Source organism: Sander lucioperca, chromosome 18, assembly GCF_008315115.2.
Source record: "Sander lucioperca isolate FBNREF2018 chromosome 18, SLUC_FBN_1.2, whole genome shotgun sequence".
In the NCBI taxonomy this organism is placed as follows: Eukaryota; Metazoa; Chordata; class Actinopteri; order Perciformes; family Percidae; genus Sander; species Sander lucioperca.
The window spans coordinates 20,789,423-20,933,601 of record NC_050190.1 but is presented as its reverse complement, the minus strand read 5'-3'; the positions used below and the strand labels follow the sequence as shown (position 1 = coordinate 20,933,601).

General features: G+C 40.7%; 2 protein-coding genes and 1 long non-coding RNA gene across 6 annotated transcripts in view; all 3 read left to right on the top strand.

Moving 5' to 3' along the window:
• Nucleotides 1-45,734, top strand: part of fermt2 (fermitin family member 2) — a 46,963-nt gene extending 1,229 nt beyond the window's left edge. Inside the window, exons 2-17 of one of the 4 annotated variants that reach the window (XM_031310124.2) lie at nt 817-974; nt 18,024-18,257; nt 25,310-25,438; nt 27,814-27,846; nt 29,518-29,743; nt 29,911-30,013; nt 30,231-30,338; nt 33,900-34,034; nt 34,654-34,703; nt 35,302-35,426; nt 35,551-35,657; nt 35,746-35,964; nt 39,401-39,421; nt 40,604-40,728; nt 41,201-41,342; nt 43,172-45,734. In XM_031310124.2, coding sequence (XP_031165984.1) covers nt 818-974; nt 18,024-18,257; nt 25,310-25,438; nt 27,814-27,846; nt 29,518-29,743; nt 29,911-30,013; nt 30,231-30,338; nt 33,900-34,034; nt 34,654-34,703; nt 35,302-35,426; nt 35,551-35,657; nt 35,746-35,964; nt 39,401-39,421; nt 40,604-40,728; nt 41,201-41,342; nt 43,172-43,345 — 2,088 coding nt within the window. In that variant the 5' untranslated portion in view covers nt 817 and the 3' untranslated portion in view covers nt 43,346-45,734. Of the gene's footprint in view, nt 1-816; nt 975-18,023; nt 18,258-25,309; nt 25,439-27,813; nt 27,847-29,517; nt 29,744-29,910; nt 30,014-30,230; nt 30,339-33,899; nt 34,035-34,653; nt 34,704-35,301; nt 35,427-35,550; nt 35,658-35,745; nt 35,965-39,400; nt 39,422-40,603; nt 40,729-41,200; nt 41,343-43,171 lie in introns of those variants that run through there. The other 3 variants (XM_031310126.2, XM_031310125.2, XM_035994859.1) reach the window with 3 other exon arrangements.
• Nucleotides 45,735-57,958: 12,224 nt separating this feature from the next.
• On the top strand, nt 57,959-125,288 carry stxbp6 (syntaxin binding protein 6 (amisyn)). The gene is made up of 6 exons (XM_031310003.2): nt 57,959-58,260; nt 68,544-68,763; nt 110,163-110,293; nt 110,523-110,688; nt 121,884-122,041; nt 123,765-125,288. Exons 2-6 carry the CDS (start codon nt 68,610-68,612, stop codon nt 123,786-123,788), a joined length of 633 nt encoding a protein of 210 aa, XP_031165863.1. The 5' UTR covers nt 57,959-58,260; nt 68,544-68,609; the 3' UTR covers nt 123,789-125,288.
• On the top strand, nt 112,382-114,161 carry LOC118493739. Its single transcript, XR_004895713.1, has 2 exons — nt 112,382-113,266; nt 114,059-114,161. It is a non-coding gene; the product is annotated as an uncharacterized LOC118493739 (long non-coding RNA).
• Nucleotides 125,289-144,179: the final 18,891 nt, after the last annotated feature.

Here is a 144,179-nt window from a genome sequence, read left to right as displayed (position 1 = left end):
ACGACAAATTGAAGAAACTTAACCACTATGATGCAAAAATCCTAAATTTACAATATTGCCTACAATTTTGTTTGTACCGTGCTCGGTAAATGCCCAAGTTGTTCAAACTCCACACCTTCAGTTTGTAATGCAAGTTTTTTTTTATAAATCTGTAGTCTCAGTACAAGTTGACAGACATGAACCCTGATGACATCACTGTGACATCATCCGGGTTGCTGTTTCAGACATTGTAAAACTCTTTTAGATATTACACAACTGTTGTTACAGGTTGAGTAGTACCAACCTAGATTTCTCTTGAGTGCCCCTTTTTTAAAAAGGATAGCTACCAAGGTATAGCATAATGGTAGGGCAGACACATTTTCTTCTGTCCACCCCTAGACCCTGTCATAGTGTTGGAAAATATTGATGCTTTTATGTATAAGCACTATTTTAATGGCATAGCAAGTCTAGGTGGTGCACATCCAGTTCCATTTTCATGAATTGGTTTCTTTAAAGCATTGCATCGTTTTATGAACTAATCACATATTGTTTATGTAAAATATGAATCTGCAAAGTAACCAGCATACTACAGCTGTCAGATACCGTAAATGCAATGGAGTATAAATGTATATGTGTATATACATGTAAATGTATATGTTTCCTTGGAGTAGAAGCATATATTTAGATACCAAAGTACTTAAGTAAAGTTCTGTGGTCAAGAACAGTACTCAAGTAAATCTATTAAGTACATTATTTCTTTCCAAAGAGTCAAAAGGTTTCTTGTGACAGAATTTTAGCTGGACTTTCTCCCTTCCTGACTGTGGGTCTGTTTGGCAGGATGGCGCTGGACGGGATCCGGATGCCCGATGGCTGCTACGCCGATGGGACATGGGAATTGAAGATGCATGTCACCGACCTCCACAGGGACGTGTCGCTCAGAGTAACTGGAGAAATCCACATCGGCGGAATCATGCTCAAACTCGTGGAGAAACTAGGTATGCATGCATCCGCGCTGCTGTCATGCCATGGGCCAGAGCAGTTCACTGTGGCTTTTCAAAACAGCTTTTTCTAAAGTGTAATAAACAGGCTTGAGCTGAGTCTTAATTGACTAATTTTGACACATGATAGAAATGACAGCAATCCACCGTGTGCAGTCTGCAGATTTAAGATGCATTCCATTTGTAATAGAGTGGAGATGGTTGGCTGTACCTCTGACCCTGTACCATCCTAAGCAGAATTGCTGTGTCAATGGCTGACTTGTGTTATCTGTTCATATTTGTTGGGCAATAAATCATTTTTTTTTTCAAAATAGTTATCATTCTGAGAAGTGAGATTCTACTAAGTAAACACTTCTCTTCTATGGAAACGTGTTTCACAAAACTGGCCAAAGTTAAGAACAGAAATTCTCCAACTTTGTCAAGTCTTGGAACTTAAAAGTATGCTTTCTGCCAGAAACGCAAAGAGAAAATGCCAGAGGTTGGGAACAAGCTACATTATTGTCTTCGGAGATAATAGTGAACTTGTTCTGTTTAATACATTTTCTAATTGTGCAGACTATTTAATCAGTATGGAGATTTGTTGCTTTGACCTTTTGTTGCATGACACCAGCGCACTGTTATGTAACTGCAGTTACGCACTTGACAAGTTTGGGTGCAAGTAAGCATAAGAGTCCTCTGTTCCAGCCACTTGAACACACTGCCCTGTTTCATGGACGCTGGAGAAAGTTCAGTGGTGGTGGCAGTGAGATTTGGGAGTGACAGTGTTGTGTTGTATGTGGATGGTGCTTGAACGCTCAGCATTCCTGCAGCGCTCCAAGGTTTTATTCCCTGCCCATGGTCCCGTTTTTAGCTCTCCTGTTAGAGCGCCACATAATTGAGGTCTTTGTTCTCTGTGGTCGTCTGTGCTGAGCAGCATCTATGCTAGGCGAGTGCAGTGTTGCTGCCGCGCGTGGGACGACATGAATTCGTTGGTCCTCCCACCTCCACTCCACTCCTGGCCTTATCCGTTGTTAGAGTTGTGTTTGCGCTTTTTGTTAAGGTCTGGTTGAAGGGTAATGACCTTTCTTGATGTGACACCTTCTCTGATGTGTAGTGTGGGGAAAGACTTTCAGTGGTGGCTATTTATTTGTGTCATAAAAGTTGGATAAATGAGGCATAACAGTGTAGTAACTTTGTAATAGATTTTAATTGTTATAGAAATCAATTTTGGTTTCATGTGTTGAAAATTGTTTTGGTTGTACAGTTATATCAAGTTGACAAGTTGGCAACCACCATCATGGTGTGATGGGAGTCGCCTGCTTTTTCTTTTGTTTTCATCCTTCCTAATTTCTGTTTTCCTTAAGGATGTAGCTGTTTTGCTGATGACTTGACCTTTTTTATCTGCTCAGGATTCCAGTGGTTTGAGATCTTAAGGCAGTTGACAGTAGTTTTGATTTGTTGACTATGGTTGGCTGTTGGTTGTTGTTGCGCCGAAGCAAAATAACAGGACGCAGGTGTGCATGGTTGTTTCACTGTCTTATCAAAAACGTACTGTAATTTAGGGCTTTTTGACCAAAGACCTCAATGTAAATATTGCGACATATTTTAAGGTTGACAATTGGTGCTTTCACAAAATATCTTCACATTTAGATTTTAGATAAATAACCATCATAATGTGGATATAATGACTAAGTGGTTAAAGGCAAATAATAGAACAGCTAGAACAGTCTGGTTAGTTCAGAAAATGAAATCACTTTACTGTAATGCAGACTTTGAAACCAGGAAAAGACAAAACGTACCATGTAACAATATTACGAATCTTCAAAATCTAAGACGATATCTAGTGTCATATCACGATATCGATATAATATTGATATATTGCCCAGCCCTACTGTAATTCTAGCCTTGGTTACCATTCCTAAACACATGTAAATCCCCTCCATATTATCGTTTCACAACCACCATTACTGCAGTTAAATTAGCTTACTGTAGTGTGCTTAAAGGTAATAGACCCTCCGACCGAGAAGCAGAACTGACATTAAACTGCTCTGTGAGAGTGTATTTGTGCCTCTCGACTGGTTTCACAAAGTGAGTGTGGGGACATTTCATTTGACTGCCATCTCCCTCCTACCCTGAGTCAACAGGTTGTTTTCCATTGTAATCATTAACCTGCCTACAACATTGGTTTTCCACATGCCACACCGCAGGAAACTGTACACTATTCAAGTGACGCACAATATTTAGTGTTTGGAAGAGGCGATGTTATGCTTTCAGTAGTCAATAAAATATACATTTTCTTAATGATCATTTGGGACAGTTTAGATGAAGCCCTTAATTCAAATTTGTCCAAAAAATGTCATTTTAAACTTGATTTTTTTTTCCGGTGGAGACCGTCCTGTAAAAACCAACACTATGCCATGAATTAAAGGACAATTCCGGCGCAAAACGAACCTAGGGGTTAATAACAGATGTGTACCGACTCTGTCGTTCTCTGGGACATGTTTTCATGCTAATCAAATGTGTTTGTAGCTTGAAACAAGCTAGCGCGGACCGCTGATTAGCTTACAATGCTAGTATTCGGGGCATGGGGAAAGTAAAAACAAATCGCTATTTATACCACTAAAAGGTGGAGAACTTTTGTAAGTGTACAGACAGTTTATTAAAAAGATAGTTTCGGAAGACCGTAGCTCCCAAGACGGCAGCTGCCTGTATACAAGAATGCAACTGTCTTTATAATCTATCTTTTTAATAAACTGTCTGTACACTTACAAAGTTCTCAATGCTTCGGTTAACATTTAGGGACCCTCATTATGCTACCGTTGAAGTGTGGTGATATTTTGAGCCTTTTTAGTGGTATAAATAGCGATTTGTTTTTACTTTCCCTGTGCCCCAAATACTAGCGTTGTAAGCTAATCAGCGGTCCGTGCTAGCTTGTTTCAAGCTCCAAACACATTTGATTAGCATGAAAACATGTCCCAGAGAACGACAGAGTGGGTACACATCTGTTATTAACCCCTAGGTTCGTTTTGCGCCTTTTAATGTGTTAATGTACAATCTGAGGTGAGAGGAAACAATCTGTGCAAGTTAATATGAGTCAAGTTATGAGATTAAAGAAAATTGTAAGCAAACAGTTCTCATGCGACGCCCTTCTGTGTGAAATAATCTTCAGGTCTTTCTTTTGTCAGTAAGTCAGTTCTTTTCTCCCAGCTCTCACTGGTGACAGTGCTGCACAGTCCTCACTGAGCACCTCTGAAGTGCTGTCCCATACCAACAGTTGGATTTGCTGATTACTTGGTTATACATAGACACTGTATATGTGCAAATGTACATGCACGCATATTCATGGCGCTGTGAGAAGGCACACGTAGATAGTTTAGAGTTTTGGCAGGCAATGCGACAGTCTCACATTGAAAGGACATCCTGGTGCAATGACAACTCTCTCTCTGTCCTTCCTCCCCTCTCTTTCGGTCTCTCTCGGCCTCCCACACTCCAAAATGAAGGACCTCTTGTGATTCAGTAATTGCTTTCCACGAGGCTGACGGTGCTCTGGATATTTTTCTATCAAACATTTGTTGCTGTATGCTGTTTTTTATTTTTTTAAACCGCAACCATTTGTAACTGTTTTCAGAAGCAGTACGTGTTTTGTGTGAAAATGTTGCGTCGGCTGTCCTCTGTACGATGGCCGGTGTTCTCATTAGTAGTATTTGTGCACATGTTTCTACACGTGAGCAGAGTTGTGTGGGCTGGTGGGTGTGTCTCGCCCACATGTATCCTGCATCCATCTTTCAACTCTTTCTGTTGGCTGCAGGTCGTTGGTCCACATTGCAGGCTCAAATGGCCTTCGATAATGGATTAAATATACAATTGCCAGGAAGGCACTTAGCTATTGATCACAGTAGCGGACGCTGCTTCCATTTCCTCTGCAACCCTCCAGGAGAGCAGTATTTAGTGCCAGCTGATTCACCACCCCCTGGTCCCCCCCCCACTCCTGTAATCCTTTCATCCCTCCTCATCACTGCTGCTTTCTCTGACTTTGTTGATCGAAAATTGTAGCCCTCCTCTCTAAACGCTGATATTGCCATTTAGAAGGGAAAACAAATAATGCACAAATAGCATTAGCTGGCGGGAGATTTATTGGATTTAAAGGGATTGTTCCCAAGTTACATTGCTTTTAAGTCTGCTAAACTGTGGCTTACAGTAAGTGCTTAAGCTATCAATGTTTCACACAAATACATTGCTATTTTGCACAGGCTTAAGGTAGAAAGGCAGGCTTTTGAAGTGAAGATGGTGTACTCCATGCCCCTGGACTCAAAGCCTCAGACTGTCAAGTCATAGATGTTAAGAATAACACATTTTAGCTAATTGTGCAAACCAATGAAAAAGCAAGTCTTGGAATTAGCAGCATGAGTAGTTAGCAACTGTAAATGATCGGTGAGAACGTTGTTACCCTACTGGAGATACCCTGGTTGTAGTGGCTCTGTTCAGCCTCACAAAATACAGCTGAGGGTATAGGGACTGGATGGAGTAGAAAATGGGAGGGAAAGAGGGGGGTGGGGGTGTGGAGTGAGAAGGGCCTGAGCTTTCTCTCTCTGTCTTTCCTTCTCGTTGTGACGTTAGCCACGCTGCTAGAATTCCATAAAAGTCTTCGATGAAGCAGGAAATGACTTTCAGGGTTTGGCATGTTGTTCTCTGGCCGCTGCCGTCATTGCTGGATTTTCTGCTGTCTGCTTGATTCCTCCTCTCTCTGGCAACTCCCTCTTTTCCTTTCTCTCTCTGTTTTGACCCTCCTCTCTCACTCCCTCCTCATCTTAATATATTGTGAGTGTGTGGCAGCAATGTCTTAATGTTTGACACTACTTCTCCAGCCACGTAGCAAGGCTTAGCAATCAATAGAAAACACTGAAGTACACATTGTTCATTTTCTCATGGTTTCTGAACCAAGTTCACGTACGCTGACTGTTCAGTGTTCCATAAATAGAACTTGAGCAAACTAATTTGTCTAGTGTGACTCTGATAGTTCATGTGGTTGTTTCCAGTAAGGGGCCTTTTAGTTTTTGGCCGCCGTATCACCAGCTAGCCGCTAGAGAACTTTCCCTGCATGTCAGAGAACATGTGTGTTTTGTATTTGCGATGACCTACATATTTACATCGCGAGTGAATCGGCGAATGGCATCATCCTGCATTCACTACAATTTGTAAGAGCAAATCACATACGGAATATATTTGTAAGTAACAATAACTTTTATCAGCTGTTTGTGTTCTGTGTCCTTTTTGCAATGCCAAAATGCTGTCTGCTGGAGGTTGTGGTGACCAGAGGGAGATGGCTTCGGTTTGACAATGGAGTGCAAGTTTCATTAGGAAACGGACGCGATTTAACACAGGATGCTGAACTTCCTCTGGGCTTTTTTTTATGCGCCTTCTCCCTTGTGCCTTCCTTGCATTCCCGCCTTCCCGCCCTCTCAGTGTTTATGGCATTTTTTTGAAGGATTATGATTCTTTTTGGCTGCGAGGAAAGACGGATCTTCAGTCCCTGCAGAGATTGAGATGAAGAGCTTAGATACTGTAGTCATATCTGTCCTGATGATGTGAGAGGTGTGGACGTCTCTTTCCATTCAATATCGCACACCAGGGAAGAGTGGGAGACTTCTTTGATAGATGGCTATACCCACTTTCCCTCTACTCGTATCAGCTTGCCATGACACACAGTTCAGATATATATCACCGTGTGTAATGAGACTCATTGATTGCGAGTGTGGAGCCCTCCTAAATGTCTTGGCATTACGAAGTGACAAACGGCCTGGCAGCCTGTGTGATCGTCCTGCTCTCTAATCTCTCTGACAGGAAGTAGTTAGCCTAAGTAGCGGTCCTGCCCAGGCCAGAGCTTTCCTGTTTCACTCACAAGATGCTACAGTGATTGTGCTGTTCTGTTCTCAGACTTGCACATGTGCTCACGCATAGGACCCCCCCCCGGCCTATTATATTTACATACATACTCATTGTTTCCCATAGAGAGTTAATTTTAGCAGCCCACACCAAACTACAAGATTTTTTTAAATGTGTTTATTATTTCTTCCTGTCAGTATTCTACTTGGCAGTGCAGACAGTGGATTGAATAAAAAGTTAGTCAGAATGTCACATGTGCTAGTTACCTCCCAGCCTAATTGATGCTTTAGTACTATGAAAGCGAATTTAAAGGAGACCGTGTAAAGTGAAGAAACCAGCTGTGGTAGTAAACCTGTGCTATCCTACCGAGTTAACTACTTGCACATCGTACAAGAAAAAGTTTCTGTTAAGACTGAAATAAACTTGACTTTGACAGCTGTTGGTTTCGATGTAGTCCCTCGATAAGGGATCATGTGGGAACAGTATCAGCTGCTTAATGCTGCAAATATCACGTGATGTAAATGTCGTTCCCAGTTCTTTCTATCACTCTTTGTCCACTTTCATTAAGAACTGCTGTGCTTGTTCAGGACAATCTAATTAGCCACGTTTGGCATCTGAAACATGCAGTGGAGCAAACTTTCATGGCTCCTCTGGGAATCTGAAGCCTGTTGCTTTTTGTCCCTCTCACCTTCCTGTAGTGGCAGGCAGCGCAGTAGATTCATCGGAAGGAAATGTTACAGCAGCACATTGTTGTTGTTACGACACACACCTGTGTGCCACTGGAAGAAACTGATAGGTTCTCAGATTATATTTCATTCATTTCAACCTGTCCCTGCCTACAGTCTCTGTACTCTCCCTTTTACAGAGAAAAGCTGCAAGAGAGGTGTTGGTTTTCATAACCAAGGGATGAGACTTTATTATGGCAGTTGTGACAGAGCATAACTTGTTTAAATGATTTCCTTACAGCTATGTCAGGCTTAATGTTTCTACATTATTAACATGGCAGCTAATCTAGTGTTAACGCCATTTGCCTCTCATTTCATTTTTTCATTTGCGCCACAGCAGGTGCATTTGTCTGAAAAATCTCTCAAAATGATGAAAATCGTTAATCGCGTCATCAGAAATGATGTCTTCAAATTGCTAACAAACAAATATTGAACCCAGAAGCAATTATGCTTAGCAGCCTCAAGTGTAATTTTACCATGGAAGTTCTCCTCAGGGTTTCTAGAGAAATTTACTGGGGAGCAACTGAGCTTCCTGTTAAACTCACAGAGGCATCAGTGGGACGGCGTATCACAGTCCGGAGGGGACGTCTGGCAGGATGGATAGAAGGATGGATGAATATTGCCTAGCTGCTCCGCTGATCTTAGTCCCTGAGTTTCTTTGTAATGTAATTATTCCACTGGGCCCCTGAACACCTAATCGTATGAAGCTGTGTCAGGGCGGAGGTGGAGTACCCCCACTGTTTTGCTGTGTTTGTATTATGACACAAATGGATACAAACTATCCGTCTCTAAGGAGGTTTCCTCTAATAGCCCTCCTGGCCTCTCCTAATGTATCAAAGCCAGTACTGTTGCACTCTCTTTTAACTCTTAACAGGCTGGATGCACCCAGATTTCCTGTTAAGATTTCAGACTCACTCCACTCACTTATTGTCTTTTATTGGGTAAAGGGCCTGGTTCTGGCTCCACTAATTTACCAGGGTCCCGTTTCAGAAAGCAGGTTTAATGAAAACTCTGTTTGTTAACCCTGAGATGAGGGGAAACTCTGGGTTTTCTGTTTCAGAAAGGGAGGTTAATCAAACCTGAGAGAGAGAGGGGGGTAACTCCAGCCCGTTTCAGAAAGAGAGGTAACTTAACCTCAGAGTCAGTTACTATGGTAACTGAGCCTGTGAACCTGACCTTGTCGGGAGCAGGTTTTCTTCAATAAACTGTTATATAAAATATAAATATGTTTCCAGTATTACACAGACCGGATGGAACAGATGCATCGCAAGTATGACTTCTGGATTTAGTTATGTTGATCATTCGTCACAAGTCCAGAAACAAGTTTGTCTGCTCACCTGCTGCCACTTCTTTCTCTGACGTACAGTGACATCTTCTGTAATCCTGTGTGATTCTATCTCATGTCTGCCATACAGATTTTGTCATCACCTGTCTCTATCAAACTTGTTGTAGTCTGACTAAGCAAGCGAGTGCCTAAAGGCCAATATCCAGTCAATCTAGTTTGTTTGTTTCAGAAAGGGAGGTTAATCAAACCTGACAGAGGGGGGTAACTCCAGCCCATTTCAGAAAGAGAGGTAACTTAACCTCAGAGTTAGAGATGGCCCGATACCATTTTTTGCTTCCCAATACCGATTCTGTTACCCTGAACTTGCGTATTGGCCGATACCGAGTACCGATCCGATACCAGTGTATCATATATTTTATTATGTTTTAACAAGTGTATACTACTATCCCTGTATGGATGTGATGTGATTTCTATCTTTGTTTGTCGGCCTGGCTCAGGTTAAACTCTTTGTGAAACATGAACAAACACAAGCAATGAACGCCACAGAACTTTCTTTTATTATCCAGTTTGACAGTCAGTTATAACGGAAAAAGAACATAAATAAGCTACTTTAACGTAGATTTTCTTTAGGGCTTTATTACGTGGTATCAGATCGGTGCATAAACTCCAGTACTTCCCGATACCGATACCAGCATTTTAGGCAGTATTGGAGCATCTCTACTCAGAGTCAGTTACTATGGTAACTGAGCCTGTGAACCCAACCTGGTCGGGAGCAGGTTTTCTTCAATAAACCTCCAGTTTCTCTCAGTCTCCTCCCTCTGACACAGCGCTCTTTCATTTCCTCATTCATTCATTCAGTCTGTATCAGGCGCATTTTAGCGCAGACTATAAAACGTTTTTGTTCTGAACATGGCATTTCCTTGTGTCAACGATCCCGTTGATGAAGAAGCTGTATTACTTTGCAGGGAGTTAAGCATACGTTGGGAGATAACTACCTATTTGAGTGGTGCCGTTTTTCTTCCCAGTCTAGTCATGTAGCCTACATAACCTTATCCGTCCTCATATCACTAATGTCACCCATCGTGGACATGCTCTACATCACAGCACATTATTTGTGTCACATTATGTTTTTTTTTGCAAACAGCAGTTTTCTTTACAACATTGGTGATGCGGAGCATTTTAGTAAAGCCACTGTAGCAAAGCGCCATCAGAAGAGTGTGACTCGCTCTGAAACGTGTTTTAAACATTTTTGTATTGTTCCCTGGACACAAACCAGTGAGAGCCATTAAAAAGAATGAATTATTAATTATATTTCTATTAATGATCATGGTGCTGCAGGCTCAGAATGGGATTAGTATCTTACTTTTTCGCTCGCAGGATTGCACCTAAATGAAATTATAGGTGTAATGCCATTCCAGTTTTCACTAGTAATATTATAGGTTACCTGTGATTAAATATGAAATGAATACACTATATTAGAGCTTAGGCATTGACTCGAGCAGCAAATTTCTCCCACACCAATTCTCTCTTTTGCAGCAGCCGCTATGTTGCTTTTTTTTTTTTAACGAAATACAAGTTCGAACTCGCTGTATGTGCGCATGAGTATTTCCGCCGACCAGTTTGTTTGTGGTTGTTACCATGGCGAATCGTAGTATCATGGCTCTATTCATGCTGCCTTTTTATTGTGGTGGTCACGCGCTTAGCTCTAAGTCAACCTACTCCGAGTTGATTGAACCAACTCAAATCAGCTGTTCTGGAACCGAAAACTCAGAGTTTCCCATCTCAGGATAAATCAACTCAGAGTTCAAGGTTAGACTCAGTTTGTTAAACCTCCTTCCTGAAACGGACCCTTGTAGACCACATTTGTAGCAAAGCAGGTTCATCTCATCCTCTGGAGTGGTCAGGTGTAGTGAGACCTGAGCTGTGATGCACCAAAGATTGGGTACTGTCCAACCTCAGATGGAAAGCCTGAGTGTTGCCTGCTTATCCTGAAGCATAGCCCTAGCTCATTCTGGAGTCTTTAGGCTATAGTAGGGCTGGGCGATATGGAGAAAATCAAATATCACGATATTTTTGACCAAATACCTCGATATCGATACTGCAACGATATTGTAGTGTTGACAATTGGTGCTTTCACAAAATATTTACACAATGAGATTTTTGACAAATAATCATCAGTAATGTGGATATAATGACTAAGTGGGTAAAGGCAAATAATAGAACAGTTACAACAGTCTGGTAAGTTCAGAAAATGACATAACTTTACTGTAATGCAGCCTTTAAAACCAGGAAAAGACAACACTTATGCCATATTACGATATCCAAAATCTAAGACGATATCTAGTCTCATATCACGATATCGATATAATATTGATATATATTGCCCAGCTCTAGGCTGTAGCGTATTTTGGATTTGTGTGTGTGGGGTGGGGGTGGGGGGAGCAGTAGTGGTAGTACAACACTATTAAATCAATATCTGCCACAATGTCCCCTGACTCCTTTTAGGCCAGCCATGACCTTAAAGGATCTCTCACTTTGTATCACTGACACAGGGTACAAACTCGATGAACCTTTTTGTTTTTTATTTTTCTGCAGCCTAAAATGCTTTAATGGCAGCACTAAGTGTCCCTTTGTCTAAATGCTTTGTCAGGTAAAGTTTGACAGCTTAAAAGGGTTGAGGCATGTTTTTGCATATTTAATGCCTGTGATAAATGACCTGTTTGATTGACTATTGGCAGCAAGCTGTGCTGTTGTATAATAACTGACTGAAATGAGCTCAGCCAACCTCGTTCAACTCAGGTTGTCAATGGAAAGCACTTGAGTTTTAATGGTATTGGTTAGTGAATACCAGAAGGACACAGCTACAGCTGGAATAGATCAAAATATTAGTCAATGATTTCTCCTTTAAGGGTGTTAAGAGTCAAGAAAAATGATATGTTGCCAGTATTACACAGACCGGATGGAACAGACTTGCATCGCAAGTATGACTTCTCGATTTAGTTATGTTGATCATTCGTCATAAGTCCAGAAACAAGTTTGTCTGCTCACCTGCTGCCACTTCTGTCTCTGACGTACAGTGACATCTTCTGTAATCCTGTGTGATTCTATCTCTATATCACCTGTCTCTATCAGACTTGTTGTAGTCTGACTAAGCAAGCGAGTGCCTAAAGGCCAATATCCAGTCAATCTAATTTAGGGACAGTGCAGAACATTTGCTTCCTCTATCTTAGCTTGTCAATACCGACCTTCACCCTGCCTCAGACGTGGAATATATTTAGAAAGAGAAGGGCTTTCATGTTATAGAGGGGGACGTGTGCGTGCATTAGTGTATGCATGTGAGAGAGAATAAGATTGACAAACCTGTAGCTCTGTCTTTGTTGTGTATGAAAACAAGTTGTCGTCTCGCACCATTGCCCCCACGGCGTCAGCCAGGAGTCACCAAGGAAACGGCATGACCAGCCTCACCCTGCTGTAATGTTTTAATCAGCTGATGGCTGAAAAGGACAAAGCCTGGCACTGCGTGGCCATGGTTATCACTGATGGCTAACAGCTTGGCATTGACAGCTTATGAAAAACATTTTCAGGCAAACTGTGCAAACACAGTGGAAAAAGTCCTAACCTGTACTGTAAGCAGTGATGCTAGAGATGAGCCTGGATTTTGCTTTAGGCGTCAGCTGATTGTCACTGCTTTGCTGGTTGGAGACAAACAAAGAGTAACTATAAGTCATTGAGTGCACATGCAACAACAAGGATTTATTGTTTTTAGCCCAAAAGCCCAGTGTCAAATCTCAAAGATGATGAAATGTTTTTTGGCATTCAGCATTTGTTATTAGCATTTCAACTGATCAGAAAATCAACTCACGAGTCTGTAGGCATGTTTCCATCAACGTGTTTTTATTCGCATTTTGAAGTATCGCATTAGAAAATGTTGATGGAAACGGCTAAATTCGAAAAAACGTCCTCAAATTCGCAAAAAAAGTTTTTACGCTCGCTTGAGGTGGTTTTTGCCTTTTTCAAAAAAGAGTTAATGCGCAAAATGGGAGATGGAAACAGCTTTGCCGAATAAGTTGTGATGTAGCGAACATGTAACTCACATGACTATAGTCCTGGTATCCATCGGATGGGGGAAGGATCGGGATATGGGTCCCATCCAGTGCTCCGTACACTTGCAGCACAAGGTGCGTAGTGGAGTTGCGGTGCGCTATAGCCTGTGCCTCAGCCACGTCGGGTATATTGACAAATTGGTTCAACAGCTTGGATCGATGGCCCTGCACACAGCGTATACACAGCGGTGAACGTTTGTCTCGCTGACACAACCCTGTATTCTGCACAGGTGGCCAACTTGTACAATGCTACCTCTCTCCATTTAGCCAAAGAACTTAGCTTCTAAACTCTATGATTTAGCAAGCCGGTTTGCAATTTACAACCACGCGTAACGTCAACTTGTGACGAAACTATGCTTTGCGTAGTCTAGTTTATTTGTTCTAAACCAGTTGATGGAAACGCTTCTAATTCGCATTTTCTTTTCTTTTTCGCGACATTTTAAAAGTTCGCTTAAAATTCGCTTGACAATTAGATGGAAACATGACTAGTGTGTATTGTACTTAATTCTGCTTAACCATCTCTATGTTCTGATGTCTTACACAGAACTGCCAAAATCACAAAGCATAATGTTGTTTAGCAACAGAGGGAAACATGTCAACTGGCAAAATAACATTTCAAATAGTAATGCAGGAATAGATTTTTGATGAAAAAATTATTAATAAAGTAATGTTCACAGAGCCAAAAACCTGTAATGCATTCAGCTAAAGGTGTCTTCAGCTACCGAATCTGTGTGTGTGCACAAAGTGTGTTGGGAACAAGTAGATGCATACTGTCTTATGCATAAAGGCAGTTTTTCAATTTTATGCATGCAATACAATTGGAGATGCATGTAAAATTTTATTTTGACTTTCCTCTTCCTCATGCTTGCTTGCTCTGTCTCATGTTATTGTGTCCCCACTAAGAGCTCCTCCCTCTGCTCATCCTCCTCATCTCTCCTTTCCATGCCCTTTTTTGTGTTCCTTCATTCTCATCCTCTCCTCTATCGCGTCCCCTCCCCCTCACAGTCAGACAGGCCTCCATAAACATAGCTGCCTCCTAATGTAAACACATATACTCTGACTAGGAGGAGAAGGGTGGAAAGGGCAAAGCGAAGTGATGAGGAGGAAAGGGAAGGAGAGACAATTCAGTTTCCTCTATTATTTCAATTAAAGCCCTGAAAACAGGGTACATTTTTGCCTTCTATTATGCAATACTTAAAGTACAATTTCAGTGTGTGATCTTTGCGTTTCGTTGAATTGCTTTCTAAAATATTCAGTCATGTCTTTTTAAAGCAGTATTTCTCGCTGTGGTTAGGTATCTGGTGCACAAAGCAGAGGAAGTGGTCTTGTTCAGGAGCTGCAGTGGTGATGGTGTTGAATGAAAAGAACTCAGTTTGACAGATTTTATGGATTAATTTAGCTTGTTAAAGCGCACACACGAACAAACACACACAGCTAATGTAGTTAATGGATGGATAAGAACACCCTGCCTTCCACAAATCCCCACACCAGCGCACACATACAATCTCTGTATCATCTTTCACATCCTGCAGAGGTCATAAAACATGGTTTTCCCATTCTGTTTCCCCTCCCTGGTCTTCCAAGCCCTCCGTGCGCGCACACACACACACACACACACACACACACACATATATATCACTCTACGGAGGGGCTGTTGGTCCACATTTAATGCACCCAATTACTTAGGCCCCTGCTCCTCTGGCTGCGGCATTACGTCAGGCTTGGCAGGCTGTATTTTTAGCTTGGAGATGCCATTGGCCCTCCCTCCCTCCCTCTCTATGGATTGAGTTACCACCTTGTTGCTGAAAGAACCCAATGGACGCCTATGTGAGCCGCCCTCGTCCAATCCCAACACATCGAACCATTGCGTAATAACACAAGCAAGCCGAAGGAAAGGCTATTCCCATTATGGTTTTGCCGGTGGGCGGGGACAAGGAAACAGTGGAGCGGGGGCCATTGAGAGCATGTTGAGGGTAACTGGGACCAGCCAAGATGCATTCATGCCTTGCCACAGACTGTATGGTGGCCATGCATGCTGAGTATGAGGATGTTTCTATAGAACCTGGTCTGTGGTGGAGACCTGAGTGCCAAGTGTTAATGCTAGCTGTTCTGCATTGCTCCCAGACACCAGAAATTGCAAGGTTGTAAGAGGAAAAACTGTGAGCAGAGTTATGAAAATACATTCTGGTCTATTTTCAATTTTTCCTCTCTTTACTCCCTCTCATTATTCCAGCCTTTAATAGCTGCAGTGCACTTAAGGGTGCCGTTTTTCTGATGATAGCAATGAAGTTGCGTTCGGCACAGCTGAGGCATCAGAATGGAGCGATGACAGCTAGACCCCCATGCTGCTAGACTCTAGAGTAACTCACACAGGGTCTCTGAAAGAAAGGTTGGAATGTTTTCTCTCAAGTACCAAGTGTTGTTTATCCCCACAGTAAACAGTATACAACCTAACAGCTTAACAAACAACTCCTCCCGAAATCAATTCACACAGTCCTGGGCCTTCACAATGACCTCTGCATTGAGATGCTTGTGGTCACTCTTCTTCTAAAACTTCCCTCCCATTCTTAATCACCAGTGTAATCTTTTCCTCATCCCAGTTTGCTTTACTCACATCACAGCAGTCTTGTTTCCTGGTTCTAAGCAGCCAGTCTCCCCCGCTAATCCCATTCATTCAGTTACTAGACGGGATCAGCAGCAGTGTCAACAAAGCATAAGGATGCCCCTATGTAAAGTTAAGGTCAGGGAAAACAATAGCACATACATAACAGACCGAGAGCCACTCGAAGATTTAGGTTACCATGGCACAAAGCGGATTGACAGATGGAGGAGGTCAACATAGGGCAACATTCAAGATCGTTCCCCTGTCTTTAAACATTGTTACCATATTCCTTTGGGAATGCGCAGAAGCAATGTGCATCAGCCAGTGGTGGATTATGATAACTGCTGTCGCCTTGTATCCGAAAGTAATTGTAGTCCATTAGCTGTGTCGTTCCTAATGTAATACATAGATGTAATGTGTTTATGCCACATTTAGCTAATGTGCAACCAGCTTTGAATACAAAGTAGATGTGTGTTTTTTTTTAGAGGCTCTTGCCTGTTTTTAACCACAGGAATGTTCAGCATTCATTCACACTAAATAGGCCTACAGGGAATTGTGGACTTGAAGCATGGATATTTTTGCTTAATTCTTTATTCACACATCAGTAAGATACGGTTCAAACAATGAATTGATTAATCTGTTAGTCGATCGAAAGATAATCCTGTAATCCTTTAAGTCATTTAGCAAGGAACAATCCCACAACATTAGCTGGTTTAAGCCTCTTAAAATTGAGGATGTGCTGCTGTTTTTTCTTTTTTTTTTATCTGTAGCTGTAAATTGAATATGTTCAGGTTTTGTATTGTTGATCAGATAGAATAAGTAATTTAAGAATATTATGTAAGTTCTCTAAACTTGTGATGGGTGTATTTCACTATTTTCTCTTTTTTATTTTTTTTTATTATAAATGATTAATTGATAAATCATCAGTTGCAGCCCTACAGTAAAGTACTAAGGTAGTTGACATAACAAATTGAAGCCTTATTAAAAGATATGACGGTAAAGTTCTCACTTAAGAGTTGGCACATGTAAACAACATCTTGCCTAAACTCATATAGTGCCTAGCCTAATATTATGATATGCTGATAATGACATAAACTATATGTATATACAGTATTTATACTATTCTTGTCATCTCGCTGACAGTTTTTTCTTTTTAGCTTTTTGGAATATTTATGATGCTGCTTTAGATGACTCACTTTTATTCTAAATAAATGCCTAGGTATAAGTATATGCCTTTAAACACTCTTGCTGACGCAGCAGTATACATGTTGAAACCGTTCAGATCGACCTCTTTGATTAAAGGATGACTGAGCAAACTGACGTCTGTGTCTGGACACAGTGACTCTGAGAGGAGAGAGAGTCCCAGAGTGAGATAGAGGATAGGCTGGAGAAGCGATGAATGGGTATGTGGGTGGAGGAAATGAGACACCGCTTTGGGAAGTGCCTTACTGGACTAATGCCGAAGTAATGACATCACTTCTCAGGGGGGGAAATCTGAAAGTATAATAGGCTAAAAACTAAAGGTGTATTCACTCCATCTCAACTATCATAGACTGCAAAGGCCTTTACACTTGAACATAAAGTATCATATGCACAGTATGGGTTTCCATAATCAGTCAGATGGATATTTTTAGCACTCTTAAAAAGTAAACATAAGCAAGTCTTTGAGCTAGTTAGCCTGCTATTCATTTTGACCTGATTAACATACTTAGCTATTATGTGAATGTATTCCATTAAGGCGATACATAGATACGAAATTAAAGCTCTTCAAACTCTCACTCTCTCTTTGAGCGTGTGAGATGCTGCCTTTTCCACTTTTACCTTCACTTTGAAGTGATTGGCAGCTCAAACACAACTTCAGCCCATCATGAGGCTGCTCGTATAGAAACCAGAGCAAGGTGATCTGCAGAAACTCTTTTTTTTCTTTTTTTGTGATACATTTTTCATTAGCCAGAAACAGCTTTTTTGAGTTCTCCTAAATCCCTGCGGTTTTCACCATCCCCTTGAAGTCAGACACACACCATGAGACCACAGGTCCCTCCCCATTGTTTCTGAGCCCCTGCGGAGCGAAAGCCTGGGAGCTATGTGGGTTTTGGGTGGCTTGTGTCTGCTATAGAGGGATCACAGTGTGACTTTTGAACAAAGAGGGAGGTATGAACCTGATATCTCCACAGCGTCACACAAACGGCCACATCTTTCACACACTCAGTCGTCTCATTCTTCCCACTTTGACGCCCTCATGCTAACCTTTTCTGTAACCCCCCCCCCCGACCGAAGGACATATTTACTGAGCTTAGGTCAGTACAGTGTGATGGTTACAGACTGAGCGCTCTAGTTACACTTTCCATTTGCTTACAATAGTTTACCTTGCTGTCAATAGATATAAAATAGCTTTTGCTGCGTTCTCTTTTGCACCTTTGCAGTAATTTCTAAAATTCATCAACTCTTCTCTTTTCTTTGCCTCCGTAGATGTGAAGAAGGACTGGTCCGACCATGCTTTGTGGTGGGAGAAGAAGAAAACATGGCTGTTGAAAACCCACTGGACATTGGACAAGTACGGCATCCAAGCTGACGCCAGGCTGCTTTTCACGCCGCAGCACAAGCTGCTGCGCCTCCAGCTGCCCAACATGAAGCACATGAAGGTCAAGGTCAACTTCTCGGACCGCGTTTTCAAGGCTGTGTCCGACATCTGCAAAACCTTCAGTAAGTGGAAAGACTGACTCATTTACAGGACAGCAGGCAGAGCAGCGTCCATAATTTGAGTCGAGATGTGGAAAACAGTCATGAAGCAAATGTGAGATGAGGTGTGACCGATTGGCAAGGAGTTATGGGAATGAGTGGAGAATAGTGGTCCAGTCTACTTAGACCTATTGAAGGTGCCCAAAAACATCTCCCTGTAAGCCTATTTTTGGAAAGGTTCTGGAAATGTTCTAAATCAAATCTAACTAATCATGCTCTTCCTCTCGTTTTGTTTTTAATCCCTGGCAATGTGGTTGTGTTTATTAAACATACTCTAAGCTCTGCGTGCTGGAGTCACGTCTCCTGACTGGCAGTCCACTGTTCGCTCTGCAGTGCTGTCCTTGGAACCTGGGCTCCATCCGTCTCACAATAATGTTTAGTAAACAGAGATTATCAATCGGTCTCAGACTTACAACACAGGCACACACCAGAGTACATATTCACGTATGTGTAAATAACTCGTACTCTTGCTCACCGTCTTGCTCACCATCTCTCCTACTAATGTCATGTCCAAATTTAACTGTCCCCCATGGTGTAAGTGGTACCCAAGGGACACACACACACACACACACACACACACACACATATACACTATCGTGATCTCCTACGATGTCCTGTCTGAGACGTGTCAGAGGTCACACATTGGACCCCAGGGACCCCTGACCTGCTAACGCCCATTTTTCCTCGGCTCAAACCGCTCCCCTGCCTTCTTAGTCACTGTCTCCAGTATGGTTTGCAGAACCCCCACCAATATAAATGCTTCCATTAGGCAGGGTCATAGCACACCTGTTGTATCTTTGTCACTGGACTGTGTTCAGCAGGCAGTATCAGGGGCTCCAGTGGCAGCTCTCCTGTTTTTATTGGCCTCTGCAGGTAGCACTCAACCTTGTTTTTAATTTGGCAGGAATGGAACTTTTTATTTTTTCAGAAGTCTACGAGGTCAGAAGACGCCGTTCTTTGAAATGAAAAGAACAAATAGCCCATTTTATTTAGTGTAAATACACAAAGGCTGTTTTTGAAAGCAGAGGCAGAGAGACTGGGGGAGAAACAGGCCGGTAGCCTTTCAGGCCTAGTTAGGAATGTGTCTGCTACTTCTGTAATAAATCTATTTCAGCTTCATAGAATTCAGGACAAATTGCTTTTGGCTGACACGGGACGTGCCAGAAAGTCACAAGATGTTGTACGGTGGCTGTAAAGGTCCACTGTGTGTGACGTGACTTCTACTGTTGTATTTGTAACACTGTGCATCATTGCTTGCAAAAAGCAGAACTCATGCTAACAGGCAGTTGGAAAGTTCTGAACTGTAACTGTGGGTGTGACAGCTGACTTAGCTGACTTACAGCTGGTCTGGCATGGAACCATTTCATTATTTGTTATCTGGGCAACTTTTGAGTTTTACAATTTCCTGTGCATATTTTCTGCTGACTCCCTGTGAGCTGCACAGCATAGAGAATCAGATGGGACAGGAAGAGACGAGGCCTGTCCAACTAGCCTTCGCTCCAGACAGCCAAAAGGGAGTGACAGAGATACTGGAAGATAGAAAGTCGGTGGAGATTGTTTTGTTTTCAGTGATGTGCAACTCATCTTTGGCCCCAGTTCCTTTTCCCATACTAATTTATTTAGATTTTTGTCTTTTTTTTTTTTTTTTTTTTGCTGTGGCGTGTCCGGTCAGATGGTCACACAGAAGCTATTTCCTGTTCCAAAAAATATCATTCTTGAACTATACAGTGTAATGGAAAAAAAAACGATCAAATGAGTGGCGATACAAACAGCCAAATACGTCACAGGTGGACTGAACTCAGAACTTGTTTTACCTTTCTATTTTGTCTGCTATTCAGTCTCTTTAGCACAACTCGGACAGTGAACGTCCCAAACAGTGGAAAAGCATAGAAAATCACCCTAACATTCCAAGTTAAAAGTATAAAACCAATTATCACCGCTGCACTTCTCCTATGTCCATGGCAGCTGTGTCCTGACACAGACACAGTCCATCTGGGCTGGCTGGGAACCGAGAGGACTCAGCAAAAGGTTCATGTACTGAAATACATGAAAATCACTCAATTTCACTCCTGTTTTGACCTCTGATTACATTTGGCAGCTCTTACATCCTGTGCTGCAGTGCTTACTTGAGAGTGAAGCAAATGCATTAGGGATTTTCCACTTTTAGTTGCAAGACAACATTTTTGAATTTTTGAAATTCTCGGAACCCAAGTTTGTGTGCTTTTTGAAGTCTTAGATGGTCTCAGCATTGGTTTCTGTTATGTTGTAGTTCCAGCTGAAACTTTAATAATAGAAAAAAAATAAAAAAATAATAATAATAATAATAATAATAATGAATGGCACTGAACTGGCTTTTGTTCATTTGACCAGTGAAGAGTCACAGTCAGACGTGCTTGTCCCGTCTAGACAACCTGGACTCACTTCCAACACGTTAAACACACTCGTACACCTCCTCCCTCTGACAGGATTCTGTTTTACTCTTCCTGCGAGGCAACACACAAAATGTACTCTTCACAACTGACTAAGACATGAACTTGGGACAAAAATGAGGCTGCGTCTCTCAGCAAACCACCACTTCAGGGTAACAAGATTCAGGCTGCTCCACTTAAGCGCTGTGTTTTTTTAAGTAAGCACTCCTTTGCTACCACGTGTGGGAAAACCAAGACACAATGGCGTTCTCTGGAATATGCAAGGGGCAGCAGCAATACTGTAAATGTCTGTATTTGTCAGCACTGTATTGTTACTGTGAGTCAAAAAAATGACTAGAGATTTGGATGACCAGCCAGGAAAGCAATGAGACTGTGTATGTCAATATCACGGGATATAAAGAACACAGGAGGATGAGTTTGAAGAAGGAGGTTGACGTTGCAATGAAGTGTTTGGTCTTTGTCCTCCAGAGAGCTTTTTAAAAGTGGGCCCAACTGTTGCTTCATCATTAAGGTCCAGCATATTTATGGCACATCAACCTGTGGTCTGCTTGACTGGCCCGAGTGAGCTGGCCACTGTTGTCATAACAGAGGAGGAGTGCAGTTTGGCCTCCAGTGCTCCAGCTCCAACCCCTAAATTAAAGTGCATTATTATGCTTTTTGAGGGGCCTTTTAGCCTGCCTGTCTGATATATGCAGAGAACCACTGACACTTATCTAACCTCACTGTACTTGTCAATAGCTGAATTCTTAAAATATAAAATATGCACACCATGTACACTCTATCAGTCTTAACACTATTATCAGTTTAGCGGACTGTATGCGAGGTAACTTTACCCCTCGTTTTATTTAGTCTTCCATGGAACAAACGCTTGATTTATTGCTCTTGAGTATTGATCAGTCAGCCTTGCAGCCCAATGAGTACCTCTTCATGACATTAAAAAGTATGCAGGGGGAAAACAGAAGGGGAAATCACTCCTCTTTAATTTATTTTGTCCATGTAGGGTCTCAAACTGTTTGTACGGTAAACTGCTGTAAAATTAGACTGTGACGTGTTTGTGATTCTTCTGCGGCTGGCTTTACTCACTGCAGTGAATCATGTGTTCCAAGGAGTAGATCTGGCGAGCCCAGCTGGCTCTCAGTCAACCCCTCTCCTCTGGCTCCAGTCCTGGTTACTGTCACATGTCTGCAGGGTAGAAGATTGGGGTCTTATTGTCTAAGGTGTCATTTCTGCTAATGGAAATCAATCAAGCTTTTGTAAGCACACTAACCGTCACTCACCCTTCCTCCTAAAAATGCGGTGAGTGTAGGAGCAGTCTTTCCCACCAGATTATGATTCTTAAATTATCACTATAAACATACGATTCAACACTCAACTGAGTATGTCAGCAGAAATTTACTGTAATGCTTGCCTGTCTGAAAAATACTAGTGGAGCGTTTTATTATTTTTTTTTTTTTTTGTATTCCACCCCCTCCCCCCTGATTTGTTCATCTTTAGCTCTATATTTCTGATGGTATTCATACTTTAGCTGACATGAATCTCCATCGTATTGACTACACCTCTACTCCCTTCATGGGAATGATGAAAAAACAAATTTCTTTAAAAATATTTTACCCAACCCACCAATTCCCCCCTTTTCCAGGCAATTCAGTAGAGACACCTAAAATATTACTTTTACAGGAACGTTTTTCTCCTCTGATAATGGATCCTAAACCTGTCACCGAAAATAGATTTTTACCACGTTGGTTTGATGAAGATGCTAAGACCAAAATCTTTGCTTTTGAACCACACTTTGATCTATAGAGGGTTATAGGAAGCAACAGTTCCATGGCAATAACGAATGTTAGTTATATCAATCATTTTAATTTTATATCAGATTGGTGTTGCTTCGTAGATATTTGTCTTATAGATGAAGTCATAATAATGAATACTAAAAGTGACATTTTAGTAAAATGCCACATGCGCCTGTATTGCCTCACCAAGAGACACAGTCCTACCCACGTACACACAGTTTGATACACACTTCACTGTGTGTATTGGCCTACTCACACAGCTCAGTGGGGCTCAAGCTCGGCAGCACGCCTGCAACTCACATGGCTGTATAAGGGCACAGGGACTGCGTTCCCCGCTGCAGCAGAGCAAGAACGAAGGAGGAGGGAGGCAGAGAGAGAGGGTGAGCGCCCATCTGGTAGTTCTTAAAACTCCTGGAATGCTTTTGCTTTAGTTACACAAACCAAACAAGCTTTCTCCCCAAGCCAAGACGTTCTCTCTCGCCTCCTGCTCGTGCTTTCCTCAACACCCTCGGCAACCTCTTCAATCACTCTGCAACACCTTTCCAAAACTTCATCTTTAAAAAAAATAAATAAATAATAAATGGAGAGAGATTTATTTAAGTGGATGTGAGAAAATGAACTTTTTTTCAACAGTCCTGCAAAAAACAAAATGAAAATAATAAAATAAGGCTCTCAAATATCTCATTTAATTTATTTATATGGAATCTTGGGAAAACCATATCCAGCTGATGATCCAGATGTGCTTGCTTCCAGACTAGCACCATCTATTCTAGTCCTGACACATTCTGGCCGTCTCACTACTACTTTAGGACCATCCCAAGCCCATCTTAAAACATCATTGCTGCTGCTGAATGATAGTTCCCTGGCCTCCAAGCCTGAGGGAGGGAGGGAGAGAGGGAAAAGACGGCAGAGAAGCTGGGGAGAGAGGCTGCTCTGTTTCAGTCATTATATTCAGTGTGGTGTCTTACTGTCTGATTGGGATCTTGCATACAGCTGACACATTGTTAGAAAGTGGTTGTTTCATTTCATTTATGGTTTCTCAGTATCTTCAAGGATACATTTTTGGTGTTTTTGTGAAATATGTTCTGTCCTTTTTATCAACAGCAGCAACTGAAGAGTGTGAGGCAGGAGGGTAAGTAGGAGATAGAGGTTGTGTCTGCCCTGCCTCAGTTGGAGATTACAGTTGAAGCCAGATTTTCAGCAAAAAATTCCAGCAATTTTCCACCACTCGTGTGCACAGCTGCCTACACATCTCCTCAGTCGTCGTAATGTCACTGTGTTCACCTACATTAAAGGTTCTACATAATGTCTGTGTGAGAAGTAATGTGGTTTATTTGACAACTTGCTGTATGTTTTTAGTGACTTATTGGTGTCCAGGGGCCTGTTTCAGAAAGCAGGTTTAGTGAAAACTCTGAGTTTGTTAACCCTGACATGAGGGGAACTCTGGGTTTTCTGTTTCAGAAAGAGAGGTAACTTAACCTCAGAGTCAGTTACTATGGTAACTGAGTCTGTGAACCTAACCTGGTCGGGAGCAGGTTTTCTTCAATAAACCTCCAGTTTCTCTCCGTCTCCTCCCTCTGACACAGCGCTCTTTCATTTCCTCATTAATTCAATCAGTCTGTATCAGGTGCATTTTAGCGCAGTTTATCACCATGAATAAAAAAACGTGTTGGTTTATTAACCATATTAGGCAGACTATAAAACGTTTTTTTTTTCTCAAAACATGGCATTTCCTTGTGTCGACGATCCCGTTGATGAAGAAACTGTATTACTTCGCAGGGTGTTAAACATACGTCGGGAGATGATATTGAGGCCCCGACTATAGATGCATTTTCATTTCCAGATAACTACCTATTTGAGCGTTATCGTTTTTCTTCCCAGTCTATCAGTTATGTAGCCTACATAACCTTATCCGTCTTCAAATCACTAACGTCACCCATCGTGGACATGCTCTACATCACAGCACATTATTTGTGTCACATTATGTTTTCTTTACAACATTGGTGATGTGGAGCATATTAGTAAAACCACTGTAGCAAAGCGCCGTCAGAAGAGTGTGACTCGCTCTGAAACGTTTTTTAAACGTTTATGTAGTGTTCCCTGGACACAAACCAGTAAGAGCCATTAAAAAGGAGTTCCACAGTATGGCAGGTGAATGATGTAAACCCAATACATCCATGTGTACCCTTTTGAAATAAAAGATTATGAATTATAATTATGTTAATGATGGTGCTGCAGCCTCAGAATGGGATTAGTAGACCTAGTACTTTTTGCCCACAGTATTGCACCTAAATGAAATAGATTATAGGTTCAATACCATTTCACCAGTAATATTAGGCTATACTTATGATTAAATATGATATACACTATATTGGAATATACGCATTTACTCTAGCAGCAATTTTCTCCCACGCAAATTCTCTTTTTTGCAGCAGCCGCTGTGTTGCTTTTTTAACGAAATACCATATGCACGCATGAGTATTTCCGCCGACCCATTTGTTTGTGGTTGTTACCATGGTGAATCGTATCATGGCTCCATTCATGCTGCCTTTTTATTGTGGTGTTGCACGCGTGTGAACCTACTCTGAGTTGATTGAACCAACTCATATCAGCTGTTCTGAAACCGAAAACTCAGTTACCCATCTCAGGGTAAATCAACTCAGACATCAGGGTTAGACTCAGAGTTTGTTAAACCTCCTTCCTGAAACAGGCCTCTGGTTTGCTTGGCTTTGTTGTGAGGCAAGGTTATTATGTTTATGTGACATCAAATTAACTTTACTGCTCTCTCTCCCTCCAGATATTCGCCACCCGGAGGAGCTATCTCTACTGCGTAAGCCCCGTGATCCCAAGAAGAAGAAGAAAAAGTTGGAGGAGGCAGAGGAGGACGACCTGGAGCTGGAGGGTCCGCTGTTAACCCCTGGATCAGGTGAGCTGATGGATAGTAGCTCCTACTGTACATGGAGATGAAGCACTTATGGCTCCAAAGCACTTGTTACAGTGTTTGCTCCAAAAGTATTTCAGCTGAATGTAAAAGGGTTAGTAGGAAGGAATATTTCTTGGAAAAAAAGATGGTGTAAGTTTTGCACGTCATGTGTTTAACCGAGTCTGTGTATTCAGTTTTTTAGGTTCAAGGCTTACTTTGACGTAATTATGTGTATTTCATTGTGAAAAGTAATCTTGTTCCCTCAAGCAGCAGGTTGAATAACAGGTTACACGAGCTGCTATGGAGCGTCCATTCTTTTTTTTAGTCTGTATCGCACTTGTGGTTCGAAAACCACTAAGATAACTCCAGATTGCTGCACCCTGCTTCTAGTGACCAAATATGAATGTGTGAGTTTGAGGCCTGCATGGGATCCACAGCCTTGGCTCCCAATTCCTTGGCAGGGAGGATGAAGAATGGTTAAGATTCCACACATAGTTGGTCACGCTGCCATTTTAAACCCAAACCAGGCTACACGACTGCAGTCATACTGGCCGATGGGAGAGTTACAACCATGTGAGCAGGGAGGAGCAGAACAAAACCGTCTGTGCTGCTGTCACAGAGTTAGCCAAAACTGCTAACAGTATTAGACAGGGTGAATGGGACTCTTTGTGTGGTTTGAGTCTCCTCTGCCCGGCCTCTGGTCTGTCCGCTGGCTTCAACATGCATATATACACACTCCTGTGAGTGGAAAGAAGGCTAATAATCATTGTGAACTTGGTGGACCATACAATTTTTCAGTCAAGAAAAACTACTTCTCCTAACATGCTGATTTGCTTCACTGTGAAGCTAGCAGCAGATTAGCGATCTCTTTGCCCATGTATCGAAATAAAAAGAGTGAACAGCACATGTTTACACCCAAAGTTGCATCATTACATTTCAAGGGTGTGCTATGGTGACTGTGGTCATGAGGTGGTGCAGAGAAACAGAGTTTCAACAGTAATGTGCAGAATCTGTTTACAATCACCACTCTTCTTGCGTGTGAGCACACACACACACACACACATCCTGCGTCCTCCCTATCAGATCACATGCTACAGTCAGTGAATATATTTAATGGCCAAGTTGTAAGACGTTATTCCGTCCCTTGAGGGGAAGGGCTGGCCTCTTACAGTAGGTCAGGTCTCCTGATAGGAATCACAAGCTCTTGCAGCGAGGCAACAGTGCAATCAGGCACACAGCCTTCTCCTGTGCAGCCAACTGCTTCTGCACACCACTGTGGAAAAGAAAAGATTGTAAGCTCAGTGCAGCTCACCATGGTCTAACTTTACTGAGTAAAGAATTACTCTAATCTTATTTAGAGCAGCAGCGATTAGTCGATTATTTTGATGTTTTTCTCACGTTGTATAGACTAATTGATTCATTGAGAAAATAATCGGTAGATTAATCGATTTATGAAAATAATTGTTAGTTGCAGGACTGAACCCCAATTTCGCCAGTTTACCGTCGCTTTAAAGGGCCTTTTGCCTTTGCCTCACCATCTTTTGAATCACTTGTCTGTAATTGACAATGCTGGTAAGACACATTGATAATAGGAAAATAGATTCCTCATATAGTAACTCGGACGTATACTGCGCAGGTCCATACTGACCTCAAAAGCAAATTACATGATGGTGAACACTTAAGGTTTTAAGGAGTACATGACCAATTATTTCTACTTTAAAGACTGGCGATCCTTTTCCAAAACCTCTAGCCTTTAAATGCACATTTAGGAAACTCCATGTCCCTTGTTTGTCTGCTCACACATGTCAAGTGCCCCACAGAATTGGTCATTTTGGTAGAAAAAACATGACTCCACCTAAGAGCCATGATGTTGTGCCCATGGTGCCAGTCCATGGCGTCCCTCTGGGCCCGCCACATCTTTACGTGCCTGGTGTATCTAATTATCTTTCCTGTCAGGGTGGATGACATGCCTCAGACAGCCAGTACTTTCAGTGTATATTTGTGCTGCAGTTTATACATGCATGGCTGGGTCACGTTGACCAACGCCTTGACTGGGTTTTCAATCAGTCATGCTGTGTTGATGGCTATAAATGGGTTGATGGAAACGACAGAACCTCACTAGTCATTCCAGGGTGATCTCCCTCTGCAAAGAGGGTAAAACTGAGTCATCCACTCTGAGGCTAACAGTTGGCAGTGCCCATGGAAATGCCACGGATCTCCCTGTTCTTGTATTTCTCTACTTTTGTCTCTTCTGTTTCCTCTTGTCCTTGTACAGTTTTTTAGTATCTTAAATCTGTCCACTTGATGTTATTTGTTCCCATTCCACTTCTTCCCTCCCCTCTTTCCTGTCTTTCCTTCTCTTACTCTTTTCATCCTAGCCTCTGAGGTAATATACATCGGACCTGTCAAAGGTAAGCTTTCCTCTTCCTCTGTCCTTTACTCTTCAGCACTGCTTCCTCACCCTTGCCTACCCCTTCCTCCCTAGCCCCCACCTCCCACAGCTGGAGTGTTGAGGTCACCTGACTGCTTCTCCAGAGAAAGTCAGCTGATTCGGGTGGTCACATGATAAAGGCTTTGCCTCTCATTAGAAATTAGCTCAAAGCTCACCTTTTCTTACAGCTACTCCAGGCCTGCTCACTGTGTCCGCTGACTATCACTTTTTAGCCCTTGGACGGTTTATAACTGATTACTGAGGTGGTCATAAGTAAATTATTAGTAGATGTTTTTGCTTTACGTTTTTAAAGAAGTTCAGAAATCAGAACAGTGATAATGATTATTGGTCCATAATCCTACATACACACCACAACCAATAGCCCACACAGAAGCTTTGTGTAAAAATCAAATCCACAAGAGACACTTTCATTTATTGACAGCCCTCTCATGGTTTACTTCTAGTCTTAACAGCCCATGGTGGTCCAGCTCCATCCATCTAAGCCCTCTATGAATCCCCAGTGTGGGACCATTAGGGAGTCAAGTCATGTTAACATTCTTTGTGCCTTTTCGCCTGCTTTGGCGAGTCAGTAAACAGGATGGAGGAGGCCTAGTTGTATTTTTAATAGGCTGTCAGCTTTCACCTTATACATGGTCTCTCTGGATATTTGGGATTCCTCAAGAGACCCTTTGGGAGATGGAAGTACTCTCCCTGACCTGATGCACTCAGCGTTAGGGAAAAACCTTGAAATAACCACTGAATAACACCCTCCCCCACAAGGGATGTGTGGCCATAGCCTGCACCCTGTTCTCATGACCTCAGCTCACAAATACAAACGTACACGTGCATAATCACAAACACAAACCAAGCCCACTTCCTGATTTCAGAAGGGATTTAGTGGTTTAGCCAGTGTTGCTTCTTGACCTTGGCCCCACAGAGGGAAGAGGGAATGGGGGGTATGGGGCCAAAAATACTACCACAAGGCCAGCCAACAGGAAATGCAAACCGCTTCACTTAGGTGGCTTGCTTATTTTTGCAGTCAAAATTTAGAATAATTTCAGAACTAATGGCAAAGCTAAAGCAACATTTAGAATCTTTTAAGAATTAGATCAAAAAATATGTGGCAGATTTTTTTCAATCTTACATGTTTTTGTTATAATCCATTTATCATCCCATATCTTTGTGCTCCCCTCCTCTCTCCTCGCTGTGGCAAGTTTTGCATTAGTTTGCTGTGTGCAGTGCATTCCTGCAGGTTTTTTGACTGTGAGTAAGTGGGTGACCCTGATCATGTTCTGCGTCATCTGCATGCTGATCCACATCAATTCCACCATCAGCAGGAGGACATAGTTGAAGCCACTCATCTGCAAAGTGTGGGCTGGTAGTCACATGGTGTTGTTGACCGCTAGCTGGCCTGGCTAGGCTGCAAGTGTGTGTGCTTTTGGAAAAGTGTTCACCCCTTTTTTCCCTAATGCTGTTTTGTTGATGTACTTAGTATTTGGGAATGTGCGCTTATTTGCTTTGAAATGGGCGTATTTATTAGTGTCAGTGTGAGACAACAATTATATAAAGAATGGTATATTGTTAATGTGATCATTTTCTTTTTGGACCTCAGTGCACTATAAGGGACTAACTGATGACTGTGTGATTTCAGGGAGCATCTACTCCAGTCCAGGCTTGTACAGTAAGACTATGACCCCCACCTATGACTCCAGAGACGGCAGCCCGCTGTCGCCCACCACTGCCTGGTTTGGGGACAGCCCCCTCTCTGAGGGCAACCCCAGCATCCTCGCTGTCAGCCAGCCAATCTCCTCACCAGACATCCTGGTCAAACTCTACAAGCCCCAGTCTCTGCTGGACAAAGCCAAAATCAACCAGGGGTGAGATGACTTTGCTTAGTGGTTAGATGGTTTGGTTAAACAGCTTATAGTCAGACATGCTTTGATGGGTTTGCAATATATTTAGCACTGTGCATCTGATCAAAATAGTTGCAAGAGGCTGCAGGGAGTTTGCTTGATTCAGAATACATTATTCACTGTCTGTACAGGTGGTTGGACTCATCCAGGTCTTTGATGGAGCAGGATGTAAAGGAGAATGAGGTGCTACTGCTGAGGTTTAAATATCACAGTTTCTTTGACCTCAACCCAAAGGTACGTCCCATAGACAATGTAGGACAATTTCTCGAATGGTTAGTGTCACAGTACTCGAAAGTCATTGGACAAAAGTCATGATGCCATTAACCACGTACAACTTCTAACTAGTGCTTCCAACTAGTCTAGTTGTGTCCTGTGTGTATCAGAGTGTGAGAGAGCGTGAGAATCTGCTTGTTTGTATGCATGTTAACCTCTGCGACAAACCTCTCCACAGTATGATGCCATCCGAGTGAACCAGCTCTATGAACAGTCCAAGTGGGCCATCCTGCTGGAGGAAATTGAGTGCACGGAGGAGGAAATGATGATGTTTGCTGCCCTGCAGGTAAAGTGTGTGTGTGTGTGTGTGTGTGTGTGTGTGTGTGTGTGTGTGCGCGCGCGCGTGTGTGTGTGCGTGTGTGTGCGCCGATGGGCACATTGCCTTCTCATCTGCAAGCTAATGAATTAAATGGGCTTCTAGCCCAAAACTGAGACATATTGCTGCCATTTCTGGCTAAAAAACTTGGATATATTGCACATTGATGCAGAATGAGTTAATGGGGGCATTATCACACATATCCCCACTGGGCAATATCAACCAAGTCTCTTTATTTTTGACTCATAGTTTAATAGAAAAAAAGGAGTAAATAGCCTTTCAACAAGAAAATCTGTTATGAATAATTAATTATGATTAACTTGAAAGACATTAATGCATTTACCTCAATTAGGTTTTGTAAATGTTCTTGTACAATTTCCAGCATTATATTTTTCCAACATTAAATTCTCTCACTAATAGTAAGGGATTTCAAGCATGTTTATATAATGGGCCAACCTTGAGGCAACTTGCTGTAGCCACTCATACAGAGCTGATCTGACCTGGACTTTGGAGCCACTGGCAGCATCAGACACACTCATTTCTCTTTTGAGACAAGTTTAATGGAAGATCAAGATGAGGAGAAATGGGGATCAGTGCAAGTGATATACAGATGTGAGGCCCTTTAGCCCCCTCAGGTAACCCCCTATAATCTGGGGGTGGTGCCCCTGCTATTTCTGACCCTCATAAACTGTGGGTGCCACGACCTGAAGACGCCACCCTGTCCTCACCCCCAGGGTAATTATAGAGCATCTTGGGCCACAGGACCCAGTGCCTCCAGCCCAGCCCACCCACCCATCCCCAGCAAGGCACTGTCTCATAGACCTGCTTACATTCCTCTAGAAGCCCTCTTACACTCTGAGGTGTTAGGTGTGTTTCATCAGATCGGTTATAGTTACACTTAACTGGTTTCTTGTTACTCTTCCTGAGAGAGATGCTAATCAGAGTTGGGTGTTTAGACTGGCCGTTACTCTGTCGCTACCTGTCTGTTAGCACTTTGGTAGCTACTACTATGTTTCAGCTGGGTAGGATGAGCTCAGGGCTTTTGGCTAAAGTTTCATTGGTGAGAGTGGATACACAGGGTCTAAATAAAGACCAATGATTGTCCACGTCCAGTATGTCGCTGGCTTGTGTTAGCATGCTATCACCTAGACCTTTTACATTGGCAGTACATAGAAATTAGGTAATCAGGAGTATTTCCTCTCAGGGAAAAGACTGAAATATATTAAATCCAAAACATTCCGCTTTCTTATTAGCACCTACTGCAGAACCATTCAGCTACTCAATGGATCCTCAACACTACAATAGCACCTCAGGGATACAATGCACTGACACTTTGTAACTCTTGACTGCACTGACTTGTAGGGTGTCCTTCAGCACTGGCACTTAACTTTTTTAACACATATTTATCTATTTTATCATGGGATAAATGGTATGCATATGTGGGGGGGAGCAAGGCTGGGGGGTTGTGTCTATATGTGTCTACATTGTGTTTTTAATAGGTATGGACTGTCCTGCTGTGAATGCTTTGAATGTTTTTTTTGGGTAATGAGCACACTGCACCAAATTCCTAGCAACTTAGTTGCATGGCAATAAAGTTTTGAATCTTGAAGAACAGGAACCGACCTCATAGTCACCGACTTGGGGCACTGGTTGTACTTTGAACCTCAGCAGATAAACACGTACACTCAGCCAACCATTCACACAAACAGGAAACAAGCCCCCCCAGTGTTGCAGCTTTAAAAGACTGTCAGAGTGGAAGAGGCGGAGGAATGGAGTGTCATGGCGAGCCCTTTGTCCCACATTCTGTAACCTTAGCTGGGCTAAAGCCTCACATATCCCTCTCAAAGTCTGCCTCTGTATCTCTCACTCTCTCGACAGCTGTTCATTCATATATTGGTGGGGGGTTGGTGATGGGTTGACATTATAAATACCATTTGTCAACAAGTTGTATTTAGTGTCTGTGACTCACACTAAGAGGTAAACACTGTTGGGTTTTCAGTAATACCCCCATCCTGATGAATTGGTGTTTTCAGTTTTCTTTTTCCCTTATTGGCCTAGTCTCACATGTGTTCCCAGTACAATCAATTATATAGCCTGTTTCAGTTCAAAGACGTGCCAAAAACACATTGTTCAAACGTACCTCTTATTTCTCTCATCACCGACCACGTCATCTTTTTCTCATCCTGAAACTAGTCTCCTCATCTTCATCTCCTTTAAAGATAAAAGTCATTGTTTCATCTCTGGTAAACTCAATGGTGCATACTGGCAGCACTTGCCAACATAAATGCCAACACATCTTAAAGTATTTATGTGGCTGTTATCACAGACCAATTCACTTTTATAAGACAAAGTTGGAGGTTTGTGCACCGGTAGCAAACATAGCAGGATACTTTATATATCAGCAAAACTGTTGCCAAGGGTGTTGGAGTTGGACAAGCAATTATTAGCTGTTGCCTTTTCCATCACTTTTTTAAGCCAATATTTGGGACTTGGGGTTTTTTTTTCACCAGGAAGGCTTCAGTGAATCTGCTGGGTAGAAACATTCTGTAACTGGAAGATTGTAGGTCTTAACAGTGTTGAGTTGTTACTTTGAAACCTTGTCCACAGCACCACATACTTTGCCCCAACTGTTCACTCTGTTCCCTAAAACCCCTGCTGACATGCATATTGTACGTGTGTGCCTTAAGGCGCTGACACACCAACCTGATTATCAGCCGTCGGACAGTCTGGCGAGGTCGGTGACTCGAGTCAGTTTGGTGTGCTCCGTGCCGTCGTCCGTCGGAGGGGCAGTCGGCCTTCGTTTTGGCCAACCTGACTTGCTGGGTCGGAGGGCGGGCAGTCGGACTCAATGACCAATCTGATTGGTGGAGTGCTAACTCGGAAATGGCGAGCCGGATGAGTGACGGACGCCTCTCAAAATCTGATAAAAATCTTTTAAACTGACCTTTGTCGATCTGAAATGAAGACAGATTCATCAACTGTATGGCCTATTTCTCGCTTAAAATGTTTTCAGAAACACGTTTCAGTGAACTATTTTCGGAAAATACGAGATCGTATTTCGAACAAGCCGCCATTACTATCGGCTGGAGAAGCCAGACCCACGTCACACGTTCGTCATTTCCGGATTTCATTTTTTGGGGCGACAATACAGATTAGCGCCGCCTGCTGTTATGGAGACGTATTACGTCTCGCGCACGCGCAGAACGTACGCTCATGTCGGTGTCGCTTCGGTGTGTTCGGGGAGCCGACTGATCAGTCCGACTGCCTTTTCTGCCGACGGTCGGCCGTCTGGTTGGTGTGTCAGGGCCTTAAAAGGAGGATGTTAAGAAAAACATTCTTCAAAATTCTCTGTATGTAACTGGTTCATATGCATGACTGAGAAATCTAGAAACGAAAAAAAAACAAATATATTAAATATCATGTAATCTCAAAATAGAAAATGTGTAGAAACCCTGGTTTAACACAGCAAGTTAAGTGCTCAAAAGGTATTTAAAAATGGGCCTAACTGGGGTTATCTTTTTTCCCCCTCAGTACCACATCAACAAGCTGTCAATCATGTCTTCAGACAACCACCTGAATAACAGTGAGAAGGAGGTGGATGAGGTGGATGCAGCTCTGTCTGACCTGGAAATTACTTTGGAGGGAGGGAAGACGTCCAACTCACTGGTATGACAGTGCGACACTGCGACATCTTCACATTCACTACAGAAAATACCTTTTGGTTGTGGATTACGTGTACTGGGCTCCAAACTCATTATGTGTTTGTTTATTTGTTGTCCCAATTGCAGCAGCTTGGCAGTGTGTTTGGTCCTTTGTTTCTTTACTGTTTTGTGATGAAGTGTACTTTCATCAGCTGTAATAAACAGGAGCGGAGACATACATAGACACTGTACACTGACCCAGGGGAGGGGAAAATCACAATGAATTATTTCACTGGGAGTGCTACATTTCACACAGTTGTTTATCAGGGCTGCATCTGACAAAAGACTGGGGGTGTGAGATATTTGACACTTAAACAAACCCAACAAAGGCTGCATGTTACATGGGTAAGTTGAAAATATATGCGTTTGTTATAACAGCAGCCCCGCCTCAAGAACTTGTTAAGTTTATACAGCTTATCAGAAGAAACTTAGCTTTTAGATATTACATAAGAAGGAAGTGCTGTCTTTAGCATACTCTACTGAGCAATGACATTGAAACTGTTGAAAGTTAAGCCATGTTTTTATTGTTTTGTATTCACATCTTCCAGGTTTATACTAACAATGGGTTTTTCATTTTCTCCTAGGGTGACATCACATCTATTCCTGAGCTAGCGGACTATGTCAAAGTCTTCAAGTAAGATCCCACAAGACCACATGCACTTTCACCGTTACCAAAAAAACAAGAACTGAATGAGTGCGTGCAAAGATTGTATTTGTCCGAAAGATGTTGAGTCTCTCAGAGAACCAGGAAATAACATTTTCAGGCTAAATGAGAGAGCTGTTGCCTGGTTTGCATCAGTGTAATAGGCTGCATTGTTTGCCAAAGGACATTTACAGGCTGAGCTTTCAGTTTAGCTTTTCAAAGTGATTACAGTTGGACCAAGCATATTTTTAACCATATTCATTTTTGGCTTTACGCCTTTGCTGACAGGAAGGTGGCCCCTGGGGTGGTTGTCTCATAAAATGTATAAACCATTGGGGGGGTATGATATCAAGAGACATTTCCGCTTTAATGGTTTTCCATTAATGTTCACGTCCAATGCTGGCTGTTTTCCTATTCACCTTACTGACTTTGCACTTAAGAAGCTCTCCCTCTCTTTCCCCCCTCTCCTTTGTACGCGCTTATGATCTCCCCTCCCCCACTCTTCCTCTCGTCCACTAATAAAGAAAATGGGTGTTTTTTCCATCTGAAGTCTGACATGTCTCCCTTTGTCTGTTATATATTTTTCCAGACCCAAGAAACTGACACTGAAGGGCTATAAGCAGTACTGGTGCACATTCAAGGATATCACAATTTCCTGTTACAAGAGTAAAGAGGAGGCACATGGGACACCTGCTCTCCAAATGAATCTTAGAGGTGCAAACACACAAAATGTCATTTCATGCCCATGCAAGAATACATTGCTTATTTTTTCTGTCTAAAGAATGAGGTGTGAACTTTGACCTCTTCTTCCGCTCTGCATTTTGGCTTCCATGTGTAGGCTGTGAGGTGACTCCAGATGTTAACATCTCTGGTCAGAAATTCAACATCAAGTTGCTAATCCCTGTGGCTGATGGCATGAATGAGATCTGGCTTCGCTGTGACATGGTAAGACTGAATTAAGTTGACCATTTCTGATCATTTCTTGTCCTTTTTAATAGATTTATAATAACCAGTGTTTGACTTTCTTCTCCAGGAGAAACAGTACGCCCACTGGATGGCTGCATGTCGCTTGGCCTCCAAAGGAAAGACCATGGCCGACAGCTCTTACAACCTGGAGGTCCAGAACATTCTGTCCTTCCTCAAGATGCAACACATGAACCCTGACCCTCAGTTCATTGAGCCAATCACCACCGATATCAACCCAGAATGCCTAGTGTCCCCGCGCTATCTGAAGAAGTACAAGAACAAGCAGGTAAGCCATGCAATTGGAGCTTAACCATGCAACCTCTGAATGCACTGTAGGGTGTACACGTGGAAGGTAAAGCGTGTAGTTAGAAAGATACAGACGTACGGAAGGTACCTATCTTCTCTACTGTGTATTTTGTGTGAGGTTGTTTACTTGTTTGATAAGTCGGTTGTGGAGTTAGATGGAGCAGCGTCTGATGCTTCCCAGATGGCCGCCTCCTGGCATCAGGCTTGTCTTGCATTGGAATGTAGCCTGCCTCTACTCCCCCTCCTTTACTCTCCTCCTCTTCTCTCTGTTCCGTCTCTCCACCCCCCTCTGTCCAAGGGGAAACCAGGACAGCAGACGTCCAAACCACTCAACATCCTCACAGTAGAGCTGCTCATGTCATAACTGTAATGGATACTTTGTCTGCTCTCGGCCTTTGTGCTTGTAGACAAAAGTGTAGAAATGTTCGTTGACTTGTAGGTGCTCAGTTCATCTGGCAACATTGACGAAAAATCTGAATATATTGTCTAGGGGTGGGGGGGAAAATCGGTATAGCATTGCAATATTCTTCGTGGCAATACTGTAACAATACACAGTAGCAAAGTATCGATCTGTTATTATATATGTCTTGGTCACTTTGTCTGCTTGACGATCCCATTTTGTAGCAACAGAATTGAAGTGAGATGAACAAACAAAGAAATGTATATTTTTAGATAAAACAGATGTTGACAAAGTTTCCTTTTGGGAACATAATTTGAAATTGGGAAAAATTTGAAGTTGGAAAAAGGGTAATAAATTGCAATATATCGCAGGATATTGCAATATGTTTAAAATCGCAATAATATTGTATCGTGACATCAGTATCGTGATGATATCGTATCTTGAGGCCTCTGGGGATTTCCACCCCTAATATTGTCTATGTCTAAAAATATTATGGAATAGTCACCCGCAAACATCATAACCAGTTGTAGAATTTAAACATTATTAATGAATTAACTTGTAAGCGTTAGGAAAATTCTACAATGTGCCCAGCAGATTTGCATGAAAGCAACAGGCTGGTGTGTGTACATAGGAACAGCTGAGTACACGGCTGCCATAGCTATGTAAGTTGGGGGTGGTGAGGAAGGGGGCAGGGTTGCCTCCTCATAGCTTTCTCACTCAGTCTGGTCTTGTTTAAGTTGTAGTAGAAAAGCAGAATGCTGCTAGGTAGTTCGAAGGATGTTGGGAGGTTGTTTGTACCGTAAGTGATGACTCAGAAATGGTCTGGGAAATGGATGTCTAGAGACCAAGGTAGACAGAAAGATAGATTCATGTCCTATAAATGGGTGTCAGCATGGCTGGTATGCTGCAGGCACTTCTATTTTGCCACAATACAAACCAGACTTGTTCTTGATTTCTTTGATACTCCTGTAACATAGGAAACATGAGTATCACATGGTTCTACTGAACTCATGCTTGATACATTCATATGGGACTGCTGTCACAGGTTAATCTCTGAACGTCACTGTTCTACAACTCAAGTTCCACATACAGCCCTGCTAAAAATAAAACAATTACAGAAGTACCAAAAAAAGTTTCAGTTCTCTCTTTCTCTTGGTGTCCCCTTTCTCCCTTTTTCAGTCGTCAGGAAATAACTTTAAATATCGTTAGGGTCAATAACTTTTTATGATTTTATAATTAAAATTCATATCACCATCTCTAATAATAAAAGGCGTTTTGCCAAAACCGAGGAGTGACTGACCGATCCATGTTTAAATCAAGAAAGGATCACGAAGCCAGGTCGCTTGATGCACGTTGACCCATTCAGACCAGCCAACCTGTGGGTTTAACCCATGGCATGGTGTCAGTACTGTATGTTGGTCTGAGAGAGAGAAAAATCCTGGGTTGGTTATCGTATCTATTGCACTAGTGTTTGGTTCTCTATGTATTGCACTTTCCCAAAGAAGGTTTCTTGGATTAGTTTTTCTGGAAAGCTGAAACATGATACCGAGGTTTCCTTAACATATTCTACATGACTAAAAGACTGTGCTGGACAGTACACAACAATAATGATTTTGCTAGCATTGAGGAGCTACAGCTCCCATGAACCATATGCTATCAGACCTCATAGGAGCTGCAGTTAACATAGTAATTGTTTTATCTTTATCAGGAGATGCTCAAATGTCACTGTCCACTGACCCATTTTGGACAGACAGACAGACTGTTTCTGCTTTTAAGAATATGGACAGAAAACTTCAGTGTCATCGCATCCAGTGTTTTTTTTTTTTGTTTTTTTTTAGAAAGACAAATGGAAAATACATCTGTGGCATAATACGTTGCATGGAATAGAGGCTAGCTTGAACAGGGGGAAGGACTTTTTAGTGGTATTAGCCCAGCAGGGTGTGTGTCCATCTGGGGCTGTGGTTCTTTCTGGTCCGGCTCTAGTCTCACTCATAATCCCAGTCTGATAGGGGGTATCCCCAGGCACACAACATGAAAGAGTAGCAGCATATGTACAGTATGTGTATATGCCCGTGCACTCACACACATGTGTACTCATGTAGTGGGCGTGGGGCATCAGGAAATGAGCCGTGCCTGGGAATGCTGCGCGGGAAAACTGTCTGGGGAAAAAAGCCCATTCGCTCTCAGTCAGATGCAACCCCTCCCCATCTCCCTTAAACTGGACTTCCTGTTGCAAAACTGGTCTGAGGAGACTTCCGTGCCGCGGCTCCCAGCGGATACACACACAGGAATTTTTAGATCACTTGGACCAGTGTGGTCCTTGGCCATATAGATACATTTTGACAAGAGAAAACCAGAATTAAAGACAAAATAAAGTAGTAGTAGTAGTAGTAGTAGTAGTAGTAGTAGTAGTAGTAGTAGTAGTAGTAGAAGGAGTAGTAGTAGTAGTAGAAGGAGTAGTAGTAGTAGTAGAAGGAGTAGTAGTAGGAGTATGGAGACATGGCACTCCTACAGCTTGGTGCTTCCAAAATGTGCTGCTTGGTGCATACCGCCATCCTGTGGACGAAAGTGGAAATTATGGAGAAGCTGTGTGATTTATTTTATTGGCTCATTGCGAAAGTATAATAATAAACAGCCATTATGAAATGTACAGTTCCGGTTCCTACTTCTAATGTGAAACCAGTGTCTGACTGCTGCTGTGCTCTCTCTCTCTCTCTCTCTCTCTCTCTCTCTCTCTCTCTCTCTCTCTCTCTCTCTCTCTCTCTCTCTCTCTCTCTCTCTCTCTCTCTGTTGTGGCTGAATAGTGCATGACCTCCAGACTCCACAGCCCCTCTCCCCACCTTGTTTCTTTAATTACAAATGCGGCCTCCTACTTTATTGTTTTGGATCTTTCTTTCCTCGACATTGATCATACTTGCTTGTTCTCTTTGTCCAATCTTTCTTTCTTTTCTCTCCTCTTGTATGCATCTCCTTCCTTCCTCTGTGCCTTTCTCCCACCCCCACCTTTCATCTTCAGCCAGGCTCTATCAGGGACTTGGTAAGTTGAGTTATGTGTCCACTGGGTGCCTTATAAGCCTTAGATACATGTATGTGCATGTGTGTATAAACTCTGAACACTTTTTGTGTCTGGGTTGCCTCACCTAACCAAAACTAGTGCAACTATATAACATAGTGGCTGGTAGTCACAGTAGAATAAATAGAATCCTCCGTGTTAGTTAGTTAGTTTGTTTGTTTTTGTCACTAGCTCTAATGTTTTCAGGGTGCCATAAGACAAATGACACATAGCTCTATTGCTACAATATTGGGACATCTGTGTTGTGTTTGTACCATTAATGGTAAACAAAATACACACGATATTCAGTAAAATAAATGGCCCATGCAGGTGTTTTTGCGTGTTTTAGCCCATTTAACAGCAGTTCTATACATTAATGCCGAACATTTATCAAAGCAAATCATAGGTTTAATGTGTTTTGAGTGATGTGTTTTATTTTTCTGTCAGTAAAATATGTAAAGCAGAGACTAGAAACTTGCTGAAGGTAAGTGATCCATCACAGTAAAGCAAATTTATTTTGTTTTTTTTGTTGTAATGCAGTTGAACAGTGACTGCTGAATCAACACCAACGAAATTATGAACTTATCGATTAATTCCTGACGACCGTATTTGCTTAGTTTTTTTTTTCTTTTTACCTTTTTTGATTTTTTTTTTTTTCAATTAAGCTCAAGAATGCAATGCTAATCAGTAGCTGACTGTAACATGTGGGAGGTTCAAGGTGATGGATTACTTATTACTTACTCTGGATGTCTCTGTTACACTGCTCTTACAGGTGAATTAGTTGATCTAATGTTGGGCTGCCGCCCTAAAAAGGATGTAGGGACAGTATGGGAACACACACATGCATGCTCACTTGCACATTAACCTTAGTCTGGCTCCTCAGAGGGCTCGTAGGTTTATATTTGTTTGTCTGTCTATTTTGTAGCTGTGTGAAGTAGAGTTTCACTGTGACAGCCCTCTGCTTATTGGCTGACACTGTGTGTGCTGATGGCTTTATGGAATTAGCCACAGCTTGTTTACGCACTGTGTGTGGATTTGGGTGCATCGGCTGGTTTAAGTGTGGTGATGGGATACATTTGTTTACAGTGTGGAGTGTGTTGGTGTTTGTAGAGACTCAAATGGTGGAAGCATACTGAAATGTCATGTGTGTGGTTGTGTATTTGTCAGATTTCAGCCCGGATCCTTGAAGCCCACCAGAATGTGGCCCAGATGAGTCTCATCGAGGCCAAGATGCGCTTCATCCAGGCATGGCAGTCCCTGCCTGAGTTTGGAATCACTCATTTCCTTGCCAAGTAAGCTGATGTGTCTTTCCACTTATATCACCCACTCTGTTTTTTTTTAATTACTTTAATGTTTATTGAATTTTCAGTACTGAACACAGTCACATCAATTTGTGAGTGATATATGGAAACAAAAATAAAAAAAACAACATACAAATAAAATCAAAACAGGTCCTGTGAGGAAAGGTGATGATAGCCACAAAAATAGAAATAAAATGTATACATTTCAAATCGCTGCTTTATCCACTAATGAGTCCAAGCTGTGAACCAATGTCCTTATGCTTTATTTAAGTAAAATGTCCACTTCTGCCATCTTATATATATAAACCTTCTTTCAAACCTAGCACAAAAGTCAACCTTTCCATTGCCCTTATTTCATTTATGACCTCATACCCCACTCTCTGTTTTATGTGCTGACAGGGACTCATATTGTCATTTGATCTGCACAGTTTCATTTCACAGTGGATTTTCTTCTTCTCTGCAGGTTCCAGGGTGGAAAGCGGGAGGAGCTGATCGGCATCACTTACAACCGTTTGATCCGGATGGATGCCGGCACTGGAGATGCTATTAAGACCTGGCGCTTCAGCAACATGAAACAGTGGAACGTCAACTGGGAGATCAAGATGGTAGGGAACCCATTTAAGTTATTTTAATGTAATAGTTTTCTTTTCAAAGTTATTCGCGTCCTACTCTCACTCAGTGTTGGGAGTTAATGTTTCTGGAGCTGAAACTTTTCAACTGATTTCAGGGGAACTCTCACTAATTTTTTCTCATCAAAGTTTCCATACAGGTCTGGGGGAGTATTACTGTATACGTGAAAAAAAAAGTTGTATAAAGCCTTTTTTGGCACCAGAGGGACCTGTGCAGAATCTGAGAAAATTGCCTCAGTTGATGTCACTTGACATCACTCGAGTGATGTCACTTGAGTCAGCATCAGTTGGGATGTTTAATACGACAAGTTTGAAAAGGAAAAGAATCGTAGTGTAGTCAGAAAGAAATGAGCTTATCAGACTGTGTACCTGTAGCCTGCTCCTCATCTCTGCTTGAGGCTAGCATACTAACATAACGCAGCCTAATATCCAACTGAATTGTCCGTGACCGAGCTGCATTGTGGGTAACATTGACGGTTATTGACGATATCTCTGGTTCTGCTGCATTGATTTTGGTACTTTGTTCATTGCGAGTCGAGTGCTATTCTAAATCTGAGTGCTTTTGAAGCATTCTTCTAAGCAATTAGTAGTATGATCAGAACAATTGTAATCAGAAAAACTAAAATGCACCAGTTCCAGCTTCTCAGATGTAATTATGTGCTGGTTTAGATTTAGATTTTAGATTTATGCTTCTGCGTTAAATCTACGCCACACTACCGGTCAAAAGTTTGGGGTCACTTAGAAATTTCCATTCCACTCCATTACTTACAGAATACCAGCTGAGATCAGTTGCATTGTTTTTTTAATCAGGGCGGCAGTTTCAGATTACATTATGTGCTTACATAATTGCAAAAGGGCTCTTGACTGTCGTAGAAAGAAGTGGCTGATCTTTAATGCAATATCTACATAGCCCATTATTAGCAACCATTCATCCAGTGTTCCAAAGGCACATTCTGTTAACTAATTTGATATCATTTTAAAAGGCTAACTGAGAAAACATTGGAGAAACCTTTTGCAATTATGTAAGCACATAATGTAATCTGAAAACTGCTGCCCTGGTTAAAAAAACAAGGCAGGGCAGGGGTCTTTAACGTTTTTTAGGCCAAGGACCCCTTAACTAAAAGAGAGACAGAGCAGGGACCCCCTACTACATATGTTGTATAAAATGAAGTTGCATATGGGGCCTACAATAACATGTAGGGCAGCCTAAAACCTTTATACATACCTTTTATGCATAGAATACTAAGCTATTAAATAGCCTAATAATTATTGGCATGCTTTTATAAATCATGTTTTAATGTTAAACATATATGTGGCACAGTGAATCCTTAGGATGAACTGTATCTGGGGATGGATATCTAAGTGACTACCTTAACTATAGGCCAGTAAGTCTATCATCAGTGGGGATTTATATTTGCTAATAAAATGTTAGATTCATGTTAAGACTTTTTAATTTTTGAAAAAATGTCAAAGTTTTGCAATAATTTGGAGGCCCCCCTGCATTGACTCTGAGGACGCCCTAGGGGTCCCGGATCCCTGCTCTAGAGTCGCTACTCACTCCGAAACTAGTCACCAACACTCGCTCTACCACACACTCCCCAGCACACAAACGCACATGGCGAAAGCTCTGTGTGGAGCCTCCGCAGGACCATAAATCACTCTTTAGTCTTCTTCTACGATGGTAAATTGAATACTTTTGGGTTTTAGACTGTTGGTGGCATGACAAGACATTTGAATGAAAATGCAATTCCATTTCACCCGTTTTGATTGAAGCATGACTGATGTGCTTTGCTGTGTGTGCTCAGGTGACGGTGGAGTTTGCCGACGAGCCCAGTCTGTCTTTCATCTGTGCCGAGGTGGACTGTAAGGTCGTCCACGAGTTCATCGGTGGCTACATCTTTTTGTCCACGCGTGCCAAGGACCAGAACGAGTCTCTAGATGAGGAGATGTTCTATAAGCTGACCAGCGGCTGGGTCTGAGCTGCCTCCGAACCGCCAGGGGCTAACCATAGTAGGTCAGGGGCCAGGAGGGGAGTGGCTGGGTGGTGGAACCACAGTGTATGGGTTATTTTATTATTTTATTATATTTCTCAGTCTGTTTAGAGCTGTGCTGGAGAATCCAGACCAGTACTAAAATTGCCATGGCTGACACCGTTTTTATTGTTCTAGTTTATGTTTGCATTAACACTGACAAGGTCATTTGTTACAACACTAATGTTCTGGTGAATGCAGTCCAGATGAACTTTTGAACCTAGACTCCTGTGGTTGAGCAGAAGCCTTACACAAACCTGAACCGGGAAGTTCCTCTGTTCTCCTACGACCACCTGCCTTCTCTCCTCCTGGACTGATGGCCATCAACTTACGTCCATGACAACGCTTTAGAACCAATCAAACGCCAGATTAAATCCCAAAGAATCCTTTTTATTTTTCACTTTCTCTCACTGCCTTTTTTTCCCTCTCTCTTCTAGAACTGGACTAAATGAGCTGACATCTAACTGTCAATAACACATGTTGTAATCGTAGTGCCAGAGATACCTACGTACAGTTATATCAAATTATTTATCCAAAAAAAAAAACAGGACTTCATCAAAGAGTCCAATCAAAAGGTTATCTGTGGGCAGCAAAGGCCATTGGTCACAGCACTACATGTCCATCCTATCCACTATATGAAGGGTTTAATCTCTTTGAAGTCACATGTAAGCACTTCTACAGTATACAGTCCTGTTAATGAATAAGCTGTTTTTAAATTTCCTTTTTGCTTTTGATGTCTGTTGTCTTTGTTTCAGAGCTAGTCCAGAGCAATTGTTTCCTCTGTTGAGTCTGTCAAGAATTTTCATTGTATTAGCTGAGGTGTGACATTGAGAGCCTGAGTTTTGTTTTGTATTTAATAGACTGCTGACAGTGAGCATGTCTGGAAACACACTACAGTTCAGTGTACTGGGATGGATGTCCTGTGGGTTTGAAAATCTTGATGTAAATGTCCTTTCTGCAAAAAAAAGTCATCTTAAAAAGTCATAAGTTCTAGTGCTCAGTATATCTGTTTCTTGAAAACACATTCAAAAAGAATAATTTGTCAGTTGGTATGTTGAATTAAGGTAGATTACTAATGTTCATGTGTATTTAAAAATATGTCATCAGTTTTAAAAAAAAATTTGAAGACAACACAAAGCTTTATCTTTTCCCAGCTTTAGGCAGTCACCCTTTTGAAAGAAAGGTGTTTTCATCTTCTGGCCTTGAAGTGTGAATTGGAAAATGATTTGCCAATTATGTCTGTTTATGGCTGCTGTTCTTCCCACAGCTTAATGTCAACACCAAGTTGCTAAATCTCAACAGCATGCTTGAAATTGCATTCAAAAAGATTTGAAAGCCCTGGCATCTCATTGCCAAGTGCATGTGCACTACGTAACAGGAGAAATCATTGCTCCCTTGTACCACCTTTTAACTTTATTGCCGTTCTGTCTCTCACACCATATAGTATTATTATTATTATTATTATTATTGTTATTATTATTATTATTATTATTATTATTATTATTTTTATCATTACACACCAGCAAAAGGTCACCGAGTTTGAAGAATGAATATGCAACTTCTTTTTTTTCCTTCTGTCCTCAGTATGAAGGATCAATGAATGAAGTATTATTTTTTGTAACTAATGTAAAAACACAAACGTTTTATAGAATTGTACAGTTTCTTTCTGCTTTTTGGGGGTTTGGAAGTCTTTCCTTTCAGAAAAGAGAGGGGGAAGCCATCTGTCAACATGTGTAGTATTCATAATTGTGCCTGCTTACGTTGTCCTTACTGAGTTTTCAGATGAAGATAAATATGAATATATATGAAGATAACACTAGTCTCAAACTCCAGGTTTGATTAAAATATTTGTCGAGTACATATTATTTCTTTTTAAATACAAATACGTATGCCTTTCCAATGTGCTCTTTTTTTTTTCTTCTTGCATTTCGCCATCATTTTATTGATTTTCTGTTTTCTCTTCTGTCCATTTGTGGCCCTGAGTTGTGTTTTAGCTCATTCTTTAGACTGACCGCGATACTTAAGTTTTGCTGCAAATTTGATTTGTTCAGCGCCTTTTTAAAATACTTCACTTATTTGTCTGGTTTTGTCACAACTGAAGTGTGCCGTTTAATAATGTCCATATGAAGGAGACCCACATTGTTTAGACCCTGGAGTTTGAGACAAATCAGCATAAGTGAACAGAGGTAAGAGAAAACCAAGCCTAGTCTGTGTGTATTTTCTCTGATGTTGTTTTTGTTTGCCTCCAGTGTCGGGAGCAGCGGTGCATGTCCTGCTGTTCTGTTTTCTGACTGTAAAAAATGCATTTATTTTAAAAAATAAAGTAATTTTTATTTAATAACAGTCTCTTCCGTTTTTTCATTTGCCCTTACGCAGAACAATGCGTCAGTGTTCTGACATCCCAACCCTGTCTGTGGCACTTCTCCCCAAGCCCAGTCATTTTAAAGGCTCAGTCATTTCTTAAAACAGCTAGGCACTGTGGTTTTTGGAAAATGTTACTCTAAAGGCGCTGACACACCAACCCGATAACAGGCCGTCGGATAGTCTGGCAAGGTCGGTGACTTGAGTCTGTTCGGTGTGTTCCGTGCCGTCATCAGCCGGAGGAGCCGTTGGCCTTCATTTTGGCCAATTTGACATGTTGAATCGGTGGGTGGGCAGTCAAACTCAATGTGATTGGAGGAGTGCTAGCCCTTGACTAGCGAATCAGTGCACGAGAAAACCAGAAGTGACGATGGTAAACCCAAGGGGGTAAGTGTCTCCTCACAACCCGAACCTCCTATGGCGCCATTTTGATGCTACCAAGCCATCACCTCCCGTTAGCATTCCGTTGACTGCCATTCATTTTGACGTCACTTCGACAGCAAATAACTTTATATCTGAAGCGTTTAAAGACTCTATTTGTCCACTGTTTATTTCTAAAGAAACACGACAATGTATAAAAGGCTCCATTACCTTGTACCTCACGTTATGGCTCCGTAGTTTTTGTAAAAATAGGCTAACGATTGTGTCATAACCAAGCGACTTACTGACGCACAGTAGAGAAATTACCGTACAGTACAGGAGAAGCGCGCAGGCAGTTTCGTCTCACATTAGCTGTTTAAGTTTAATTACTAATCTTAACTAGCATTTTAGTTAGCAATAATTAGCCTGTGCCTATGTTATCTCCTTACATATACCTACGCTCTCCGTCTCTGCAAGATTGGGAATGATTGAGATTTCTCTTGGCACAGCTACCAGAAGACTTACAACTTTCAGACACGTTGCTCACGTCACATTTACGTCATCTCTCTCAGTTGGAGGCTGCGCAGTAACGCTCAGCCATCACCGGAAAAGTGCTTCTAATGGCCTTCACTGGTCTCCATCCAGAGCAGCGGAGTCTGTTGGTCCATTATATATATATGTCAATGTGGTAAACATACCAGATAAACAGTGACGAACGCCTCTCAAAATCTGACGAAAATCTTTTAAACTGACCTTTATCGATCTGAAATGAAGACAGATTCAGCAACTTTATGGCCTTTTTCTCGCTTAAAATGTTTTCAGAAACACTTTTCGGTGAACTATTTTCGTAGAAGGATGCCGGTTGGGCCTGCTAGCCTGGCTAAGGCAACTAACACACAGTTCGCCACTGCAGAGACTACTATTCACCAACGGCAGATGGATCGCACACAAAATGGATATATATGCTACAAATACACACAGAACTGCTGCGTGATGATTACTGAAGCCTGGCTGAACACACTCACTCATCCCAGACGGCAGCTAGCAGCTAACCGGTTAAGTGAATTTAAACAATATCTGAGTTGAAAACGCATCTTGTTGTCATGTAAGGGCCCTGTTCATTTTGCACAGACATTTTAATTGCATTTTGTGTTAAAGAGGCACAAAGGCACTCTTTATGATATGCCCCCAAAACTGCTGTTTTAGCTAAGTGGGAGCTCTCTGCATTAGCTGCAGCAGCTCCATATTGCTAGCACCGATTCGGCTTGTTTTTTTTTTTTGCTATCGACAGTACTCACATACTTATAGCGATCAAGATTAACGTAAAAATTGCCCGGAGTTCTCCTTTTAATACTATAGTTAACTGCACTGAATCTGATACTAATACTACCAAAAAATCAAAAAAATGTACACTGTTGTCCTACAGATAAATGTACATGTATAATGTACAACAAATAATTGAAAATGTTATTTGCACGTCCTGCATACAAACTACTGTACATGTCCACTGGTTATGTTTCTCCACTAGAGGGCAATGCTCAGCCACCTGTACTCTCCATCTCTCCACTGCAGTCTCCTGCATTCCAGACTTCTCCAAAGGTTTCTTTGCCCAAATCTGACATTTATACCTGGCATCCCAGCAGAAAAGCAAGTGCCAGATTAAGTAGGAGATTAGATCAGAGCAAGGCCCACTGACAGTCTGTCTATGTGCATGTTTAGGACACAGCACACGCCGTCTGTCACAGGCATACGGAGATGTTAGTGGCCATGATAACTGGGAAGCTGCTCACACCACCTGATGCCTACAGTAGTACTGTGTAGAATGGCAGCACATCCGGCATGGGTTAAATAAGGAAGGCTTTAACAAAGATGATTGTGAGTACAGGTGACAGTTGAAAGGTTGGACAATTGCTAGATGAGGTCAGTTTAACGGCCTGGAAAGGAGGACAGTCATTGTGAACAAAAGAACTTGAAATGAAATATCATCAAATACTTAATTTTCTTTCCTTCATGAAGTGTTAGTAATACTGTGGCAGTGATTCCGGGGGCACACCTGTATGAAGAACGTCATTGCAATCAAAAACTACAATAGTTGAATAAATTAATCTTCTCTCTCTGGTTGGTGCGATAATAACCTGCAGACTCTTCAGCCTTGATGGCACATTCTTTGAATATGAAAATGTACATCTGCCCTGCTTTTGTGCACATTTGTTCTAATAATTTATACTTTAGTTTTACAGTAGACTCCTGCAATCAACCCTTAAAGTATCAAAGAGCTGACACAGCATTTTAACAGCCTGTGAGCTTGTATCCACCCTGCAGTCAATTGTGAGATCAGATGAGGTGTGCAGCATCGCAGTGGGAACAATGAATCAAATAAGAACATCCTGTTCTTGTGGAACGTGGGTCTCACTGCAACTTTAAAACTCACTTTTGACAGCAGTAACTTCCAAGAAAGCTTTTGAAGCGCACAGAGAATCATTTGTAGATGGACTTTAGACGTGGAAGCATACCGTTTAATGTCCGATGTCCTCCTATGTTCCCTATATAGCCCATACCAAAGTGGGATCTGGCCCATTGTGTTCACAGCGTGTATGGGAAGTAAAGACGTCTCAATGATGGCTCCACCCAGTGACGTGGAATTCCTCGGACCCCTTGGGAGGATGGGGGTGGATGACGAGGAGACGTGAGGATGGATTATGTTTATAGATTGTGCCTCCTCATAAACAATTAAAATGCAGGAAAGTAAAAAACATAAAATAGGTAACACAATACAGGGAGCAGAGTAGCACCTGCTATTCAACACAGCAGCTTCCTAGTTGAACCGAGAGCATAGTTCACTTTCAAGGAAGTACTGCTCTGCTTTCCTCATTCCTGAAGTTCACAGCTGGTAAAAGTCATTGTTAATGTCATGGGGATCTCTCTCTCAAGGAACGTGTTTCTGACATTCACCACTATCCCCTGCAGTGAGTGGAGTGCCATAGACAATGTCAGCCGTGACAGCAGATGTGCTGATAAGCTGGTTTCAGATAAGCCTTGATATTTCCTTGAAGAAAAACTTTCTTTATGCTTCAGAGCAATGGGTTAACCATCTCTAGATCAATTGTTTCTTTTATTCTCTTTTTCTAACTGCTGACAAAACCTGTCAAGAGGTAACAGTCAGAGTATATTTAATGGTGGCTGAAAGTTCAAATACTTGCTGCCAAGATGATAGAAAGTGAGGAGCTCTTGCAGGGGTTTTTTTTTAAGCATGCATGGTCATTCATAAATCATGCTGACCTTGGCGAGCCGCTGACTTTTCATCTAGCGTCACCAGCAGCTTCACATTTTTGGTTTTCTATTGAAATGTCTTGACAACTGTTTTATGGATTGTCATGAGGTTGTGTACAGACATTCATTGTCCCAAGAGGATGAATCCTACTGGCTTTGTTGTTTTCCTGACTTTTCATTTAGTGACATCAGCAGGCCGACGTTTTCACTTATCCAGTGAAATATCTCATCATGCACTCGATGGATTGGCACCAAATTTTGTACATTTGTCATTCATGGTCCCCAGATGATAAATCCTAATGATGCTGCCATTAGGTTTGTTTGGAAATTCTTTATTAGGAATAACCCCTTGAGATGTAGCATCTCGTTTTCGAGGGGGTCCATAAGAGCAAAATTATACAGTACATTCACCATTAGACAAGACAGTTAACAAAACAACTTGAGGGGACCTCAAGAAAAACATACATCACAAACATACATACATACATACATACATACTGACAGACAAAAGCTCTCCATCACACCAAAGCCACTACGGCATTGGATATATTAGCATGACATTTGGTACAGACATTCATGCCCCCCTCACTATGTTAGGAGGCATTAAACTTGTTAAGTTTTTCTATGCCATTTCTCTTTGATTGTCTTCCATAACTTAACTCTTCAAAGTGAATGTTTTTTCAGCAGAACTGAGAGCCTTGGATATTTTGGTTTGTAAATCAACAGCAAATAGCATAAACTTTAATCACTAAGTAGTCTGATGTGTTTCCAGTGTGTGTGTGTGTGTGTGTGTGTGTGTGTGTGTGTGTGTGTGTGTGTGTGTGTGTGTGTGTGTGTGTGTGTGTGCTGCATTAATTCCCTTAAGTGATTTTTGGAAGCCTACACAGCACAGAAACACTATTTGTTCCTCATTGCTGGAAATATAAACAAAATACTCAGGATAATAAAAATCCCTCTCTTCAATAGGCAAAAGGCAAGCAAACAATGGACAATTAGTTATTTTGTTTCCAGTCCCTTTCCATATATTTTCACAACTTTTAATATAACGTGCAACATCATTACACACAATTCATGGGCTTTATGGGTTTATACGCTTAACCTCTTGGATTCACATATTAAAGCATTAAAAAAAAATCCACCCTAAAAAGAACTCACACATGCTATTCACATTATCTTGGACAGTTCAGTCTAGATATGTTTCCATGGAAAAGGCCGGTCTGGGCTAAACACTGAAAAGTGCCAAGACTCCTATCTTGATGTCATCAATTACACTCTGGAGCTGCTAAAATGAGTTGAAAGGCTCTAGAAAACATATGTTCTAGACAAAGCTCTTTCTGGTTCACAGGTTCAAACATCAAACCTATAAGCTCACAAAATCATGCTCATTTTGTCCATTAATTAATACATGTGAAGTTTGTCGGATTGGTATTGGTGCATTCTAGCTGTTAACAGATGTAACAGGCTTTTTTCAATACCTTTGGGAGGGGGGGGGGGAGTCGCTGACTCATACACTGGATGTTGGATGTTGTATTTATTGCTACAAAAGAGGTTATCCATCTTTTGTTTTTGTCTTAATAGAAACAGGATCACCTTGTCCATTAACATTTGACACAACTACATCTCATCTGTTGGATGAAGCCTTAGGTCATCCACCTTGTTAGTCTTGCCTTGAAGTCCGGGACATCACGCATTCGGTTGACGAAATTCTAAACATGCCATTAAAGTCTCAGAGCTGATCCGGAGGGTGTCCTCTCAGCTGATGAGGTCACGTCACATGGTGTTTATAGAGATGAGATGAGGCTGTTGTGAGCCAAGGCGCTTGCATCATCACTTTTTGCAGCACACAAGATTTTTATGGTCATGCATACATACAGCACACAAGTATACACAAATAAATTACAGCTGAAGCTTCAGATGTTGTGTATTCCATCTCACCTAACATTTCAAGTTGAATCTTCTCTCGGGCTATTTGCTGTGGGAGTCTTTTCTAAAGTAATCCACTTCTCCCCCAGGGACCTTTTGGCTTTAACCACTGTTGCACAAAATTGGTTAATTTGCATCACCTCGCTCACTAAAACCTGTTTTGTTTGGGCTAAATCTTGTTTTCCAGCTGAGTTAATGCAATTTAAAGGGCTGTTGTTCTTATGGAATATGTTTGGGACAAACAGACAAGTGTCAGATTTCTTTTTTTTTTTCTTTTTTTTTCTTTCCGTGGTGGTGGAAGAACCTGTCTTTGCCTGGGGCATGATGTGAGCAATGTCTGCTGACTTGTCTGACAAGGAAACAGAGGTATCCTGGGAGATATTCTGTCAAAATCATAAAGCTGCATGAATCAAGAGGAATCTTGCTTTTGAAATATAAGGTGAATAGAAAGGCTCAAATGGGACAATAGGAACATACGTATTCTTGTTCAATAAAGGCATGTATTTACTGTAGTATGAACTACTAGGCCTCAGTGTAACATATTGAGATATGTCAGGTGTTGAAATCAATCCCCTTGGATCCATAGTATTAAAAAAAGGCCTCTAACGCCAACACCTTCTTGGACCTCATGGTGACTTCTCCCTCAATTTCATCCTTCTTTTTATTACCCATTTGCCCTAAACTGTTCTCAGATATCGAGACATAATAAGAAATAAGTCAGTCAGTGCCACCTGTGTCCATGTATCTCCACATTATCTCCCTGTGGTGTTACAGCCCAATGACAGCGTCTCCAAGCGATACCACTTGTTCTGCTGACAATAAAGACCAAAATGAAATTGGATTCTTGGCTCTTTGTGTTACCCAGAGGGCTCTGCTCATTGATCGGCTAAATTGGCTGCTTTTAACTGAGTGGGTCAGAGGACAGAATAAAGATGACTCAAACAGACGGACAGAGACTTTGTGTTAAAACGTCAAGTGGATAAACTTGTATCGTAAAAACATTATCAAATGTGTTAACTGATACACAGGTATGCTATGGATCCCACCATTTGCAACGCTGTACTTACAGCTGAATAAATGGGGTATATAAGAGACATACTGAAGGACCTCAATGAGACTTTCAGGTGCCTGAATCGTTTAAAATAACTGAGGTGACTTGGTGTATTAGAAAATACCACAATCGCGCACACTCCACTCACCTATCAATCAACTGTCTGTCTGCCGTGATGGAGATGGATGTAGTTTGTGGTGTTTTATGGTGCGTGGCTCCATTACAGACTCTTTTGCCTGATGAGTTGCTCCAAAATCTGACTCCAGCACACCCCAGAGTATTAACTTTGATTCAGGATGTGTTCTCCTTTTGAAAATCATGTTTTTACTCCTGAGTTAAGCTGCTGCCTGCGGGCAAAGCGAGATTAAATGTTTCTACAGGGTTGGCATGATGTGTATACTGACAGAAACACTCATAGTTACAGTGAGTCAATGTTTTGCATTCCACATTGTGTTATCTTTGTACTCCCCAGATGTAGAAAATGAACAATTATGATCAGCAATTTTGATGTAATGTTAATTGCATCTACGCTGCTTTCATATTATAATGCCAATCTGAAAGGCAAAGTGGAGATTAATTACACCTCTGACACATGTTCTGGTTTTAGAAAGTGGAGTCTTGTCCAACCAGTTAAAGTTAAAGTTAAATTATTGCAAGATTAGCGAGACCTCTCTCTTTTCCTCATAAACATACAGTCTGAACTTAATTAGATATTGACTTTTTATATTAAAACCAAAGCGACAAAGCAGCTATGATTGATTTGAGCATTAAAGTAGCTGGCCGAGCATTCAGTTGATGAAATCTAATTAAAGTGTCTGCTTTGGCAAAGGAATATTCCAATGACTCGTCCCAAAATTCTCGCTTAAAAAAGGAAAACCGTCAGTGTGAGCAGTTATACGAATAGTTGTTGGGATCATTTTAAAGAAATGACAGGTCTTTCTGTTCCAGCGGTGCCTGAAAGGTCATATGGATAATGCTTATAATCTGACAGATCTTCTGGATGAATCAGATGAAGCCTTTTAGCAACCATTGTCCTGTAATGACTCTCTAAAAGTTACACAGATATACTTTAGAAAGTACGAATAGACATAAAAAGTGGTTCTGCTCAACATAGAGTTCTCCGTAAAGGCAGACAAACAAAACAGCAGTGCAACAACACATAGGTTATTGTGTATCTAATGTGATTGGTTAGAGACCACATGTTCAAAGATATTCTATCAGGCACTAGCAGTAAAAATCAATACCAGATCCGAGGTCTAAATATGTTCTTATTTCACACTCACTTTCACACTTTAAGATTAGCAAAGTGGATTGCAACACTTGACCTGGTTCGATAATGTGAAATGTGCATGGGGAGTGCAGCAAAGATGACGCACACAAATGCTTATTTCCTCACATGAAGTGTAGTGAAACCTGAACAAGAGGTTGCAGACACTCCCTCCTCACATAAACAGTCCACCTCCCTGAATGTGGCGAGTTCCACAAAGTTACCTAAGTTACGAAGCACCAAACAACTCTGATGACAGATAATCAAAAGCACACTTTGATATTCTCTGGAACATACACATACAATCTCATATGAAAGAACACCTCACACACTGTACACATGCATTTAAGAAGTAATGTTTGCGTGTCGGCTCGGCCACAGTGAGACATGTTTTTCTCTCTAGTGAGCTCTCATGCAGCTTTGTAACCAGTGTCTGATGTGTGTGTGTTTCACGCCTCACACTGTGAAGAGTAAACAACAAACCACATGAATTCAGTGTTTGAGTAGTGCAGCAGCGAGACAGAGAAAAAAAAAATAGAGAGTAATAGAGAGTGTATTGGGCTGTGTGTGAGTGCATAGCAGGCAGGCATCTGGCCATGTGGGGGAGATGAGAGGCAGCCGGTGGTCCGAGCAAAGGGTCCCTCGCCCCGTTCCATTCCTCTATCGTCAGATCTCCATGTTTACCCTGCGCACCACGAGGACTGAGGCAACACGTTCTCCCTAATCCAGCCAGCCTGCACAGCTCCTTGTCTAACGTCACAGGCTGGGAGGATGTTTATGTCTTCCAGGATTTTGGGAGGAGGGGTTGAGGGTGTGCAGAGAGAGAGAGGGGGGACAGGGATGGAGCCAAGGGAGAAGGAGTGCCAGGTAGAGCTCTGACAGTAGCTCCTGCCTCCTCTGGAAGAGCGTTTGATGGAAAAGAACTGATTACATTCAAGGAATCCCTCTTTATAGGATTTATCAAGCTCATGATATGCGGACGATCTTTACTCAAGCCCACACAAGCTCTTTTTACATTCAATTTAGATTCCAAGGTTTTGAATCATGCAAAATACTTCCTAAAGAGTTACAAATAAATATGTATAAAGTGATGCAGAAGGCATCTATAATTTTCCATTTCATGTCCAGGGGCAGCCGTAAAGACAGGCATCTTGGATGTAAATATTTCACTGAATGTGAGTGTGGAATATGCCATCAAGGTTTAAAAATGTTTTTTAAAATAATCCATTTAAATGCTTCCTCTTTATGTAGTGGTGCAATGGAGTCTTAAACAATGTAACTTACACGTGACTACTGTACAATTCTTAATATATGAGCGATGAAGCACTCCAAGAAGCAGGTGCGGAACACCAAACAGCATGAAAAAATTATGTAATGCTACTTAATAGAAAATCTAAGGGGAATATCAGGAGCATTAGTTTTAAGTGGATAAACTGAACTTGGGTCAGGTTTGAGACAGGTCACACTAAACAAATAACTTGTAAATTCCAAAAGTGCACTAAGCATATATTATGTGTACTGTTTAAGATATTCAAGCAAATTCACCAGAATAGCTGCGACTGGTTACTTTTCTACCACCATTCCCTTCCCACAGACAGATTCCAGTCCTATAACACATTACGGAAACTTCGAGCCACGTGAGCAAAACCTGAAGGATGGGTCAGCCTCTGTGGTGTGTCATGCATCCAAAAGCTAACCTCAGCTTTGAATTGAGCAATGATCAGTGTCAAGCTTTCAACATATTTGTTGGGCAATCATTCTTCAGACTGTTATTGAGAGACTGGTAGTGCCATATAGTACAAAACCTTGACTTGGTTCCATGTTTTGCCTCTTTCATCAGAGCAATCAGCGGCCATGTCTTTCCCTTGAGAGAGGCAGCTGCCTGAATTCCCAAACTCACCAGCAGGAAACAGCTAATGCCCTTTTAACCCTCTCTGCTTGTGTGCGTCTGTGTGGTTGCATGTGTGTGTATATACACAATTTTTTCCCCCTTAGGCCACTGTCTCTTTTTCCCTTAACATGGAAAGAGTGACTCATTACAGTAAAAGTGTTTGCTCATGTGGGGGAGCGCAGAGGTACAGCACAGTATTTCTACAGTGTCGTAGAGAGTCTAGTATCCAATTCCTTCTTGTTGCTGTCCCAATGGTCTTGCAGCCACTGCAGCAACACCCCCTTCCAAATTTACAATCAACAGAAGAGTCTGTGTAAATCAAAGTGGATTGTCTGAAGGTAGCGTAAAGAAATAGTCTCAGAAGACACAGCAAACATTTTTCATTTCTAAATTCTTGAAATGAACTATTTCCACATGCTCTACCAGATGGATGGGCAGCTTGCTGTAGCATGAATCACAAAGCCAGACAAACTGTAATATGATCCATAGGAAGCTTGAAGGGCTGGAGGAATGAGGAACTTTTATATTTGAATATTGGGGTGCCAAGTGTGATTTAGTTTTTCGGCTGCATGGATGGTCTTGGAGCTTTAGCTGGTTAATGCATTTATTCATAAGTGAAACACTGAATGACATCTGCTATTAAGTAATACACCTGGTCTTATGCGTTGTTAAAAATGACACCTTACAGGGACTTCAGTGTTGCAGCAGATTACAGTAGCACAGAAAAGCAAAGCCAGACAAAATTTCTGCAAAGTTTTTTCAATGAGATTTTGAAGGGAAATCAAAAACATTCCTATTTGATTACAGGACTGCTGTTTGTAAGCCACATGAGGATTTGTTTATCCTTTATCATGCATTTAATATCACGGCTTTCTCAATTGACTCACGGACATCTGCTACAGTACAACTGGTCCTCTGCTTAGCATGACAAACAATGACCGCTTAAATGCTCATCTTTTCCCTCTGCAACATGTTAATGATCAGCTGTAGAGACCCAGAGGCAAAGAAACAGAAGCACATAAAACTATCTCAGATGAGGCAGCCTTGTCCAAGTCTGTTCAAAATGAAGACAGAGCTTATAAAAGAAGCCAAATCTACCAGGAGAGGAATTAGAGTGGGGGATTTGGATGATTCGCAACCAGCCAAGCAAAACATTAGACAGACACACGCAGTTCCACTGCCTCTGTGAGTGTGAATTCCCAGGGAACTAATTTCTGTTGGCACGGCTGTAGAAACAAAAGATGGTAGTAAACCACTGCTGGCAGTTTAGGATAGTCTTGAAAATTGACACCTCCCACACATCCAGCAGTAAGATATTGGAAAATGTTCAGCTAGTGTAGGCCTGTCTAAACAACCAATTTGAAGAAGTTAAGCTAGTTGTTTTATGGTGACCTTGGGGAATGGCCTAGTAAGGCTCCCATAATCAGAGATATTTAAAGTTTGAGTCACAGAGACAGGGTGATACAAACTACAAGCTATTTCCTTAATATAACTATTACAGTATATCCATATAGACTCAAAGTCACTGTTATTTGGCCAGTAATCTCATCAGGTGTCCAAACAAGTAATTTAAAATAAAAAGCCTAAATGTCCTAGTTTTTGTTCACTTTAGACCACGTCCACACGTCCTAAAACAATCACGCTTTCGAAAGCTGTTTAAGGTTTGAGTCATACAGACAAGGTAAAAACCTAATTTTCACCAATTTCAATTTATAATATCCCCACAAGGACTCAGCGTGCCTTTGTTATGAGTCCTTGGCAGTGCAGAAATGTCTCAACAAGTAATTCATTTAAGATAAACCAATTTTATTTAATGGTGACCTTTTGGAATACCCTAACTACTGAACATGAGTTATTGTGTGGGGCGTCCACTATGATCAGAGATATTCAAGGTTTGAGTCATAGAGATTAGGCAATAAAAACCATAAAAAAAATATTTTGCTTCCATTATAGTCCAATAGCTAATATTCCCATGGAAACTGTCACTACTTTATAATAACCTATCAACAGTATTTTTCAACTCCTATTCTTAGCATGTGCCTTTTGGGTCTAACAGTTATGTAGCGGAGGTGATGTTTGTATGGTGTCCCTGTGAATGTCTTCTGCTATTTTTCATATATAAAATATTCAGGCTGTAAGGATAATTCCTCTGGAAAGGAGTCTCTTTAAAGTTTGGCGTTTGAGTCCAAACACCTTAACCAGGCTGCTTTAACGTCACAGATGGAAAATTGTGTTTTGAGGAATTTACTAGCCCACAAATATCCATCCAATTGCCATTTTCTTCTTCGTCTCTTAGCACTTCAAAGAGACTCCCAAGACATGCAGATGTGATGTGAACGGCATGCATGCTACGCGGTAATGTGACACTGTAACGTTACGTGATTGGCGGGCGAGTTTGTGTGTGTGTGTGTGTGTGTGTGTGTGTGTGTGTGTGTGTGTGAACCTGCTACTGGTTTCCCATCCCACACACACACACACACACACAGCCGCAGTCAGACAGACGGTCTCTGTCTGCGCAGAAACGGCAGCAGGGAAAACAAACTCTCCTCACGCCGCTCACAAACCAACAACTGTCGTGGAAGTGGAGTCGCACGATGGTAAACACCAAAGGCTACCGTTTAGTCTAAGACAGCTAACAATAAGGAAGAGGCTGCTGAAAGTGGCTGAACTGTAACAACAGCCGGACAAATTAACCGAAGGATTTGAGGACCGCACGTGGAAATCACCGCTGAAACACATCGGTAAGTAACGCTAACTCCTGACTACTTCTGTTTAAAAAAAAAAAAAAAAGTCAATATACACCTTAATAGTTTTCCGCGTGGGGAAAAGTGTAGTTGATGTAGGAACTGTTGTTTTCGTGTTATTGATTTGCGATTGGCATTTATACTGCGTCAACAACCTTTCAAACACTTTACGGTTGGAATCAGAACAAGTGCGCGCGCGTTCGGCTCATTAACTGTTTGTGCACGTGCTTGTGTTGGAAGATAACATTTACCTTAGCCTAGTGTCTACGCCTTTTGACAAAATCACCATAATTCAAGTTAATTTGTAGGCCTACAAGTGTCATTGTTGTGTTTCATGGTGTTCACGGAGGTGAACCGCGCCTCCCTGTTTGAGAGCTGTCGTCATAAACGGAGGTGTTGAAAACAGAACTAAATCAAATATTTGATCAGAACAAGTTTGGCCCCCGTCTACACATTCACATTGCTTGGAAGTGCAAGTATTCCAGTGAAATTCCTGTCAGCCCAGACAAGTGAATTTGGGTGTAGTCCACCTTGAATATCTGAGTATTATGAGTGTAGGCTGTGTTTCCGTGTCATCAGTCTGTTTGCCCATAAAGAAATATGAGACACGTCTTTTATATTATCACAATATTTACTTGTATGATAACATCATAAAAGCTAATGTCATCAGACATTATGGTCACATTTAAGGCTCTAAAGAAATCTAAAGATAATGGTTTGTGCTGGCACAAATGAACCATATGGCACAATCTTATCCGATGCTGGAAAAAAACACCTGCTTAATTAATATTTGATGAACATTAATTGTTAAATGTTACATTTTGATCATCATTGCCGGTTGCCTTTTTTCTTAGTATAGCAGCACTGTGTTTTTGGTGCTGTTATAAGCAGAAGCAGAACTGGCCCAAGGCATGCAGACTAAAGCGAGAATTATACTGGACGCATCCAAGGTGGCGCGCGCCATCGTGACGTTAAAATGATGTCATATCCTGTCGGCGCGTCAGATATATGGCGCGCGCCCAGCACGGCTTTTTTTTTTCAGCGGCGCACGACAAAGCGGAAACGGGAGGCCTGAACGAGTTCGCCGACAAGGATGCCAGGACTCTCAGAGTGACTGCAAGTCTCTCTTGTAAACTTACTAGGTTAAGATGAGTTCTTTTATGGTGAATGAAAGGCTTTATCCCACCAAGTAGCTCATCCAATCAAATCCAAGCATTGACGTCAATGCTGCTGCCAGTTCTGCCGTTGTTTACCTTTTTCTTCTTCTTCTAGTCCGTAGAAAGAGCAACGTCTGTAGCCTTTCCTCTTTAGCGCCACCTCTGTTCAGGAGAAGACTGCAACTAGTGTCGCGACCACCAGCGCGGGTATAAATAGTCATGGCGATCCCATGACGTCACATCTGTACGCGCCAGCTGGGCTGTGTCCAGTATAATTCTCGCTTAAGCAGCTGCTTAGCGCCCCCACGGGCCACCTAGGTACGGAGCCCCAGACATGACATCCGAAGAAAAAAAAAAGAATTATGTCCAGGAAATACTAATTTGTGGCCACAAAATGCTAATTTGTGGCCACGAAATACTAATTTATGGCCCAATATACTAATTTGTGGCCACAAAATAGTATTTTGGGGATAACGACGTAGCCTAGCTATAATGTGGGCAGTTCTGCTATACCTGTGTGGGGCACATATTCTGACAGCTGCTACTGTACTTATAATATATGGTGACCTCTGTGATGACTAAAAATAAGAAAACGTGTCCAGATTAGTGTGAAGGGATGACATAACTACCCCAAACAATATTTTGAAGTTTAACTCCTTTATTAAGCAGTTACAGTGGGGTCACATAATCTGACAATTTACCCAATGTGCTGGTCCATTAAATATTTAGTTCTTTCTTTTCTTTACAGTAGAATATGATTATTTTAAGTTTTAAATGTACTGTAGGTCTAGTGTAAGGTTTTAGGTAGGTTATTACAAATGTAACTCGTGCATGCAGTCACAAAAAATTTCATTTCAGAGAAAATGTACCTTTAATATATTTTATTTACTTTCAGATAAACATATGTTACTATGTCTGAGGTGGTTAATATGGTCACCAGCGGTTTACTCTTTCTCCTTAGGAAGCAATAACAAACCGTGTAATGATACAGCTTGCACCCGTGGATGTAATGTATTAATGTTTACGCCGTTTGCGTAGACGCTCTTCTTCACCCTCCATTGTCTACCACACACGGGCAGACGATGTGCCGCAGTGCACTCTGCGGTCACAGTTTCTGATGGGTCACAGCTTTTGGTGCAACACAGGCATCCAAGTTGTACCTTCACCGGTAAAGCATCCGGGCTCTGAATATTCTGTTGAAATGCCTCTCGGTAATAACAATTCCTTGCAATACCAGGCTTTTTAGAATGTCTTTGTAACTCATTCACAGTCTAAAATACAATTCAATCAAATCATCTCTGTCCATGACTGCACCTTTAGCTTGCTCTGGGTAGCCTATGTGCCCCACACAGGTATAGCAGAACTGCCCGCATTGTAGTTAGGCTTCGTACCTAAGGACCCCAAAACTAGCAAATTACAACTTGATGTTCCCAGGTGAAACCCTTGCATTTCCAAAATGTAATCTTTTTGGAAACATCCTCATTTTGGCTGGGTGGGATGGTGCGTTTTTGACATTATTATTCAATGGGTCAATAATATTTGAATATCACCAAACTTGGAGAAACAAGGCTTGAATCTTCACAGTGTCCAATTGTGAAGTCTATTGTGAAGTATTATCTTTTTTTTTATTGCATTTTGAGTTATTTTTTCAGCTCCACAAATGATTGGGCTTGCTCTTTGCTAAATCCAAAAATAGAAAAAAAGAGTTTCATTTGAATGTCTGTACTGTATTTCTGTAGACCAATTACCACGTCTCCACATCTCTGTGACAGGTTGGGACCTAGAGGGACGTTTTGGTTCAGATTAGTTGTGAGGCTCCTAATCCTACCCTTGTGCCTCCCAATTGCGTTAACTAACCCACTTACATTAAAATATTGCTTCTTCCTACGCAAGAGTTCAGGCCTTAATTTGCTCTTGCACGCCATAAAGCATAAGCTTATACCTTTCCCCGTACTTCAGTGTCCAATTAGCCTCAGCATAATGTAAACTGTCGAGCTGGCTCACTCCCTGTGTGTCCACCACCTCAGCTCGTACAGTTATCATAGAGGACAGAGGTCCTCAAAGGAAGACAGTAGGTGCCTTGTAAAAACAGCCTGTCAGTGTTTCTGGCAAAATGACACTAAGATTTGGAGTCCTTAAGGAATTTGAATCACTGAGATTGTGGTTTCCCTCTCTGCATGGTCTCTTTGCTATTGTCATAAGCATCGCCTCTGATTTGCAAAACATTTAATGGAGAAGTAGTACATTTAAACACAAGGCAGGTTATGTTTTTTGTCTGTTTACCTCAGACATTTTGCTTATTTTGCTCTAAGTAGGCCTATATCATCAACATGTTATTATTCTGTCTATGTACAGTGACACAGTGCTGTTGCTTTTAGCTCATCCTTATGCAAACTAATTCTACATTCACTTTTGTATTGTGAATGTCTCAAGCCATTGCCCCAGTATATAAATTAATCATTGTGGTAATGATCCTGCATTTGTGTTTGAGACATGAATTGGTAAGTACTCTATGTTTGCTTTTCAGCTATTTACCTAGTACTACTGCCCAGTCTGTCCCAAATGTTTTATTGTCATAATGTGCTGGGCTATAAAGAATGAGCTCATTTGGGAGCCTGGCATGTTGAATGTAAATTGATTCATGGTTAGCCCATGCCTTCCTGGCAGCTGAGGAAAATGGATGTGTCCTCTCATATCTTTCCTTTTTGAGGGAAAAGAGTAAGGTCCTATTCAACCTGCTGTCATGAAGAGCTATTCTTTTTGTGATCAATGGTTTCCATTATTTTATAACATGAAATAGACATCAGCAGGATGTGCAGTGTTTATTCTTGTGTACATTTCCTTTTCGTCCCACAGTATACAATGTACATTGTTTGCCTCACATATTGTGAAGAAAGGAAAACACAACTCGCATTAAAAAAGAATGAAATTATAAAAAGGATCTTGAGACAAAAATTAGTTTGATCCTCCCTTTCTCATGCTCTTCCTTTTAGTCTGTGCAAAACATATGATCTCTTTATATTACAGATTTTAATTAGACAACCTTTCCTGCAATTTCTTGTCTTGCCAACGTTGCCATGCACACAGGAGCCTAAACTGTGTGATTCTGTCTAGGAGTTACACATGAAAAGATTCTTCATTGGGATTTGGTTGTGAGGAATCCAGATGCCCTGCTGTTCACCTGAGTGTGCTAAAAAAAAGCACTACTAGATGCTGAATTTGAAGAACATGGTTGAGTTGCAGCACTGTATATCATTTCTGTTGGGAGAGTTAAAAAAAAACCTAATTGTTTAGTGTTGTAGTTTCCACTCGTTCAGCCCTGTGCACTTGTTTTCAAACCCTGTCTGTATACTAAAACAGCATAGCAGATTTGACTAACTTAAAGGAACACGCAGACTTATTGGGACTTTAGCTTATTCACCGTATCCCCCAGAGTTAGATAAGTCGATACATACCCTTCTCATTTCCGTGCGTGGTGTAACGCTGTCTGACAGCTCCACCGGTAGCTTAGCCTAGCACAGATCATGCAGGTGAACGGTTCCAGTAACCCTATTGCTCCGAATTGTGATAAAAGTGACAAAATAACGCCACCATGTTCCTATTTACATGTTGTGATTTGTAGAGTCACAGCGTGTACAAAAAACAACGTAACATGAGACATAGCCATCTTCTAACCGTAAACAAACCGGGAACTATATTCTCAGACAGGCTTGCTGCAAAGCAAATCATTTCGCCCAAGTACTATATTCTTCCGCCTGAGAATATAGTACCCGGTTTGTTTACGGTTAGAAGATAGCTGTGTCTCATGTTACGTTGTTTTTTGTACACGTTGTGACTATACAAATCACAACATGTAAATAGGAACATGTTGCCGTTATTTTATCACTTATTCGGAGCAGTAAGATTACTGGAACCACGGAGATGACAAGGGTATGTATCGACTTGTCTAACTCTGGGGGTTACGGTGAATAAGCTAAATTCCCAATAAGTCGGCGTGTTCCTTTAAGCATATTTGAAGATGTCTGCAAGTCTGAGATGGCAGAAGAACTGTGCTAATGAGCTTTGCTGACTGGCATGCACATTGAGTTGGTCTGATTGAGGGATTTGGTCACAAAACATGGACGGCTAAATCCAGCTTCAATAAGCTGTCCTACCCTCGTGCTTGTTTTTGACTTCATATGTACAGAAAATACAACTGCTGCTGTGTGAGAGAGAGAGAGAGAGAGAGAGAGAAGAGAGATTTCCCCAAGCACAGAACAACTGCAAAAATGATGGACTTTCACTGACTTTTATATTTATTATATTTTAGACTTTATGTCTTATGAAATTGAAATGACATTTTTTTTTACTAGAATGTATAGTTGTACACCATAATAAATCTTGGTGTTATTGGCTCTTGTCATCCAACATGATATGAACTCACAGACTTAAGCCTGTCCTCTGCACTTTTGCTGTGGCGACTGCATGCAGCTACTGATGCACTATTCTGTTAACATGCTGCTCGGTTTTATAACTGTGTTCTGTTAATTATAGGTTTTAGATTTGATTTATTTTATTCTAGCTTAAACACTTATTTATTGTGTACGCTGCTGAGTCTGAGTAACACATTTTGTTCCTTCGTGTTTTTAACATGCTTAAATAACAACAAACTATCTGAATCTGAACGATACTCGTAAGTGACCTGTGACTGAAATCTTTTTACCACGCATGTCCAGAATGAGTTTTGTCTGTCATTTGTAGCGCAGTGCTGCACTAACGTAGGATTAGATTTTAATATATCACAGTCTGGCGTTGACACCAGGTGAACAGCAGGGTAGACGGTGTAATCTCTCAATTATTTTATGAGAGGTAACATTCACCATCTGTTCATGTGGCGGCGACGTTGGATACCGCTCATTCAAAGTGATGACGTCACTCTCTAAAGATGTAATCTATGAAGATGTTCGCAACAGGGGAGGTTTTTCTGTAAAATCAAGGCCTTGTACAGAGCCTTGAATCAACATGAAAGACGTGCATGAGAAGCTGCAGATGAGGCGAAGTGTTTTACTTCTTTCAGACCTCTTTTTTGAGAGTGCTGTGTGGAATGAAAGAAACAACTTTGTCTTTGAAAGTTTCCAAAGTCAGTCAGATGTGAGTGGGAGGAGTAGATACAGGGGATGAATTTCTTCTAGAGGAGGATTATATTATCTGTTTAAATTGGTTACCTTGCCAGATATCATTTTATGTTCCAAAATCTTCATTTGTACATCATACTTTACTTTTAAGCGAAGGTTTAGTCTACACTCCCAACGGCAAGTGATATCTCGAACACTGCTTTCCGTCTTGTTCTCTGCTGTTGATAGACTGACTGGAGTTCCTTGTCCTGTTGCTGTCTCACCCGCAAGCAAAAAATGCTTGTTGACACTCCAGTGCAGTGTGTTTGCTGAACGTGCACATTTAAAGTATACCCTTGCTGCTGTCTCTCAAATACTGCACTTGAGGCTTCATGTACCAAGTTCAGGGTTTTTACTACATACAAGAATTTTTGGCGTCCCCCCCCATTTTTGTTTACCAGATGGTCAGAAATAACAGGAAAATGCATAGATTCTGTCAATGTTATCTAGTTGTTATGTCTCCAAAGGAAATTATGGACAGTGACACATCTTCAATTCAGTGTGATGAGACCTGTATCATCCACCTGTCTTTTGGTCCCCTTTCCTTTGCTTCTACAGCTTGTGCTGGCATCTTCCAATGGGCATGTGAGCACAGCAAGTGGCTGTGCAGCTAGCTCAAAGACCCCACTCCAAAGAGGTCCCGGGAGAGCCGTGAGCACTGACTGAACAGATTTCACATTAACACACTGGGCAAGAGGGGAGCAGGGGAACAGTGCTGCTCCTGTGACAGCTTGGCTATACACAGCCACAGTTAATGAAGTGTTTTTAAAAGGGACTCTGCTTGGAAATGGGGTGATAAGCAGCCGTAAAATATATGTACGTCGTTTTCACTGCCACAGCAGCTCCTTGGCTCCCTCCAGTACATCTACTCAGCCCTGCATTGTGAGCATTGCATTAGACTGCTCAAAGTCGAACCATAAGCTTTGCATTGTAGCTGGCTACATTTCACTGCCTAGAAGCTCCTGACTGCCTCCTCCTCCTCTTCCTCCTGCTTGTTTTCTTTCTCGCTCCCCCATCCCCTTATCCCTCCTTCCCTTCATGCTTCAGCGGGCCACTTGAGGGGGAATATGCGCTCCCCTTTGCCTGGTGACAGCTTGCAGGGAGATGGGCAGTGTTCCTTCTCAGCTGGAGGAACTAGGAGAAGAGGGAAAGATGTTATGGATTAGGGCTTCCACAGAGAGGATCTCCGCTGGGCTGATTTGTTCTAGTGAGCAACAAGACGAGTGGCTTTTCAACAATTACCCTTGAATTTCTGTTTTTGGTTTCTTCATTGTACTATCTAGTAATTGAGAAGGGAAGACGATATAAAAGGATAGATACCAAGGGGGAGGAGTGAGCTCATTTAGTGCAATTTCTGTGCATATGTAAATGAATGTATGTGTACAGTATTATGTAGATTGGTTGATACATGATATAATGATGTGCAATCGTTTTAACCCTCAACAAGGAAATATGAAATAACGATACATTTGTCATGGCTTCAAATTGTGTCGAAGCGCTGAAAGCTCTGATACAGAGTTTAAACTACCGTCCTTGGGGAAGATGTGAATGTAAAAACCCATTCAGGACTGTCCTCAGAATATGATACTTTCAGAGAACATGATGTCCAAGACTTCTGAGTGCGGTACTGTTTTTGCACTTTGAGGTTGGACTGGCACAGTACAGGTGTTGCAGTCTTTATCAGAGCTCAGTATGACATGCACACAGCTCATAGCACAGTTATTACATGATGCCTGGCTCGCTCAAAAGGCCCTGATTGAAAGAGCTTTACTGCTTTTGACAGAGGGTCGTTTGCAATACAACTTTTATTATCTTCTCTAATTACTTTACACAAAGTCTTGGCCCGGGTTTTTGTTTATTATGAAGTCTTGCATTGCTGAAAGAGCGGAGAAAGGAAGATGGATAGAAAGAGAGGATATTTGATTAGACCGTAAACTTCTAAAAACAAAGTGGCCTTGCGATACATTTTACCTTTTGTGAAACCTGTAATGTAACATTTTTGTGTCAGAGAAGTGATGCTTTAACTTTTTTTTTTTTTTTGTTGACCCCGTGTACACATTACACACATTAACTTTCCCTGTAATGCAATTTAGTATGAAACCCCCACTAAATGCTGTCTCACAAAATACCACATAGATGACACACTCAACAAAAATTGAACAATAGTAGCTTCATGCAAGTACCACTTACTGCAGGGCTATTTATTAGATTGCATTATATTGTAGTTATGGTATTGTGTTCAGAGCTTTTATGTTCCACTGCTATTGAAGTGTTCCTTCTGGCCTGACGTAATCCTACTTTACCACTGACCACAAGTCAACAATGGCAGCCTTTCAGCCTCTTAAGTTTCGGGGCAGAGAAGTTTGCTTGTGCACTTTTCACTGTCCATGTAAACCTTGTACCGCTGCAGGTTTTGCTTTTATGAGAATCAGTGAATGAAACTTTGACTCCAATGGCTTCTCCTCAGCTGCTGAGCACTCATTTTAAAGCTTACTGCACTGTTAGAAAACAAGTTAGTGTTTGCGCTCTGTTATTTATTACAAGCCAGTTTGATCAAGGCATTTTTTTTGCAGTCTGGCTCGCAGTAGAGTAATTCATCGACTGGTTGAGACTGACGGATAGATCGGTTCATCAGGGTGGGCTGTGCGGTATTTGGTTGTGAGTGCTTGTGTGTCTCGAGTGAGTGTGTGTGGCTGAGAAAATGATTAAGCTCCATTGTCCTCATGAGAGCATTTGGACCTAATTAACCCAATTCTTTATGACTGTATCCTGCATGTAAGCACAGTTTTCCATTCACACACCATCAGACATACTGCTGTGTCTCTCATGGTATATTCCCAAGAAATACATTCCCTAGTAGACATTGGCTTTGTAATACTAGAAACTTGATTGCTGTTCTGTATCAGTGAGACCAGTACTCTGAACAGCTTCAACTGAAGTCATTTCATCTCTGTGAGTGGCAGTGCTTTCAAGAAGAACATTGGCAAAGCATTTAAAGAGATGGAGCATGGAGCCTGATTGCAACACACAGAGACGCAACCATTCTCCATTTTGGAGCCCTTTACTTTAACGTGCAATACACTTTGAGCAGTTGAGAGTGTATAGATTGGTTGCATGTGTGTGTACTTTTGGAGACCGAGGGTGATTCGCCCGAGGCTGAGGATGTGAACAGAACACGCAGAAGACATAAGCTTTTTCTTTAACAGAATGAGTTCTCCTGCTAACTTCAGCCTTACTGTATTTATCTTTATACAAGGATACTGAAGATTTTTTTGTTTCATACTTTTAATATTTGTGCCTTTCCTACAAAATACAGGTGCTTTTATCATCAGGCATTTAACTGTTCACTAATCAGACAACCTGTGACAAGGGGTCGCATCACAGGTCTCACGACTGAAACAGCTGTGCCAATCACAGTGACAATGATAGAGACCAATTATTTTAAAAAAGAACAGTTTGATGAAGCAGTGTATATGATGACATCAGTCAATGCTATTTCAGTCATTCTACTGTATTTCAAGTTGTAAATGCTTAGATTATATCTTGAAATGTGATACAGTGTTTGCAATGTAAAGTAACATTAAAAAAACAATTTTGTTTTAAAGTTGGAAAGGAGGCTGTGACACACAGACACACACATTTTCGGACTTCTGTCTCCAGAAAAATTCAATTACATCTCTTTCCAGAATCAGTGACCTTGTTACTCTAGATAATCCACAGAACACACTGTCAACCGTTTTCATATATTTCTATGGACTATTTAATTGGATGAAAATACTTTAGCTCAACTATCTAGTTTATCTAACTAAACTATCTGGATGGCCAAATACCAGTAGAGGCAAGTAAGAACATATGTGTCTTTGTTTGTAATTAAGGAGACGTTTGGAAAGTGTGAAAGCCAGACTTTAGTGTAGTTAGTCCGGTCCATCATTCCTGCTAATTCAATTTGCCGTTCTCTTCTCCTCTTCAGGAGGAGTGGATCTCGTCCTCTCCACTTAAACTGTTTGCCAGCGGTTCACTCCTGCCAACTTCAGAGATGAGTGCCAAGTCAGCCATCAACAAGGAGGTCTTCATACCCCATGATGAGAAGATGCTTGCTGCAGTGCAGGTGAAGCGGAGGACCAAGAAGAAGATCCCCTTCCTGGCCACTGGTGGTCAAGGAGACTACATGACTTTCATCTGTGTGTCAGGTCAGAAGACACATGCAAATCTCTTCTCTTCTCTTCTCTTCTCTTCTCTTCTCTTCTCTTCTCTTCTCTTCAGATGTGTTTGTTTGTGTTTAAATTGCTTGAGTGTGTGTGTGTGTGTGTGTGTGTGTCGGTTGTGCTGTTGCCACCCAAAGTCACATTTTGACACACTAAACCAATTTACTGCTGGGCTTTAGGTCAGTCCTTTTTAAATAGATTAGAGCTGCACAGAAAGTGAATAATTGTTTCAACAGAAATTGAGGTTTTAATTATTTTGTTTTTTTTCTCCCTATTTAAACGTTAGCCGTGATATTGCTTGTTAATTGAATTAGCCATGCATATTATTCATAAGGAGAATAGCTAGAGCATATTCATTTCAGTGCCAGCAGAACTGCTTATGAAGATCAATGACATTTTCTAATCCTACCATTTAAATGTGTATTAAACTCTGCCTTGGCAGCAGCAGAATCCATCACTCATAGTTCAAAGTTGCTCAATGGCGACTAGGAGGAATTTGAAGTATATCAGTACAGCACAAAGGCCAGTGCAGACTATCTGTGTGGTTTCAAAATCAAGGTTGCCTTCCAGTACTCTAGTTTCTGTGTTTACACTCTTAAGGCGCCAATGCATCAAAGCCATTGGTGTCAAGCTCAAGTCACAATTAATGATTTTCCGAGAGGTTTATGATGAGTCATTTCTCATTTGATGTGGAAATAAGTGTTATTATTAGTCATATTAGAGATTGATCTTGCGTTAGTTTGAAACCCAAATGTGGCTTAATTGCTAAGTCTATTTGTTATTTCATAATATCCCATGTTTGTAAGTGTGTGCATGCATGCGTGCGTGTGCGTGCGTGTGCGTAAGTGTGATTGTGTAACCTGGAGAGAGGACAGAACGACTGAGCCAGGGTCAGTCTAAAATTCTTTGTAAAGCCTCGAAGGGTAGCCAATTCAAACTTCCTTAAAGTTGCTATCAGTGGAGGAGTTATTCCCCAGATCTCTGCATCTTCTGGTTGGAGCAAGATAAGTTTGCTACAGTCAGTGACTCCAACCTTGCTGTAAGGATGGAGAGGTCTAATGTTGGACTGTGTGACTAAAGGGACTGTGAGATGTTGCATTCTTACTTCTTTTACTTGGGTGTCAAGGCCCTTTTTTTAACGTAGAATTGAGAAAATAACATCTATTCATTCACTGCCCTCTTTGCTTATTATGAGCAGAGACATCAGGCTATTTCTTCCTTTTGCTAGCCTTTAAAAGGCTTTTGTTGATTCAATGTTGATGGCAATTCTAAAGGAGGAACATTCTGTATCGTATTATCCTTTTGAATTACAATATACTGTATGTGTGAAATCATGTTGCATAATGTTCTAAAACAAATCAAACTACACCGTTTACTGACACAGCAAGAATCACCACAATCGCCCTGAATTTATGTCTTGCACTAGTTAGCCTATTAAAAGTTTTTTTTGTTGTCTGCTGACATTGCTCTATACTAAAAGTCTCCTGACTAAGCTGCTGTTTTGTATCCCATGTGGTCACATGAACAGTAGTGAAGGCAAGCAGTGTTTTGTAGTTCACTTAGTCATGTGGCATTTCTTTAAGCCAGCCAAGCATTGTTTGAGTTGTATGTGTTTGTGTTCTTTTGCATGTACTGTATAGCCAAACCATGAGTGTGAAACCAGGCTGCGTCTCCCAGCACATTGGAGATACAAGGCTGGTTTGTGGGACTTTGAGTGTTCAGCATTTGTGTATAAACTATGTGAAAGCACTGTGTGTACAAGGGGTGGGGGAAGGGGGCTGCTGACAGTCTCATGGCTACAGTAGCAGATAGTTGAGAGATGAGGGGCCATACAGTGGCAGACTTATGTAATCTGTGGTATGTCACGGCTAAAGAAAGCTAACAGCATGATGAGCTGTACTGTAGAGACCGCTACGGGCACTTCACTCTCTAGCAGGGTGCCAGGATGAAACACCAGGCAATTATATTTAATTATTAAATTAATCGCAATTTTGATAGTCGATTAATCGGTTTGAGTTTAAAAATCCCCATGAACCACTCTTCCCATTGGCATGAATTGGATCCACCGCACAGCGCTTATTTACAAAGAAAATAGGTCACTTTTAAAGCTGGTTTGCCTGTTACTCCTGTTATTTCCGTACGAGCAATTTAGCATTTAAAAAGCTATTTTTATTCTATTTTTAAACGGAGTCCGGTGCAGTGCTTACTTCACATGAAACGCTACACTACGTCACTTCTGGCAAACTTCACGGAGAACAGTGAGGGCAAAACAGCATCATCCAACAGTTTTAACCGAGTATTCTCTGGTGCAGCTCAACTAAAAACACAACACCGAATTCGCCAGCACATTAGCATGTTGTACATTACCGAGCCTGTTTGGTACCTTAGGCTACTGACAAGGTTATCTTCGCTTCACCTGTTCAACTGACTTCAGCATTTTAAATAACACACTCGACTGTCCTGCTGTTACGGACGTGAATTTACCACAGACAGCTGCCTTGTTCAGAGACTCACGGCAGTGTGTCGCTGCAGAATGAATATAGGGGAAACACATTGTAACAACCATGTATATTTGGCGTTACTTTTGGTATTAAAAAAAATATTATTCAGGCCTGGCTGAGGATGCTGTTGGCCTCATGAGACTTGTACTGAAAAATACAGAAAATTACTTGCATGAGTTTCTTATCCGTTTGGAATAAATCACTGCTTTCCCAGGCATGTGATATGGATGTTATGCAATTGACCTTGTAACCACAGCAGTCAGTTTGAGCTGTCTTTTCAGTGTGGGTGAGTCCGAGTCTTTGAATTGGCTAGACACATGGCTTTTTGTCTTAGGTAGAGATCTACAGTACATCTATCAGTGCAACAACAGGGCTTGGACAGCTGCTACTTGAAGAGCAGTGCTTCCTGTTTCAGAATTACATGTGGCTCCAGGAAAACAAGATCGCTTTGGCTCACATAGCTAACTGTTGTTTGGCTTTAGGGTGAAATCTTAGAAATCAGTTGTATGTCAGCAAAGCGGAAAACAATACTATTCTGAAATTCCCTGTAGCAATAAACTGATTTTCATTAGAGAAGGCTTTTTGTCCACAAGGCCTAAATCAGTACTGAGACGACAAAATGCTACTACATGTTTTTGGTACATGATTAAACTCATGTTCATGTTCTAACCTTTTTGGTGTGGTTTGGACAAACGGCTGCATTTTGTACTTTGCTTTGCACAGTCTGGCGGGTACCAGTTAGGGTTGGGTACCGAACCCTGTACTTTTACCGGTACCGACCAAATCACGTCGGTACTACCGAGTATTGGTTCACGTAAAATCAAACAAATTTAAAGCTAAACTAAACTGATTCCTTTGCTAATCATGGTACCCATTTTCAATGTTATGTGCAGTATGGAGTCAGGATGTATAATTTCCTTCCTAGTTTTCTAGCTGTTGTTTCTAGCTGTCACTATCCAGCATTGTCTGTGAGTTTTGTAAGCTCAGCATGACCATCAGAGGATATAAAGCCTTCAAGCACAGTGACTGGAAGTGCTTCATGACTTGTTTGTCATAAGACAGTGTGAACCGAAAGTCTGCAGGCTAGAGCTAAAATGCAACAATTGGTCACACAGCCTAAAAGCATTTAAATGGTTTGTGCAACATTTATTTTTTTAATTTTGTTGTTATGAAAATTAGTTCATTATTTGACTTATTGTACCAAGTATGGTACAAAACTAAAGTCGACGGTCTTGCTCTGGCTTCACTTCACCTCTGTGACTGGGTAGATGCTTCTCGTTTGTGCTGTGATGAGATTTCTGTGATGTCTTTGATCTTATACACATTCATGTTCACACAGAGTTGCTCAACTACACACAGAAACGTATGTTAGCGCTTTCACAACAACATCAGGGGTCTTGATGACATAGGATAGTGCTGGAGCTGAGCCAAAAGCTCAACATGGACCAAGTTGGTTAGTGAGCTTTCTCTTTGATCACTGGGCTTCATGCGGTGCCTTTATGGCTGGACCTCAGGGCTGAAACACTGGACCGCCCACAGAATGTTTGGCAGCAGAGATGTGGAGCCAGTTGAGCTAGATAAGACACTGTGAAAACACATTTTCCTTCCTTCGAGCAATCCTCATGAGTTTCACACCTCCTTTTGCCCTTATTGTTTACATCCATGTGTGTTTATGTGTGACAGCTACAGGTTGCTGGCTTTGGTTTCTAAATCATATTAAGGAATGCCATCCCCTTGATTTGAACTACCTAACTTAGTTTGATTGATGTAAGCCAACCTAGTCCTTAGGTATATGATGTAAGCATGGTTCTAACATGATTTGAACAGTATCCAGGTTTCTGATAATGTATGTGCAGTTGTGTCTTGAAGTATATCCAGGCTTCTCAAACCGGGAAAAGGCCTTATCCAGGTTTCTGAATCTAGGAAATGACACTCAATCATAACCTAAATCTGTGTGCACACATAAACACACTCATTTATGCGTTATGTTAATATGTGAATTTTCTGTGGGAAGCATGTGGGCATCCATGTTTTATGGATGTATTCATGCACAGTGTGTTTATGCAGGCATGTTATTTTGTGGGTTGGCTCACATGTTTAATTGTATGCGTAGGCTGTGTCTTGTGTGTGTCATATACTGAGAATCTCATGCTGTTGTCTTGGTTAGTGTGCACATCTTTTTGCATGGTTTGATGTAGTTTTGTTTATCTCTGTGGTGTTTGTTTTTGAAAAGTAGAAGCTTCTTCTCCATCCCACCTGATCAGTTGGAGGTTGAACATCGTAAAGTAGGAAGGATCTACTTAATCATATGATGCACAGGGATTATTTAATTTGAATATCTTTAGATGAAGCCAGTGATTTTTTGACAACTGTATATATTACAATCACTTCCATCTTTTTTGCACCCACGTGTCTTTGTTGGTGGGACTTTCTGCCAAACACATTCAGTAACTGAGCCCAGTGTCAGTGTTTTCTTCAAGGCCATGTAGAATAGGGATGTCACGAGAACCGGTACCTCTGTACCAAAATTCTGAAAACATGACGCTACTCGTTTTTCTACAGTACTGTAGGTACCGAGGGATGCAATTCTTCCATACCTGATGGGGGGAGTATACGCCTACAAGTGTTCTAGTCTGCCGCTAAATACTGGAGAAGAAGAAAGCCGACCGGGACAGAAAAACAGCGCGCCTCATCTCCATGGATGTATTAAGAGAACACTCATCTCCGTGCACATTGCTCACTGACGGCTTGACCCGACTATAGTCAGCCTCTGGCTTTACCATACATCTACAGCAACTGCTTTTATGACTTCCCCTGGAGCTCCCAAACAGAAAGTAAATCTGTTTCTCTGCCGTTGTCTGTCACACGATAGCTAATGTTACTGACATTAGCTAACTTAAGCGCTTGTTTTAGCGGACCTCTATAATATCAGTTAAGTTAACTTTACTAAGCAGCCCGGTTCTATGTGAAAAACAACAACAACGACAGAGAGAAACAGACGTAACTAAACATGCTTGCTGCTTGGGAGTTCCGGGTGAACCGCACGCTGGCTGTGTGGTGATGCCAGGCTTCAAAGCAGCGCGCTGTGGGTCCAGAAGACTGGCGTTTTCTCCAGATTACATGTAAATCACGCTCTCCTTGCCCCCTCCACTCAAACCCCTCCAATCCACACCAAAACAGTAACAGAAAGTTGAGAAAAAAAAAACGGACACTGAAAAAACAGTGACATGAGAATGTCCCTCCTCTGCAAGTGTTATCCTTGTTATCCTAAGAATACACTTTATAAAGGAGGACATGGGATTTATTATTTTTGTTTTGTTTTACCGTGGTATCGAATTGGATATCAAGAATTATGAAATTTCACTGGTATTGGTATCGATGACTTATTTTGTGTTTTGTTTTACACACTGTGGTATCAACTTTGATATTGAGTATCGTGTACTTTTGGTAGTAACAGTACAGACTACTATATTTTTGGTATTGTGACATCCCTAATGTAGAATATAGATTCCACAGTTACCAAACCAGTTTGTGTATTGCGCTTTCCACTTCACTCCATTCATCATTAGCAGCCTTGTGACTATTGATTACATGGTGAGATGGATGGGCAAGCAGATCGTTTAGCTCACTGCTATATTCAGCTGCTTAGAAAGTCAGATCAGTTATGACCTTGCTTACTCAATAACAACATCCAAGAACACATCAGTCTGACTTTCTGTATATACATACATATTAGGTTGTTGGTGTGTTGCCAAGGTTAACCCATCATTATACTGTAAGTCCAGATGGAAATAGAAATGAGAGACCATGGATACATATTTATCAGGATCTGGGAGGTGATAACACTGCGCCATAAAACCATAAAGATTTCATGTTTTTAAAGATATACAGAAGGTATGAAGTTCAAGGTTAGAAAACACATGGATGTTTCTCAGTTAAAATCCTCTCAAATGAATGGACAACCTCAAGAATTACTGTAATACCAGAACTTTAGATTCAGAATGTTGATCCAAAATGTTTTATTTTAACAGTGGGACTGCTGTTGCTTTTGTCTGTTGACCACAATGTGAAATCTTTTCTTTGGCTTCACTTCTCATGATTGACACTTTAAAGGCACATTTGAAGAAACGCAACTCAGTTTGACATTTTGGGAAATAAGATGGGGAAACAGCTAGCCTTGGGCCATGTCCTTATCAGCATTTTTGGGTTCAGTTTTACTTCAGCATTGTATCTAACTGGTAGTACTTTTTTAAACATCTCAGGGAGTCTGGACAAATGTTTGTTAGCGAGGTTTAGCCAGGCATGGGTGTGCGGTGTAGCAGCAGTGACTGAAGCTGGCCTCCCAATATTTACTGAGAGCAGAGACATAGCCTACAGCCCACTCGCACAGGACCAGATACATTAGCATGACACTAATACTACATTCCCTGTTAAGGTATGTGTTTGCGTATGTGCATGCATCCGTATGTACTTGCTATCCAGACCAAAACGTCTTTGCATCAGTGTGCAATGGCAGTCTTTATCTAGACTAATTAGGTTCTTGCAGCAGCTCAGCTCATTTTTGTGCCAGACTACTCTTTAAAACTTGAACCGTCTTCACCCCTCACTCTCGCCGCCTCTTATCATGTCAGCCTCCCTCTCAACCCCTCTGCTCCATTCTCCTCTTGGCCAAGATGGGGGGTCTTCAATGCTTGAGTGATCTGAGCTTAGCCTAGGAGACTTAAGACAGAATGTACATGGTAAGAGAAGGAAAGGGCAGATAGCAATATGAAAAGATTTAAGATGGAATGGCAATATTAAAGAAGCTTTGGAACAGTATGCAGGTAAAGATGTCAACATACGCTAGGACTGTCACTTCAAGACGCTTGCCAGACGTTTGAGATTTTTTAAATGACACACAAAGACATGTTTTTTTAAGTGTTAAAAGACTTATATTGAACATTCATTTTCAACATTAATTCAACATAAATAAATATCTTTCTTTGATATTTTGTCATTTCCAAATTGTTTGTTGTTAAGAACTACATTTGAGTGTAGATGGATACTAGATAAGGCATAAAATAACAATTTCTGACCATGGCTTCTGGCCTACTAGTAGAAAATAGTTCACAGAAAACTTTTGGATTGCTACAACATACCTGGCCTTGACGCATGAATGCCCGCAGATGTTGGGTCATTATCCATTCCTATCACTCTCCAATAGCACCTCAGCCTCCAATTATGGATCAAATGCGCTCATCCAGTTCAGTTGTTCGGGAACTATGTGTCCTCTCCTGTAGCCCAACACAAGGACTGACAGCAAACTGAATTCTTTGGGTTCTTGTTGAAAATACACAGTAATTGCAATCAGACTATTTTGTAGCCTAACAGTTGTTTAGGTTTCAATATAATATTTGAGCTCAAATTGAATTCACTAACATTTTAACCTGGGTGCAAACACGAGTCATTTGCGCATGTTTTTTAGAGCTAGGTTTTTCTTCTTTTATTTAATTTAACACATTTTAAGATGGAAAGCAGGAAAACATTTGTGAGAGAGGCCATTGAATTTAAATGCACTGCATTTATATACTATATATATTTAAATACTGCATTTAAATGCAGTATGCAGGGTCTCTGATATCTCTTTCACTTGCTCACTCATAGAGCACACACACATGCACACAGCAGGTGGAGTGTACCAAAGCCAAACTGTCTATCATCCTTCTGCATCATCCCCTCCTCTGTCCTTTACTGTCCAACTCAGTCCTGCTTGTCTTCTATCCAAACAGCACTTTGGTTCACTGAATAAACCTACAATCTTGCTTCATGATCTCACAAATTGACCATAGTCCTGTGAGAGTTTCAGCTGCCCCTGCTTTTGTCTTGTGTATGTGTGTATGTGTGTCTTGTTTTCCAGCAGAAACAGTAGGGTGATTCTTTCTAGCAGGAATGTGATGATTGGTGTGGTGGAGGCAGTGCGTGGTTGTAGGTTTGGAAGACACCCTCTACCCCCCCATAAGCTCCCTCTAACTCCTCATTCACTCTTTGGCTGCTTTTGGTGCAGCTCCACTCCTTCTTTATGATTCTCTGTTTAGAACAGGAGGGTTCCTGCTTACAATGGAGACACAGAGGAGATGGGAGATAGAAATAATGAGATAAAGCAAGGGACTGGGGGTTTTCTTCTTGTATTGCACCTTGTATGCTTAGAGAATATGTTTGACTTCAGGGAGTTAATTGTGGTTAGCTGTGGTTTGCAGCTCATTTATTTTGTTAAGTTGTTTCTAGTTGTTGTGGTGTAGCAATGCATTTCCTGTCCTTGTATATTCCTAAATTTAGGTAGTCTTGAGGGAAATTATCCCTGTGTTCAGAATGTACTTCAATTATTTGGGTGAGATTTATTCTAACCATTATTTTTCAAAGGAGGGCTGGCTAGAGCATGCCGTGTAATCCACAGGAATGATACAGTAAACAAAGATCTAACTGTAAAAAAAGTTTTTGATCTGACTTTAAAGTGATACAAGAGGTGGTTCCCACCTGGGGGTCCACTAACAGTCCCAGCTGGTCATTACAACAACACAACTAGGTGTGGTTCTTCTTAACCTAAAGACTTCCCTCTCTTGTTTTGAGTGTTTAGAGTGAAGAGGTTTAGTTTCTGGCCTCCTTCCTGGGTTGAACCGTTGTTGTTGTGGAAGTATTGATGGCACACGGCAGCAGGGAATGGCCCAGGAAGACGAGGCGATGTGGCCACTTAGGGACCATTGAGGAGGTAATTATTCGAGAAGAGGACCACACCACACATGTTTTTGATACTGTGTACTTTTACCATATGTATTGGCTCACTAACAGAGCAATCACTGTATCAACACAATTCCCTGCATACCTGGAAGAAGTCATCTTCGTCATGTTCTCAGCTTTTGTTTTGTGCAAACAAAGCCTTTACACCAGACCCTTCCTCTCATCTGTGTAGTGTGAAATGAGGGGGAAAAGCCGAGGAGAGGAAGAGAGAGAGCTGTAATAAAAGAGCGAAGAGCCCCAGCTTCATAAATCAGCAATCCATATAATTAGCCGATGCTCTGCTTTTGTCAAACTGAGAGACTTCGCAACGAAACATTTAATAACCAACTTCAGTTACTAAATCAAACTGACTTTCTAACACATTTCATTTGACCGTATTAAAACGACAACAAAAGTCTCTGAAGATATTGAAAGTACAAATGGCTCATATGAAGAAAACATTTTTTATCTGTGTCTGGGTTGAAAAAATGCTTATTTGAGAAGAGTTTGTTCATATTTCACAATGCATTGACATTCCTTCATTATTACAAAATGTCCTGGCAGTGCATTATAATGCTAGACATTTTACAAAGCTATTTTCTTAATCTATCACAGCAATATGGGGATAATAACAGTCCTCCTTCAGGTTAGGAGTTGACTGATAAATGTAGCCACCTGCTGCTGGGGGTAAGGTGAATTGGTCCTTTGGAGGTCTTGCACAAAGATTAATAAGTGCAATTCATTATGAATCTATTTTATATATGTAGTAATCTTAAGACCAAAGAAGGAACTGAGGAAAGTAGTTATTTGTTTTAGGCAAACAGCACTTATAGATTGTGTTTTTAACACTCTTGAGACCTAGTCTTTAGCCCATTATTTCAAGTCCTGGATCCTGTTTGCTTCACTTGGCGCTGTTTTAACAACTCCATTTGACGTAGACTTGAGAGGCAAACTTTTGCCATCACGACAATGAAGTCAGTCAATGTTCTGGACTGCTGGCTCTCTAACAACTCTTCTGTTTTTGTTTGCAAGATGGATTCTCCTTTCAGAATTTTGCCTCCTATTCAGCTGACATACATTTTCTGACATACATTTTCTCCACTGTTTCTTTTCTGTGCAAATGTTTGTTCTTTAAACAGTAATAAACAAACAGGACTTTTGTTTGTCTCAATGGCTTCTGCGGGCTTGGGGAATCAAAAGTATGAATGAAATAGAGGATGAATGAAACAAATATTCTAAATTGGCCATATCCTTGTAGTATGTGGTTTTGCTGAAATATTTAGGCCAACTGATCAAATAAGGCAAGACATTTACTGACAGTAGTTGACTTACAAACAAGTTGTTCAATGTTTGGTGTTTGCCAGCTGCAGTTGCAACACATTTCTCGAATATGCTGCAGAAAGAACACATTTTGTCCCACAAGCCACAGCCCTCCTCGATGAAAACTCTTGGAGCTTGGGCATGTTCTTCCCAGTGACCAATGCCATCTTCCTTTCAAGCCTTTACAATGGCGCAAACAGAATGCTTTGTCTATTCAAGTAATTTATATATCTGTCTCCATTTGACTGCAGTGACTTTAGTGTACACGATTGGGCCATTTGTTTTTTGCAAGCAGGGGAAAGTAGATCAATACAATGAACTTCATCATTAGTGAGAGAATAGGCCAGGAGTGGAAGGAAGGGAGTAAAGAGAACCCGTGTAGGGGGATAGTGGGAGGTGGTTATGTTAACAGTAGCAGCTTATATCAAACAGTAGCTACATATTTGAAAATGTTTTGTAGTTAAAATTGTATTCATCTTGTGTTGACCAACAGTTCATCCTGCTCTCTGTTGGACGAAAATCAGCATCAGACAGGGACTTACCAGAGTTTTGGCTTGAAAATTGACACTACACAATCCCCCTGGCTTCATGCCTCTAGTACAATTTATCATCAATTTGGCTGACAAAACTTTGGTACATCTGCAAAAAGTATCCAGTTGTGTGAAGTGTATAGTATGGCTAAAATGCTGCCAGATGGCATATTTGAGGACTCTGGGTACAGTAAATTGTTTAATTACACATAGTAATTACATTACTATACCCAGTTTAAAATGTACAAGGAGAATCAGTGTTTGTCTTGATGTGTACTCCATTGTGAAGTGTACTTATATTAATATCCATTATAAGATTTTATAATTTTGTATTTTGTATTAATGGAAATAGTTGGATAAAAGTTGACCTATCTGAAAGAGGGCAAAAGCTTGAAATCTACCATATTTCATTGAATAAAAGTGATTAATTTTAATGGATGGAAATACAAATTTTGGCTGCGTTTCCCTTGTGTTTAATATACAGGTGCAGCCAGTAAATCTGTTCAGTCACTGTGACTCTGCTTGTCACAAAAGACTTATCTTATTATTATAGACTGAGATATATGAAACTTTCAGCCAGACCGAAAGGAGGACCATTCTGTACAATATACAGTGTGTGTGTGTGTGTGTGTGTGTGTGTGTGTATATGTGTATATATATATATATATATATATATATATATATATATATATATATATATATATATATATATATATATATATATATATATATATATATATATACTGGCTTAAACTGGGATAGGGAGAGACAGGGAGGAGCTGTGGATAGTGGAAAGATCAGAGATGTTGTTGGAGAAAGGGAGGGAAGATCTCAAGGGTCCAAACTTCTGATAGTCTTTACTGGAAAGGAGGAGTGTTTGAAATGGAAAGTGAAAGTTTGAAAGTGATTACTGTTATTAAATCTACCATGCTTGAGATTTTCAAATGTACTGTAACACGAGTCAGAAATGCTTTTTTCTTGTGATGTGGGATGGAAAGACTAATGATTGGCATTGTGTGTTACTTGCCATACAGTAATGGTCCTTCTAACTGTGGAGCTATGATGAATAATGAAGAGGAAATTACTTTGTGAATGCATTGTATTGACTTCATTCCTCTGCTTTAGAATTTAACATAATTAGGGTGAAGTAAAAGCCTCAGCACCACAATGAAAATGGATGATGGGGAGTATACATATGTCTCCTCATACTAGCTCTTACTGTATCTCTTCATTTTGTTGAGTTTCAGAGACACATTTCTTCTACGCCCTCCTGGTTGTTGACCCATGTCTTGCCTTGATTGACAATTCTTTTGATGGCCAGAAATGTGTCTAATACCTCAAGTGCTGCATAAATAGAATATCTGCCTGGGCAAAAGGGGCTGATCAATTTATGCATGTTCTTTTATCAACTGTCAGATTCTCCTTTGTCCTTGTCTGCACTCCACACAGATATACACATCCATGTTGCTCAGTATCTTCAATCATTTTCTTTCCTTTCTCAAAGTTTCTCGAGAGAAACTTAGAGTTGTGATGTACAATGTTTTTGTAGATATTTTCTCTCAATCCTTGTTTTTTATACACGCGGAGATGTCTCTTGTCAGCTCTATGTAAACCTGTATTATAGGTCTAATAAAGCTGAAAGCATACTGTATCTGAGCCAGCACCACAGACATACACTAAAAAGCAACGTGCTATTATTTTCTAATAATAAATAATAATAATGCATTGTATTTATATATCACTTTTTGCAACACTCAAAGACACTTTACAGAGTTTTTAAAATGGAATACACATATTACGAAAATTCACACACTAAAATACTTCTCCTTCAGTGGGCAGTGGGCGCTCTCTCTAGCTGTCCCACTATCTTCCATTGATATATCTTTACTGTATGGTAGTTAATGCAAAATGGTTTGTGTGTGTTTCTTAATATCCCATCCCTCTGGCAGATATATTGGCTAAGTTTAGGATTTCGGCAACATACTGAGCATGGCTTATCCATGGCACATTAGAATTACAGTATTTGGCAAGTGATAATTTAAGTCTTTAAATCATTGAATGTAGCCTAATTTAATATTGCTTAATTCATGATTACAGTGCTTCAAATGCAATCTACAGTGTAGTTGTATGTAGTTAGTTTGTCCATTGTTCAGGCCGTCATTTGCTAATTATTGTAAAGTTACCACTATACGAGGTTTATCAGAATCTGATTGATTTATCACCTCTTCTAAATGATTTCCTATGGGAAACCCTATGAGTGGATCTTCCAGCTGCCAACCAAGCGTTAGTATTGCTCCCAATTTTCCTCTTATCATTCTCCATGAATAAGTAAAATAGAGAAATAAAATTGCATTGTCATCTTTTTTTAAAAACCCAAGTCTCTGCTCTAAAATTATGTTTCCATTGCTCAGGGAGAGGAACTGGCTTGTTAACTGCCTGTAAGTGATGGCAAGGACTGAGAATTATTGATTAGACTATTTTGCAGAAAGGGATTGCAGCTCTCACAGTAAATATTAGTTTGTCTCTCTCCCTCCAGCCTTGAGATTAGAGAACAATGCAGACTGCATATGCCCCCCCCCTCCCCCATCTCTACTCGTAAATATAGAGACCAAGAACTGCTGATCCGTTCATTTGTGATTCATGATCATTGTCTGCCAGGGTCCAGGTATAGCTATACATTTGACTTTTTATTTATTTATTTATTCATGAGTCATGTCACAAACTGATACCTCGGCAGTTTCTATTGCAGGCATATCTCATTTCTCATGATTTCAAGATGCATCTAGATCATTTATATCATCATTTGATTTGATTATTGGACATGTAACCCATTTGCAAACTGGGCATTTACTACAGGAAGTCCAAGTTTCTGCTGCTACATACCATATTACAGAGGGGAATGTCCTCAAACATGCAGCCTTTCAATGCTCTGATGCCTCAGTTGCTTCTAATATCGCTTCTCAGTAAATGATGCATCCTCTTTTTGTCCTGCAGGCGTTGAGCAAAGTGAGTGTCTAATGGGAAAGTTTGACCAAATGCATGAAGAAGGCTAGTGGCATTCATTTGCAGTGTTGGGCAAGTTACTTCCAAAATGTAATACATTATAGATTACTAGTTACTGTCATTTGAGAGTAATTAGTTATATTACAATATTACTGTCTCTGAATTGTAATGCGTTACACTACTTTTGCATTACTTTTGAGTTACTTTCACCAAAATAACAGGGGAAGTTTGATTTGGCAGCTAGCTTGTGAATTTCACCACCGGATCAATAAAGTCTCCTCTTTATCCACTTTAATACATCATATATTATTCATATTTTGTATAATTAATATAAATATGCAAAGTAACTAAAGCTATACAAAATAGATAAGTAAAACGTATAATAGGCAAGTAGGAGAAAATGAAAATACTCAATTAAAAGTACGACATTGTTGTAAAATGTTTGTTTATAGCACTTCAATAAGAAATTCATGTTGTTTAGTTTAAAACACTCTAAAGGAAATGTTCAATTATAGTGTGATTAAAACTCACTATTAACATTATTTACAGTACTTGATTTACAGCTGATTTGTGAAAAGGTAGCCTACACAACCTTATTTAACAGTAATTTAGTATTACTGCGAACCGTCACAGGAAGTGCTTTTATTTTGAAGTAGGCTACACGGAAGTTGTCTGTTGTGTAGCCTACTCTTGCTAGCTTACTGAGATGCAACATGTCCGTCAGGCTCAAGTTGTTCACTTTCTTGTTTGTAAAACTGCAACATATTGAACAGTAAATGGTCACAGTAAAAGACAAGCGTTTTTGGTCGTCATTCGAAGCCATTCCACTACAGGCATAGTTACTCTCCACAGCTGATAAAAATGCAATGATATTTACGTGTAGCAAGCCTCAACATTAATTCCCGACATGTTTATATCATGGATCATCATATTAGGAGGTTTATATCTGTCAGCCGCTGACGTACCGTCACCTGTTGGGACATACATGCTGTCCGTACCGTCTCTGGTTCTGACCACGGGAACAGAAACAGGACAGCTCACTTCAACGCAGCGTAATAACTCCTGAAAATAATATCCATCTCGCAAATGTATTTGTCTCTGCAGTCATCTCAACCATCGAATACAGCGACAGGAAAATAATACGGCTTTTTTTTTTTCCTGTGAAGAAATGTGTCGCGCGTGAATTCTTAAAAAACCAATGCACCACTAAATGTTGCGTTAAAATGCGTTGTAACTCGCGTTACTGAGATTGTAACGAGTATAATAATACCGAAATTTAATTAGTAATGCGTTATATTACTGCGTTACAGCAAAAAGGAATACATTACTGTAATTGCGTTACTTTTGTAACGCGTTACTCCCAACACTGTTCATTTGTTATATGTTATGAATGAAGGATACCAGATGATGTGTAAAAACTCTTTTATTTAAATTATATTTTGCTCTTGTCAATAGTGAACTTATTGAAGTCACTGATGAAAATACACTTTAATAGACTTGATTTTACAAAGCTTGCTGCAGGTGACTATTTTCTCCAGACATTCACTTAGTTTTGTTGATTTTCAGTCCCTTAGACTTGCCTCTGTTTGGTATGCTGTCAGACAACAGTTGTCTGAGTATAGTAAGAAAAAAGCTTCTCTGTGATGGGTTCTAATAAGGCACAGCAGGATTGATACCATCAGATTTAATGAATTCAGAGCCATATCTGATTCCATGGTTACATGCGGGCCGAGCTTGATAATTCTTATATCATTTTAAAGCAGCTAGTATTGATTTTGAAGTGAAGCACATGGATTTGCTAAGCCAGTGTATCTGGAATTAACTCTATCAGTCTTTTTAAAGGGAGACGGGATGATTTATCTACAGGCCCAAAACGGAGAAGGATTCTGCCTTCCAAGCAGATCTCTCCAGTCCAGCTGCAGTCTACAAGACAAGGTGCAGAGAGTTGGAATTGATACCAGACACTATCCTGTTATGTTCATCTTTTTTTGCATGTTATTTTTCTGTATTAAAATAAATAAAAAATATTTGAGCCGCAGTGTTGGAAATGAGGAATAAGGAGGAATGACTTTCAATAAACAGATCCGTAACAACTTTATTTTTGCATCTGCTTTAGTCAGGAGGTTAACACAGAATGATTTGTACTCCCTGAGCAACATGCGCTCAAGGCTATACCTACATGAGCCAACTTTAGTGCTTAACAGTGCATGTTGCTTATGCTAGCGATTGGAACAAGTTCCAAGACATTCTCCTAGATTCCTGACTTAGTCATTCTCTAATCCTTTACTGCTCAGAAGCCACAAGCAAGTGAGTGAAAGAGTGTGAGTAAGAACTGAAAGTAAGACTGGAGAGAGAGAGAGAGTGACAGTGCAGCGTTCAGGCAGCGCCAACAGACGTGCACAGCTGTGCAGGACACTTGTCCAGTGTGCTGCTGGTTTCATGTCTGGGAAGGTAGGCCAGAATCCAGGCGTACAGGCTACAGGTAGTGATTGCGGTTTAGTTTGGGTGGTGGGAGTGTGTTTGTTTGTTTAATTTTATTTATGAATGCAGCCTTGTGTGTTTGGCTGGATCAGGCCATTAGATGACTGATGTTGATGCAAACAGACAGCACTGAATCTACTCAGCCTGAGTAATTGGACCTTGTGGGGAACATCAGACCCCCTTTTGGAAAATACATACACTCATGACCGCACTACCACACACACACACATAGACATACACACAGCTTTCCACTATATCATTTTTTGTCACAGTTATCAGATAAAGGCCAGCCTGTTGTAAGATTTGAATAAATGGCTTTTTAGGCAAAGGTTTTCCTCTTTGCCAGTAACAAATCTTGAGCATCATCGGGGTCAGACTCCAGTCAGGTAATCCGAAAAAAGAGATTGTTCAGATAACCCACAGTCTGACTTAAGCTTGATTTATGGTTCTGCGGAGGTTCCACGCAGAGCTTTCGCCGTAGCCTACTGAGTGGCCTGAAGTTTATACTTGTGCGTTGGTGTGGGGCGATCTCTTTAAGACAAGGGCAGGGCCGGTGTGCGTGGGTGTGTGTGTGTGTGTGTGCGTGCGTGTGTGTGTGTGCGCGTGTGTGTGTGGACTGTGTGTGTGTGTGTGTGGACTGTGTGGTAGAGCGAGTGAGAGAGTGACAGGGATTAGCTTCGGAGCGAGTACCGACTCTAGAGGCATAGTGAGAGAAACAAAGTGTCTCCCCTGCGCTTTCTGACCACGGTGGGAAAAGTTAACCCTCTCCTTGATTTGATGTTTATGTTTAAGAGAAGGAGAACCAGGACATGAGTAGGGGGAAATGTAACGTTAACAAGCCACGGCTGAGCGCCGTGCGTCGCTGCGACGTGTAGTTAAATTTTTTGAGAGGTGCACGTTAGGCTATGGTGTGGGGTCTGGCGTAGGATCGGTATCTCCACGTACTCTCTCTCTACGTACGTAGCCACGCCATTAATTTAACGCAGAAGCATAAATCTGCCTTAAGGAGTGCTTTATTGTCACAGAATGGGAAGCAAATTCTGGCCAACGGGTCCACTGGTAACTTAAACCCCAGTGGAACATTTCAAAGAAACATGTTCAATGGTCTTAAATCTCTGGACTGACTATTTTCAAAATAGGTGATCTGCAACTCTCGGAGAGCCCCCAAATATACTTGATCTTTTTTCTTTCATACACCTAAGTAGCTGTTGCAGCTAACATAAAAATCATCTCTGTCTTGAAAAGGAGCAACCTGCACTAGCCAAGTTAGAAACAGAAGTACATACTGCTCACCATCAACATTAAAGGTTGGATAGATCATAGTTCTATTGGAAGTATTTAAAGCATAGAAGATTGGGTCAATTTGTATAGAAAGTAATCATTTTGTATGAATGTCTTTATACAGCATACGTATGTTTGGGCCTGCCCTTATGATGCAGAGATTAAGTCAAACATGTTGAAGCTATAATAACTTGTGTAAAGGCTAAGCTTTGACAAGCCTCCCTGTACACATTACATCTGTTATACAGTAGCTTCTGATTGATCCTGGTTGGTAACTTACCACTCATTGTGGTGACAGTTAGGTTTCCTCCCCCATTTGTTTATTTGGTTTCAGGTTAGAAATTTCTATTGATTCTGAATTCCAGTCTTGGCCCTTGATTGTTTCTTTTTACCAAATAGTTTTAAGTTGCTACTGATAGAAAAGTTTTGAAATAGTGTCTGTGTATTTTAATGAAATATGACAGCTTGAAAATAGATGTCTCTATAATCACATTTGTAGTTTGAGTCATTAACATGCACAGTTTCTCAAAATATAAAAACACATCTCCTCACTCTCCTAATAATTGGCAGGCGTTATCATGTCTGTTAAACTCGATCAGTTATGCTGTGCTCTTTTTCAACAAGACGTTCTTTAATCAAGGCGTTTTATTATGGTCATGAAATGAACCAACAGGCTCCAGGTCTTGCCAAAAAAACAGCAACATGGAATTGAATTTGGCCTTTTCTGATAAACTTATCAGAATTATGAAATTAAGTTTTTTGATTATAATGCCAGGAAAAAAAGGCTGTTCTGTTTCAAATGTACATCTATTCTCCGAAGTCATACTGCTGCACAAATGCCTTTTGATTAACAAGTTAATGACATCATGCTGGTTTTCTGTTTTTATGTACTCATTCACAGTTGACGTATGAATTCAAGGAATTGTGATAGCACTTTCTCCAGAGCAGATCTTGATATGGAGTCCACCCATTTGTTGTGAGGCTTTATTCTGACTTTTTTTTGGTGTGCTCTGTGACCTTTGAATACATGATGTCCATATTTAATCTATTCATCTTTTGCTGTCTTTTTCTGTGATGGCTCTTTTATCTATTCCATCCTGCCCCACACACACACACACACACACACACACACACACACACACACACACACACACACACACACACACACACACACACACACACACACTTGAATTTCCTTTTGTGAAGAAGTGTTTCATATTGAAAACATGTATTGAGGACAGGCTATGGCAAGTGCTTTCTTTTTTATTTTATGAGCATACTCTTTTGATCATTATTCATTGAAGAACTGACAGAGTTATGCTTGATCCTTTAATAATTCTTTGACCTAAAGTGCTAGTTCATGTGCCACTTAGAGCTTTATGTAGAAACCATGGTGGTGTTAGCCCTTTGGACTTAAGTTGTTTTGTTGACAGAAAGCCAAATCTCATGTCAGAGAATAACACCACTGCAGTTTCACTTTGGCGCTGCTGCCAGTTGCAGGTCAATAAAAGTCTATGGGTTTGTGGGAGTGGCCAGTAGAATATTAACTACCAGTATGTTTAAAGAGTGTGTCATCTGACCTTGGGTCACTATTTGAATAATGTGCTCCATCAAAAAATCTATTGCAATTTGCTTAAGTGTGCAATAGGGGTGTCACGATTCTCCAAATCCTCGATTCGATTACATTTTCGATTCTAAGGTCACGGATCGATTCTCGATTTTTACTTCTTTTTTTTTAAAGCACAGGTTGTTATGCCATTTTTAGACTAGACTTTTATGCAATATACTATCTAACCTTTGTTCGCAATGTACCACATTACATTGTCAAATTTAAAACATTTATTAACAACATAATGTAACAATAACATATCTTCAGTCAATTGGAAACTTAACAATTTGTCAATAAAGTAAAAAGAAAAAAAAAGTTTACCGACAATCCTGACGCTTCGCAGCACACAGAGTTTGGTGTTTGAAGCCCCCAATGTCGTCTTACAGGCAGCGCTGGGGGTAAGGGGGTAAGCTTCTCCTCGGACCGCGAACCTCCTATGGCGCCATTTTGATGCTAATAAGCCATCACCTCTCGTTAGCATTCCAGTGACTGCCGTTCATTTTGGCGCCACTTTGACAGCGAATAACTTTACATCTGAAGCGTTTAAAGACTCTATTTGTCCATTGTTTATTTCTAAAGAAACACGACAATGTATAAAAGGCTCCATTACCTTGTACCTCACGTTATGGCTCCATAGCAGACGTTTTTGTAAAAATAGGCTAACGATTGTGTCATAACCACGCGACTTACTGTCGCATAGTAGAGGAATTACTATATAGTACAGGAGAAGCGCGCAGGCAGTTTCGACTTACATTAGCTGTTTAAGTTTAATTACTAATGTTAACTAGCATTTTAGTTAGCAATAATTAGCCTGTGCCTATGTTATCTCCTTACATATACCTACGCTCTCCGTCTCTGCAATATTCGGAATGATTGAGATTTCTCTTGGCACAGCTACCAGAAGACTTACAGCTACCAGAAGACTTACAACTTAAGTCTTCAATACAATATAAGCTGCTCTGTTTAGGCTACAAAATGTGCATGCACGCTGAAATTTAACTGTGCGGTTTTGTTGGGAAAAGCTATAAGTAGAAGGAATATCCGCTAGCTGCTAGGCTAATGTGCAATGGTTAACACACAGAATATGGTACACGCACATAGCAGAGCTTGCAAACTGTGGCTTTTTTGTCGACAACGCGAACGTTGTCAACATAACTCACTGGAAATCCAAAATACTTCCACACTTTCGTACAGTTCAGTGAAAGAGTAGGGGGCTCAAGTTCTGTTGATGGGTCTCCAGCATCTGCAGTTGCCATGCTATCTTTTGACTGGCTCTAGCTAAGTTACAGGAGGTTGACTGACTTGCAGCACTTCAACACGTGTGTATTTTTTCCACTTGACAAGAAGACCGGCCATGACATGGGGGCGTGGCAGTATCGACGATTCCATTTTTTTATTCGAAATTCAAGATTGTGACTTCATTTCGGTCGATTTCGATTTAAAATCAAAATCGTGACACCCTGTAGTGTGCAACCCACAAGCCTACCTTTGCAATGAACTATCCAACATTGTATAATTGAATAAATAAACTTATTTCCACTGTTTTAGCCCAGTTTTCATATTTGCTCTGCTTATGATATGCTTCTGATCAGTGAAAATGATTTTGATATTTGCTCCAGGTCAACTCTGTAAACAACATTTTTAACATGTAATAACCATATTCTTACACATGGACCTGTCTTCATTAGCTTCCTTTATAATCTCTAACCATCAGACAGGCAGATTAATAACAAATGTATGAGGTTTTCTGTCAAAACAACACAGCAGTCATACTGGTCTGTTCTTCTGCCATTACAAATCAGAACCTCTTACTGACCAATTTGGCACTGTTTTTGTTTGCTATGCCTCTGCGCTGAGGGACCTGATCAGGCATGTAAATGGGTTGAGAAGCAGTGGAAAATAGGAGGTAATGGTCTCTTCTCCTCTTAATGGTTCACTTTGACTGGCCTCTGTGTTCTTTCATCGATCAGCTTTAGAATAACAAACAAAATTTCCCGAATAAAGTGCCCATTAGCTGTTGTGCAATAAGCTGATTGTTTGTCTGTATTGATTTTTATAGTCAGTGTTTTTGACACAAGAGTGTTTTTAACTATGATTGTAGGTTTGTGAAGAGACATTTGATGCCTGATGTCAATGGCATCAATGCATGTGTAATGGCTTAGTAGCTTTATAAAATGGCTCGCCTCATTTCTTTGAAGGACAAAGACTGTACATTAATTTATTTAATTGACCAGCCATTTTTGCATGATTTGGAGAAAATTTCACGGTGTCTCTAATTGTATGTACTGTAAATATAGACCCTTGATTGAACCGGTTGTTTTTTTGTGTAATAAAATCAAATAATGTTTAACTTATCTTTGAACGTATTACCAGATAACAGTAACATTTGTCATATCTGTTATGCATTTGGGTTTTCCTGTTAAAATCTGCTGGGAAAACATGAATAAATTAAGGCCCACATTGAGGATTGGATGTTGCAAGTTGTCTCCATTGCCCGCCTATAAAAAAAGCACAGCAGTAGCTGTAGTCCTCTGTTATGTGCTTAGCCGCAGTACTGCTGTGTGGTCAGCCACATTTGGGCAGCGCTCGCAACCCAATACACAATCACTGTTTTTATACACGTAAGACGAACAGACTTGAAGTCTAAAAAGGCACTGGGGGTTGCAGTTACGTCCATAAATTGCAAGTGAAACTTGAAATGTGGACGACTGATAAACACAGCTGAAATGTACTGTACGTATACAGCCTGTTAGTTACTGTATCATTCCAGACTAACAAGACATTTTGTGTATGTGACATGGCTACAATTGCTTCATTGCAAAATCTTTTAAGCTGTACCTCTGTGGTTCTGGCTTTTTCCAGAAATAAAGAAGAGTTTTTCTTAATAATGAATAATAAAAGTTGATCTGCATCTATATTATTGCATTTTCAGTGTTTCTTTTCCTGGCATTTATGTTTGTGATTGAGGGCTGGGCTTTTTATTACAGCTCTGGTACAGCAGGGGGACCAGGAGCTGCCAAGTTTTATGAGTCTGCATTGGTATGGTTGCCCTTTGCAATATGTTTATTGTGGAAATTCATATTGCAAGAACAACAAAAAGGCAATACAGTTGTGCAATTTAGCCTTTTTGAGGTTTCATGGGTGTTATGTAACAACACCCATGAAACGTGGGTGACGTGCCCACTTGGAAACCCCAATGACTCACTCAACCTGAAGTGGGTAAATGGAAAATATATTTGCCAGTCTTGTATTCTTACAGATTAATGACAGTAGAGCCTGATGTTTTTTACAGTTTCCATTTGCATGGTAGCGCATTACTGTATTAGCCCCTCTGATCACACAAGGGATAGCAATACAATACATCCTGTGTATTGTATCGAGGCTCAACTATGGTCTCATTTGTCTAAAGTACAGAACAATAAAGTATTAGTTAATTTGGCAATGACAAATTGTTGTATTTCATTTTTCCCACTTTGAATGAGATAAGATAAGATAGACTTTATTAATCCCACACTGGGGAAATTCTTGTGCTACAGCAGCTCAAAAGAAAAACAATCACAATAACACAAATACACATTAAGTAGACATAGGAGAAAAATATACATTAAAGTATAAGAACAAAAAAAATAAAATCAGTTATAATAGTAATAAAAACATAATAATAATAATAATAATAATAATAATACATAAATGACCAAGTATTCAACATAAAAACAATCATTGTATTGGTTTTATTCACTATGTATATGTTTGATGAACCCATTTCTTAAACATTAATCTTTAGTTTGTTTTCTCACTGGGCAGCTGTGTCATGCCCCATGCCCATCTCCTCTCTGCCCATGCTTATAGTACAGCATTCACCCTAGCCTAGCGTGCCTGTGAGTGGCATGCATGTTAATTTCAGTAATGAAGGTCACCCAGAGGAGCTGCTGGAGTCCTTCTCTGTATCTACAACACTCCCTGCCGGGAAGTTGCTGCCTGGCGTGAACCTCACCAGGACACCGAAAAATACCATATGTTCCCCACCCACCACCTCACACCTTTCACAGGGCTGCCACTGAGAAATTCAATCACAGAGCCTGGAGCCATGCAAGATATGTGAGATTCTATGTGGTATTCTGTCCAAACTAGGATCAAGTGAGACAGAATTATCTGGACTAACGTTAACTCAAAACACTGCACTCTCTTTTCTCTCTCTAGTTTAATTAAGTGATGTTTGACCAATAGGGGTTAAAAGAAACACCCCCCTGAGATACTCAAGTTGTTATCAAGCAGGTATGGTTACAGAATTTTAACAATCAATTGCTATTCAGCAAATGCAGCAATTTAAACATCCTAGTGGAGTTGTGTTTCTGATCTTGGGATGTCCTGAGATTATTCTCAGTGCAAAGTGAACAATAACATACATTTTCACCAAAAGACCAGCACTTTGTCTTGTTCTTCCTCATTTCAATGTGACTCCTATCTCCTTCTGTGTGTCCCCTCAGACCAAAAAGCTGGGGGTGCAACTGTGTGTGTCGCACATCCATTATAAGTCACTCAGTTGCTTCTTGTTGCTGTCTGGTTGAAAATCGCCAACTTTACACAAAGTGAGAAAAACAACCTTGTTTTGAGCAAGGGGACAATGCATTTTTTAGATAATCCAAAGGATTTTGAAGCAGTTTTAGGAGCTTTAGAATTTGGAGAATGTTCTATAACTGTAATCCTACCTAACCTGAAAATGCAAGAATCATGAAACTCTGAAATACCTGGACTTACTGGGCAGCAGCGCCCTGCATCGATGTGTAAGAATTATGCCAATGGATAACAGCTGCTCAAAAATGTTTTCCATATTTTTATTTTTTATTTTATCAGAGCAGCTAAGGAAAGATCAGTGAGATTGAGAATCTCATACAGAATATCTGCCATGAAATGCAAACAAAAATCAATCATTTGTTAAATTGGTGTGTAAAATGCTCATTGCTGAGCACTTTGCACTCTCTTTAAACCTGTAATGTCTGGTGGCCTTAAGCTTTTACAATTAGGATTGTGTACATTTTAATTACTAAATACCAACAGCAGAGATTTTCTGTTCATTTCTGTTTGGATCCTGTACGATTGGTGTATTTTACGGGCTACAGAACCTCCTTACTACTGATCAGTCCCTGATGCTTGTTCAGCACACATACTGTAGATTGTTTTGAGGTCAAATTAAGTGCAGCACTGTCACCTTGTATAAAGTGATCTGCATTTAGAGTAAATATGTAACCAAATGCAATGCTACTAACATGAACCCATTGTGGCAAACAGGTTTTACTATAAGACGTACTGTACTAGAAGATAGGAAAGTTTCTGCACAAAATGCTTAAGTGTCATGCTTGTACTGATAAGTCCAGTACAGTAACAAAACGGTTGCTGATGCACTACTTGGACTGTAGAAAATGCTTTATAAAAGTACTGTACTAATAATACAGTATAAATAAAGACCATATCTCTACACAGAACCTTTTCATAGCAGGTGTTCAGGCCAACACCAGGCAGTCAGTCAACTTGAAGTTTAGTGTTCATCAGGATTTAAAGGTTAGATAGGATGTGGACTGGCACGTTGGCATCTCCCTCTCCCCAGGCAGCTGTGTGGCTGAACAGCCCGGTGACAGCAGACCGCAGGGACTCTAGTGGTCTACTGTTGGGACTTCCTCTGTCAGGCGCTGGGTGGGCTCTTCTCTGGTATTTCACATTAAGGGCATGGCTTAGCATCCCTGCAGACTCCCCGACAGGGCTGTATCGGTGCATGCTGTTTACTACTGGGATGCCAAATTGTGTATCTGTTGGACATTTCCTTTCATTAAATGAGGATATTTTTTAAACATTTTCCCTTTTAGTTTAGCTGTTGGAAATTGCTCATCTCACTTGTTAGTGAGTTTTACAAGATGAACTAAAGAATTGAAACAAAAGAACTGAGGGTTATTATTTTTTCACTCTCGCACTTAACAATATGCTAAAGACGGAAGGAAGGAGTTTGATATCATTCTCACAACCCCCAGCTGTTTTCCTACTACATGGAACTTCCATCCATGGAAAGACCAGATGGAAACCCGATGACTTAGCGAACAAATGAAACTTCCTGCATGTTCGTGATCCATCCTGGCAGAGTAGCAATCTGTGCCCTTCAATGAAACATTTTTTCACATGTGTGTGGTTGTGTGTTTGTATGCGTGTGTGAGTGTGTTTGTGAGACAGGCCCCCAGGGCACATATTCAATGTCCTTTCTCACTCTATACCGCAGAGTCATACAGTCATTACACTGTAATATAACTCCTTCTCATCCATCAGAAATGGGTTCAAGCTCAAGGTATGGCACCTTACAGGAAAACATCTGACTTTTTAGGAAGTGTGCTTGTTTGCCCTTAAACCTTCAGTCTGATGGAACTATCATTTCAGTGCTTGCCATACAGAGATTTTGGTCAGGATATGTTTAGCATTGAACACCTTCCCTCTAACAAATCCCAAACTGCTGTACATACAGTATACAGTACAAAGCACCACCTACAACCAACAGTAACTTGGCTTGGATGTTTTTGGCTGAGTGGTTGTTAGCTCAACAACACTTTCTCTCTAAACGTTTTTACATTACATTACAGCTGATGCTTTTATCCAAAGCAACTTACAATTAAGTGCTTTCAACCGTGAAAGCACTGTATGTTTTCTTTATACATGTCACATAAATAGGACTGTTCATTGGAAAAAAAGACTTACGGTGTGAGCTATGTGTACTGCAGTAGTGTATGGCACTTGTAAAAGTGTAGTTGTTTGTATCAGATTCCTGTATCTGTTTGTGTTTGCTGGGGACTTTGCCTTTAAGAACTTTGCAGTTGAGTTGAGCAAGAATACAGTAGGTCATTTATTTTTACCGATACGTTCTGCTTAAGTTCTTGAAGATTAATTAGAAGTTAGTTAGAAGCCACACAGGTGTCCCTAATGAGGGGAGTGACTGAAACCCAATATAAATATCCATTAAGTGAGCCAGTAGCCCTAACTGGATACTTGAAGAAAGTATGGATCTGGATTCCAGGTTTGTTGACATTGGTGAGCTCTACCAATATTTCACCCCTTAAGAGGCATTCCTTTTATCTCCGTAATTTTTATACTTTTTTTAATAGCTCAGAACCATACCTCACTACATTAAACACAATCACATCATACATTAATCGATGTATAGATAAAGTGTAACCAAATCAGACTCATTTACCCAGGTGTCTTGCTTTAGATTTACAGTACTGTTTGGTCATAGCAGACTGATCTCACTAAGTGGCGTATGTATGACACGCCAATTCGTATGCCATTTTTGTGTGTTATCAAGACGCATTTAGCGTGTTTATCAATGCCGTTTGGCCTCCATTGACCTACATTACATGTGAATCATCGCCGTAGCGAGTAGTATGAAAGGACGGAGGTTGGTTGGGGTGGCAGATGAGTAAAACACAGGACTTTCACCCACGAGAGCCGGGATCGCATGTGGCATTTATCAACCGTTTTTTTTTTTTCTTTTAATAAAGCCTTCCCCAATGTTCTTTTCCTAAACTCAACCGTTTATTGTTTTCCTAAGCGTTTTCCTGACCTAAGTGTGACGTTGGTCACCGTCGTGTTTTTGTCGTTTTTTTGTGTTACTAAAGCCTTTTTTTACACGCGTGTGACATTCTCGCGATGGCACGATAACACGTGGTGTGTATGTTTACAGCCGCTGTATACAGCGTAGACATACACGTGGATAGCTCAAAATGCATACAGATAACACGCCATTTGGCTTTAGAAAAGTGGCATGTATGTTTACGCAAAGTCATGATGCCATGCTGGTCATAGATAAAATCCCCACAATTCTTCAGACACGTCTGCTGCGACAGTGATCATAAATTCCATGAGAGAGATCCATGTTGTGTTACAGAGCAATGTGTCACACTGAGCCCTTGTTTAATATATCACTGCACAATTGGTTCCTTATGCACAATTGTATTTAAATGCGGCCAGATCTCCGATCACAGATCTCTCTTTGTTCTTTCCCATGACCTCTTTGTAATGAGTACTGGATTATTCATCCTCCTCCCCACTTTGACTAAATGTTCAGAGTTTACCAGAGTAAAGGCAAAAGGAGATGGACTTCCTGGTGCAGTAGAGTGTTTATAACATCGTAAATTAAGTGAATTTTGTGACCCTCATGTTTGGGATAACCTTCCACTATTCACTAGATTTTACTACTGAACAAATCATTTTGGGTACATACCCCTTCAGTTAATAATTAATTTCCAGTTTAATACGGTACATATGTGTCTTACTAACCCTTTAAGTCTACACACCTGTCACCATTGCGTCATTTTGGAGATCAGCTTATGTCATCTGTATTATCTTTTAGATTAGTGGTTCCCAAACTTTTTCAGGTCAAGGACCCCTAAACTAACACAAATTAGACCACAGATGGGGGTCATTTGATAAGAATTTGTCCCAGGCCCCAATCAGACAGGAGTTTTGCTTTTGCTTTTTTATTGTAATATTTATATTCTACATTTATGTTCCTGTCTGTTGCAGTACTTTGGTTTATTGTTTATTTCCTTTTAATATGTTTATTTATGCAGTAATTACCAAGGCAAATTTGCCAAAATTGCCAATTAACACATCCGATTCTATTCTGATTTTAGATGTTTTATTACAGAAAACCCATGACCAAAATAGTCATACATTCTGTTATTGGGTTACTTATGGATGGAATTATAGTGAAAATGAATTATTCCCCTTTGTGCTGGGGACCAGTGGGGGTCCCCGGACCCCACTTTGGGAACTACTGTTACCACTATTATACCACTATATACCACACAATACTGTACAGTGCTGCTATGAAGGAAAAAGCTTTCTGGCGGAGGCATACAATGACATCCTCTGGGCTCCTATTATAGTCATAAGTTTAGCTGTATAGCTACAGTTGGTGTAAATGAAATAATTCAGGTTTCTGGAATTATAAATACTTTTTAAATTATTATAATTTAATTATAATACCTCCTGGGGTTTGTTGTTCCTTAAGGAGTATACACAATAGAGCCTTCTGTTTTGTGTAAAGGGATGTTTTTATAAATGTCATTTGTGGCTCAGTTGACTGTCTTCATGACCTTGATCATACTCTAGTCCGGATTTCTGGAGGTTCTTGCTGAGGAGTCCTTGTGGAGCTGGCGACAAGTCAAAAGCATAAACAGTTTCTGCTGCTGTGTGTGTATAGTGCTTGACGAAAGATTGTAATGGCCGCTATAGCAGTAAAGTTAATCTACTAGCTTGAAGCATTCAGGTTTTCACCCTGTGTCAATCTGTTATCATAAAGGATAAATTGGAAGTTAGTTTTTAAGCATTATCATATTCATCTTTGCTGCTCACGGAGCAGGGGTCCGTGAAATATTGACCTCGCCCTATTATCCTGAAAAGGCATTTTGAGTGGGGTTCTAATCCTGTCTGAATACAGTACGTTGTAGGAATTGTGAATGCAACCCTCATCCCTAACATTGACACACACACACACACACACACACACACACACACACACACACACACACACACACACACACACACACACACACCCCTATAAGATCAAACTGTTTTTCAATACATAAGACAAAAGCTGCAGCACGTCCTTTGAAACAGAAACAACAAACAAATGCCAATGCTTTTTTTAGCCTTAATCTTATGAAAAGTAGACGAAGCTGAAAGAACAAAATGCCCTGCAGCATCATGGTGCACTCATTTCTTTACTATTCAAAAAATGTCTTCTGCTGTTCTAGTGCCAAAAATATCTTTCTCTAATTTACCTATCAGAACCATGACAGGGAAACTTATCTGTTTTCTTGAGGCGTTCTTAAAAGCAGTATGTATTCTTGAATATGTCAAGTCGGTTGTGCAACATCAATCTCCATGTCCCTCCTTCCATATTAGATACAGACGGTGCTTCACTAAACCTTGTCTAAAAGAGAACAGATGGGCCAGGAAATGCGATCTGGAAACAAGCCTGAACTGTAAAGCTTTGATTCATCATTTGATTTCACTTTTTAGGGCTTAAGGTAGAATTCACTCGCATGACTCACCAGCATTTACTCCAACTCCTAACAGACGTTTCAATAATAGCTATGAACAAATTAAGATATTTGGATAATAGATAGATTAGGAGAGTAGTAGAAGAGTAGGTTTACATTCCTAGATTGGTAACATAGCAGAACCAAAAGCAAGACCACCCAGACAAGAGATAAATACTCCTGTGACCAAGAGTAAGGGAGCATTATTAGGGTGATAAAATGATAGCAAGTTGGATTAAGTTTGACTGGAAAAATGACATAATGAACAAGCAGATGTTAAATTTTTCCTAAAGACATGTTTGATGATCACGATTAAGACCGGTGTAAAGGATGCTTCTGTGATGAACAACATGTTTGACCTCATCTGAATGATCTAAAAGCACAAACAGGTTGTGAACCTAAGTTTGACACAGAGGTTGTTTTTGGTTTAAAGGTTTCTCTTTCAGGCACAGAAGTGTAGGTCATCTTGAAGAAGTTAGTGTTGAGGAATGCACTTTGTTTTGACTGTTTGAAACATCGACACATGCTATTGCGTGATTATATCCAGATTAGGTTTGCTATGAGGTCTTCGTGTATTAACACTAATCAGAGATTTGGCACATGCAACAGGTTTTGTATGTGTTGTATCTCTTTTCACACTGAGCTGAGAAATTGTACTTCCAAATGTAATGACCTGACACCACCTACTTTGCTTTTTTCCCCATCTCTATCCCTCACTCTCTCTTTAATCTACACACTATCTTTCTAGCTGTATTTACATTTCCTTGTGTTTCTTACTTTTTCTTCCAACGAAGAAATCCAAGTCAACAAATATTTATAAAGACATGTAATTTTGTTTGGTGGAGTCGTGCAGAAACACAATCAGTACATGACCAGTAGAGAGCCGTAGTAGGCTGATGGGAAGTCCGTTCCATGGCATCAGAGTAGGGGAGAAGCCTCAGGTCGGTGCTCCAGTGTAATTAAATATTTCCTTGTATCCGTGGGCTCTGGCTCTAGAGGAATGTCTACTATGTGGGCTGGGGCTAAGCCTGAATAGCTGGGTTATTAAGTGGTCCATGGAGCACTGGGTGATGGACGAGCTCAGGGGTTCTTAATGTGGAATACAGGCCTCACAAGAGACCTTGTGTTTCCTCCCTGGATGTCTACAGGAGCAGAAAGCAAGATGAGAAAGAGAGAGACAATAAGCTGCCTCTGTGGAAAGTGTGATTGGGTTCTTTACCTCTGTATTTGATGATGATGTTTTCCTTGGTTTCATTTCATAGGATTCCTTGGTTTCATTTCATAGGATTCTAAGATGTATTGTAAATGTAATCTACGCCTGATGTAGTGTAGGTGTGAAATCATTTATCACTTGCTATAAAGGCCCGGACACACAGAGCCGATAATCGGCCATTGGACAGTCTGGCGAGGTCATTGACTCGAGTCTGTTCGGTGTGTTCCGTGCCGTCATCCGTCCAAGGGGCCGTCGTCCTTCATTTTGGCCGATTTGACATGTATAATCGGCGGGGCGGGCACTGCCGCAGTCGGACTCAAATGACCCATCTGATTGGTAGAGTGCTAACCCGGAAACGGGGAGCAGAATGAGCGTGACTAGAGTCTCTCAAAATCTGACGAAAATCTTTTAAACTGACCTTTGTTGATCTGAAATGAAGACAGATTCAGCAACTGCATGGCCTATTTCTCGCTTAAAATGTTTTCAGAAACACGTTTCGGGGAACTATTTTAGTACAATATGAGATCATATTCTAAACAAGCCGCCATGACAGTATGTCTTTGAATTTCTGGAGAAACAAGACCCACGTGACGCGTTCGTCCAATCAGCTGCCGGTTTTCATTTTTGGGCAACAATACAGATTAGCGCCGCCTCCTGTTATGGAGACGTATTACATCTCGTCGCTTTGGTGTGTTCTGAGGCACTTTTTTGACCAATTTGGGGAGACTGATCAGCCCAACTGCCTTTTCTGCCGATGTTTGGCTGTCGGCTCTGTGTGTCTGGGCCTTAAGACAAAAACAATGTTTTAGTCCTGTGTATTGCTATGGCTTGATGGTGTTTTAAGCCCCCAACATCTCCTTCCAGGCAGCGCTGCGACTGTTGACTTCAAGGCACCTAACCCTAACCGTATCCATAACCATTGCCTAATCCTAGTGCCTTCCAGGCAGCGCTGCCTGGAAGGAGACATTGGGGGCTTAAAACACTGATAAACATTGCTATGTGACATAAAGCTATCACTTATTTTGTTTGTCATTAGGCATTTTTTGAGTTGATCTTGACAACTACTGTGGAGGTTGAAGCCTTGCCCTCTGCTTTTCCAATGGCTTCTATCCCCTTTAACCTTATTTCTTTTCTTTTTCATCTTCTTCTCAGTATCTGCTGCTCTGATTATGTTACTCTGTGATAACTTTACTCTTTATGTTACTTCATTAATCAACTCATTGAGCTGCACTCCACACAGACATCAAGGGAAAATGTCACAGGGATCAGTAGCATGTTAACACTGTATCATAGGCTGTCAACATTGCATCTCATCACCCCATAACCAAAGTGTTGCTTCTCAACATGTTACAGTTCAGTTGCTGCTATAATTTAAGCCAAGTCAAGTTTAGTGTAACTGTGATCTCAACAGAAGAGACAAACTAGAGAGCTGAGATCACATTTAAATACAGTTATTTAGATTATATAAATAATATATGGCATTGCCACCAATTTGTTTCAACTGAAATGATCATTTGGAGTAACTCTTGTTGTGTTGACAGGTAGCTGGCTAAATTAAAAATTATATCATGGTATTGCTTACACACACATATATTAGCCTATTCACTCTATACATGTTGCAGAATAGATAACAAAAACAAAATTGCATTTTAACCACATTCTTTATTTACCTAATTTTTGAGTTGATTTGAATTGAACTTAAAGAAGCTTTGGTGCTCAAATGAGAGTTTTCAGTTTGGATGGCCGGTACATGATTTTGTCAATCCTCCAGAATCCTTTAAATGTATTGTCCTTGGGAGTGTTATAATTGGATGGATAACAGATGTGACTGGAGGCAAAAGGCAGCTATGTTTTAAAAAGCTCATTTGGGTTTTGAATTTTTACTGTTTAAGGGAGCTCAGATGAAAGGAAGCACTTGACTTTTCTAAAAGATCCTCATTCTGAACACATGGCTAGAAAATGATGCAAACATGAGGTTATAATCAATGACATGCCAGTTAATGTTAGGTTTGCAATTAAAATGCAAACATGGAAATTCGGTTTTATTCAATGTGAAAATGACATTTCTTTTTCAACAATTATTCATAGTCTCCTGGTGTTTTAGTCCTTTTAACAGCCATTAGCAGTACCCCATGCATATTCCCACTGTGAAGGTTTACAGCTATTAACAGTGGTGCATGATTGTTGTTTTTAGAGGTTTTTGGTCACTAAATTCAAAAATACAGCAGCTTAAATTAAAGTTCAAACAAACTACTAGGTAGCATAACACAAAACATTGCATCCTTTTAACATCTTGCTCAGTTGTCAGCCAGCTGTGATGGACAACTTAATTTGTCAAATGTTCAAAGGATTATTCTTTTTTTCTATCAAGAATTTGCAAAACATGTCAGTTAAAGGATCACTGCAATTTGGTTGTGATTTAAAGTGAAAGTCAGATAGTTACTGTCTGCTGCTCGCTGATTAAAAATCCTCATGGATTACATTTTTTTAGACATTTAAGATTAATGTGAACTTGATAACATCAAATTAAAAGTTGTTTTATAGTAGGCCAGATTTAATACAACTGTTTTTTTACAGTCTTTAGTAAAAGTTTCATTGTTGTATAAGAGCGTACAACTGCACTGCTCCATTGTTAGTGTTGTTGTGTGAAGCTAATGGTGTCTGTATCTGCTGTGTGAGTAGTTTGTCCCTTCTAGGGGTTGAACGAAGCTGATCTCTATTCTACAGCTATCATTCACCATGCTATATGCACTCCTTTTTCACTATTGGTGCCTTGCCACTGCATGGGCACCATCCTATCTGAGGAGGCCTTGTACACAGCAGTCACTGTGTTTTCGACCCCATGAATAGACTGTAGAGGCCTTTGTTCCGATGTGTTGTTGTCTAGCCAGTGTCGTGGTTCATTCCAGTGACAGCTTCTTTCTGAAGATAACAGTGTGTTCCAGCTCAAGCAGAGTAGGGGCAGCATTAAAATAGACCCGTAATCACAGACCCCGACGGTAAAAAATGTTGAGTGCCCTCAGACGACAGCTCTAATAACACACCGCAAAATCCAATCTGTAAGGCAAACTGTTTGAATATTTACCTTGCACGATAGCGTCCTTGCTACCAAGATACTTAACCATTCTCTAACTCATAAGTATAGCAGGCTCTCATTTCAGGTTGTTGTTGATTTTACCTCAAGAGATGGGGTCATGAAGTAGGCACAGTATGCCATCTACAGTATGTAACTCGTTTAATACTGCTTCTTTAGTTCAATAATGAAAGAATTCTGCATAGTCTTTTAAAATCACATGATCTCATTTGATCTTTCCTAAACTCACACTGGGTTATCTATGGTTTCTTGTTTTGAAATTAGCTAAAGACACACCAGAAGATGACCTTCAAATGTTGAATAATGACATAAATGTATATTTTTGTTTAAACTTACTATATATGTTCCTCTCTATGACAGGATATTTGTTGTATGAAGCTGACAATGATTTATGGATTCAGCCATTTAGTTTATCCATACACGTATATGACCTATTCCTTTAGGTCATTTCTGGCCCTTCTTTGTAGCCCAGCACTTTATTAGCATTGGCATATCCTACTGTCTTAATGCTAACCAAATGACTTGGAATTCCCATTAATTATGATCCAGCCTAGAGTCAAACATGCATGTATACTGTCCTAGCTTACTGTCCCTGTATGAACCTGGCCAGGTGCCAGCCGCTGCTTCTCAGGTGTCTTTTGTGCCATGCAAATGTGATTGCCATGGCAACGTGTCTACTTAGTGTTAAGAGCACAGAGCCACTTGACTACTAACTGAGGGGGTCTGATTTGTCAAGAGATCCTTAGCCCAACTGGTTGAGAGAGAGGCTGTGAAATGCTTCTTTGAAATAGGGCAGTTGGGATTCAAATAATTAAACACAAGCTTTCATTTTTAAAGCTTGACTAACAGGGTATCCTGAAACTAATCGGAAATTGTAATATAAACATAAAAATCAGTTTGGCAACACAATCCCAGATTGCAGAAAGAAAAAGTTCAGTAAAGTTTTCTTATTTGCTATCGTAGATGCCTAAAGTTAGATCATTCTTGCTGCTAAATATCATGTGGCACACAGGAATACGTGAATTTAATCTTTTAAGAAGCAGGAAAAGTGGCTTGTTTAGTAAAGCTTTATATTGTCACGAGTAGAAGCTGCAGCACTGACCACACAGATACTGTATAGGCTACATCTCCGTACAGTATGCAATTCCTCAAATGTCATCTTATGTTGGCTTGATGTGTAAACTGCAGTGTTTATGTGTGTGTACATGTATATTGTACAATCCCCTTTTATCTTGTGTCACAAGTTACTTCACTTATTCTTGGTGGGTTAGTCTTGGAATAACCAGTCATTCCAATGGCAACACGGTGCCTCCCTGTCTGTACAGTTACACATGATCTTCCATATCAGATGTGATCTTTTGTTATTCTGTGGTTTTGGATTTTCATATCTCCTCTCGGATGACCCAAAATGCTGATATTTATCATATTTCTGGCTTGTGGATGGAGATTTTTGATAAGCATATGTGTTGACACGAGGATTAAGTTGTATTATATCAGGGAAAGAGACTTATTAATGTTATGCCCATGCGGGTGGTCCTTCTCCATATTCTGTTAGCTCTCATGGTGTCATTGGCAAGCTCCAATGTCTCTGCATGAATTCCATAGTTGTTCCATACTTTCTTAAGCATTGGTTGTACTGGACTATATATTTTTCCATAGTGCTGTGTTAAACATTTCCACAAATGCTTGTATGCATTCATAACCGACAACCTGCACACTTCTCACATCTCCTGGTGCTCACATTTCTCTCTTAACAACCACAACCACTACATTTTTTTCCTTTAGCGAAAGCTGATCCTGAGAAGGTTTTCTCTGTGATGTTCGCAGTCTGTGACTAGTACAGTACAAGTTTTCTTTCGGGTCGCAGCACTTGCGCATAGCCAAGCACAATAAGGGACTGATCCAATGGAGGAAGTGAGAGCATGCCACCATTGGAGCATGAGAACGGAGCAGGACAGGAACCCTTTCCATGGCCTTCCTCTGTCAGCCCACATGAAAACAATGGCTTTGGCAGCCCCTCAGGGCTTTCCTTAATTCTAGATATATTATAAACAAGTTGTGTTTGCTCATTCTCATAAAGTTTATTATGCTTTAACATTGTGTTCAGGGTGTGATTGCGATTTTTGCTTTGTAAAAGCGAAACAAGTCAGCAGAGCGTGTCACATTGCACTTTCATATTTGATCCGCCTCCGTTCATGTACAGGAAGGGATCTTTGTTTTCTCTTCACTCTGTGCAAGAGTTTCAGCTCAGTGAACTGGTCTGTGAATTTCAATCTCAACTCATCAGCCTTATGACCACTCATATTTAAATTATACATGGAGGAGTGGTGGTCGGGGCATTGTTGTGTGGTTAACAATCTAAAATAGAAGCTTACTGTGACACAGGATATCAATGTACAGTATACATGGTATAATGTCATGATGTTTAATGATGTGAAACAAATGTCTTATTCCCTATGATTGGGCCATCAGTAGTTGTATACCAGCTTTCTTATGTCATCATTTTGCTTCAAATAACTTCTCGCAGTATCACTCACTGGTTGAATGTATCATGAGAGCAACTCAAGCTTTCACTTGAGCATACACTTACTCACCGTCTTTTCCTTGATTGCTGTTTCAACAAAGCCAGCTCCTTGAACTTTCAGTAATTGTTTAATATGCAGTCGACAGATGAATATGAAATTGATTTGAGAGGCTCAAAGGTGTCTGGCAGTTTGATTACGACCTCTGTGTTAATGTGTTGACGATCTAGCTCCATGGAAGGTCTCTTTCACATATTCACACATGCATTTCAGCAGTCAGGTCTCAGTGTAATGTCTTAGTTTTATTTAAAAACAAGATGAGAAATAGCCAAATGGAGCTACCAGATTGCTGAACCTGCCGTAAATTTTCCTCCCCATGTGAGCAACAGATCATTTAACCCTGGAGTCAGTGGGATTGTTTTGAAAGCAGGCTCACCACAAAGCTTGTGATATGACAGCAAATGCTAATGGAGTGTGTCAATCTAAGCCTATCAGGCTCTGGTGTCACACTGACATTATCATCATTGCTTTTTTTTATCTATTATGTTTAACGGTATGATGTAGGCGCGAACATTTAAAACTGTTGAGCCTTGACATGAGTGGTTGCTACAGAAAAACTACTGTTGCTGAATTTTTAGTATGTGATTCGTGATGTCTCATTCCCCTATGGTGACTGATTGCTTTGAGTCACAGTACATTTTGCGATAAGGAAACATAGTTCCTGCTTATGCACAGCTTGGCATATTCTGCTCGATTCAAAGGCAGGTCACACTTTTCACATAGGACTGAGCTGAAACAATTGATGGATTAGTCATTTATTATACAAAAATGCCATACATTAACTGGTTGTGGCTACTGAAATCTGAGGATATCCTGCTTTTGTTATGTCTGTTTATTATCAATATGCAATTTGAAGACATAATCTTGGGCTCTGGGAAATTGTGATGGGCCTTTATCACTATTTTGAGACATTTTATAGACCAAGACATTTCAATTAATAAAAATACAAAAAAATGTTAAATTCATTGATAATGAAAATAATGATTAGTTCCAGCTTCATACACTATAGGCCATTTTCTGGTGGGATAAGATGGAGGAAAAGAGAGAATGATGGTTTATAGTTGAATTCATACTGTACTAGTCCTTTATGTCTCAGCTACCAGTCATCTACATATCAAGTGAGAGCAAATATAGCCACAAGCGGCAGTTCAAACCCTTTTTTTCAGCTTCTCAAAGCACTTTCACTTGTTACAGGTACCTTTCACTCACATTCATACCGCCTGAACTACAGCAGGCTTGCAAAGCAGCCCAATCGACAAAAGTCAAAGCAGCAAGCAGCATTGAGCAGATGCCAAATCGCCAAAGTCAAAGCCGCAAGCAGAGTTGAGCGGGTTTGTAGCTTCACAAAGCTGAGCAAAACCACTTCAAATGGTTTAATGCTATAGAAAAAGTGGTGAAACCAACCACACAACTGTTTCATCCCTACAATAGATGTAGCAAGTCCCGCGATTTCGCCCCCTGGCCTGGTATACGTTAAAGTCGTGGTGTTAAATGTCTCTATTAATTTTAGACAGGATTGCTACGGCAGAACTTGAGTTATAGGCAATTCCCTGCTAGCGCCGCCCTTAATGAAGTTCTTTGATTGATGGTGGCCATGTTTTATGGCAAATCTTGCTCCTTTTATAGTAGAAATGTGTATCTCAGTCCCGCAAGGCCATATACCAATTTTGGTCTTGAGAAAATCAAAATTGACAAAGTTCCATTCATTTAACAGCTAAATACCATCATGGCGGACGTTTAAGCACATTGAGCTGGACTTGTGTGAGGAATTTCATGTGAGGGGCGTGGCCTTTAAAACTTTTGGCCTAAGTTATTCTTTGGGGAGCATGAGCACCTCAGCATCAGTTATGGTGACAATTTTCATGTCTCCAGTTCGTTTCAGCCCCCGGTAACTTGAGAAAAGGCATAATTTAGCATATAATGCTAAATAGACCACGCCCACATGCACCAATCAATATGACACTTCAGATCCTGGTTACTACTCGCCCCCAGACCCTGTGTACCAATTTTGGTGAAATTCCGTTTATCAGGTTGTGTGGTACAAACTTGTGGTATTTTTGGCGCCCCTTATGGGTTAAACTCATAATCATTGCGTCAGCCTATTCCTCATGACACACTGAATATATGTTACAAATTGTATGATGATTGGTCAAACCATTAGTGAGTTATGGCCAATTTACTGCTAAGCCCCACCCTTGGTGTAATTTCTTTAATTTATGGCGGCCATGTTTTTTCACCAGTCTTGCTCATTTAAATGTGTATCTCAGTCCTGCAAGGCTCTATACCAATTTTGGTGTTGATAGGATCAAAATTGACATTTTACTGTTTTTCACATCATGCAAAATAGCCAAAAATTCCATCACTACGGACCTCTATGGTCCAAGAGGCTTTTTTGTAGAGCACATTGAGCTGCATATGTGTGAGAAATTTCAAGACAATCGGACTTACGGCCTGAGGGGCGTTTTCTTTCCAAAATCGCTTTTGTGATCGTTAATTGTAGCGCCACCATGTGGCAGATTGGACTCATATTTCTTGGTAAACGAATGCACATCATTTCCAGTCATTGCGCCAAGTTTCGTGTTTCGTGTTTCTAGCTCATTCCAGCTCACGGGAATTTGAGCCGTGGTGGAAGACGACAAATAATACCAAACCGGTTTTATTAGATTACAATCTAATAAAACCTATTTTCTACTTAATAGGTTTGGTGGAAAGTAGTGGTTCTGTGCTGCACTCTATCATCTGCCACAAATGTAGCTCAGAGACAAATCATTCTCGCTGCGAATTTGATGACCTTAGTTCCCAGACTCCTACCCTTTCAACACACCAGTTCATTACATCCAGCTGTCATTCTCTTTATGACATTTTCTGGTTTCTAGAGCTTCTATTAGCCTTCTGTGTGAACCCAGACAGATCTGATCACTCACTTCATCTATTTGTCATGGCTGTCTGTTTTAGTGAAAATAAATTCTCAACGAAAAGATTAGAAAGAAATGACTGCCAGTCTGCCTGTATTCTATCTGTCTGCCTCGGTTTGTCTGTTCCACCCTGTAACCTCAGGCCAGCACCTCAAGTATTAACAGCAGCTGTCTAAATGGATACACAAAACATATCCAAACATTGCTCCTCTCAGGGGCATTTGCTTACTGAATGTATCACCTGATGTAACATTCAGCCCAACCTATATTTTCAAAATCATTTTCAGATTAAGGTGTGGTATATCTTTCACTAAACGGATCTGAACAAAAGGCAAAATGTAACAGTGAAACCAGCAGGGATGCTAGTGGTTTTTGGAGAGATGAGAAGCAGAGTGAAGGGCAACGGAGTTGAAAGTGACCCGGACACTTCCCTATTTCTGAGATGACACAATGGCAAATGTGGGAAAGCGGATGCAGGAGTTCACTGCCCGGGTTATAAAAGCAACATGTGGCCCCTGAGAAGTGCAAAGGGTTTCAGTATCCAGCCACACACACATCCAACAGTCCAGACACATGATAGAACTGTGAGCTTCGATGATCTGTAAACATGTGATGATGTTGATCTCTGCATGGGAAGAGTCAAACACAGATATACATGGGAATAGAAGGGAAGGTCCTGTAATGCTGCGGTGAGTGGGGCACAACTGAGGACAAAATGATGATGTCATGGACAGGAGGTAAAAAGTCAGAGGCCTCCTAAAACACCTTAGTTAGTTATTCATAAATGTTACAGTTTATCAGGATGCTACTAGTCCTGTATGACAGTGGTTCTCAACCTGGGGGGTCGGAACCCCCAAGGGGGTCGCAAGATAATTTCTGTGGGTCGCATCAAAAAATCCACAGAGCCTGGAGCACATTTGACAAGGCTAGGTGCTAGTTGCTAAAACTAAACTTTAATTAAAGCTACGCATGATTTGTTTACATGTATTAATCAAAGCATTCACAATAATCACTCAAAATCAGCAGGGGAGGCGTGTAGAAACAGCTGTTTCACCGGTTTGCAGCTCTCTTTCTCGTTGTCGAGGGGAGTGGGGGGTCACGAACACCAACCTCATTATTCTGGGGGGTCGCAACTCGAAAAGGTTGAGAACCACTGCTGTAGGACAAACTCAATGGGTCATACACCAAAGAACACAGAGAAATCCTCAAAGAATATGTAAGCAACCTTACCTTTTTCTCTGGTTTCTACAAATGTAATGAACCCTAATTGTTGTACAACTAAGCATGGTTATTGCACCGACTAATACAACTCCACAATACCTAGTAATTGTAATGGAAGCACAATGTAATGCCACTGTTGGATTGTGTTATCATTATGTCAATTTTTCTCTTGTGACTTGTTTAAAAGGTAATGACTCAATGGTTGAACGCAGTGTAATTTGTTTCCCGCTTAGATTTAGTCAGCAGTGCAGTAGGAGAAATCCATCACGTCTGTCAAGTGAAATGAGTTATGTCCAGCATCGTGTAAAAATACTCAGCAATTTCTGCTTTGACAGGAACAATATATGTTCATGTTCTTTAAACCAGTAGTGTTGAAAAAGTTTCTCCATGTAGCTGGAACACAACAGAAAGTAATTGCACAAATAATGCATATAAGATTATTGTGCACACTTTGGCAGTATAAATATGAAAACCAACTCCATTGTGCACAGGATTTATCTGCTTATTGTTAGTCTGTGTCTTCTCATAGGAAATGTTATCATGATCTCTGTTGCTGTTGGCTCCAAAAGAGAAATGTCCATTGTTAATGGATGCCTTTGTTTCTTCCGCCCACAGATGGAAGCTTGTACTTTTGCTAGACTCTAATGTTCCCCATCTTGTGACCTGAACTGTCCATTTATCCAAACCCAAACTTTCTCACTATACCATAAACATTGGGGCTACAGGTTAACTCTATATTATGTTTAATGTTTGTGTTAAATCTTATCTGGTGTGTTTTGTATTGTTTTTGTTTCCACAGTGACAAATAAGAAACCCTCCCATGTATCCATCACCAAGGTGAAGCAGTTCCAAGGATCTTCTGCCTTCATGAAAAGGTCACAGTGGACACTCGACCAGCTACGGCAGGTCAACGGCATTGACCTGAACAAAGTATGTCATTTCTAGTCCCCTTCAACCACTGCTATTTATGTAGTTAATATAGCCAAGGGATTATTTGGGGGTTAACATGAGTATTGCTGAAAAATAATGATCGCAAAAAAGCCAGTTGTGTCCCGCTTTCACCATTTCTTTCCCTGATAGTTTAGATGTTTCTTTTCCATGACCTCACACACTCCCCTGTCACTCATCATGTCTCCCTCTCACTGTTATTCCTTCCAAGGACTGTCCAGAGTTTGATCTGATGTTCGAAAACGCTTTTGACCAGTGGGTTGCTAGTTCAGCAGGGGAGAAGTGCACCTTCATCCAGATTCTTCACCACACCTGCCAGCGCTACAGCTCAGCGCGGAAACCAGATTTCGTGAACTGTCAGTCCAAACTGCTGGGAGGTAAGACAGTTTGAAAAAAACACTGCTAACTGTCCTTTGGTAATATTTCTGTTGCGAACACAGTGACTCTGATATGCCAGACTCACTGCTGTCATACTGTGCTGTAAGCCAGTTTGAATCTGATTATTTATGATGACAACCAGCACCTGGTGTGTATGAAAATGCATGCTTCTCCCTCATACACAGCATCTGTTGAGCGCTCTGCTGAAGTGAGGTCAATGAGGATGTCCAACATAATGCATCAGCTGTGACTTAAAGCATCTGTCACAGATCAACTGGTTTAAGGCACATAGAACAACACTAAATAATAATTCCCCCTAATTTATGTGATGTTGACTCATTTCATTGTGCGTTTGAAGTGTGAGACTCATTATTTTCACTTGGTTTCCACCCTTCAAAATAACATTAAACAACACAGTAAAAGCTGTAACAGTCAATTGAAAGCTGACCTCCCCCTATGAAAATAATATATTTATTTCATGCCCAACTAGTCTATATCCACGACATTCCACTTCTGGGATTGCTCTGTTGCAGATGGAAATTTTGCCGGATTTCACTCATTTAGGCCGGATATCCCTTGCCTTGGGCTTCCTTTGTGTTGGCATTTTAAACTCTGGTCAATTTATGAGGACTATGGTTAACCTTTTCTCAGATCTCTGCAGGGTAAATCCAGACAGCTAGCTAGACTATCTGTCCAGTCTGAGTTTTCTGTTCCACCAAAACAAGTTCCTTCACGAGGCTATTTTGCAGAGGTGCCGTTGCTCCGTACGGCGTTTAGTGCCACCCAAGATGATTGTGATTGGTTTAAAGAAATGCCAATAAACCAGAGCATGTTTTTCTCCCATCCTGGAATGCTGCGTGGACTCGCCAGACCCTCCTCTGCAGCGCTGTGGAGGAAGGTCTGGCAATGTGAGACTAATGCCCAGCTAATACACAAAGACAGGCTGATCAAACAAGTCAGAGCACAACCAATTCCCAAATGTTGAAGACATGTTAAAAGTAGGGCTGTCAAAATCAATGCGAAAATTAGTTAATACATATTCCGCCACTAATTTGTTGACATGCGATGTGATTTGGGCCTCGGGCCGCTCTGTAGTTCGGGAAATCAGGAAGCCATGCAGCAGTTACGTTGTGGATGGCTAGCAAAAACAAACCTCCTTGAGCAGAGATAAAGAAAAGAGTCTTTTGAACGGCAAGTTCAGTTTCAAAGCCCTTCCAGATGGTTCTCTCGACAAGACGAAAGTTATTTGCATGTACTGTCGATGTGAATTGAGTTACCACCAGAGTACGTCGAGTCTCGAATACGTCTTGCTGGCCAATCATACGGCTGATGCAGAGAACCCTCCTCCCCCTTGTCAAAAAGTAAATCTAAAACTGCATAATTAGTCATTTTAAGGGTTAAGGGTGGTGCTGGTTGATGGTTTCCTCTACAGTGAAACCCAGTAGGGAATGCAGCATCCTGAGCGGTTTAATCAGATATTGATCTGTTTACTCCCAACCCTCATCTTTGAGCACTATTCAACCTGTTGTATTATTCATGCCATTATTTATGGAAACAAACATGCCCCACATATACAAGAATCAATTACCAGAAATAGATATTTAAAAAATATATATGGTTTGCTTTGCTTTTAAACTTCCAACTGTTGTACTACTAATAAAATCTTACGGTGAGCAAATCACAGAATGAACTCTTGTAATTGGTAGCGTGTGCTTTGTGAAAGCTTTCATTTATGATGCAAAACAAAGTACAGTACTCTACATTGCAGAGAGGTGAGAATGTGTGAAATATGTGTATAAAGACACAGTTAGTTACTATTAAGGTTCCTTTTTTTTTCTTACTCTGTGTGTGGGAACCCACTATCTACTCATTGATGTTAAAGCTACCCGTTCTCTTTAACATTCTGTTGCCTTGACCTCCCTTCTACTCTTGACAACCATGCCCATATTTAACTCGCTTAAACTGACCCTGGTGCATATTGTAGTCTCTGTATGTTGTATGTTGTATGCTATGTTGTCCCCGAGAGCACTGAACACACAGGTCTTTAGAGTAGGATGGATTATGGAGTGCAACTGTGCATATTAACCACACATCTGCAGAATATATGAAAATTACACTTACAAGCACTGTAGCATTGTTCTTGTGGATGATTATGAGACACATAGCACTGCTCTTGATATAAATGCTTGTAATATGAATTAATTTTACCCACAAAAACTACATGTCCTATTTAAAACACACCAACCCTGTGGTTTTGTAGAAACAGCTACAGTATTGATTTAGCTATTGACAACATGCTGTTAGTCCATATAGTCAATGATCTGATAATGAACTCCTGGCTCTGTGTGAGTAGAGGATGCTGTGTGTGATAAACTTAAAAAGTTGACAGTTCACCCTGCACATTGTGACAGGAGGAACAGAGAGGATGCCAGCCTGCTGCCAACTCTGTCCACTCCAGTTTAAGTCTCACACCAGTGCAAAACAAAAAGCATGACGCTGCTCAGGTGTGGGACCATAACTGTGGGAGACTCTATCTGCAGAATCCTCTGGGATGGCAGCCTCCAGAAAGCACAAAAGGTAGATAGTTAATGCACATAACTCAAGATGGACAAGTATGTTTTGCCATTCAAGATAAGGAGCATAGAATGAATGAACATGATATTAGTTGTCAGTTTCCCGTTGTCATGGCGGCACCTACCTGCAGAAGGCACCTACTATTGTTGGAGTTGATATTATGATGCAAAACCATTTAAATAACACTCTAGATTTAAATGTAATTCAGGAAGATATTTTGTAACATATTTGGCTTTTTTTTCCATATCCTGTAAAGAGTTTTCTTGGTGAACTGATACTGCAGAGTTTTAGACTTCTGTCAGAGCCGTATGCACAGGCGCATGTTTTTGATCCTTGATGGGGCATGTAATTGGTCCAGAAATAAAAGCAGCTAATTGCCTTGTTATCAGTGCCAACTTGGGCTGATGCCCACACTGTTCTACCCCAATTCCTGAGCTTTTCTAGCTCACTGGCACATATTCATGACATGATTCTAAACAAATTGTTAAATCTGTGAGCTAAGTGGATGCTTTTAAACCCTCAGCATTAGGCAAACCTGTCTCCCAGTAGTTTACACTTAATGCTCTGTGTGAATCTTCATTCTTGGGGAGGTTTACAATCAAGTGATGGACGAATAATCAAACAGTAACCAGTTTTAACCGGTTTTATTTTGCATGACATTTACAACTGAACCCTTAAAACTTAACTCGTGATTTAATAATCCAAAAATGGTAACCCCTCTTGACTAATTTCAAAATCAGTATCATCTTTTCAACATCAAAGCTGATTATGACGTTTGATATTTTCTCATCACAGAAGACCAAGCTGTAGATTCAGTCATTTTCCGTTGCAAGGTCTATTTGAACAGAAAGAGGAAAGAATTTGTTGCACACCACGGTCATCTACTGAGACAAGGTAAGCCAGTGTTACAGTAACCAAAACTGCTTGGACTAAATTTAAAAAAGTTATACCTCTTACTAAAAAGTGTTGAGCTAATCCAGAAATCAAGGAAATCAAAGTTTCGTCGTTAAACAAGTTTATCCCCTACTAACAAGCGATGAGTCCCAATAGTAGGTTAATAAGAGAGCACATTATTTTGCAGCGAGCAAATTCTTTTACATCCACAAAGTTGTATTAAAAAAAAAGGTAAAACTAGAACTGCAAGCAGTTATGACGGGGCCCAAGCCACCCACGCCAGTCACCCCCGACGTCCCGGGGAGCGTGCGAAAGCGGAACCCGAAGCCTGGCGGCGGGGAGGCAAACGTCGGTAAATATCGAGAGGTGTGAGCCGCGAGGTCTGCGGTACATCGCCGTTGCAAATGTAGCGGTTAACAGGTCATCTCCATACATATACAGACCACCTTTAAGAATGCTCTACAATAAACAAACTTCTTAACCCCCCTGACGACAGGGGACAGCAGAGAGAAATGACAGAGTGACCGAGAGGGTGGAGGCAGGTGTGGTTGTTGAAGGAGCAGGGGAGGTGGTCAAGTTGTTGCGTCATAGGCGCCGATTTATGTTTTCCTCCGTGGGTGCTCACAGGCGCACGGCCTTTAAAAAAAAAAAAAAAAAAGTAGTCAGAAATTCTTTGCATTTCAGCCCAAACTCATCTACGATGATTATAGCGGCCCCTGTTTTGTGTTGATTGCATTTACTGTGGCAGAGATATTGCAATTGCAAATTTCCCATTTAAATGCATTGCGTTATTGGCCAAAACAAATAAACGTTGCTTATAGCGCCCCCTAAAGGCCGATCTTCACTAAATTCGGTACAGAGCATCGTAGTGGGATCTTGAACAAGGATCTCATGTTATTTGCTGATAACATTTAATTTGGCCGAGATATGATATGATATGTGTGTAGTAGCTAGCTAGGAAAATTTCTTTGGTCGTCAAATGCGCATACTTTAACGTAGCATTTTGGTCGGATCCATCTGGAGATGCTACGTACCAGGTTTCGTGCTGATCCGTCGCACGGCCTAGGACGAGTTCGAAAAAGTTGGTTTTGCGCATTGTGCGATATTGCGAAAATTATTTTAAGCAGAAATGGGCGTGGCTTATATCATGTGATTCAGCTTGATTCAAGGAACACGTGGATGTATGGTTTTCTAATGTGCGATGTGTAATGTGGGAGTTAAAGGCAAAAAAAACCTATAGCGCCACCTAGTGGGCCACTTGTGTAATTTTTTGTAGGTGTGGTCCATGACCCATTGTCCATCTACCCTGTAAATTTAAAGTTGTTCACATTAGTGTAAGTGGTGAATCTAGACTTGGGTCCCATAGGCCACGCACACTTTGATCCCTCAGTACCCCACTCGAAGGTTGGCCTCAAGAGTGGCCCTAAATGGTACCCATCAAATTTTCATGAGTTCATGAGATATCAACTTTTTGTACTTGTAGCGCCCCCTAGTGACCAATTTTCGTAAAAGACGTGGGGGACCTTCAGAGGGTCATGGCAAACAAGAATCTAAAGTTTGGCGTAGATGGCATTTATTTTGGCTGAGATATGGCAAAGTTGGTGTTTTCATAATTAGCTAAACAAATTTGTTTGTGCGTAATATGCGCAATTTTTATCCTATCAAAATTATTTGCATTAACTTTTTGTCAGGTTGGTCTGGAGATGGTACGGTCCAGGTTTCGTGCCAATCGGTCGCATGGTCTAGGAGGAGATCGAAAAAATACGTTTTTGATAAATCGCGATTTTTCACGCATAAAAGTCTAGGCAGAAATGGCCGTGGCCTATATCACGTGATTCAGTTCGATCCAGGGAACGCGTGGATGTATGGTTTTTGAATGCCCGGTGTACGGTGTGGGAGTTATAGGGCCAAACGCAGTTTTTTCTGCTATAGCGCCACCTAGTGGTGGAAGTGGGTTGTTGCGCCTGAGGTCCTTGCGGAGTTTCGGACCAGTCCTGAAAATTGCAACCCCCCACCATGTACGGTTTAGGCTGTAGTCGGAGTTTTAGGCGGAGAAGAATAATAATCCTTAGAAAAACAATAGGGTTCCACAGCCCTGCTGTGCGAACGGCGTAGCTCTTGCTACCGCCGGTTCTTGCAGACTCGGGCTTGGACCCCTAATAAAGCCTGTCCACTGCCTTCTGAACTGAGGGCCCTGCTCTTGGCTCGCAGAGACTTAAGTGACCTCTTTGTTGTCTTTGTTGTTAGGGATATACTGTACTGAAGTTAGCATTTACACACACAGCTTGCATCTTTATGCTCCCAGTGAGCACAAGGTCACAATTTCCCTGGTTTGTGTTGTCACTATGGGGGGTGACTACATGCTGAAAGGGATTTTTAGTTTACATCCAAAGGTTATGTGAGTTATGTCCAATGTCCTTGCCCCTCACTGTCAGGCTGTGTGCAGAGTCACTGACTAATACTGTGCTGATGTAAATCACATTTTGATGTACGAGGGCAGTACAATGATGGAGTGCTTCTTCCCTAATGGTTTCCTCAGTATTCTGTACTTCTGTATAGCATTTCACACATTAACATTTGAGCTTAGACAAGACTATAATGATGGAAATTATAGCTCTTTAATGCATTGTGTGATGCTGACATTTATCTGCTGATTAAAGCCACTGAGAATAGGCTGCTCATGAATACCTAGTCGCTATTTTTCTGTCAGTGTCAACACCGTTCTGTGGTACATTCAGTACAAAATGTTCCAAGTTTGTTCCCATTAGGGTCTTTAGTGCCTTGCTTTTTAACCAGCATGACATTGACTAAACTAAAGCCAGACTGAGCATGCAAGGTGAAGCTATTTCCCTCATGAAAAAATGTCAGTGGCAGAGTGCTCTCCTTGCTTTTCTCTGAGTGGTTAACCAAGGGGTTTAAGGAGTCATTCAGGCTACACATCCACTTCACTCCAAAGTAAATGTATATGTATGAGGGTGTGTAGGACTCAGTGTTGTAGTATTCGAGATCGGTCTAAAGAACACTTTTTGAAGGTCTTGGTCTTGTCTCGGAATTGACCGCATTTTTACTCGGTCTCAGATAAAGAGGACTCAGGATTTTATGTCAAGACCGGTCAAGACCACAACTGCAGGCATATCACTAAATTGCCTGTGCATTGTCTAATTATATGTGTTAACATCATTACTGTGATTGGATGTAAAACTTCCTGCTTGAAATGCAACCAATAACTTGACTCATTTCCAATTTGAAATTTGTTACTGTTAACCTCTCCTCGCCCCCCTTTACACACACTCCCAAGAAAGTCATGGGGGAGACAGGAGAAGCTCTGGCTGTCTGGCACCGGTCTGGTCTTGGTCTTGGTCTTGACTTGGTCTCGATACACTCTGGTCTTGGTGATGGCTTGGTCTCGGTTTAGGTGGTCTTGACTACAACACTGGCAGGGCGCATAAATATGTACATTAGAAGTGACTCAATTGTAGTTCAAGCAGGAGAGACCAAGAAAATAATACAGATTTATGACTAAATTATTGTTTATAACATGATCATTTGTCGTGAACCTCAGCACGGGATCACACATTTTACATTACCAATTGAGTGATTGAGTTTATGCAAGTCTAAATGAAGTTTGCTGCCGATGCTAAGCAAGTCGAGATCCTGGATGCAGGTGGTGGTGGGGATTGGGAGGAGCAGCATTGTGTGATGGTTGAAAGACAATGATATAATGATAGGCATATACAGTAGGGTACATTTCACGGGGAGAGAGTGGTATCGGAAAAAGAGGAAATGTATGGCTTAATGATTTGGGAAGAACACAGAGAAAAGGAGAACTATCCCTGTGTAAAACGTTCGGGCGTCACCAATGAAAGAGAGGTAAGAGAGAATTAACTGTTTAGGGAATAACTGTAGGAAGAATGTGGAGAAAATTGATTGGATAAAAGGCTGTAGAGATATAATAGGTGTCTGTCAGGAGTGCCTGAGGGAGGTGCCCTTCCTGGTTGAACCTCTGCTGTAGTTTCATTCTGCTGCTGCGGATAATGTCAAGATTTGCATTAATGAAACTACAGTGGGGGTTTATCTTGCAGCAGGAGCTGCGTCTTTAGGCCCTTATGATGTCGATTACATTAGCCATTTCTGATCCATCCCCACACACATTTTATACATCATTATTGTATGCATAATCTATTTGAAATTGTCAAATAGGAGCATTGGTGCTTTAATCCTCTGCTTTATTTATCGTAGACTAGTTTTCAATGTAGCCTATAGGAAACTTGCAAAATAGCATGTATGGTAACTTTTTTTTTTTTTATAAGATTATTTTTTGGGCATTTTAGGCCTTCATTATATAGGACAGCTGAAGATGTGAAAGGGGAGAGAGAGAGAGAGGGGGGGAATGACATGCATCAAAGGGCCTCAGGTCGGAGTCGAACCTGCGGCCGCAGCGAGAAGGACTGAGCCTTTGTACATGGGGTGCACGCTCTACCAGGTGAGCTATCCAGGCACCCCAACAACATAGTTTTTATACTTGTAACTAACATTAGGAAACTCATGTTGCATGTCCTTTCTGTGAACTGGAAGTACATAAATCTACGGTAAAACAAGTGATGAGATGTTTTATGTATTTATTATAATACTTTTATTATTGTCTCATGGCAGGAACTTGGAAAATAAGGTTGGTGTGTAGGTACTGTACAGCTTTGAGTAGGGTTTGGATCACTTACAGAAATCCTTGACAGAATGCTTTATAAGTTTCTTTGGTTGAATAACCGAAGCCTTGAGCGCTCTGCTATTATCGGGATAATAAGGTGAATTTTTGATGTAACTTGTTGAAGTGCAGATAAGTATGTGCTCGCTTATACTTAATAGAAATTATTGTAAGACACTATCTCCCTTCAAACACCCACACATATTCCCCAAAGCATAATACTAGCACAGTGATAATATAATCATGTATGCTGCCAGAGTGAAAGTATTAAAGGCACTGTAATAAGTGTTGTTTGAATGGTTCTTTTTATGTTTGTTCTAGAAGTTAGCCATCCAATCTAATCAATCCCGTATGCTTCAAGAGCAGATGTGACTTATTTTGTGAAGTGTATCTGACATGTTCCTGTTGATAACCATCAGCTTATCTTCTGTAGCGCCTGTAATCTCCTGCTTACAGCAGAACTGGAAGAGGAGAGGGGGGGGGGGGGGGCTTTGAAGGATCTCTCCCCTTCCTTGTTATGTTTGTCTTTGCTCATAGGTTCTGGAATATTTTGTGGCCAGAAAATAAACTTGACTTTTTGTTCAGTCTCCACTGTTAAAGAAACCCTGGCTTGACGTGATATCACGGGGTAACAACAAAGCAACAAAATTCCTCCTGCATTGTTAAAAGAGGCGTCCCATGGATGTACTAGGATTGGCCACGTACTATAGCTCATTCTTATTCAACAATGCAAGTTTACAAAATTGTCACAAAAAGCTCCTCTTCTAACTTTAGACTCCGGAGTCGGTAAAATGACTGCAATAATACCAGTAAACCTCCTAAGTAACATAAAAGGGCCGCTGATAACGGTGATGGCTGATCATTTCCCACTTTAAATTAAGAGTCACTTAGGCTCACAGCGATGGCACCACATAACGTAATCTACTCCTACACATCTTTCATTCAGCTCCTGATGCTGCAGCCTTTTCATAAGCTCTCTCCATCCTGCCTTTTACTGTAATTACATTCTCCACTGGGGGAGCCCATGCTGCAGCCCGCCACTGATCTCTGAGAATGGAAAAGAAAGGCACTAGAGAAAGGAAAATTGTGTGCAGACAAATGAAAGAAGATGTTCTCCAGTGTATGGTGTGGAGGGGTTGTGAGAGTGGGGGTTATACATTGAGGATGATGGTAGTATTACTCCCTGGGCTTTGTCCGAGGCGGAGAGGATTAAGAAGAATCTGTCTGAAGGTGAAAAGGTCTTATCCTTTCTAGTGAAGACCTAAAGCTTCAAAAGTGTTTTGTTTTTTCCAAACAGAAGCAGAGGAGAAATGTGTTTTTAGTCTATGTAAGCCAGCATTCACTTTTGCAATGTATTATAATTACACATTAACTTTGCTTTGCTAATGGCTTCGAAGATTCTAGTTAAGAAAGTAAGTATTACATCCACGTTGTAGCTGTAGACTGTGGAGTCCTTGTATGCTGTGGAGAGATTTTAAACCTTTGATCAAAAGAAAAACTAGTTCTGACAGGTATGATGCTTATTTTATCATCGGACCAGATGTGTTTGTCATGTGCAACGTGACCTACAGTCTGTGGTTCATTGACTGTAATTTCTAGAAAAATGGACTGAATGAAGGCCTTATGTATGTGCGTGTGTTTCCATTTCCTCTTGTGTGCGGGGGATGAACATCTGTGTGTCTGCGGCACAGGTGTGTCTCTTCATAAACGGCTTTGACTTTATCAAGTTAACTGCATTTGAAGGAACACCAGCTGGCCTCGCTGTCTGCTTTTGGGCTGTCATATAACCCACTGCAGTAGAGCTGTCCCAATTATCTGTCACTCAGCCTACATGAGTTGATGCCACAGGACATACACTCACTATATTGCAGTTTCCTGTGGGAGTAGATACAATCTGGCTTGTCAAGTCTTAATACAGTCAGTCTGTTCCTTCGCCTCAAACTCATTTACTATATATCCCAGGATATATACCTTGGATAATTGAATCTAGCTTATCTTTTCACTGGGTGTTGTTTTTCTTTATCTGTCCGCTTTGTAAAGTTAGGTACAGGAGTAGACGGTGTATTTGTGTATTTAACTTTTTCCAGGAGTGGCTGGGGTGGTCATCACCAAATATACCAATACTTTTGTTGCATTGGGAACCCTGTGGTGTCATCCTGGTGTTGTAATTAAAATGACTCCTCAGGATCTAAAATGCCACCATAGATTGACATTCTCGGTTGACTCTTTTTGGGGCAACCAAAGGTAGCAGTTCACAGGAGCAGTAGGTGACAACTTCCCAAACTGGCATACTGCAAGTGACAGATTATACCCCACTGGAACAATATACAACTGTTTTGCCGACAATGAGAAAGCAGCAGGAAGATTGCTGTTCTTGGTCTGGTTGCCAGCGTGGCGCATAACAGCAGCATTCCCGACGTGCGGTAGATTAATGGCTTGTCAGATGAAACATCCGCAGGGTTGCCATAGCTATCGGAAGATGTGTTCACTGTCTTATTTCCACAACTTGGTCTCCAGGGCTGTCCATGCAGACAAGCACATATCCTCTCTTTATTACTCTATGGTTCAGAGGACAGGAGAGTTGGCACCACAAGTTCAAAATTGAAGAAAAGCAGTGAATAATGTCACCAGGAATGACATGCTTGACATTAAATCCGGTGTTTCTGTTGCATACTTGGAAGTTTGAAAAGGTTAATTTCTCTTGATCTTTCCTTGAAGTAAATCCACTTTGAAGGAAACGCATTAGCCACTTTCCCACATTGCACCTGATGGAAGCCGTTTGCTTTTCCATGTTTTTGTCTTCCACCGTTAACACTAATGCTCATGGTCACTGATTTAACTACATGCATTTAATGTCACAGGTGAATTTGTTTCAGCTGGTCTCCTACATTCTGTTGTTCAACATGGAATAACAATTTCCTTCCCCTTTGTCTTTTCTTTCCTCTCTTGTGCCTCTCTACTTTACTTTTCTTCTTCACTTCTTTTTGCTCCGTATTGCTTCTTCACTTCCATCCTTATCTGCAGGTAACAGTATACTACACTCAGCTGCAGACAGTGTGACGAGTGCTGTACAGAAGGCCAGCCAGGCTCTGAATGAGCGCGGTGAGCGATTAGGTCGGGCTGAGGAGAGGACCGCGGACATGATGAACAGTGCTGAACAGTTCTCTGTTACAGCACAGAAGGTGAGGCAATATCTTAGCAAGATACATTACAATGCATAACCTCAGGGTGGTCTTACTGTGGATTTTAATACAGCACATTGAAATTCTGACTTTGGATGCAATGGAATATCTAGTCATAATTTTAAGGTAATTATTAGTTAAGCCAAAAGATCAAACATTTTACTTATACCTGAGGATATTTGTAAGTTGCTTCATTGTGACTTCAGCCTCTCAGCAGTGGTGCTCTTTTCTCTGGAAAGATAATAGTCTTTTTCTTCTCCCTCATTTACTCTCTATCTCTTGTAGTGGTTGTTCCCTCATTCTCCATCTATCCCATATCTCTTGTTTGTCAGGAAAACTAATTGCATGCTCTTTAATGGAGCTATTACCATAACCTGATTTTTTCTTTTTATTGCAAAACAAAAGACCAAATCTATTGCTTTGTAACAAGCGTACCTGATTACGATCATCATAGCTGTCTTTCTAATAGCACACAGTATATCTTACACTCCCCTGGGTTTGCAGCTTACCATCTTGTGTAAGGTGAGGTCCTGTTGTTAGTGGACAGCCTTCCCTGAGACATGTGCCATCTAAAGTGGGATGTTAATAACTTTAATAGTATAGCTATCCATTGCCTGTTGGAATGTTTTCAATTATGCATAATGCCATACTAGTGATGGTGGGATAATTTACAGACATTTCAAAAGCCTTGCATTGCCCTCTTACTGCTCACAGATGAGCTTCACCACTGTGATGAATTACAAAAACTGTAATAAGCAAAGAAAATGCCATACCTTGGCTCTGGTGGTTTCAGGAGAGAATGACTATAGAACCCCCATGAAGAATCACTCATTCGCTGGCAATTCTCATTTCACTTGCTGCCATTAGCTTTTTATATTTTTGTGTGTTATCACTTATCTTGCACATTACTATCAAGACTCATTATTTTGCATGTCTGGAGCCCTCTGTTAAAGGCAGTTGGAGGCCTTACAGATAGATAAAGAAGGCATTACTGAAGAAATGAACAAGACAGTCCGCATTTTATCCACTACATTTTTGTCTGAGGATGGCTTGAACGATAGCTTGCCAGGATTAAGCCATCTGCATGTGTTAGTAGCTTCAAATTCTAGCCAAGTGCAGTGCCTGTGAGAGGGTCACCTTGACTCTTTTTTCGCTTAGTTCATATCTGCAATCCCACTTCTGCACCTCGCTTTGTGACAGCAGTCGATTTCCCTGTGCTGCTCAGTTTTAAACAAGACCCTTCATTTCTGCGTGCTGCTCTACTGCCCCCACTTGTTCAATCTGTAGATTTCAGTTCTCTTCACACAGCAACGTACTCCATACTCAGTCAGTACTGTATGTGTGCATGTTTGCGTAAATGTGTCTTCCATCATCACATTAATCTGTCAATCTGTCAATCTCTCCAACGATTGTCCAGCCCAGCCCATTAGAACCCTTGTTAATGGGATAAATGAAGTGGCCTTGTCATTGTCTGAATAAATAAAAAACAACATGGCCCCTAGCTGCCTTCCAGCACCTGTATAATAAACCCTCCTAACAGCTTTTTCTCCTTTGTGGAACGTAAAATATAATCTGTACCTCATTTTACTCAATGTGCTTGCTATTGCATGTATTGTTACATTTACAGTAACTTGTTGTTTCTAGCTGGGTAGCATTTTGCTGATAGGGTATTTCAAAATTCTCATTGTATTATTCTGCAACCCCCCTCCCAATTTTTCTACAGCTTGCCATGAAGCACAAGTGTTAGACCACTGCCAAAACCAACTGGGCTGGGGGGGGGGGGTCACCAATCGCCAGTCGCTGTACAGGAGAAGGATTCCACATTTTATTCCTTTTAAAAGATTTAATATGATTACTATTTGTTAACAATGTTAACATGTTAATTCAGTGTTTTGGTTGTTGTATTCTGGTGCATCTTCTGATGGCGAAGCATTGAGCAGGAGGATGAGAGGTACATCTGAACGCTACTTCAGACTGTCAGCAGAGTGTTTCATGCTTCTGTTTGCCAAATAAAAGTCAAAGGCCATGACTGTATTTGATAACCACGGCCCCTCAAAACACTTCCCCTTTTCATATGTGCAGACACTAATGTGAGAGCACACAAGGAAGAGCTTGTCTCACGGTTATTGATTGTTGAGTTATTTATGAGCACTGCAGTGATTATGCAGTCTGATTTATGAGTGACGGACCCTCTCATGGGTTTCACAGGTGTGACTTTGGATTGGGTTGTACTATACCACACAAATATAAAACATACTTACCTGCCTCAATTTTCTTATCGGATGCTTAGGTTGTACCCAGGTAAATATTTTGGCAACACGTTTGGGAGAGTGGGATGTCAGATGTAAGGAATAATGACATCAGTGGAGAACATTACTCTAACTCCACCCCTGAACATCAATACATCCCAAAGTATTTATTTTCAATTTAATGTTTCTTCTCCTTTGACTCTTTGACATTACAGTCTTTCGGGCTGCTGTTCTATCCATCATTTCAAAATGTTTCAAACCAGTATTAGTCAAAATGTTTTCAACATATTTCATAAACGGCACATGAGACTAAATAGAGTGGTTTGTGTGAAACGATATATAAAAACGTGAACTATTTGACTCCTCTGTTAGACTTGTCTACCATTCAACAACAACCAAAACTACATGGAATACAGTTGCCAAACGTTTTGGAAGTGTACTTGAAGAACTCTGTTTTGAAAATAAGCTTTTTAAGTATAATTTATGTTAAATTCAGTAAACCAGCTTCTGCATTGTAAAAAAGCAAAACATGTAATTCTTCTAGTACTCTTATCTCTGTGTCTGTAGAGCTATTTTGTCCAATGAACATGGGATGTTTTGAAATGACTCCTGGCTGTATTTCAACTTTAAACATTCAGTCATACCTTATGCTTTTTGTATAATTTGGGTCGTTCATTATAAAGATGTGTCTACTGACAAAATGTCTCAAATAACAGCAGCAGTGTGTAGTAGTTTATTTTTTGTCAGTGCTCTCACACTGACTGTAACCTTGGCTTTCTCACCGGCAAGATACCGTCCTCACAATCGAGATGTATTTAATTCTTTTCATAGTTTGAATTTTATAATTCACAATGTTACAATGCACTGATAACCTTATCTTGCAGAGCACTGTTGAGTTCATACTGAAACGTTCCAGTTGCCTAACTCTTGGTGTGCTTTTATTCCTCTCTCTAACACTTTGGATGTTTATTGTTTTAATAAAGAAATGTATAAAAAGACATTGTCAGTGTCTTTTTTTAAACCCAGCTTTAACAGTTCCATCAAACAATGGATTTAGAAGTTGTACATTTATTTTGTGGCGTGTTCTTTATCATTGTTATTGCATTTGTGTGTTTTACTCGCATGGATTTTCTCTACTCAAACCGTAAGCTACCAAAAGTGTCTAATGGGTTGTTATGTCATTTTCTCTGTCTGATGTGCCCAGTCTCATTTCATGCTTTATAAATGCTCATATCACACTGATCTCAAGTATTTATAATACTGTAAGATGTAAAATAAAGTCCGATCCACAATCAAAATATAAATGGTTCTTTATTAGTGCCTTTTGATGTTAATGTCTCACCTCAGTTTGCAAATCCGTGTTAATATTTTCTTGCTTAAGTCTGCAAAATTTGACCAAGAATGACCCTCGTACTGTATCTTGTGCTCAACCTTTCTCTGTAGTATGAACACAAGAGACAGTATTTCATTCAATTGTATCTAAAAGCTAAAAGCACATTACTTGACCCTCTGACGCAGTGTTAGACTGGGTTGCCACATTAAATATTACTATTAAGAATTCTTGTGTTTTATCTACGTTTTGCTGTCTTGTTACCCAGGTTTAAATTCAGTTACTTGTTAGTCATTGTGTGTGTGTGTGTGTGTGTGTGTGTGTGTGTATTTAGATAATTTATTGTAGATTAAGACATTTTTTTACAGAAAAGAACTTCTTTAAGCTGTGCAAATAGTTTCCCCGGTACTGGTGATGTTTCCTGTTTAAAATAATACTGGTGATATTTCTTCTCTAAAAGGGTAATTTATAGGAATTAAAAAAAGTTAAAAAAAATTCTCCCATCAGACTCATCTGTCTGTTATACTGACTAAAATATTCAGACCAGAATGAAACATAGATTTGAACAGCAGTCAAACTTCTAGGTGAGATTGTCCTGTTTCCCCAGGAGAGGGCAATGTCAGCGCATTGTGGCAGCAAGTCTTGATAGCTTCCTATTGACTATTGCCTCAGTCCAGGCTGCAGTAAATACTACATTAACAATGACTAAGTTTTAGTTATTAATGTTTACTGATACATTTAAGTTTTTTTCCAGCAATGTTTGGAGAACAGCTCTTTGTATTGTAATCAATTAAACACAGAATGCTGATTTCTTTATATAAAAGTTTTCAGGAATGTTTGTGTAATTGAATGTTTGCATGTCCTCATGGGGTCAGTATGCTTCGTTTCGCTGAGATGTGTTAATGCGAAAAATATGACCGTGTCCATAACCACATACAGAAATATGTGTCAGAAGTACTGTCGGTGTCTTTCAAACTCCACGTCCCCACTTTGTAATGTGGGCTTTTAAAAATGTATAGTCTACAAACCCAAGCCCTAATGGTATGACCAGGTTTCTCCTCCAGAGCCACAGAGGACATTATTACTTATTACTGTTTTCAAAGGCTAAGTAGTACTTGGCGTGACTAATAAACTGACCTGTATGTGTAAAATCTATTGAGTTTCCCCGTTTTTTCCCCTGCTCCCAATCCAGACATCTTTTACAGCTTTAGCTTATGGACGTCTTGTTTGATATCAACTGGGCTGAGCTCAGGTTCACAGCTCTTTTAGTGGTGTGATTAAAGTGCCGTTATCAGAAATTGGTAAAACATTTAAGTTCAAGATTTGGGTCACGCAGTTGGTTTAATTTGAATAACCTGCATCAGTTTTCCCTCAATTACTTTTTTTTAGATTGTGATTTTGATAAGGAGACATGTATCGAAGATAATCCATCATTTGATATACACACTTTTCCTAACTGCTACCGGCATCATCAGCAAATAAAAACCTACAGATCTACCTACAGCACAGTATAGTATATATAATGCATTTCTGTAGAACTCAGTTATGTTGTTTTTAAACCAAAGCACCCTAAAGCTTTGAAACTATTCTTCTACTATACGTATAACTTATTCCCTGTTATATAATGTTCTTAATTCTATTATGTTTACATTCTTGTTTTTTCATAGTCATAGTTAATATTTAATAATAAGCTATTGCACTGTTCAATCTCTGCACTGTTCACTTTTGCACTACCACCATTGCACACACTCTACCATAGCACCTTATCATGGTCATTGCATCACATGGTCAGTCCATACCAGACAGAGATTTTTATGTATGTGTGTTTGTTGTGTTATGGTGTCTGAGCTACTAGATGCCTAAAATTTCCCTTGGGATGAATAAAGTATCTATCTATCTATCACTGTATCTATCTCTGTATCTATCTATCTATCTATCTATCTCTATATCTCTATCGATCTCTATCTATCTATCTCTATCTATCTATCTATCTATCTATCTATCTCTGTATCTATCTATCTATCTATCGATCTCTATCTATCTATCTCTGTATCTCTATCTATCTATCTCTGTATCTCTATATCTCTATCGATCTCTATCTATCTATCTATCTATCTATCTATCTATCCATCTATCCATCTATACGGAATGAAGGAAGAAAGTGGTGGTCCTGATCGTTGATAAAGACTTACGAAGGCATAGCTGAGTCAAGTGAGCAGAAATCTTATTAAAACATCTACGTAATCTTATGACTCCTTGCCACCTCTTAATAGTATTTTAATCTTCCAATTAATGATGCGGATTCAATCTGACAAGCACAAGGGCAGTAAGCGTAGTAGCAGCGCTGAAATATATGATCTATAGTTTTTAGTGCTGCTGAGGGGAAGGAGTAAGTACCCCATAAAAGTCCTGGTGCAGGACTCTGCTACCATTACTCACTCTGCCAACTCCTTGTGAATCATTCTTAGCTCCTCCTTAAAACCCACCCTTAATGCTTCAGCTCTCCTCTCTTTCCCTCCAGCTTGAGCAACACTGAGGTCCTCAAAAGTGTCTACTTTTGTCCACGCAAATCGTGGCCTATGTCTCGACACCTGGACGTGATTATTCGTCTCCAAGATCAACCTGGTTCATTGGGAGTGTGGTGTAAAAAGGTTAAATTACCTTTTTACACCACTGGAGGGTGCACTAGGCTTGTATAAAGACCCCATCGCCTCTGTCAGCTTGCTTTATCGCCCAGTGGTTTATTGATTAGTAGAACTGATTATTTGTGTGTAATTTCAGTTTAATGTGCACATTGATTGCAGGTTGAAGGCGTGGATTTAGGGCTGATGGAAAGCTGTTCAATGTCAGTAATTGCTACAGTCAACGTCTTGACAGGGGCTTGAGTTACAGCGGGACAGAGTGAGTGGGCAGTTAGGCCATCAAACATTTACCCAACCTGCAGATGGTGCACAACACGTACCGGTAGCAGCCTTGACGATAGAGGATGTTATTACGATTTTTGTCAGTGTTGTCTGATCAGTTTCTTTGTATGTGGTACAAACACATGATGTATTCAGGGACCTTTACTTAAGTAAAAGTAGCAATACAACCCTATACAGTTACTCCTTTACAATTAACAGTCCAGCAACATTTGACTTAAGTAAAAAAATACAGAAGTATTATCATAAAAATGTACACAATGTATTAAAAGGAAAAGTATTCTTTATACAGGAGAATGCCCTATGTCACAGTGATATCCATTATATACATTGTTGGATTATTACAGATGCATTGATGTAAAAACATTTGAATTTAACTGGTCAAAGTGGAGCTGATTTAAAAGTTTCAATAAGTCATCATGTTTTTAATGTACAGTGTTAATCTGCAAGGTAATCACTATAGCTCAAATAAATGTAGTGGAATGAAAAATACTCAAAGTACAAGTACCTCAAAATCATACACTGCTTGAGTTAATGTACTCAGTTACATTCCACCCCTGCATATTAAATGTTATAACTTTTAATTTAGATTTATCTCTACACTTCATTCTTCGTCATTTATTGTTACATGCAGAGAGGGAACACTGCTTTGGGTTACACACTGTAGGTACTTATTTGTTGAGTGATCTTAGCACAAAACTGGAAAATGTGTCTGGTCAGCTGTACCCTTGAGAGGTGCGTTGATATTCCTGTCAGCCAGGGAGTCTGTGTCACTCCAGGAGAGGCTCGGTGGCTCCCTGTCAAGCTAACTGGCTGCCCAACCGGCCTCAGGGCAACTCCCTTTTAATCTGCCAACCTCCCCAAAAGCTCCACAGGAGTAATTACATGTCACACCCAGAGGTGAAAAGGCTGAATGAATTGGGACTGTACCTCTATTTCTCATTATCACATACAAATCTCTGCAATGATTCCTGAGTAGTCCTATTAGTCAGGACTGGATTTCACCCCAAAGTCAAAGTTTAATAACTGCGGCAGGATATTGCCAGTGTCCCTCAGGTATTCTAGTAATTGGGATCCGGAGAAATGCGCGTTGGTAGGAGTTCTACAAACTGTAAGAGAAATTGCTACAAAAACTTTTTCACATGGTTAGCTCTACCTCAGTGGGGGGGTGTGTGCTATGGGATAAATGAAATCTGTATAACCTGTAAAATAGGAGAGTGTGAGATAAAGCTCTCTATTAATCTTTCAGAAATAATCACTGTATTTAAAAAGGGTAATGAGTTCTTATATGCATTTAAACTATAACTTAGGCTACAATTAATTTGACATGTAATTCTGCCTTGGCTGAATTAATGCCCAAATAGCATTAAAAAATATATTTCTGTTCATCAGTGTCTTAAGAAACAAAGACATCCAACTCAACTTTTCTGAGCTGATTCATTGATAAAGGAGACCAACACTGTTTATAGCCAGTCATTCCAAGGTGATCAAACAAGCAAAGAACTATTAGTACTTTATAGGAGTAAAAATTATTTTATGTCCACAGCCTTAGCTTTTCCATTAATCTTACTTAGAAAGAGAGGTGTCTCAGATTATATATTTAAATGCTAAAGTCACATAAAAATGTGAAACTTTGGAGCATTTTCCCCTGTATGTAGATTTCCACTTGCACTTGTGTACTAGTGTGTAATAAAGTGATGGGAAAAACGAGTGCCAACCAGACAATAAAATAATGTTCAGAATATATATGAACTAAATGTTACCTGCCTTAATTAACCACTGCAATCTGAAGCAAAACCTGTGAGCTTCAGGCAGACAAACTCATCTTGCCCGCAAAACTCAAACAAGACGTACTCTACTTGCTGCAAAGTATATCCACTGCACCCTTTTCCATAAGGCGGTTTATTTAAACTATTAAACCTCTCACACTCTTTTGCTCTGTTGTGCTGCACAACTGCTAACTCAGCTTTATCGCGGCCTCAAACACTTGCTGCTGTAACATTCATGTAACATGTCATATCTCTGATCACATTGGCCCAGGTTGGGTTAGTGGAAGAAATACCTGTGTCTATTGGTCTTAAATGTGTTCTTCAACCCAGTTATTTGGGATGTCTGTGCTCTGTTCAGGTTGCTTTTTTGTGCTCTGCAATAACAGTAAGCATACATAATGAGGATGCTGGTGCTGCTGCTTTATTGCTGTCCTGCTGATCTGCTCGTGGTCCATGTCATGGTGTCTGATGGCTATTCCTGCTTTCATGCTGCTGCTGCTGCTGCTTGTTACTTTTGTGGAATTGTTTTTAATTTTTTTTAAAGATTAGTTTTGGGCTTTTCCGCCTTTATTTGATAGGACAGCTAGGCGAGAAAGGGGAGAGAGAGGGGTAAGACATGCAGGCAATCGTCACAGGTCGGATTTAAACCCTGGACCTCTGCGTCAAGGCATAAACCTCTTAGTATATGTGCACCTGATCTATCCACTCTCCAACCCGGCCACACCTTTGTGGAATATTTATTAATTTTTAAATTTATTGTTGTAGCTGTCCCATATTTATTTTTCTTTAGTTGTGTGGCAGATTATATTATGATGCTTTTACAGTATTGATTCATACGAGTTTACTTAAGAAATCATTCTATAACGCTGCTGCAAACACTTACTGGTGTGCCGTTGTGTGAACAGATTTCTGCCAGTAGGCACTAGGGCTGGAACTAACAGTTTCATTGTCGATTAATTTGTCGATTATTTTCTCGATTAATTGATTAGTTGTTTGCTCTGTCAAATGTCAGAAAATAGATGTCGATCAGTGTTTTTCTGATCTTATGCAATGTAGCATTTACCTAGGCAGAGTAATGACACACTGTTTACCTTGGCTGAGCTCTGTGTAGTCACATGGCATCAACAAGAAAGAACTATATCTCCCAGACAGGCACAGAGTCAGCACACAGTGTGATCTGAGCTAACTGAACGAGGAGGGAGGAGTCCTTACCTTTGCAGTACTGCAGTTCTTGGCTGCCAATTAATAGTTCCTCTTCCTCAATTATGCAAGTGACTGAAGGTATGACCAGTATGTGTTTGTGAAATCAGTATGTTAACAGAGATAAATTGAATTACATGTAAGGAAGAGGCAGAGACTGACTGGTGGAGCTTGGGAAGTCACCTCAGCACCCTGCCCACAGTGACTTGGCAGATGTGTTGTGAGGCGAAGTGCACAACAGCTGCTTGCTCTAAATCGGGCCTCCCATTCTCCCCTCCGCCTTTGAGTTCCTGTGGAGTGCAATGTCAGCCGTGCTGGAATCATCATTCATTATCCTGATATGTATCTACCTTGCACACTCCTCTCTCACTCTATCTTGGGTCAGAAATTCACTAACTTTACTCCCTTTGTTCACTGAGTTGTTTTTTATGCATAGCGTTGTGTAATTCTGGAAAACAAACACCTAATATCATTTGTTGTGTTTATTAATAAACCCAAAGGGATATTTTTGAGCTGAAGGGAACAGCACAGAGAGGCATCTTCTCTGCTTACAGAGTATAAATACCACCTTAAGCTCCTGCTGGAAATGAGACTAGTTTCAGAAGACAAACGGGGGTGGAGGCAAAAGATCTGTAGTGACCCACTTTCCTGTGGACCTTTTATGCCATTTATGTTCACAATACAGAATACACAGGATTATTGTTGTTATAAAAGGTAGACAACATTAGGGATGCTTGCTGTTCCTGTAATATTGGAAGAGAAAACAAGGGGAATGCTAGTGTGTGATAGAGCCTTGCAAGAACCTGGTCTTGCTTGATGTCTGTACCACCTTTAAGCCTTGAGAACATACAGTAGAGAAAAAAGGAAATGCTGTGTGTGTGTGTGTGTGTGTGTGTGTGTGTGTGTGTGTGTGTGTGTGTGTGTGTGTGTGTGTGTGTGTGTGCGCGCGCGCGCGTGCGTGCGCGTGGTATGAAGTGGCATCAATATTGATCAAGCAGCCCACTCCTCTAGTATATCCAGCTGGTACAATATTGACTTGACTGAAGAAACAGATTGGCTTCCAACAGGCGGTGACATGCAATCTTTCCTGCTTCTTGGACCACTCAAAGCTTTCGCACCATCACATGGATGAGGTGATCATGTATCATCATCACATGATCAGTCTGCTCCTTTTGTAGACATGCATCAAACAGGGTGTTCCTCCGGTTCACTGCAAAGACATACAACTGTTTCACACCCAAAGATACAGGCCTGAGCCGAATTTTGGGATTCTTTTCAGGCTATATGTCTGGTAGCTTTAGTCGGAGATTCAGATTGACCTCTTAACTGGAGCTAGGAAAAGCAGTAAACTTACCCATTCATATAATGATTGTATTATCAAATGTCATAACGAAGGTAGAAACCTATCAAGTAGGTTTTTCTAAAACATTATGTTTAATTGGAGTTATATTTTCGTGCAAAGTTTAGACAAGTAAATTTCATTAAATTTGAGTTGGCTCCATTTATGAACAACTTAACTAAACCTACATCATCAAATGAGTTTGAAAAATTTAGCATCATCCAGTGTGTTTTAGATGAAAAATAGGATGAGATTTGTATTGAAAGTGTCCAAAACTGGTGTTTTTTTGTGCTCATCTGGTCACTGACACACTGTAATCATGCCACGCCCCTTTTTACAAATTTCATTTTAGACTTACCCTGTAACTTATTTGTATGTCTATTTTAAACAGACTCAAGCATCTTTTGTCTGCTATTGTTTTGTGAATCATATATAAAATGTTTGCAAGATGATATTTATCTATTAATCCACAATGATAAATGAGTGAGCGCTTGGGTTTTGAAGTTTTTTTGAAGGTTTAGTTGAAAAATACATTGTGTTTTGAAGCTAAGCTATAGCCTAAACCTGAATGAGGGTGAGCAGAGTAGTACAATTCACATACACACATCTCAAAATCATGTCATTTGGTTTGACTAATTGCAGGCCATTAATCATCCTTACATATCAGCTCCACTTAGTCTCTGTTTCCATTGATCTGTGACCAGAGGAGGTATAGGCTGCTTCAAATTCTGACCCACATGGTGTGTTTTGAACGGAGGCAGAATCAGCAAAAAACATGGTCAACCTAGCCTGAATCCTTGCCTCGCCCGTTGTCTGTGTGTTGCAGGTTTTGTGCTTTGGATTTCTGAATATACTTTTTAAGGAATGTTTATATGCTAAATGTTTTTCTATTACATCTCTCTTTGCGGTGTGAAGGATAGATGGCGTCCTGTTAGAACGATTGTAGGAGCCCTCTGATCCTCAGAGTGAGCAGGCCATCAGTATGCAGACAGCGCCCTACAGTTTTGCAGTGCAGGCTGCGTGAAGCCTCTAAATCACGGTGGAATATGCAGGAGGGAGAATTCATAACAAAATCTGTCTCTTCCTGTTTGTCTATGATACATCACCACAGCCTTGTTAATATTCTCCAAATACCACCAGAGGATTGGGAGGTAGCAAGGCGAGTTATTGTAAGTCTTGTTTTTTTTTTTTTTTGCTGCGTCTGGGCCGGAGGTAACCGCAGTGTGAAGCTGTGAAGCAGCAGGACTTTGTATCTGTCTCTCTATCGACATAGGAGATTTATCTTCTGGGCAAAAAGGCGGCGCCCAAAAGCGTGTGTATCAGCAAAGTAACAACAACTGCAGCACTGACACACCAGGGGGCAGCAATTAACATGAATTAATCACATTGATTTAGGCTTCATCTCCCCTGGTTAGAGCTCTGTCTTTCTCTGCTGCACATTCTCACTGAATGACACACACACACACACACACACACACACACACACACACACACACACACACACACACACACACACACAGACCTAACCTGCTATTCATACATGACACAGGTTCTGTCCTGGATAATGGATAATGTAGATAAGGGAATGGCTCCTAACTACCTTACATGAAAATGAACATAATTTAAATTCACACTTGTGAAGCAATACCATTTATCTATTCAGAGAAGAGTAGCTTTATCATAGCTTTTAAGTTGTAAGATATCAGTTTATTTATTAAGGTATGTGCAGTTGTGTACTGTAGCCTTTTCTTGTCCTCCCCATAACCTCATGCCTCTTCTTTGACTATGTATACTATGCTACTATATTATGCTATCATACTCTATATCATGCTGAGAGGTTCAGCATGCATGCCCATATTTAACCACTGAGGGGCACTGCAGCTTAAGCTGAGTCCTGTGGAGCAGAAGAACCCAGCTGAACCTTTAGGATCAAGGACCAGCCGCAACAGCTTCAGCTGCTCACTTCAGTGCCAGCCCCTAAAAGTTACCCAGGATACCTAAATCTGCTGAGCTGTCTCCTCCTTCCGCTTCTCTCTCTACCGCAATACGACTTTTTCACACAACTCCGAAAGAAACTTCTTTATATCGTACTCTCCCGGCTATCCTCCTTTACTCCTCTCTAGTGCGCTGTGTGCGCTCCCTCACTTGCTCTGTCTTTCTCTTTTCTTAGAGGCATCAGGTCCAATCCAGTTGTAGTCAATCTAATCCCTCTAATTCAGTTAATCTAATTTTCTGGATATGGTCACACTGCTGATCTCCACTACTTGTCCTCTACAATCTCTCTCTCCACACTCAGATTTTCTGCCCAAATCCCCCGGAGACTGCACTTTCCTGCTTCTCCTCTACGTTACTAATAAAATAAAAAAGTAACTGATTGGCACTCATTTGATCTGGTGAGAGTTTACAAAGTATGATATAGCAAGTATCAGCAGCTTATTTTAAAAGTGAAATGTAATTCAAGTTTAATTGCACTCTTTCCTTGAATATTATATAGGCCTCCCAGTGGAAATGAATGTGGCAGAGCCGGGTATGTTCACATTTAGGTTGTATAATGCATGACTCTCCTCTAAGTGATTTACAACAATCCCTGGATGATTCATCCTTATGTTGCTCTTTGTTTGCTGATGAATGAGTGATTAAATCAACATTTTGCAAGTCAGCTGGTATCGAACAAGGGGGCATACAATTGGCCCGGGGCAGTCCTGCAACCTAAGCTTCAGATCTATTTCCTGGTTGTCAATGTTATTTAATGGCAAATAGTCATTGTTAAGCCATTTGGTTTGCTATAGTGAGTCTTGACTCCCGTGAACAAACCTGGAGCTTGCTTTTCACAATGTCTAACAGTAGGCTGCACATGCAGTACTGTAGTATGAATAATCAGTTGGTTTCTAGCAGACTCGCCTCTCATTCAGTATTCATTAGAAGTTGCCAGCATGCAGAACATGCGTGTTTGAGGGATTACCAAGGTCTATTAGCAGATAAGAGGGACTTTCTCGGTGGAAATCGCTGGAGATGGGGTATGTAGGTTAAACATTATGTGTCCCAACAATCGCTTTTTAATCCCATTCACAGATAAGAGCAGTGTTATTTGCATCTTGCAGTCCGTTTTAACACTTGCTCTCAGCATCACAAATGGCGCTTGTTTCATCGTGCCTTCCTGCTGCCACTCCATACTTTGTCTCCCTCTTTCACTCATTTTCCCTCATCTATCTGTGGCTCCTCACTGCGGCAAGTCTCTGCAGTGATTGTCGAAAGAATGAAAGCATTTTTTTCGCATGAAAAATCATCATCTTCACACAGCCTCCTCTAACCTGTTATCATGCAAAGGTACAGAAGAGACGGGGAAAAAAAAATTCCAGGTTGTGTAGGAGGGAGGGGAGGGAGAGGGGGGGGCAGGAATGGTGTCAGTCTCATAGAGAGGATTAGGGCCAGGCCAACCAGACATCTGCAGGAACTGCTGGGGGAAAGTGGGCCGAACGGGACACACCCTTGTGTCATAGCTGTCCTGCCTGACAGCTTAAGGGGAAAAAGCAAATACTATTCTTATATGTATCTGTCTTTTTTCTGTTCTGTCACTTTCAATTCTCTCTCTCTCTCTCTCTCTCTCTCTCTCTCTCTCTCTCTCTCTCTCTCTCTCTCTCTTTGGACCTATCTTTGTATCCTACCCCCTTATCTTCCTCTTCCTTGAGCTGTTTCTCTCTGTCCATTCCCCTCGCCACCCGTGGCCCACTTGTAGATTTATAGGTCAACTGTCTGACAATTTTTGGTCCATCTTATTTAATTCCTTCCCAATGGGTGTCAGGAAAATGAGTTACCTGCTGCAGCTCAGTTCTCAGAAATAGTGTAAGTTACTGCCTGCGCAACGGATGGACTGCAGGAATGTAAATTGTGGAGCTCTGAGTTCTGAATGTCATGAATAGTAATGAATAGTAAGAAGGAGGTATCTAATGAGTAGGTGAGTGAATGAATATGTGAGTGGAAGGTGTACTTGTGGCCATAAATTCGTGATTGTTTGAGGGCTGATTGGAGATGACCAACATGCTGATGTGTCCTTTCAGTGGCCTTCTGTGTCTAATGGCAGTTCAAAAAAATCATGGCCCGGTAATGACTGAGGGATGGATGAAGCATGTTAAAAACCCTGAAATTTAGTTTGTTCATGAGTCCTTTGCTCTTACTTTTTGTTGTCTCTCTACAGTACTTTCTTGTCTATCTCTTCCTTTTCTTCAGCTCCGGCGCTGTCCTCAGCTGCCTTTTCTCCTTTGATCTATCTTCTTTCCCCCAGTGAAATATGGATGTGTTCGGGATGACTGCAATGCAGCTGAAACAACAGCAACTGTCATCCTCCCAGATCAGACGAAAAGGAGGGTGACCTGTCATCCAGGCCTGCGTGGAGGCTAAAAGAGCCCTCCTGTGCTTTTAGGATCTGGTTTGGACTGTGTCAGCCGAGTCGGCCAGTTGTCTGCCCAGCCAACAGATCCTCAAACACGTTGCTCTGGTCTCAGCATGGGTACACCACTACAGAGAGTTAGAGATAAAACAAGAAATAAAAACAAACAGGAATAGAAACTGAGAAATGAAAAGAAAGAACTGAAAAATAAAAAATCTGGCGTAAATGAATAAGTCTACCCACTCCTAGACCTTCATACATTCACAAAGAGATTTATTCATGGTATTGATGGCACACAGCCACACACTCAATGGATATAATATAACTCTACTATCATTAGGCATGTCCGCAGTATTTTCAGTTGCCTCGCACTGACCTGAGACTCAGCCTCTGGTGGTTTGTGTCAGCAAGCAAGACAGGTGTTTTCCATGCTGTGTTATCCTTTAATTCAGTTTCGCTGTCACACCTCAGCCAGGCCCCACGCCAGCACAGCAGGTGAACCAGTGTCATCCAATGCCCACAATGCGTCAACGAGGTAAAAATAACACTGACTTTGGGGCTTTAGAGTTAATTTAAAAGTCATATGGAGCGTCCATACGTGAAATTGCACATAGAGGGTGGAAAGAGGTGGCGGAATAGGACAGCAAAGCATGTGTGAACATATGTTGGTGGTAGTGTGACTTGTATTCCCATACTTAATGGGCATGATAAAAATATTTTTTTAGGCAAAAACAATACAGAAAAGCTAGTTTGGCATTTTTGCTTTAAAAAATGACTCCATCAAATATTTAATCATTACAATAGCTGCAGATTAATTTTCTGTCAATCAAGTAATCGAATAATCGTTTCAGCTCTAGATTCTTATCTCTATGTACTAGTCTGTAATTGGTTTTATGCCACAAGATACTAAAAGGGGCAATAAGGCAGAAGATGTAATGTTTGCTTTTGCTGGCTGTTGTCTCAGACAAGCTTTTTCAATTGGACTTCCCTCTGAGGTCACTCTTCTCTTTGACTACAAAGGTGTCCACACACAGATACCAAAAGTCAATTTGTGCCCATAAATTGAATTTGCACTGTTGACATCAGTGGATGGGGTAAGCACTATTTTGTGATTTAGTCTGATAACCAGTGGTGGAAAGTAACTAAATACATTTATTTAAGGACTGACCTTAAGTACAATTTTGAGTTCTACTAACAATATGCACTGATACATCGGTATGAACATTCTGATCATGTCATATATTATAACGTATGTCACTGTCGCCTAGTGGTGGAATGTAACTAAGTACATTTACTAGTACTGTACTTAAGTACACACTTTTCATGCCAATTCATTACATCTCAGAGCGAAATATTGTACTTTTTACTCCACTACATTAATCTGACATCTTTAGTTACCAGTTACTTTACAAATTAGGATTTTTACACACGAAATACATGTAGTTTAATAAGAAGTTTTTATTATAAATTAAACTACCCAACAATATAAAGGCCTACAAGTACAGCTGAACGATTAGCCGATTAAACCCAGGACTGTTTGTTTCCAGTTTCTAAAATGTGAGGAGTTTTCTGCATTGAGTACTTTTACTTTTAATACTTTAAGTACATTTTCCAGATGGTACTTACATACTTTTACTTAAGTAACATTTTCAATGCAGGACTTTTACTTGTAACAGAGTATTTTTACATTGTGGTATTAGTACGTTTAAGTAAGGATCTGACAACATCTGAATACTTCTTCCACCACTGTCAATAAATTGCTATACTGTAGGTGTAGACTTGCATAAAAAAAAATCTTGTCTAATAAATCAACACCATTCACTCAATTCAGGCATTTAAACGGGCCTCTTCTTGCAGAATCCAATTGTGTCCTGTCTCAGTGATCAGCGCTGTCTGTCAGTGTCCTGCTGCCCATCAGCTTGGGATGACAGACAATTAGTGGCAGTAGAAATGGCTTTTGAAGCTGACCCATTCCCCCTGAATTCCCTTGTCACAGCTCGTTGCGATAAGACAGTGACTGCAGAAGCACTGCAAGTGGGAAAGCAGGGCAGTTACACCATGCATTCATATTTCAACAGCCACTTGGGCTGAGACTGACTTAGAGAGGAGCACACCCTCTCACGCACATGTACACACACAGAAAAACTAACCAAAGCACTTATAAAACCGGGCCTGCCGCATCAAACACACATTCACAAATTCACTCTGTGTTTGTGTGTCACGATGAGCCTCAACTGTATTCAGCACAGTTGTTGTTTTTAACCCACTTGATGAAGGAAAAAAAAAGCTGAATGCCATATGCAGAGTCGAGATGCACTCTGCCACAGCATGCCTAAAAACTAATCACTTATTCAATGCACAGAAGCAATTAGGAGAAAATGAAATCCCCGCATTCGTGTGCAGCGTTGATGTTTATTGCTCTGGCTGTGAAGCTGATTATTTTTAAGTACTGGCACTCTCACAGCCAGGAAAAAGAGTTTCAAGCATCAAATGTCTTCAGGAAAATAATCTGTTTTGCTCAGTTTATTATCGGTTAACAGATATGTTGATGTGTAGGGGGGTGTCTTTGGTAAGCCTGGAAATGGGTGCTGGTCACAGTCGCCTACAGTAAACTTATAGTATGGATTAGCATCATTGTGGTTAACATGTTCAGCCTTTTACTTTCATCAACCATCGCCCCTGTGTTACTAAAAATGAAAGTTCATGTGCCTGTATTACTTATTTGCTAAATACATACATTGTATTCAGGGTTAGGCTAGTGGATTAAGTTCCAAAGAATAACTTTTAGAAACACCTGTTCTGTTAACCATCAGTTTAAGGATCTTGCAGACACTGGAGGAAGCATGAAATTCTCAGACAAAGATACATTTTTCTATATAGAATTTCTGTGTATGTGACACTATTTGGTCGTAACATAATACACATACACATTTTGATAAAATGGGGCATGCTAAAGGAGGAACATGCTAAAAAATACACTGAAGCTACAGTAAATTTAGCTACATGAATGTAAATGTCATGTAAAATGCTATGGTTTTTGTTTTACATAACATGTTGCACCCTGGGAGATGCATTACAGCACAGGTAGATGAGGTTACAGCAAATGCACCTCGCTGAGAAAAATACAGAGAAGGAGCTGTTTGAATGAATACTTAATGAAAAACCAGCAGACCCAGTTGGAGGCAAAGCTCTGCAGAGGACACTGGTGTCATGTGTAAATGGCAGGGGTCGTAGATCTAAAGCCGACCATTGCAACTTGACTCGTTGTTCTCTGAGTCGGCAGAGTTGAATAGTGTGAACGCAGCATCCCGCGGCCGGGTACAAAGGGAGCTGAGGGAGGCAGAAGATGTACACTAGGAGGAGGGAGGAGTTGGGATTCTTAAGTGGAGCTCCAGAGGTTGGAGGGTCAAAAGGAGGCAGCGGGCCTCTGAGACCTGCCTTGATCTTCTGGTCAGTGCTCTCACACTGCCTCACTTTGTGATGTGTGTGTGTGTGTGCTTCTCTATTCAGCAGTTTGTCTCATGTTAGCATTTTTACAATGCACTGGGATATATGGCTTTAGTAAAACAAATTGACTGGAAAGACAAGTATAGTATAGATTTTAAAACAAGCATTAGATCAGTGGAGGATACAGCTCGCCCACCATATTCATAACATCAGATTATTACCACCTCCTATGTGACTCAGAGGCCCACTACATCACACAAACACCCACACATTACTGTATGTTCTAGAAACAGCCATTTTGTAACAACTACCTGCAAAGCCCATTGTATACAGTGTAATCAAGAAATCAGTAGTAGGAATTCCAATACCTGGCAGGTATATGAATCTGTTCTGATAAGCCTTTACATTTTTTGTACTTGCTGAAGTATTACTCAGATTAAGGAACATTTTCCTTCGGGTCTTGGCAAGCTCCATTAACCATTCTCAAGTCTATTTGACATCTTCTATATTGAGCCAGGAGTTATCATAAAGAAATCTGCATGTAGTCTCACGGTAAATTATTACTCACATGGCACTTAACTATGTATAAATGCACCCGCCTACTTGTGCACATCTGAAGAAACAAACAACACACAGCGACTATTAGACACCATGTCCACTGCTGAAGTCGAATGGAGTAACAACAGAAAATCCTCCTGCTTTAACGTGTGGCAACATTTTGCCTTCCCTGTAAGTGAGTTATGTAAGCAAACAACGAAAAGGTAAAGCATGTGGGCTCCAACAGGGTCTCCACAGTGCCTTTAGATACACTCGTTCAACTAATGGTGCATTCATTTGTGCCACTAAAAGAAACTCAAACTGTTATTGCAAAGTACCTTTCTGCTATCCAGTGGCTCTTATTGTGGCATTGCCATCCCTGTTGAATAAAAATGATCAAATCGAAAATTAAAAATGAAATTGTGACCTTAAAGTTACTACTATTACTTTTTAATGTTTCTGAAACTCTGTAATTTTTCATATAATGATCTTAAATGACCTTTAACAGTAAACGAGACTAACAGTGAAAAGAACGCTATTTTTATATAAGTCACAGAATGATTTGTGGCACGTAGAACAACCCTACAGTAACACATTCAGACGTGTCACAGATTTGTTTGTAACACCGGAAAAGCCTGGGTTAGCGAAACCAGCCAGGTAAAAGATAGCAGGAGATTTCTTTATTTAGGCCTAATTGTATTCAAATTTTATTTTAGAAGTTATCTGTTGTAGTTATGGCTGATACTGGGGCAGGGCCATCACATAAAAAGCTCACAATACATTCAGGCTAAGTTACTGTATGCAACACTTGAAATGCAACGATGCATCTGTAACTTATTCTTTTATTGTAAATGAATGATTTTCTGTCTGAGAAAAACATTCATCGCAACTATATGCCCTCCTCATAACGCTAACTCAGTAATACAGTGGGCAAAACAGCACCGTAGAGAAAAGACCTTTATGACAGCAGGTGTGGTAAAAATGCTACCACTTTTGTACAAAGCGGCCGCTAGAATCTACACAAACTGAAAGTTACATATAGCCACTTTAAAATCGAATCGTCAATTTGGAGAATCGTGACACCCCTACTTGTCAGTAATGGCTTTATGTGCATTAAAGCAGTACACATATTGGTAATTTCTCTTTTAAGTCTTGCATGGATAATTAAAATGTTGCACTCACATTTTTCAGCATCAGTAGCTGTAGTTTTGACTAGAATATTTGATTCTATTGTAGTGTATTCAACACCATTCACAGCACTGTGACTGTAGCTACCTTAATTCATGTTTACATTGCAACACATTGAACAGAATGCACTGGTAGCACCCAAGTCGCAGGTGTCTCTGTTGGTCTGTTTTTATCTTTATGTCTTCCCCCCAATGAACCTGTCATTCTTCGGTAATGGTGGCTTCAGCCTTGACCCTGACCTGTACCAAACGTCATTTCAGAGCTGTCCGCCTTTTTAAAGTGAGCACACATTGCCTTCAGTCCAGCTTGAATATCTCTCTCTTTCTTTGGACTCTGAGCTGGTTTGGATAAAGGAAAATGATTCAGCTTTCCCACACTCTTGAGTTCACAATCTTGCTTCCTGTCCTTTTCATTGCCTGGCCATACAGTATCAGTATTGTTTACATTACTACATTGTGGTATTCTTTAGGTTGTCAAATATTCAGTTTAGCATTTGTTGCTTGCCAATAGTGCATACTGTACAGTTTTAGACTGCTTGTAATCACAATATTAAGGATGTTTTGTCATCACGACTGAGGTGAATATAAACAGCAGTCTCAAAATGACTGTGGCTTGTACCCTGAATTCTAAAGTGTTGCCCCCAGTCACCCTTCACCGTCTCTTCCTTCCTTCATTGCTCTCCTGACAAAGTGTCAGACTCTCATGTGTCTCTATTAGCCTCAGCCCTCCATCACTGCTGCTCCCTCTCTCCATTCCTCCATCCCTCCCCCTCACCTCAACCCCCTGGAGAGGAGCGATACTGCTGATGCATCAGCACCAAAGATAATTTGTTTAAATGACAGATTAGGAGGGTAACTCGATTTGTGTCCGATATAGTATGTAGTGTCTGTTACCAATCTAATAAAGCCAACCTCCCCGCCCCCTCTGCTTCTTCCTCTCAGCCCCTCCCCTTATCCACACACCCTGCCCCCTAGCCTGTATTTTCTGCAATAAGCTCCCAGTTCAATGAGAAAGAAAGAAAGAGGGGGAGCAGTTGAGGCTTGTCTCCAGGGCTGTAACATGATCGCAGGCAAGGGCCACCAAGGCCTCCACATTAATTGAATTGCGAGGCTGGGAAGCTGCAAGGTTTGGCGAGGCGCTCATTGACTCATTGATCGACGCAGAGGGGCTTCAGAAATATGCCTTGCAGTCGCGGCCAATCAATCAAACAATTAAGCCTAGTCTCTGTAGCCGTCTGTGCTCCATTTAAGTCTAACCTTCGAGCTCCCGGTGCTGCACATTCCAAATTAATTGCTTCTTGCCACATAATTTGCCCACCACCTCCCCTCTGGTCCCTCTGCGTACCTAGGGAAAAGGTACCTGTGAGTCTACATTTCGCACAATTCCCATCTCTATAAAGCGTCTGTGTAAACTGTGACAATACACAATCGCTGCTCTGCAGCATGTGTGTATAAATGATCAGTGCCACCTGCCTACCTTTCTTGTAATATCCAAGCACGTTTTTATCAGATTTTAGTAACACAAGGAATAGTTATGTCAGCTCTTGTGTAACTATCTAGGAAACTGCCAGTGAAGAGATGTTTTTGCCTGTTCAGTGAGAGGGTTGCACCCAACAAGAGGAGAAGGAAGGAGGGGTCCTCAGGGCAGCCTTTCCTGCAGCATGCCCCTCCTCCTTCCATCTCCTCCACCTTCTTCTCCTTCCCTGTTCCTTTTTTCCTCTCCCCTCCTTCCAGTCTTACAGGGCATTAAAACCATGTCCTACACCAGCGCC

Excerpts from the sequence above, each read along its gene's own strand:
- stxbp6 (XM_031310003.2), top strand. The coding sequence starts at position 68,610 with ATGAGTGCCAAGTCAGCCATCAACAAGGAGGTCTTCATACCCCATGAT. Across the intron at positions 68,764-110,162 it reads GACTTTCATCTGTGTGTCAG|TGACAAATAAGAAACCCTCC; the intron begins GTCAGAAGACAC and ends TTGTTTCCACAG. Across the intron at positions 110,689-121,883 it reads TCAGTCCAAACTGCTGGGAG|GTAACAGTATACTACACTCA; the intron begins GTAAGACAGTTT and ends CCTTATCTGCAG.